This window comes from Glandiceps talaboti, chromosome 18 (genome assembly GCF_964340395.1).
Source record: "Glandiceps talaboti chromosome 18, keGlaTala1.1, whole genome shotgun sequence".
NCBI classification, from domain to species: domain Eukaryota; kingdom Metazoa; phylum Hemichordata; class Enteropneusta; family Spengelidae; genus Glandiceps; species Glandiceps talaboti.
Genome location: NC_135566.1, coordinates 4279 through 115053, shown reverse-complemented (window position 1 = coordinate 115053; position 110775 = coordinate 4279). Strand labels below are relative to the sequence as shown.

At 35.5% G+C, this 110775-nt stretch overlaps 5 protein-coding genes across 5 annotated transcripts; 2 read left to right on the top strand and 3 right to left on the bottom strand.

The window, feature by feature from the left end:
* Positions 1 to 9905: 9905 nt before the first annotated feature.
* On the bottom strand, positions 9906 to 12984 carry LOC144449505 (large ribosomal subunit protein mL63-like). The gene is made up of 3 exons (XM_078140050.1): positions 12850 to 12984; positions 11609 to 11720; positions 9906 to 10426 (listed from the first exon to the last, which is right to left on the bottom strand). Exons 1-3 carry the CDS (start codon positions 12918 to 12920, stop codon positions 10271 to 10273), a joined length of 339 nt encoding a protein of 112 aa, XP_077996176.1. The 5' UTR covers positions 12921 to 12984; the 3' UTR covers positions 9906 to 10270.
* A 10196-nt stretch (positions 12985 to 23180) lies between these two features.
* Positions 23181 to 54438, bottom strand: LOC144448932 (RING-type E3 ubiquitin-protein ligase PPIL2-like). The gene is made up of 18 exons (XM_078139309.1): positions 54319 to 54438; positions 52493 to 52542; positions 51009 to 51063; positions 50493 to 50607; positions 49272 to 49323; positions 48687 to 48778; positions 48112 to 48277; positions 34097 to 34197; positions 33226 to 33270; positions 32735 to 32810; positions 31208 to 31314; positions 28528 to 28617; positions 28153 to 28186; positions 26814 to 26931; positions 26156 to 26212; positions 25112 to 25244; positions 24371 to 24519; positions 23181 to 23802 (listed from the first exon to the last, which is right to left on the bottom strand). Exons 1-18 carry the CDS (start codon positions 54348 to 54350, stop codon positions 23706 to 23708), a joined length of 1569 nt encoding a protein of 522 aa, XP_077995435.1. The 5' UTR covers positions 54351 to 54438; the 3' UTR covers positions 23181 to 23705.
* A 342-nt stretch (positions 54439 to 54780) lies between these two features.
* On the top strand, positions 54781 to 59765 carry LOC144449046 (uncharacterized). The gene is made up of 3 exons (XM_078139452.1): positions 54781 to 55070; positions 56070 to 57042; positions 57249 to 59765. Exons 1-3 carry the CDS (start codon positions 54858 to 54860, stop codon positions 57371 to 57373), a joined length of 1311 nt encoding a protein of 436 aa, XP_077995578.1. The 5' UTR covers positions 54781 to 54857; the 3' UTR covers positions 57374 to 59765.
* A 6887-nt stretch (positions 59766 to 66652) lies between these two features.
* On the bottom strand, positions 66653 to 81313 carry LOC144449196 (uncharacterized). The gene is made up of 9 exons (XM_078139700.1): positions 81257 to 81313; positions 78830 to 78953; positions 77551 to 77671; positions 74851 to 74922; positions 74338 to 74413; positions 69384 to 69460; positions 69049 to 69136; positions 68511 to 68597; positions 66653 to 67378 (listed from the first exon to the last, which is right to left on the bottom strand). The coding sequence occupies exons 1-9, from the start codon at positions 81311 to 81313 to the stop codon at positions 67238 to 67240; spliced, it is 843 nt and encodes a 280-aa protein (XP_077995826.1). The 3' UTR covers positions 66653 to 67237.
* A 2365-nt stretch (positions 81314 to 83678) lies between these two features.
* On the top strand, positions 83679 to 105986 carry LOC144449105 (replication factor C subunit 2-like). Its single transcript, XM_078139564.1, has 9 exons — positions 83679 to 83834; positions 97199 to 97310; positions 99111 to 99217; positions 99838 to 99939; positions 100612 to 100712; positions 101065 to 101222; positions 101591 to 101656; positions 103937 to 104131; positions 105455 to 105986. The coding sequence occupies exons 1-9, from the start codon at positions 83728 to 83730 to the stop codon at positions 105557 to 105559; spliced, it is 1053 nt and encodes a 350-aa protein (XP_077995690.1). The 5' UTR covers positions 83679 to 83727; the 3' UTR covers positions 105560 to 105986.
* Positions 105987 to 110775: the final 4789 nt, after the last annotated feature.

The window sequence follows — 110775 nt, the reverse complement described above, 5'->3', positions numbered from 1 at the left end:
GTCTTGGTTCTGTCAATCACACGTTTTAATATTTCACACAATGATGACACACATATAACTTGACATAACATATGCTGATTTGAAACCTTAAATCTTTGAATACCAAGACACTTCCACACCAGCTGTAATTGTATAACTTATGACCATATATGGAGCCCATAGGAATACTGGAAGTGGTGTAAAAATTAGTATAAAACTTCTGATGAATGGTATTTCTCTGGGCTTTCCACACATGTGTACAGTGAAATTCACAATAAGTGTATTGCTGTATGTATACAACATACCACTTCACAAATGTTCAACTTCAACTTTATCAATACAATAACAGATAACCAACTTGCATACATGGAGTACAACTTTATCAATACAATAACAGATAACCAACTTGCATACATGGAGTACAACTTTATCAATACAATAACAGATAACCAACTTGCATACATGGAGTACAACTTTATCAATACAATAACAGATAACCAACTTGCATACATGGAGTACAACTTTATCAATACAATAACAGATAACCAACTTGCATACATGGAGTACAACTTTATCAATACAATAACAGATAACCAACTTGCATACATGGAGTACAACTTTATCTGATAACAGATAACCAACTTGCATACATGGAGTACAACTTTATCTGATAACAGATAACCACCTTGCATACATGGAGTACAACTTTATCAATACAATAACAGATAACCAACTTGCATACATGGAGTACAACTTTATCAATACAATAACAGATAACCAACTTGCATACATGGAGTACAACTTTATCTGATAACAGATAACCACCTTGCATACATGGAGTACAACTTTATCAATACAATAACAGATAACCAACTTGCATACATGGAGTACAACTTTATCAGTACAATAACAGATAACCAACTTGCATACATGGAGTACAACTTTATCAATACAATAACAGATAACCAACTTGCATACATGGAGTACAACTTTATCAGTACAATAACAGATAACCAACTTGCATACATGGAGTACAACTTTATCAATACAATAACAGATAACCAACTTGCATACATGGAGTACAACTTTATCAATACAAAAACAGATAACCAACTTGCATACATGGAGTACAACTTTATTTAGACAATAACAGATAACCAACTTGCATACATGGAGTACAACTTTATCAGTGCAATAACAGATAACCAACTTGCATACATGGAGTACAACTTTATCAAGACAATAACAGATAACCAACTTGCTTACATGGAGTACAACTTTATCAGTGCAATAACAGATAACCAACTTGCATACATGGAGTACAACTTTAACAATACAATAACAGATAACCAACTTGCATACATGGAGTACAACTTTATCAATACAATAACAGATAACCAACTTGCATACATGGAGTACAACTTTATCAATACAATAACAGATAACCACCTTGCATACATGGAGTACAACTTTAACAATACAATAACAGATAACCACCTTGCATACATGGAGTACAACTTTATCTGATAACAGATAACCAACTTGCATACATGGAGTACAACTTTATCATTACAATAACAGATAACCAACTTGCATACATGGAGTACAACTTTATCAATACAATAACAGATAACCACCTTGCATACATGGAGTACAACTTTATCTGATAACAGATAACCAACTTGCATACATGGAGTACAACTTTATCAAGACAATAACAGATAACCAACTTGCATACATGGAGTACAACTTTATCAATACAATAACAGATAACCAACTTGCATACATGGAGTACAACTTTATCAAGACAATAACAGATAACCAACTTGCATACATGGAGTACAACTTTATCAAGACAAGTACAACTTTATCAAGACAATAACAGATAACCAACTTGCATACATGGAGTACAACTTTATCTGATAACAGATAACCACCTTGCATACATGGAGTACAACTTTATCAGTACAATAACAGATAACCAACTTGCATACATGGAGTACAACTTTATCAATACAATAACAGATAACCAACTTGCATACATGGAGTACAACTTTATCAGTACAATAACAGATAACCAACTTGCATACATGGAGTACAACTTTATCAATACAATAACAGATAACCAACTTGCATACATGGAGTACAACTTTATCAATACAAAAACAGATAACCAACTTGCATACATGGAGTACAACTTTATTTAGACAATAACAGATAACCAACTTGCATACATGGAGTACAACTTTATCAGTGCAATAACAGATAACCAACTTGCATACATGGAGTACAACTTTATCAAGACAATAACAGATAACCAACTTGCTTACATGGAGTACAACTTTATCAGTGCAATAACAGATAACCAACTTGCATACATGGAGTACAACTTTAACAATACAATAACAGATAACCAACTTGCATACATGGAGTACAACTTTATCAATACAATAACAGATAACCAACTTGCATACATGGAGTACAACTTTATCAATACAATAACAGATAACCACCTTGCATACATGGAGTACAACTTTAACAATACAATAACAGATAACCACCTTGCATACATGGAGTACAACTTTATCTGATAACAGATAACCAACTTGCATACATGGAGTACAACTTTATCATTACAATAACAGATAACCAACTTGCATACATGGAGTACAACTTTATCAATACAATAACAGATAACCACCTTGCATACATGGAGTACAACTTTATCTGATAACAGATAACCAACTTGCATACATGGAGTACAACTTTATCAAGACAATAACAGATAACCAACTTGCATACATGGAGTACAACTTTATCAATACAATAACAGATAACCAACTTGCATACATGGAGTACAACTTTATCAAGACAATAACAGATAACCAACTTGCATACATGGAGTACAACTTTATCAAGACAAGTACAACTTTATCAAGACAATAACAGATAACCAACTTGCATACATGGAGTACAACTTTATCTGATAACAGATAACCACCTTGCATACATGGAGTACAACTTTATCAGTACAATAACAGATAACCACCTTGCATACATGGAGTACAACTTTATCAATACAAAAACAGATAACCACCTTGCATACATGGAGTACACCTTTATCATTACAATAACAGATAACCAACTTGCATACATGGAGTACAACTTTATCAATACAATAACAGATAACCAACTTGCATACATGGAGTACAACTTTATCAATACAATAACAGATAACCACCTTGCATACATGGAGTACAACTTTATCAATACAAAAACAGATAACCACCTTGCATACATGGAGTACACCTTTATCATTACAATAACAGATAACCAACTTGCATACATGGAGTACAACTTTATCAAGACAATAACAGATAACCAACTTGCATACATGGAGTACAACTTTATCAATACAATAACAGATAACCAACTTGCATACATGGAGTACAACTTTATCAGTACAATAACAGATAACCAACTTGCATACATGGAGTACAACTTTATCAATACAATAACAGATAACCAACTTGCATACATGGAGTACAACTTTATTTAGACAATAACAGATAACCAACTTGCATACATGGAGTACAACTTTATCAATACAATAACAGATAACCAACTTGCATACATGGAGTACAACTTTATTTAGACAATAACAGATAACCAACTTGCATACATGGAGTACAACTTTATCAAGACAATAACAGATAACCAACTTGCATACATGGAGTACAACTTTATCAATACAATAACAGATAACCAACTTGCATACATGGAGTACAACTTTATCAATACAATAACAGATAACCAACTTGCATACATGGAGTACAACTTTATCAGTGCAATAACAGATAACCAACTTGCATACATGGAGTACAACTTTATCAAGACAATAACAGATAACCAACTTGCTTACATGGAGTACAACTTTATCAGTGCAATAACAGATAACCAACTTGCATACATGGAGTACAACTTTAACAATACAATAACAGATAACCAACTTGCATACATGGAGTACAACTTTATCAATACAATAACAGATAACCAACTTGCATACATGGAGTACAACTTTATCAATACAATAACAGATAACCACCTTGCATACATGGAGTACAACTTTAACAATACAATAACAGATAACCACCTTGCATACATGGAGTACAACTTTATCTGATAACAGATAACCAACTTGCATACATGGAGTACAACTTTATCATTACAATAACAGATAACCAACTTGCATACATGGAGTACAACTTTATCAATACAATAACAGATAACCACCTTGCATACATGGAGTACAACTTTATCTGATAACAGATAACCAACTTGCATACATGGAGTACAACTTTATCAAGACAATAACAGATAACCAACTTGCATACATGGAGTACAACTTTATCAATACAATAACAGATAACCAACTTGCATACATGGAGTACAACTTTATCAAGACAATAACAGATAACCAACTTGCATACATGGAGTACAACTTTATCAAGACAAGTACAACTTTATCAAGACAATAACAGATAACCAACTTGCATACATGGAGTACAACTTTATCTGATAACAGATAACCACCTTGCATACATGGAGTACAACTTTATCAGTACAATAACAGATAACCACCTTGCATACATGGAGTACAACTTTATCAATACAAAAACAGATAACCACCTTGCATACATGGAGTACACCTTTATCATTACAATAACAGATAACCAACTTGCATACATGGAGTACAACTTTATCAATACAATAACAGATAACCAACTTGCATACATGGAGTACAACTTTATCAATACAATAACAGATAACCACCTTGCATACATGGAGTACAACTTTATCAATACAAAAACAGATAACCACCTTGCATACATGGAGTACACCTTTATCATTACAATAACAGATAACCAACTTGCATACATGGAGTACAACTTTATCAAGACAATAACAGATAACCAACTTGCATACATGGAGTACAACTTTATCAATACAATAACAGATAACCAACTTGCATACATGGAGTACAACTTTATCAGTACAATAACAGATAACCAACTTGCATACATGGAGTACAACTTTATCAATACAATAACAGATAACCAACTTGCATACATGGAGTACAACTTTATTTAGACAATAACAGATAACCAACTTGCATACATGGAGTACAACTTTATCAATACAATAACAGATAACCAACTTGCATACATGGAGTACAACTTTATTTAGACAATAACAGATAACCAACTTGCATACATGGAGTACAACTTTATCAAGACAATAACAGATAACCAACTTGCATACATGGAGTACAACTTTATCAATACAATAACAGATAACCAACTTGCATACATGGAGTACAACTTTATCAATACAATAACAGATAACCAACTTGCATACATGGAGTACAACTTTATCAATACAATAACAGATAACCAACTTGCATACATGGAGTACAACTTTATCAATACAATAACAGATAACCAACTTGCATACATGGAGTACAACTTTATCAGTGCAATAACAGATAACCAACTTGCATACATGGAGTACAACTTTATCTGATAACAGATAACCAACTTGCATACATGGAGTACAACTTTATCTGATAACAGATAACCAACTTGCATACATGGAGTACAACTTTATCAAGACAATAACAGATAACCAACTTGCATACATGGAGTACAACTTTATCAAGACAATAACAGATAACCAACTTGCATACATGGAGTACAACTTTATCAATACAATAACAGATAACCAACTTGCATACATGGAGTACAACTTTATTTAGACAATAACAGATAACCACCTTGCATACATGGAGTACAACTTTATCAAGACAATAACAGATAACAAACTTGCATACATGGAGTACAACTTTATCTGATAACAGATAACCAACTTGCATACATGGAGTACAACTTTATCAATACAATAACAGATAACCAACGTGCATACATGGAGTACAACTTTATCAGTACAATAACAGATAACCAACTTGCATACATGGAGTACAACTTTATCAATACAATAACAGATAACCAACTTGCATACATGGAGTACAACTTTATTTAGACAATAACAGATAACCACCTTGCATACATGGAGTACAACTTTATCAAGACAATAACAGATAACCAACTTGCATACATGGAGTACAACTTTATCAATACAATAACAGATAACCAACTTGCATACATGGAGTACAACTTTATCTGATAACAGATAACCAACTTGCATACATGGAGTACAACTTTATCTGATAACAGATAACCAACTTGCTTACATGGAGTACAACTTTATCAATACAATAACAGATAACCAACTTGCATACATGGAGTACAACTTTATCAAGACAATAACAGATAACCAACTTGCATACATGGAGTACAACTTTATTTAGACAATAACAGATAACCACCTTGCATACATGGAGTACAACTTTATCAATACAAAAACAGATAACCACCTTGCATACATGGAGCACAAAGGAAGAGGAGACTAAAGTATTTGTTGCTTTCCAAGTCCCACGTGATATTATTTCATGTGGTGTTTACATATCTCCAGAAGGTGCTACCATATATCAGGAGAGTGAGCCAAATGGTATTATAAAACTTGAAAATTATATACTGGAGGTGTGTGTAGCACACGACAATTGTGATTATATTCTCCTCGGAGACTTTAATGCAAGAATTGGTGATCTACCCGACTTCGTTGCTGAAGATACAGAATGTGAAAATTTACCTTTCCAGCCTCAGTATGAGTCAGATGATTTTGATATACCTAGTCGTTCTTTAGTTGAGTTATGTTATAAACATTACACTCATTTTGTAAATGGTAGATTTCCAGGTGACAAAGAAGGAAACTACACCTGTTGTACAAACAACGGTGTCAGTGTTGTTGATTCCGGGGAGAAGTTATTCAAGGAGGAAGGGTCACACTTTGGAAGGATCACTTTCCCATCTGTTGCTTGGACCATTAACATTTATGTTATTTTAAGCACTCCTTTGTTTCAATATGTAAACGATTTGTAGTTGACACATTAGACAGTTCGGATCATTTTCTAATCTATTGCACTTTTCATTTTCCAAAGGAAACAATCACTGATGATAATTGTAACATCAATATAGAGTCTATGCGCCTGAGGCCATGGAATAAGTATCGCTGGAAGCCACATTTTAGTGAGTCGTTTTCCACTAAACTCCACGATGACTTTTTCAGTACTAGTTATCACCATTTTTACGATGATATCGAGGGTTTGAACCCCGATAGAGCTGTCAGTATTTTGACTGAAAGTTATTGCAGAGCAGGTGTGGATATGCAAATATCAAGTGCAAACAAACGACGTAATAATGCACGGGTGACGGTAACCAGGCATGGTGGAACAAGGACTGTGAATTAGCTCGATGTAATAAGTTCAAATCACTAAATTCTTTTCGTATATCAAACCATGGATGTATTAATACATCCATGATCAAACACAGTGGGCGACTTAGTCAAGTACAAAGATGCAAGAAACGGTTTTAAACAGCTTTGTAAGGAAAAGGCAAAATTGTACAAAGACAGACTCCGTGGAAGATTATTAGAACAAGCAAATAATCAAAGTAATTTCTGGAGCGTAGTTAAAGAGATAAGAGGAAGTAGTAAAGGTAACACAGTGTGTGCAAAGATAGCGTCAAGACAATGGTTTGATTATTTTAAAGAGTTATTGAACATCCCACCCGATACAGTTAGCACTGAGTTTGATAGACGAATTACCCATGATTTAGAAATACACGACGGTGACTGTGAATTGTGTAATATGAATTTACCATTGCATGTAAATAGAGAAATCACAGTTGAGGAAGTTGTTAACTGTGTCAAGAACTTACCAAATTGTAAATCGCCCGGTCCAGATGGGGTTGTTAACGAAATGTTCAAAAATAGTGATGTTGATTTACTCGAATGCATGTGTGACCTTTTCAATTTAATTTTAAGTACTGGCAACTTTCCAACCAGCAAAAAAGGTCCTATTACTGATGTTTATAACTTTCGTGGTATTTCTTTACTTTCATCTCTGAGTAAGATTTTTACAAAAATTATCAATGATCGTCTGGTTGAATGGGCAACAGAATCTGATTTAATTATTGAAGCACAAGCTGGTTTCAGGAAAGGCTACAGTACCATGGACAATATTTTTACGTTACAGGCTGCCGTGCAGAAATACCTTTCACAGAAAGGAGGTAGATTACATTGTATTTTCATAGATTTTTCTAAAGCGTTTGATCGTGTAACACACAGTTACAATGTATTTATGGTATAGACTGATTTCGTATGGTTTACATGGTTCTGTTTTGAGAGTACTTAGATCTATGTATGCAAATATCGAGTCATGTGTGTTATGTAATGGTGGGCTAACTGATTATTTTACATGCAAAGTGGGTACACGACAAGGCTGTATGCTCAGTCCTATGGCTATGCTTTTTTCTTTGTTCATAAACGAATTGGCTACATATATGAATAGGGACAACAATGGGGGACTATTTGTAAATACCGATATTGACAATTTCGGCATACTGTTGTATGCTGACGATGTTGCTGATGTAGCTGATCTCCCGATAAAGTTAGAGAAAACTGAACCAACTTGAGCTCTTTTGTAAAGATTGGGGTATGTCAGTAAATCTGGATAAATAAAAAATAATAGTTTTTAGAAATGGGGGCATTCTAAGGCAGACAGAAAAATGGTTTTACAGAAAGAAACCTGTAAATGTTGTCAAACACTATAATTACCTTGGCATAGTCATGTCATCAAGGCTTTCGTGGTCACCAGCAAAGGAATATTTAGTTGCCAAAGGAAGCAAAGCATTACATCAGCTATTTATTGTAATTAGAAAATTAGGTGGTTTACCCCAATACAGGCTTTCAAGCTCTTTGACAGTGTGATTGTTCCAATTATATGTTCATGCTCAGAAATTTGGGGTTACGAGTATTCTCCAGTTATTGAAAGTCTTCAATTTAAGTTTTGTCGTTTTATTTTCGGCGTAAATTCTAGTGTAAATTCTGAGGTTCTACTAGGAGAATGTGGAAGATTTCCACTTTACTGTATGCATATGAAGGGTTGTGTTTCTTATTGGTTGAAACTATTGGGAATGGAGAATACTCGTTACCCCAAAGCTTGTTATGAAATGTTAAGAAACTTAGACGTAGCGGGTAGAACAACATGGGCAACAAAAATTCGTGAAATATTATTTCGGTACGGTTTTGGAATTGTGTGGATTGAACAGCAGGTAGGAGATAATAGAGCATTTTTGGAATTGTTTTCTGAAAGATTAAAAGATTGTTACAGGCAGGAATGGTCGGCGTCTCTACATGAATGCCCTCGTTTACGTTCATATGTTAATTTTAAAACTTTACTTCAACCGGAATTGTACCTTTCATGTATTACTATTCCAAAATTTAAGTTTGATTTGGCCAAATTTCGTTGTTCTAGTCACCCGCTTGCAATTGAAGCTGGTCGACATTATAAACCCCCCATTCCCGCTCATCTTAGATTTTGCCCATACTGTGAAGGGCGTGGTGTGTATATTGTTGAAGATGAGTGTCATTTTCTCTTATTTTGCCCTTTATATGACATATTTAGACATGCACTCATTCCCGATAAATATAGTAACTTTCCAACTAGAGAGAAATGTTTTTTCTTACTGTCTTGTAAGAATGATACTGTTCAATTTAAACTAGCACTATTTATACATGTCTTTTAAATGCCGTCAAGAATTCGTAGCCACTCTGTAACTCTTTCACTCTCTGTATCTTGTTTTGTATATTTTGTTGTGCGATGGGCTAAGGCCTTAGCATATTTGCAATAAACTTTATAGTACAAAGGAAGAGGAGACTAAAGTATTTGTTGTTCCTGTTAACCATCAGCTAACATTCAACAAGTGTTTAATATACTGAAGTGTACAAAATGACCAATCTTTCACTCTACATAAAGCAGCATTTCAGGGGAAATATTTTCTACAACGACAATGTCACAATACTGTTTTGAAAAAAATTTCAATCACAGTCCATTCTTTCTATATGATCTGTTGACTATTAACAGCAAACTGTCAGAAGTCAGTGACACCAGTCCAAAATCAGGACAAACCAAGTACATGATGATCACACACACACAATACTGCCAGCTATTGCTGCTAGCTGTATATCTTAATGAAACTAAGTCATGTATTATCACTCAGTTATCATTTCTCAGTAAAATCCTATTATTTCATTGTTCACATTCATTTTAGGTTCAGAAATCATTTTCCCATTTCTTGGTCACATTAAGATGCCCTAGTAGATCCTCCATCTTTTTATGGTCACGCATTCTTCTTGTTGAGGCTTTAATTTTAGCATATTCCTCAGCTTCCCTCTGATTGGTCAGTTTCTGTTCTTCTACTTGCTCTTCCTGGGAAAGGAATTTCAACATTATATATTAACAATGTACAATAGCAGAGGCAATTGCAGATTTGTGGCCACACAAACCATAATTGTACAGATTGTATTCACATTCAGATAGGAGGTAACTTCTGAATATGAATGTGAATATGACGATAACTTGACACTTGTAACGTACATTACTTCCATCTATTAGCCTATCCCTACTTGTTGACTAAAAATCTACGTTATGAATCTGATGAAACAGGTACAGGTTAGTTTGGTCCTACATTGAACGTAGTACATGTATGCAGTATTTTGAGACCATTCTGACTTCTACCTTTACTCTCTGTCCTGACAAACATGTAGAAAATAGTATCTGTTCCAACAAAATGTGAACACAGCCACTAATATCATTTTCTTTGTACACTACATCGAAGTGAATGTCCCTGACTCAATGCATTGTAAATGAATACTTGGAATTTGAGATGAAAGAATCCTTTATCATGCCTATAAAGTAAATCTTCATGTAAGGACAGCTCACATTTGACAAGCTAGGATATGACAAACTTACACTTAAATTATACTGACATTTAATAGAGGTACATTGTTTGGTATTAAATGCAAAAAAAAGAAAATAGAATTGTTTCTGGTCAGCATGCGCATCACATAAATACCCCCACGTCGGTCTTTTTTTTAGTGTGTTTGTCCAGCCCATGCAGTCTGCAGATCCGAGGGGAAACACAAAAATAACCCTCCCTACTTCTGTGAAGACAACTGCAGAAACAACACACTAAACATGAACAAGCACATTATTATTATTATTTTATTTCTTGTAAGAAAATGTGCTACACGTGTGTCTCAGCGCGTTGTAAAGAACTAAATAAAAAGAACAATAACTGCCATAAATAGCAGATTGAGTGACTAGTTTGTTGAGAATATTTTTTTTTAAATCACATCATCACACCATTTTAGACAAACTGTTCTGACCAGAAACAATTCTTTTTCTTTTTTTTGCCTATAAGTATAACCCAGTGTTTTATGTGCATCAACTTCCAAGTTGCAATATACATTTTTGTACTATTATATTGATAATATTTGCATCTTGAATTTACACAATCAGTGAATCTCTTACTACATTCCAAAATAATAGTTATAGTTTGTATCTGTCTTAGCTTGTCAAAACTAGGAAGCCATATTCACATCTACTTACAACAGTTAAGAAAGGTCTGCTCAATAATAAATCATTTTCAAGTTCTCTTTCTAGTCTCCTTTCCATATTTCTGATCATGAATTTTGTAATGATGCGAGGTCGTCGTTTTTTACTGCAAATGACACAAGAAAAAAGGTATGCAACAAATAAGTCTTGAAAGTGTAATAGATAATTCACATTGTAAAATTGTGATGTTAAAAGTCAAGTGAAAGTGGTTAACCGCATTCAATATAGATTAATTAAAAAAAACACACACATTCACACTGTACCATTGTACTTGCAAGTTATATTAATCATTACCAGTAGAAGAAACATTTTATGTCAAGATTAAAAAGAGATGTCATCAGAAATAAAAAGGGCCAAGTCGAATTTTCTTCCATCACTTAACTTGCTTTAATGCAGAAAACATTTATTTGCATAAAATTTAAGTACATGAGTATTTTACAAGAAAGACAGGGAATTTGCATATCAAATGTTGAAACGGGTGGTCAGTTGTATGTGCTTTGTTTTGGAATACAAGTAGTCATCATTGCATATATATAATGAGATATACGTTGTCATTGGATGCAAGACTCAAATATGTAATGATGACATATACACTGTCATTGGATGTAAGACTCAAATATGTAATGATGAGAAATACACTGTCATTGGATGTAAGACTAAAATGTGTAATGATGAGATAGCTACAATAATTGTAGTGTTTGATGTGATTTTGAGGGCTTTTTCGTCTGTTTTTGGGCCTTTTTTTTCGTTCCGACGTTTAACCCGAATCAAACGCTACAATTCCTCTAACGCAAACGCAAATAGACGGAACAGATTCAGATCTGAATCGCAAAGTTGGGCGGATTTTTCTGCTAAATTACGCCTTACCTGGCACAATATCGGACATTTCCTAACTCCAACATTAATTACGGAGCCTTCAAGACCCAAGAAGTGTTCAGAGGTACCCCAATTCCGTCAAAATCGGTAAATGTAACAACGCATGCAGCATTTTGAAACGAGCCGTGCGCTGACACCTCGCTCACGTTTTCAATGAGCGTTAGAGGAATTGTAGCGTTTGATTTGGGTTGAACGTCGGAACGAAAAAAGGCCCAAAAACAGACGGAAAAGCCCTAAAAATCACATCAAACGCTACAATTATTGCAGCTAATGGTGAGATAGATATACATTGTCATTGGATGTAACACTCAAATAAGCACTAGATTATAAATCTACGGTGTTATCTGTTTAGTTCTTACCCTGTCCATTGTAGACCGGGAACTCTCCGACCAAGTGGTCTATGGGCCATCAAGAATCTTGTCAACCACATTTTGCGTTAGTTGAAAATTTAAATTGACGACGGAGATGCTCTTCGATCGTTTCACATGTTTCGGGACATGCCTTCTGCAATGCAGGCGACGAACAGACATGAACTATTCGACCGCCACCAGTGTCAAACTTAGTTTAACTTTTGTTTTGTTTTTTTACCTCCCATTTAGGGGAGGTTATTTAACTGTCTTTCCACACGATATCTCAAAACTACTGCATCGATTCTAATGAAACTTACATCTTCAACATAACATGGTAATAACAAGAATTGATTGAATTTGGTAAACATTCAATACTGTACTATATTATAACTATACTGCACTGTACTGTACTGTACTGTACTGTACTGTACTGTACTGTACTGTACTGTACTGTACTGTACTGTACTGTAATATTAACCCTTTATATCTTTAATTTAAATTGGCACTCGAGAACAAACATTCTCTATCCCCAATGGGATTCGAACCATGAGCTATATAGAGGTTTATGCTTGGAAGGCGCCGTAATTTATCCGCTACACCATATAATTATAAACATAGGGAAGTTACATGTACATGTACGGTAATATTAACCTATAGATAAAAATAAATCTATATCTCAAACGACATTCGAACCTTAACCACAAAGTACTTTATCAATTGTATCACAGGGAACGTGTAGTTACATATGGTTAACCATTCATTTTCTACTGTACTCAATTTGTGTTAACACAAATGTCAGAATTCTGGCATTCTTAGAACAGTTGATTGCATAGTAGGAAGTTCTTGTACATTTTTAGTCACCCCCCCCCCCCCGAAAGGCCGGGTACTATTACAATGGGCACTACCCATTCGTCCATCCGTCTGTAATATGTAATTTCTCAGACATGCAATATCCAAATCTTTCAAACCTGACACAAAGGTGACATATCACATGCTACATATGCAATGTTAATTTGGTTTTGATATATGCAAAGTTGAATTGACCGAATGGTGGCCATATTTGTACTTAACATTTTTCACTTCACTTTTTAGCAATTATGTGTGCCTAATGTCTTTTTCACTATCAATAGTGCAGAACCCGATAAACATACACATGCATTACTTTTGGTGCTTATATAACTTTTAATTGAATGGCAGCTATATTTGTAGTGAACAGTCATGATTTACCAATTAACACAAAAACGTGGATACGTGGAGACTACTACCCCTGTATTGCCAGGTTTAACCTTTCCTTTTAGACATTGACCTTTGATCTAGACCTTCAGGCTCTGTTACTAAAATGCAACAATTCCCTTTATTATTCACAGACACTTTGTTATTGTGTTACTTGTTTGTTGCCACCAATTTCATGTCTCCATTCAGTCACATATGAGGACGTCGATCGACGGACTATATCTTCTATGAAGACACATATCATAAGTTACATCATTGGCCGGATCATTTATAAGTTATATCCTAGTACCCGATTTAGTTCAGTCAAATGCAAGTGATGGTTACTAGTATGTATACATCAATTCAGTACAATACTGTGGCTATATTTTAAAATGCAGAAAAGCAAGAAACTGACCGGTCCTTTATAAGGAAAGAAAGAAATTGGAACGAATGAGGCACATTAGTGGATTAAAGTTTGTACTCAGTGGAACGAATGAGGCACATTAGTGGATTAAAGTTTGTACTCAGTGGAACGAATGAGGCACATTAGTGGATTAAAGTTTGTACTCAGTGGAACGAATGAGGCACATTAGTAGATTAAAGTTTAATTTGTACTCCGTGAAACGGTCGAATGAGGCACATTAGTAAACAAGTAATATTAAAAGTTTGTACTTCGTGGCATATGGAATACCTTTTTAGTTTTAAAATCTTATAAGTTTGTATATACTTTTCTCTCCCTGAAGAATTCGACGACAATATGTCGTATTCACGAAGTTTATCAAACGAAATTGGGATATGTTATATGTCGCCAACAGTTAATTTAGATAACAGTTGTAAAATTATCCCTTCAATTTGACCCAGATTGGATTCGATTGTGGTATGGGTGAAAACATTGTTTAGATGTTATAGATCAGTGCAGCCAAGCTGGAATGACAGATGACATCAATAATCTCGCCACCATTTAAATTTTATTATCATGTCGAGATGCGACGAGACTTGCACGCTTCCCTGTACTGATCAAGGATGGGCATATGAAGAGACGCTATGCATGGAACACTAGACGAGTTCTTGGATATGGTCACGTGACTGTCTCCGAATTTAGAACCGCCAGCGCTTTACTTGACACCTGACGTACTGTAAACATAGATACGCGCCAAGGACTTACATCTTTCGTGATGTAAAGTGTTAATGCCCATTTTGATAATGAATTCCGATGAACTGCTTCTAAAAATCGACCCTAAAGTACAGAAACAGAGGAAGGTAAAACTGACTGAAAAACAGTGAAAGAAAAGTGAAGTCTCTCCTGTACGCAGTAATTATTCAGCATACATCACCTTATTTTGAACTTGAGACACAGCGTTCTATTTACAAAGGTTACGACGATGGCTCGACGTACTTGTACATATGAAGAAAAATGTTTTCCGTTTGCATCGACGGAGGCGGATGAGTGTCGTCGTCATGGATACGAATTGTGTGATAAGACTTTGGGCAATGGCGCATATGCTAGGGTTAAGCTGGCGTACGTTACAGAGTCGAAGATGGAGAGAAATGCAAAACTGGCGAGTGACCTAAGGAGGAAAGGGCATAATATGGTATGTAAAGAAACTCCCAAATATCAAATATCTCGATAGTTGTTTCTAAGACATTAATAAATGTGCAACTTGACTAAGGGCCATTTAGTCGGATTCCATGTTAATGTCACTTGTCTCAATATTTTGACTTAAACTTTGTCTAATCACAGACAATGAATTTTGATTTGTTGTTTTTTCAGGTTGCTATTAAGATTATTCCACGAAAAGATGCACCATCGGAGTATATAATGAAGTTCTTACAAAGAGAAGTAGAATGTATGAAGACTGTTTATCGACATGAACATTTGGTAAGTGAAGTGTCATCGGGCCAAACGGCACATCTCCCGTATATTAAACTTTATGGTGTAGAAGGCATTGTTTAAGTCTAAGTTACAAAACTGATTAATAAACTCAAGTACGTATATGTATAAATAGATAAATAAATAAATGAATGAATGAATGAATGAAAGCTGTCAACAAGGCTGAATACAGCTATATAGAAGTATGTCTGTGAATGGGCTCAGAAATTCACAACAAATAAGCTTACAGACACTGTGATGATGGACCAGAGAACAAATACTAAAACATGCATGTCTAAATAATTTCATTCAAACTTGCTGCCTTGCTCAGAGACCAACACCACCATACATGAAGCTTTATCTTTTGCAACTATTTGCTTAAAACTCAGATCCTGCTGTATGAGACATTCCACAGTGATTTGAGAGTATACTTGGTAATAGAGTTTGCTGCTGGAGGTGACCTACTGGAATACATCAATAGCACCTCACTCAAGAATGGTTTGGGTGGCTTGGGCGAAGATTTGTCAAGGAAATTGTTTAGACAATTGGTGTCTGGTATAGCACATTGCCATCAATTAAATGTTGTTCACAGGTGAGTTTAATTAATCATAGTGTTAACAGTACACAAAACTTCACTATTAAAGTTTCCCATCCCAAATGTGTGAGTCAGGGAAGTAGTGTGTAAACAACGAGTGAGCAAGAAAGCATTATGATTTAGAACACACACAAAAAATGAACCACTAAATGAATGACTTCATGTATCATTCTCCTTTTATCTATATCACAGGGATTTAAAATGTGAAAATGTGTTACTGGACGAATACAACAATGTCAAGATAACAGGTACATATGATTTTCACATTAAAACAATAAAAGGTGACATATAAGTTTTGATGTCACTCTTTTGACGATCAGTGATGTTTGGAAGGTATCGACTGGAGGATTTTAAATAGCAGAATGGTGTACATGTATAATATAAAAGATAGTCAACTATACAATGCTTGAATGATTGTCACACATAAAGTTTTTCATTACTAACCCCAATACCTTTCTTTGTGAAAATATGACAACCAACACTTCTGCTGCATTCTCCAATCTACATGTATGTTTTTGCATCGGTTGCAGACCTACTCCGTGGCTTTACATAACCGTATACAGCTGATACTGTGGTGTATTCATTCTGATCTATTTAATGTTTAATTGTGCAACAAGCTACTTGTTCATGACAATTTTATATGAAATGTATACAAAATATATTGAGCCCAATTGTGATAAATAAGCATAAACAGACCAATTTTAGCACTTGTTATCTGTATCATACACTGGAATAATAGAGTAATGATTTCCCTTCAAGTTATTATTTTTCTTCTTCTTCTTCTTCTTCTTCTTCTTCTTCTTCTTCTTCTTCTTCTTCTTCTTCTTCTTCTTCTTCTTCTTCTTCTTCTTCTTCTTCTTCTTCTTCTTCTTCTTCTTCTTCTTCTTCTTCTTCTTCTTCTTCTTCTTCTTCTTCTTCAGATTTTGGGTTTGCAGTTCGTATTTCGAACAATAAATCTCAACTTTTGAAGACATTTTGTGGTTCCTATGCATATGCTGCTCCTGAAATCTTGAGTGCAACAAATTATGATGGAAAACTTGCTGATATTTGGAGCCTGTAAGTAAATACTAAGACATATTGCATTTACATTTCATGAAGGCGAACTGTAGTCAGCTAGCTACTTTATAGCAATGTTGCTATTCGATATTGACCTGTGGAGGGCCAGTGTTTCAATCCCAGGTTGTCTACTTTACAGCAATGTTGCTATTCGATATTAACCTGTGGAGGGCCAGTGTTTCAATCCCAGGTTGTTGAATCATGTACATGTATAAGGATTATTCTTTAGTTCTGGACCAACTTTTCTATAATTCTGTCAGACATTGGTTTTTTACACTTATGTTTTAATCCAATCCAACCCGGGCCTTTATTTCTAAATGGCGACTGTCCATCACTTGACATTCTTAGTAGTAGTTTAGAGTTTCAATATGGCGACTGTCCATCACTAGACATTCTTAGTAGTAGTTTAGAGTTTCAATATGGCGACTGTCCATCACTAGACATTCTTAGTAGTAGTTTAGAGTTTCAATATGGCGACTGTCCATCACTAGACATTCTTAGTAGTAGTTTAGAGTTTCAATATGGCGACTGTCCATCACTAGACATTCTTAGTAGTACATGTAGTTCAGTTTCAATATGGCGACTGTCCATCACTAGACATTCTTAGTAGTAGTTTAGAGTTTCAATATGGCGACTGTCCATCACTAGACATTCTTAGTAGTAGTTTAGAGTTTCAATATGGCGACTGTCCATCACTAGACATTCTTAGTAGTACATGTAGTTCAGTTTCAATATGGCGACTGTCCATCACTAGACATTCTTAGTAGTACATGTAGTTCAGAGTTTCAATATGGCGACTGTCCATCACTAGACATTCTTAGTAGTAGTTTAGAGTTTCAATCAAAAATCAAATCTAAACAAATCATTTATTGACATTTTTAGTTATTAACACGTAGTATATAACATTGATGTAGCTGTCAGATTAAATGTTGATTTACATTTCCTTATCAGCGGTGTAATACTTTTTGCAATGGTGAATGGAAAGTTGCCGTTTAATGATGGAGATTTGACCAAATTATTACAACAAACACGACAGAGTTCAAAGCTCGAATTCAAGCCATGGATAACAACAGGTAAATTTATATTGATCAGTACAGTCATGGATAACAACAGGTAAATTTATATTGATCATTATAGTCATGGATAACAGCAAGTAAATTTATATTGATCAGTACAGTCATGGATAACAACAGGTAAATTTATATTGATCATTATAGTCATGGATAACAGCAAGTAAATTTATATTGATCAGTACAGTCATGGATAACAACAGGTAAATTTATATTGATCATTATAGTCATGGATAACAGCAAGTAAATTTATATTGATCAGTACAGTCATGGATAACAACAGGTAAATTTATATTGATCAGTACAGTCATGGATAACAACAGGTAAATTTATATTGATCGGTACAGTCATGGATAACAACAGGTAAATTAGTTATAGCCAAATTACTGAAAATAATCAATTATGCAAATGAGTCATTAAAACTATAAGCTATATTATTAAACTTTACACTTTGTTATCATCAACGTATAATGTAGCATATTATATTGAATTTGACGGGCACATTCTTAAGATATAGCCTAATTACCGAAATCCATTAACTATGTAAATATCTCATCAATATTAGTGACATGTTTACCAACACTTAAGCAGTTTAGCCATTACCCTAAAGAATATGTGCACCATATTTCATTTGAACTGAGCCAGCCATTTTTGAGAAAACGATGATACAGACAGACAGGTGGATAGACACACAGACAGACAGACTTTTCATCCCTAATATATAATCTTCCTTACGGAAGGTAAAACTTACCTATTTCTAGTGGGAATCGAACCCAGGACCTCCTGACTACTAATCTTAAACTCTAGCAACTATGCCACAGGGAGGCGGTGTTAAAAATGTTTTCCATCAAAATATTTGTACAGGGGAGGGTCATATTTTAGAGAAAGGAATTTGAGGGTCACTTTGTAGCACAACAGACTAGGGAGGAGTGTCATATTTTATGCCAGAGACCTGGCTTGATTCTCCCCCCCCCCATCTTGGGGGGGGGGGGGGGATTAGGAAGTGTACCCCTGAGTGACAGTTCCATGGTTAATAGAGCATATCATTGATACTTTAAGGCCAAGTCCAGTTCATATCTCTCATGTTGAACTCATAAGGTAGGATTCCTGGCAATACAAAGACATCCACATTTTAGGGTGTATAGTTTTCCTGGCAATACAATGACATCCACACTTTGGAGTGTGTAGTTTTCCTGATGATACAAAGACATCCACACTTTGGGGTGTGTAGTTCTGTGTATGAACAGCATATAGATTTGAAGTTGTTTAATATCGTTAAAAGTTTGAACATTTTTGATAAGTTAAATGTTTGAAGTTATTAAATAAAGTTGGAGGTTGGAAGATATCCACTAAAGTTTATGTATTGACACATCATATTTGTGTGGGTGACAGTTTGTAATACCGGTAGTTATACACCTGATGGATGGACTCACACACACACACACACACACACACACACACACACACACACACACACACACACACACACACACACACACACACACACACACACACACACACTCTGGTACATGGTGTATAAAAGATTGGATTGAGACTTCTAGTTTATCAGTACTAATTCAGTACACACAAATGGCTTGAATCTTCGACTGGTTTCGTATCATGAGCAGACTTTTTAAAATATATTTTTAGAGAAATTACTAAGACTAATTGGTTATCACTCTAATTTCAGATTGCCAAGACCTTATACGTAAGTTACTTAGAGTGAAACCACTGTCCAGACCAAAAACACAGGAAATCCTTCGCCATGCATGGATGACAACCGGACAACCAAAGAGTGCTAGACTACAGGTGAAAAGAAAACATGTTTTTTAACAATCATACAAGATAACATTCCTCAGAATATCAAAACAGAAAGAGAGTAAAAGTTCACAATGTTGATAGTGTAAATTGTGTTTCAGACTCTGCTAAATATGTATATTTTACTATTTGCATGCCTCCCTATTTCATTATTTCATTTACATTTATCAGAAACTTATGATGTACACCGATGTATGTAAACTATCACCAGAAGATCTAAGTGTTGAAGACATAGAAGATGAAAATGAATCAGATGAATTAATCGATTTCCATTGTGATGTTACACCTATGGTACCCAGGAAAGATCCCTCACTAAGAATGTCAAAAACACCCGGATGTAGGGAAAGGAAATTTGTACCACCACCTAGAGGTAAATTGTTGTTTAGTATTTGGTTCCTTGATTTACAAATCATAGAGAGTCGATTTTTAAATTGCCAAAGTGATATTCCCAACTCTTTCATAATCTTGTCATTTATGTGTTTTCTTGTTTAATGTTTAGCTACTGTACCACACAAATTTGATGGCCCAAACTGTGCAGATCTGGTGTTGAATGGTGAGAACGTATTGCCATGTGCCAGCAACCGTAAACCCACTTCAGGTGGAGATGCGGTACATACAACTGGTCCTAAAAATTCAGCAGTAAAAGCAAATTCTTCAAAACAGAAATCACCATCTTCGATGGCAAAATTACTTCAGCAGAAGCGAAAGAAAGCCAACGAAGTTCGATGTAAAAAGATTCTTGATGCCCAAGCAGCTGGAGAAACACTCACTGCCCAAAATGTGTTTAAAAAATCACAGAATACTGCATCGACAATGAACAAAAATACAGAAAAGGATCGAAGCCAGTTGGAAAAAAAGAAGAAAGAACTGAGGCGGAAGTTGTTGGGAATACCAATATACTTTGGGGATTACAAAGACCTGCTAAAACTAACAGACAGCAAGAAGAACAAGCAGCAGATAATACTGAACCCTGTGAAAGGAGAGAGAGGAGGTATTCAACAAAAGAGCCTCAACCATGCAGAAGCTCGTGTTGGTCTCCCAAACATTGGTACCGGCATGCCACTACCCCCATTACCACCATACTTTAAAGAAAAACAGAGAGAAAAAGAGTTTGAGACTGTGTCTTTCAGATACAAATACTCGAGGGAGAAAAAAGTAGAAGAATCTACCAAGTCAATTGATAAGCCCCTACTAAGAAAAAGGAGGGAAGAAAAGGTAGTACCGAAATCATCTCCACCAAGTAAATATTACCTGTTCAGAGCAAAGCAGGCACTGGAGAAGCACTGCAAAAGTTTGACAAGCAATAATGTGAAAGATGTGGAGCGAGATGCAGGTGTGGGTGACAGACCTACAGTGAAAATGTTGCCAAAACCAAGAGAAATAAAACAGAAATACTTTTTACCGTACATGCAACCTTATCACAGAAAAGGAAACTTCCCTTGTTTACAGAAGAAACAGGCTGCAGTTGTTGTCAACTAACTTGCATAGTTGTTACTTGCTTTGTCTAAATATTTTTAGTCACAAAACGTTGTGAAAATAAAAGGACCATTTTTGTTTCATATTATTATCCAATTGGTTATTTCAAATTGGTACCAAAATCAGTTTTTTACTGTATGCCATTAACTCGGGTCCAGAGTAGATCTATTTGCCTTATGTCAACATCGGTGCATTTTTCCTGCTAAATTTTTGTACAATAGTTTTGATATATGTCAAGTGAGGATTATTGAATAAATCAATTTATTTCAGGAATGTATACTGATAGAAAAGGGTACTTGAGCAGATTACATAAGCAATGATGTTGAGGGCACTGTTCAGAAGCTTTGCTATCAGTCATGTCATTGTTAGAAATTCATGTACATCATTAAACAAATTATTGTGGACATTGGGAAATAACATTTGGGAATGAAATAATTTGATAGGTAGGTAAACAAGTCTCATATCTCACAGTACATGTAGGTACATGTATGTTGTCAAGTCTCATCTCAGTATATGTAGGTATGTTGTCAAGTTTCATCTCAGTATATGTAGCTATGTTGTCAAGTCTCACATCTCACAGCTCATGTAGGTATGTTGTCAAGTCTCACATCTCAGCACATGTAGCTATGTTGTCAAGTCTCACATCTCACAGCTCATGTAGGTATGTTGTCAAGTCTCACATCTCAGCACATGTAGCTATGTTGTCAAGTCTCACATCTCACAGTACATGTAGGTATGTTGTCAAGTCTCACATCTCAGCACATGTAGCTATGTTGTCAAGTCTCACATCTCACAGTACATGTAGGTATGTTGTCAAGTCTCACATCTCACAGCTCATGTAGGTATGTTGTCAAGTCTCACATCTCAGCACATGTAGCTATGTTGTCAAGTCTCACATCTCACAGTACATGTAGGTATGTTGTCGAGTGTCGAGTCTCACAGTGCATGCTGTCAATTCTCACATCTCACACTATAACTTTTCCTGCATATAAGTATCCATGAACTTTGTCATCTTGAATAATCAAGGCATCAGGTTTACCATTTGAGGGTGATCTTATATGTTAGACTGACACACACGAGTTTCAATGACTTTCCCCTCATGGTATTTGATGGAGAGATAGTTATCATAGTCATAATGCCTTCATTATTCAAGATGGAACTTTGTCAAAATCTGCACATTCACTGACATTTGCAACTTTCTTGACTGAAAACATGTTTCCTTTCTGTTTAGCACATCCAGAAATTGAACTTGAAATAAGAAAATATGCTTTTATTCTGTATAAGTCAATAATTTCACTACAGTAAATAATTAATAATATCACAATGAGAATGTCAAAATGGTGGTTATTTTCATATCATTTACTGCATAGTAACAATGTTATACTCCAAACAGGGTGGTTGTTTCATTTCATATGCTACATGGTAACAAGTTTGAACTCCAATTATGGTGGTTGTTTCATTTCATGTGCTACATATTAACTATGTTGAACTCCAAATATGGTGGTTGTTTCATGTAATAAGCTACATGGTAACAATGTTGGACTACATATATGGTATGCTGTTTACATCACATTCTGAACAACACAACTGGACCAAAAGTGGTAAACACAATTTTACCAAATATGTTATGTTGTTTTTATACAAGAGAACACAAATATGGTATTTTTGAATTCATAGCAAAAATGGCATGATTGGGCTTAGAATATGATATTCTTTTTTTCATCAATACCATGTCCATATCTGTATACATCACAACCTTAGTTCTTTGTTACCATGAACTAAAACTGCCAAATCCACCAGCTCCTTTGGCTTTTTTCTTTGAAGAATACTTTGTTGCTTCTTCTTCAGATATCCTTTTGGATGTGCTGCATGAAAACAGAATTTGCCGATTTCAATAACATTTCAGCGTTTGTATCAGTTACTGTGTAAAGGTAAATCAATTGAAAAACTGGCATTTGTTTTATTTTGGCAGGAAACAATAGATCATTGGGGCGGGGGGGGGGGGGGGGGGGGGGCTGCAAGGGCTGCAACAATGTCCTCAACCATTATTTAGATTATAAACACCAGTGTTCTGTATTAACCTATCAAAGTTTGACCGCTAAACACAACTGTTGCTTCAACAAAAGACAACTGTTATTTTCCTTTTATCAATTTATATGTTCTGTAGATTTGCCTAATTCATCATCACCCGTAGGTTGAACTTGTAGAACAGGTGAACACAAGTTTTCGTAGAGCACAGCTTTGGTGAGCTTAACAATCTAGCCTACATGCAGCATGTCCCAGTAAATACTGTATGTATGTGAGATATGAAGGACCTACACCCTGGACTTCTTCTATGTATAGGGCATGTTAAGAGCATACCTTGTGATTTGACTAACTACATATTTATAGTGTACTGGTGACAAAACTACTGTAAATCATGTAGAAACTCACCTTGCTGATGTTGAGATATATTTGCCAACACCAGATCTATAAACTTTAGGTGCTTCATCCACTTTTGGTGCAACTGACACTGTTGCCGATGCTCTCTTTTTTGCTTCTTCTTCTTTAGCCTTGACATCTTTTTCTCTCTCGTCCCTCAGCTGAAAATTAGACAATGTCTAATGTTTATTTGCATTCTCACAAACCAGAGCTGATACTTCTTCTGTGACACTGCGAAATAACAAGCTCTGGCAACATGCAACGAACAAAACATTATTTTAGATTAGTAATAAATATTCATGGGTGATGACATCATGACAATCTGACCAATCAACAACCTACTGTTTAAATACACTATGTGGTATAGTGTAAAGCATATTCTCCGTGTATCTAATGCTGATTGGCGACTATTTATACCTGACTTGTTGCTGTGAATGAAATAAATGACTGGATTGGTTGCTGTGTTGATCTACAAAGTGACCGAATTAGCTATTCATAAATAATGACGATGGTTCATTTGTGTCTGAGTACTTTACTTTTCAGTCCGGAAGATTTATGAATTTAATGTCACTACAAAGTGTAAGACTTTATGCTACAACAATTATTGGCACAAACAGAGAATTTCATTTTTTTCCTGTAACAAGCTTTTGCTTCCAAAGTTTTGGGCTATCCCCCCAATCATGTCTATTGAGTTCATCTATAGACAGTACAGTCTAGGATTCAAAAAAGAAGTATGTGCTGGTTGATTCTTACTGCCAAATCAACCTCATCAAACGGGTTGACAAAAACAGAGATTGATTCAATCTTGATATCTTCTTTGGGTTTATCTTTCTTGTCAGTTTCTACAGCCTCCATACTGGTGAGTGTATCTAGACCACCAACAACTCTATGTAAAAGAAAACAAAAACAGATAAATAGAATGAATGACTCTGAAAGTAGCTGAATATGATATTTTATTGTATTGATTGAGGAATTAAATTCATCACTATATCTGTAATAACTGAGTACCAAAGTTACTTATACCAGGCAATCATAGATTTGTAGTAAATTCATCACAATATCTGTATTAACTGAGTACCAAAGTTACTTATACCAGGCAATCATAGATTTGTAGTAAATTCATCACTATATCTGTAGTAACTGAGTACCAAAGTTACTTATACCAGGCAATCATAGATTTGTAGTAAATTCATCACTATATCTGTAATAACTGAGTACCAAAGTTACTTATAGTTATACCAGGCATTCATAGATTTGTAGTAAATTCATCACTATATCTGTAGTAACTGAGTACCAAAGTTACTTATACCAGGCATTCATAGATTTGTAGTAAATTCATCACTATATCTGTAGTAACTGAGCACCAAACAAACATTAAGGATTTTAACAAAAAGTCATGGATTTATTACTGTATTGACTTATTTTAACAACTGCTGTATAAAGATCATGGCTATATCATAGCGCGCACACACACACACACACACACACACACACACACACACACACACACATTGCGACATGAATACAAATCAAATGGTTCTATTTATTTTTTATCTTTAGTCTGTTTACTTGATGTCAAAATCATGAAACAAATTTCGGTTATAATCTTTCCAAATATTAATTATGTCAGAACATATATTATCTGAAATGTATAATTTATAATGTCAGTTGTATGTTTGAGAGGTCATTAGTCATCAACACTATGCAACTTGACGTGAATTTATTTTACCAGCACAACTTTCAATACTAACATAACTAATGGTACAAATCTACTCCTAGACTACAATTTGTACTTACTTGCCAAACACTGTATGTTTGTTGTCTAGATGTCTACAAGATCTGAAGGTTATGAAGCTGAAAATGAAATAAAAAAACTGTATGAATTAAGGGACCGTCAACAATGTCGCACAAACTCAACAAATGAACATCGTTTGTTTAGAACAAAACGGCCTCCCCTAAACGATTGTTCACAAGTGCCACATCACACGTTTATAAATGATATAAACCACGATGAAAACTGTAGCGGTCACACCACTACGATTGATGCTATGTAAAAACATGATGGTTAAAACATGAAGTTCCAAACTTATGAACTTATTGTTATCTTATCAGTACAGTAAGATCAGATCAGATTAGATCATTCTTTTGTTTAGGACCAACTTTTTTTCAACAGCTCTGCCACACAACTGTTTTTCTCACATTTACTCTAATCCTAATTTAATACAGGCCTTTATACTACATAGGGACTGGGCACTATTAAAATAATGTCACATCGGCAATAAATCTTATTCTATTGGTACACTGTACTTGACAAAGATAATATTACAATATAGCTTCACTATAAGCTTATCTTCAAAACAAGACTTGGGAGGGAGGGAGAGTGCAGAGGACATTTTTTAATTAAAAAAGATAACTGAGCTTAAAATTAAAAAAAGAAGAAGATGAAACAACTTACAATTGTGACTTGTTTGTATTAGTGCCTGAATTTGCCATACTGAGGACACCTCTTCCTGAGTGTGTCAAGTTTGGTTTGAATTCATCTTTGAATGGTTTACCCCATGCTGAATCACCACCTAGAATTATGAAAATACAACATTATATATCTGCTACTCTGAGGTACACTCATTGAAATGTTGAAGATGACAAGGAGTTCATTTACATCACAACTCTACTTCTTCAATATAGAGGGTATACTTCTGGGAAAGGTAAATTGTGTTTTCACCAATTTACATCACTTTTCTAGTGCAAACTTGAGGGCATACTTCTGGGAAAGGTAAATTGTGTTTTCACCAATTTACATCACTTTTCTAGTGCAAACTTGAGGGCATACTTCTGTGAAAGGTAAATTGTGTTTTCACAAATTTACATCACTTTTCTTGTGCAAACTTGAGGGTATACTTCTGGGAAAGGTAAATTGTGTTTTCACCAATTTACATAACTTTTTCTAGTGCAAACTTGAGCGCACGATTTATTGGTAAGGTCTATCGACTTGAGTGTAGTCTCATGAATTGACATCACTTATCTACTATAATACTTGTGGCAATGATTTCTTCAAAATGTATAGATTTATGCTTGCATGCATTCTCATCACTACTCTACTTTATTTCCAGAGAGCATAAGTCACAAGGTTTGATTAACTTGTGATTTGAACAGTTACTAATCACTATTCTACTTCACCACTCAAGGACATAAATCTAAAGGTCTATTGATGTGTCACTTGAAAAGTTATTAATCACTGCTCTACTTCACCACTACAGGGCATAAGTCATAAGTAAGGAATAAACAAAATTCAGGGGGGTGGCGGGGGGAAGAAAATATTTTGGGCAGAAATGTTTTTGCAGCCCCCCCCCCCCCCCCCCCCCCCCACCACCACACACACACACACACACACACACACACACACACACACATTATTGAAAGCCATAAAATACTTGGATAGAGATTTAGGCATACACAAGCACATTGGCAGTCACCCACCTCAAGATAATTCAATATATATATACAGGTTTAAGAACTAATTGTGGTGAAGCCGTTGGGAATTTTAGAAATTTACTTGGTAAATGAATGCTCCTAGTGTTAAATTTATACAAATCACAAGCAAAGTATTTCATGATCCCCCTTTTAGACCATCAGAATTTTCAAGGCCTCCCACACCCTTTGCACCCACAATTTATTTTGTGGCCCCCACATCAGCAACTCAGACCTCCAATCCCACTGTAAATTCTGCTCATTCCCTAAGGTCTTTTGAATTGTCCTTTGAAAGTTACTAATCACTAATCACACTATGTACATACCTTTTCCTGTACCCTCTGGATCCCCTCCTTGTATCTGAAATTGCAACAAAATAGTTTCAAAACTTACAGTAAAGACTGTATAGATAAGAGAAGCATGGTATCCATCTCATTTACTCTTGACTTTGGGAAGAAAACTATGGAGAACAACATTTCTTTGACCTTTGACATAGAGAGTAGAATTAAAATAACCTCCACCCCACAAAATATCTTTAAAAAATATTGTAATAAAAATGGCCACATTCATGCAAGGTCATGATCGGAGGTGACAATTACTGATCACAGAAAGGTCTGCACAACGAATTGGTCAAGATCTACTGTAATGGTTTATTCAGGTTACATATTCAATTTCCAGTTTCACAATACATTTTGACTTACCATAAAATTCCTGATAGATCTATGAAAAGTGGTATTATTGTAATAACCTCTTGAACTCAACAGAATGAAGTTCTCGCATGTTTTTGGTACCTAGGTAAAAATAAAATTAAAAATCTGTCACTGGCTTAGAAACTTTTTGCGACTGTTCTTCCTTAAAATAAGACTTTCTGTTCATCATGTTTATCACTACATTTTGGTCTTGCCATGATATGTCTTAGTAACATAGTCTGTATGTCAATATGCTACATTTTGGTCTTGTCATGATATGTCTTAGTAACATAGTCTGTATGTCAATATGCTACATTTTGGTCTTGTCATGATATGTCTTACTAACATAGTCTGTATGTCAATATGCTACATTTTGGTCTTGTCATGATACTAACATAGTCTGTATGTCAATATGCTACAGTTTGGTCTTGTCATGATATATCTTAGTAACATAGTCTGTATGTCAATATGCTACAGTTTGGTCTTGTCATGATATGTCTTAGTAACATAGTCTGTATGTCAATATGCTACATTTTGGTCTTGTCATGATATGTCTTAGTAACATAGTCTGTATGTCAATATGCTACATTTTGGTCTTGCCATGATATGTCTTAGTAACATAGTCTGTATGTCAATATGCTACATTTTGGTCTTGTCATGATATGTCTTAGTAACATAGTCTGTATGTCAATATGCTACATTTTGGTCTTGTCATGATATGTCTTAGTAACATAGTCTGTATGTCAATATGCTACAGTTTGGTCTTGTCATGATATGTCTTAGTAACATAGTCTGTATGTCAATATGCTACATTTTGGTCTTGTCATGATATGTCTTAGTAACATAGTCTGTATGTCAATATGCTACATTTTGGTCTTGTCATGATATGTCTTAGTAACATAGTCTGTATGTCAATATGCTACATTTTGGTCTTGTCATGATATGTCTTAGTAACATAGTCTGTATGTCAATATGCTACAGTTTGGTCTTGTCATGATATGTCTTAGTAACATAGTCTGTATGTCAATATGCTACAGTTTGGTCTTGTCATGATATATCTTAGTAACATAGTCTGTATGTCAATATGCTACATTTTGGTCTTGTCATGATATGTCTTACTAACATAGTCTGTATGTCAATATGCTACAGTTTGGTCTTGTCATGATATGTCTTAGTAATATAGTCTGTATGTCAATATGCTACATTTTGGTCTTGTCATGATATGTCTTAGTAACATAGTCTGTATGTCAATATGCTACATTTTGGTCTTGTCATGATATGTCTTACTAACATAGTCTGTATGTCAATATGCTACAGTTTGGTCTTGTCATGATATGTCTTAGTAACATAGTCTGTATGTCAATATGCTACATTTTGGTCTTGTCATGATATATCTTAGTAACATAGTCTGTATGTCAATATGCTACAGTTTGGTCTTGTCATGATATATCTTACTAACATAGTCTGTATGTCAATATGCTACAGTTTGGTCTTGTCATGATATGTCTTAGTAACATAGTCTGTATGTCAATATGCTACAGTTTGGTCTTGTCATGATATGTCTTAGTAACATAGTCTGTATGTCAATATGCTACAGTTTGGTCTTGTCATGATATGTCTTAGTAATACAGTCTGTATGTCAATATGCTACATTTTGGTCTTGTCATGATATGTCTTAGTAACATAGTCTGTATGTCAATATGCTACAGTTTGGTCTTGTCATGATATGTCTTACTAACATAGTCTGTATGTCAATATGCTACAGTTTGGTCTTGTCATGATATGTCTTAGTAACATAGTCTGTATGTCAATATGCTACAGTTTGGTCTTGTCATGATATGTCTTAGTAATACAGTCTGTATGTCAATATGCTACACTTTAGTCTCTGCTTTATATAATGTATACTATGTTTTGCCATTGGTTGGGAAGAGATGAAGTTCAGTATGTCAAGATTTACACATTCTTAACCCCGCTAATGCCAAATATTTTTCTGCAGAAATTATTTTTGGATTGTGGGGTTAAGAAGTACTTTCCTGCTGAAATTATTCTAGACTTTTGCAAAACTTGTCACATTACTATTAGACTTGAATCAGAGAAATAGTAATTGTTTATGAAATTTTAGTTAGTGAAAAGTCATTCTGACAAGCGTTTTTCACAAACACTGATTCTCCTTATTTTCTCCAATGTTTGATACTGAAGACTATCAACACTACGACTATCAGATTTCAGAACAGTTTATGGCAACATGAGTATAAACATCCTATAGTCTTTTGTATTATACCTATGCTTCACTATAGAAGACATAAACTTTAGTAACAGTATATGGGTGGACAATGCTAGTAGAAACAAGATACATGTGTAGCTCTTTTAAAGGCGAATGCCACTCCAGGAAGTGATTTAGAAGTGATTTTCATAAACTATGGCTTCTGAAGAGTCATTTCATGATTTTACATCACCTACAATTACTTGTGATTTCAGAGAAATAATACATTTCATCTTGCACCTTTATAGGATGTCTTTGCTGTGCAACATGGATTCATGAGAGTCAGTAGAAATAATGTATTCAAGTTGCACACTGAATAATCATGAGAACTGTTTTGCACAGAAGGGTATAGGCACTCAAGACTTATGAATTTATGAAAATGTATCTATTTCCTGGAGTGATGTTCCCTTTCATATACCTATGACTTACCTTTTCACAATGAAGTTCAATGTTTAAGTTGCCTTTGTTTGTCATAACTCTGACATAACCCTTCTTTTTGACACGTTCATATCTGATAATATCTTCATCAATAACAGCTGTAAATAGAGGAAGAGACTTTAATATGAGAGTTCCAAAATGATAATTTTTTTTTTTACAGTGATTGGGTACAACACTGTCTCAAAGTCAAACTAGTTTTGCACATAATGGTGGATAATCTTGCCAATTTGAAGAGTTTCTTCACTGAAAAAGGCTACCATCTTATTCTAGTGTTGAGATAAAAAATTTCACATCAAATACTTATTCAACAGATATGTGGTTTTATTCGATCAAGAATAAACATACAACCAACCACATGTATCAATACACACACAAACACATAAATCCACACTTTTACACACATCCCCCATACATTCACACATGTATAGCCATACATGCACAAACACACATACACCCTTCCATACCCATACTTGTACAAACCACTCTCATATACACACACAGACCAAACTCAAACAAACACACTCACCCACCCACACCCAACTTGTACAAACCACTCTCATATACATGTACACACACAGACCAAACTCACACAAACACACTCACCCACACCCAACTTGTACAAACCACTCATATACACACACAGACCAAACTCACACAAACACACTCACCCACACCCAACTTGTACAAACCACTCATATACACACACAGACCAAACTCACACAAACACACCCACCCACCCACACCCATACTTGTACAAACCACTCTCATATACACACACAGACCAAACTCACACAAACACACCCACTCACCCATACCCATACTTGTACAAACCACTCTCATATACACACACAGACCAAACTCACCCAAACACACCCACTCACCCATACCCATACTTGTACAAACCACTCATATACACACAGACCAAACTCACACAAACACACTCACCCACCCACACCCAACTTGTACAAACCACTCTCATATACACACACAGACCAAACTCACACAAACACACCCACCCACCCACACCCATACTTGTACAAACCACTCTCATATACACAGACCAAACTCACACAAACACACCCACCCACCCACACTTGTACAAACCACTCTCCCATACTTGTACAAACCACAAATACACACACAGACCAAACTCACACAAACACACCCACCCATACCCATACTTGTACAAACCACTCTCATATACACACATAGACCAAACTCACACAAACACACCCACCCACCCACACCCATACTTATACAAATCACTCATATACACACAGACCAAACTCACACAAACACACTCACCCACACCTATACTTGTACACACACACACACACACACACACACACACACACACACACACACACACACACACACACACTAACACCCTTGTACAAACCACTCTCACACATCCACACAATGATCATGTGAACTTTGAAAATTTCTATTTCTTCTTGAAATTGTCCATGTCATGATACAACTCTTTCTCTACAAACAATTATGAAATAATTAACCTACCAGCCTCATGTTGTGTGACTGGTGCTGCTGCAGTTGATGTAAAACCTGCAGCTACAGCACCTGTACTGTAGTGAGCCTGAAACAAAATATATAAGAATATAAACATTTAATTCTCCAAAATGCTGACAATATTTGAAAGTGAGCTATTTTTGACATGCTTTGACCTACTAAATTAATCTTTTTGTATTTGTAATGTTAAGAATTTGACTAATTCTAGTTTAGAAAGACTCCTGTGTTTACCCTACCATCTATGGCACAGTTATACACATAATCATTGTCATTGCTGTCATAATTTGTCATGATCATGATCATCACCACTTTGGAAAGCCATTTGGGACCTTCTCTGAAAACTCAAATTATGTGGCATATGCCCATAGAAGTCATTATCATCAACTATTAATAGTGGCAGTGAAACTTGGTTCATCACCTTGGTTTACTGCTCATCATAATGTTTCTCATTTACTTTTTAAGATTACAAACTTTATACTTACTGCATTTGTCCTGTCAGCCTTCTTCACATCTTCCTGTTTCTCTTCCTAGACCAAATAAAATAAAAATTCAATAACTGTACTCTAGTCAATTCCATTGTAGATATAACATAGTCATATTATGAGCTGTGAATGTTTTATTGCACTATGGTGAATAACTGACTATCACCCATAGTAATCAGTACAAACATTACACAAGACTGCCACAAAGTGGTTGCTAATATGAGGTGGCCTACATTTCAGGGTGAAATACAGGTTACAGGTTGCAAGACTTCCTATACTTACATACCTGTAATAGGGAACTTGCAATCCAGACTGAGCATGCTCAGACGCAAAGGACTATGGGATTATCTGTGGTTATTGTAATACCTAATCTGGAGCTACTGATAAAATTAACCTCCCACAATTGTCAGGGTAACTATAAATTGGTTATTTGTTACAACAGTGTATCAACATTGTTTACAGTACTAATTGATTAGTATTTATTATCACATTTCCCATGATGCAACATTCAACATCGCAGGTTTGCAAGTTCCATATTTGACCAATAATACTTGGTAATCAAAAAGATTAAAATTTAATTTCTGATTTGTGTTGAATACTTCTTTGTTAAAGGTTTAATTAGTGTTGAAAAGAATTGTTAGATTCTTTACACAGACTTTAAGATTAGGAGTATAGAGCATCTTACTCTGATCTTAATTCAGTGGGAGAGAACACTAATGTATTGAAAATAAATTCCAGGCAAGAATTAGGGTCAAGAAGTATCAAAACCTCTAACATGTTAAAATGAAACTGTCTTCCAAATAAGCAAAATTAGCGACTGTATATAGTATATGGACATGTTATACAAAGAGGAGAGACATATAAAGTTCACCTTTGGTTTATATTCTCTGTAAAGTTCATCTAAAATTTCCCTTGTTTCCAATGATGTAGCCTTCAAATGGTATCCTGGGTCTTCCCTTGCCTTCTTCTCTTCTGAAATAACAATTAATTAAGCCTATAAAAAATGCCCACTCAATTATAGGCCTTTAAATGATAATCTTTGTTCATTAACAAACAGAAGGCTTTTTTAAGTTTTATGTTTCTATCAAAACATCAAAATGTAATTGGAAAATATTGAAATTATTGCAAAATATGGATGTGTGCACCCATATTGTAAAATGTGGTCAAGGGTGAAGGTAAGCACCATCAGGTATAGTCAAGGGTGGGGTAAGGACCATTGGGTACATTCAAGGATACAGGTAAGGACAATTGGGTATAATCAAGGGTGGGATAAGGACCATCAGGTATAGTCAAGGGTGGGGGTAAAGACCATTGGGTACATTCAAGGGTAGAGGGAAGGACAATTGGGTATAATCAAGGGTGGGATAAGGACCATCAGGTATAGTCAAGGGTGGGGGTAAGGACCATTGGGTACATTCAAGGGTAGAGGTAAGGACAATTGGGTATAATCAAGGGTGGGATAAGGACCATCAGGTATAGTCAAGGGTGGGGTAAGGACCATTGGGTATATTGAAGGGTGGGATAAGGACCATCAGGTATATTCAAGGGTGGGGGTAAGGACCATTGGGTACATTCAAGGGTAGAGGTAAGGACCATTGGGTATAATCAAGGGTGGGATAAGGACCATCAGGTATAGTCAAGGGTGGGGTAAGGACCATTGGGTACATTCAAGGGTAGAGGTAAGGACAATTGGGTATAATCAAGGGTGGGATAAGGACCATCAGGTATAGTCAAGGGTGGGGGTAAAGACCATTGGGTACATTCAAGGGTAGAGGTAAGGACAATTGGGTATAATCAAGGGTGGGATAAGGACCATCAGGTATAGTCAAGGGTGGGGTAAGGACCATTGGGTACATTCAAGGGTAGAGGTAAGGACAATTGGGTATAATCAAGGGTGGGATAAGGACCATCAGGTATAGTCAAGGGTGGGGGTAAAGACCATTGGGTACATTCAAGGGTAGAGGTAAGGACCATAGGGTATAATCAAGGGTGGGATAAGGACCATCAGGTATATTGAAGGGTGGGGGTAAGGACCATTGGGTATATTCAAGGGTAGAGGTAAGGACCACCAGATATATTGAAGGGTGGGGGTAAGACCATTGGGTATATTGAAGAGTGGGGGTAAGGACCATTGGGTATATTGAAGGGTGGGGGTAAGGACCATCAGGTATATTGAAGGGTGGGGGTAAGGACCATCAGGTATATTGAAGGGTGGGGGTAAGGACCATTGGGTATATTGAAGGGTGGGGTAAGGACCATTGGGTATAATCAAGGGTGGGGATAAGGACCATCAGGTATATTCAAGGGTGGGGTAAGGACCATTGGGTACAGTATTCAAGGGTGAGGATAAGGATCACTGGGTATATTCAAGGGTGGGGGTAAGGACCATCAGATATATTGAAGGGTGGGATAAGGACCATCAGGTATATTGAAGGGTGGGGGTAAGGACCATCAGGTATATTGAAGGGTGGGATAAGGACCATCAGGTATATTGAAGGGTGGGATAAGGACCATCAGGTATATTGAAGGGTGGGGTAAGGACCATCAGGTATATTGAAGGGTGGGGTAAGGACCATTGGGTATATTGAAGGGTGGGATAAGGACCATCAGGTATATTGAAGGGTGGGGTAAGGACCATCAGGTATATTGAAGGGTGGGGTAAGGACCATTGGGTATATTGAAGGGTGGGGTAAGGACCATCAGGTATATTGAAGGGTGGGGTAAGGACCATTGGGTACAGTTTTCAAGGGTGAGGATAAGGATCACTGGGTATTTTCAAGGGTGGGGGTAAGGACCATTGGGTACATTCAAGGGTAGAGGTAAGGACCATCAGGTATATTGAAGGGTGGGGGTAAGGACCATCAGGTATATTGAAGGGTAGAGGTAAGGACCATCAGGTATATGCAAGGGTGGGGTAAGGACCATCAGGTATATTGAAGGGTGGGATAAGGACCATCAGGTATATTGAAGGGTGGGGTAAGGACCATCAGGTATATTCAAGGGTGGGGGTAAGGACCATTGGGTACATTCAAGGGTAGAGGTAAGGACCATTGGGTATATTCAAGGGTGGGGTAAGGACCATCAGGTATAGTCAAGGGTGGGGGTAAAGACCATTGGGTACATTCAAGGGTAGAGGTAAGGATCATAGGGTATAATCAAGGGTGGGATAAGGACCATCAGGTATATTAAAGGGTGGAGGTAAGGACCAAGGGTGGGGGTAAGGACCATCAGGTATATTCAAGGGTGGGGTAAGGACCATTGGGTACAGTATTCAAGGGTGAGGATAAGGATCACAGGGTATATTCAAGGGTGGGGGGTAAGGACCATTGGGTACATTCAAGGGTAGAGGTAAGGACCATCAGGTATAATCAAGGGTGGGATAAGGACCATCAGGTATATTCAAGGGTGGGGGTAAGGCCCATCAGGTATATTCAATGTGTTTTAAAAACAGAGTTTCAATCTCATGTAACCATTTTATGAGAAATTAGAATTTCATGTCATTCCAAAGACATGAGCCACATTTCATCACTCAGATTCAAATATCTACAACAAATATTACTGTTTGACATATTTTAACTGTCAGTATCAAATGACAACATAGAAATTCATATCTACTAAGTAAGAAGTGGTATCAGAACAAATAATGAGATGTAAGAATGAGTGATTTATCATTATCTGAGTATATGGTATTATTTCTGCAATTTCTTTAATATTTTTGCTATGTTCCTGAAGCACGAGAAACATTTTCAGAAAAACTTCATTCCACCAGAACAGGTATTATACCTGAATGCCTCACCATTGCAAATGTATACTGATAGAGGGCGCCATACAATTCTCTAAAGGTCAGAGGGAATCATGTGCTCAGTCCCTAAGTCACATGACATGCATCAACAAAACCATTCAACTGGGCATGTACAGTGTAGTTGTTTTGCCTTGTAATTATCAAATGTACAGGACTATAAAAGAAATAGTGGAACACAATAACATCAGTTGATGAATTGTTACACGGATGAGTCATACCATGGTAATCTATTGAAGTTGACCTCAATACAGTTTATTCTTCACCTGACATTAGGCTGGCTGTTACTTGTGTCCTTCCCACAGAACAAGTAAACATTGCAGTTCATCTAGACAGGTAGGTGCAGTGATCACAATTTGTGTCTGATTAACAGCTTGACATGGGTACATATAAACATGTTTATTTCATTGTTCTGTGTCTTGTTTAGGTTAGATTGAGTGAGTTTACATATAACTAACTATATATTAATATCCACACTTTACATGTAACAATTCTACATTGTGACCCATTTTAATAGTGGTGACATGGTTTCTCACCTTGTATGTACAAAAGAACAGAATGGCATTTGTAAGTGTGGGTAGGAAGTAAGAACATAGTGTGTGTTTTATCACAAAAGATATACACCATGTACAAACTATGCAGTTTAGATTACTGTATCTGATTATATAACAACACTATTTCATTATGCACAATGGAAGACCAGGCTGTTGGCTTATGACAGTTACATTGCCACAAACACTTCAAAACTGTTAAACATTGCCACATGGATTTCCTCACCAATAGCTTTAGGATTACATAAATGACATATTCTTTCATCTGGGGGAATTCCTTGGTATCATAGTCTTTCAATTGGTAAATCATGTGCTGAAATCCTGAGCTTAGTTATGCTGATTCTATGCCAAACATTATTTACTTGTTCCCGATATAGTTCAAATTCATAATTTGTTCTAAATTTGTTATAGGTACATAATTTGTTGCTGTCAGTTTTTTGAATCGTTGATATCCAAATACTATCAATATAAATGTTTTTTTTTCAGTTGACTACTAAGATTTGTTACATCAGCATCAGTATCAGTTCAGTTCAGTTATCTCAAGCAACTTATTGACAAAGGCTGTCCATGTGTTACCATGACTTTTCTTTTTTGAGGTGAAAGCACATTATACAAGGTTACTGCATTCTCCATTCCTTAATCTGTTTCATAATTTAACATTTGCTTACAGATTTCTATAATGACTGGATAACTTCCCAATTCAGCTTTTGAGGCAATATTACTTGATTTTTTACTGTGTATCCATATACTACTGTAACTGAGTATTTTGGAAGAGTTTCAAAACTCCAAATAACGTACTTTGTCTAAATTTGAAATGTGTGTACTTACAAGGGTTGGACTTGGTTAGTTGCTAGTCAACTACCCCTCATCCACATTTAGTGGTATCCCATAATATTTTATCATTACACCATCTTTCTTTATATATGCATATATCTGGGAATAAATGAAAGTTATGTTTTTCTTTCTATATGCTCTAAGAAATCATTTAGTTTTCCCCATACAGTTACTATCATTCCATTAATTCAACTGATATAGCTTAGGGAGTGTACATTTTTAATTTCCAGGGGGAGGCCGGAGGATTTCTAATGAAGCAATGGATTTTTATTGGTGGCCCCCCCTACAAAAACTGGTATAAATTATCTGGCCCCCCCTAAGACTTCTTGTTTTTATTTCATGGCCCCCCCTGAAACCACTAACAAAAATACTCATAGATGAAACACAGATACAGCAACACATAGATTTGCCAGCAGTTGCTACATGTATTAACTTATTCCATATTTATACTTACTTCAGAATTGAACCAGTGCACAAAGTTGTTGAATCATGGACACTCATAAAATCACAAATAAAGACTATTATTAGTTAAATTGGCTGACAGGATGTCTACTTACAACTGAGGGGTGACAGAATAGACTACTGGTCTGGCTACACTTTTTCTTGGATTTTTAGCCCATTGCTGACATAAATAAATTAGCAAATAAATGAACAAGTAAATATATATATATATTACTTATTTATCACAGGTTTGGAAAAAATAGTGCAAAATTGCACCATGAGGAAACTTTTTTCCATGTGAACATATTCAAATTTTAGGATTAATTTGCAGTGGTTGGTCACACAATCATTTATTATTAATTTAAACACTTCATAAATTACACATTTTAGAAACATTTTTAATTGCAGTGCAAATGGAAAACATGTTATTTAAGATTGAAATACATATTAAGACCCTTCCTATATTATAGTATTCATATTATCTCTACGCAAAATATAAAACACTTCTGGACTATATTTCAAGAGACTTTAGTAAACTGATGCGCTGGGGGGGGGGGGGGGGCAGTACATGTATCACTTCAAAGGGTTGAATAATATTTTTATGAATGCATGGCTTGTTATGAATACATTCCTCACCCAGCACCTGTGAATAATTTTGTGTTTAATTCAAACTCACAAAAGCTATCATATAATACTTGAACCCTACCATGGTGATAGAATGAAAATTTATTGAAACCCATTACAATATTGGTGAGCTCTATATGGAATTTATTAGGGATTCATGTATACAAAATGGCTCAAAGTGCAGTTACTGTTCCACTACAGATTGGGTATCGCCATCTATGAACAGAATACCACATCCTATGCCAGATATGCACAACCCAGGTCATTATATGGATGTGTTTGAAACACCAAACACAAATCGAACTGTTGATGACTACCAACCACGTGCTAACTTTAAAAAGTTCTATGTTTCAAAACAATTAAATGATGAAGCTGCTATTTCTTGTTTTGCTGAGAAATATATTGTCAGTGTGAACAGTGTTAAAAACTACATTGAACATTTGAGAAATTTGGAGAGGATGAAAAACATTAGATCCAGACATCGGTTAGAGGTACAGAAGAAAAGAGAAAACAAGAATTATAATGACTATGACTGGTTGCAGTTATTCATAAGTGGAATTCTAGAAAAACTGAACGTAAAAGAGCTAGATAAATATCTAGACAAGCATAAATTGCCAAAATATAGAAAATTAAAAGGAGAAAAAGTAGACATAATATCAACGCACATACTTGGAACACCTGAATTTAGGTCAAGAAAAGTGACTGCAAATGAACTTCAAACTACAACTACAGACATCTGATCAGTGATACAAACAGTAGTGACTCTGAAAGTGAAAATGCTATAATAGGTGTTATAGACAGTGATGATTGTTTTTCTGATAACTCTGAAACTTCAAGCACGGCTGATATCTCAGACAGTGATTGTGATGAAACAAGTCCTACACAATTTCATGGGAAAGTTACCTTGAGAAGTGGCAGAGTCGCCGGTCAATTTTTGTTTCACTGAATACAAATATTGTGATTTAATAGGTTTGTGCACTGTTTTATCATCAATCCATGTTAAATCTTCTTCTGTAGGACATTGTGCACAGTCAAGTGTTGGGTTTTGCCTATATTTTATTTTATATACATATCTGGCACTTGTCCATCCTGACATTCAGGTTTAGGTTGTTTTTTATGTGGCCCCCCCTAACAGATAGTGAAATTTTTGTTTAGCCCCCCCCTAATTTTTCTTGAGAAAAATTGGTGGCCCCCCTGAAAATCCTCCGGCCCCCCCCCTGGAAGTTAAAACTGTACACTCCCTTAGAACAATTTGCTGGGATGATCTTAATAATGTTGTCTAACCCCAAACATCACCTAAGGGAAGGGTTCAATGTAGCTATCTCACAAAAGAATCTCAGTGAGCAAGTCTAATCAAGTGACTATTTTTGCCACCACTGAATATAACTGAAGTGCTTTCAAATGTCATTTTCATTTTCTCATGAGGGTTTTAGAAATTAAAAGAGGACTGAATGGCCCCTTTACCATGTTTGAATAACAAGGACACTATTCATATCATTATGTAATAGATTATACTAATATCAAAAGCTCTGACACATTCTGTAATAAAAGTAGTAAATAACTAGTATTGCAAAACACAAGATTTTACAAACCCACCATGTTGAATGTTGCATCATGGGAAATGTGATAATAAATACTAATAAATTGGTATTGTAAACAATACTGTTACATTGTTTACAACCATGAATGGTCAATTCATAATTTACTCTGACTATTGTGGGAGGTTTTTTATCGGTAGCTCCAGATTAGGTATTACGATAACCACAGATAATCCTATAGTCCTTTGCGTCTGAGCATGCTCAGTCTGGATTGCAAGTTCCCTATTATTATATATCATTTTTTATCTTCTTTTTTTTTATAGATATTCATCAGAGTCAAGAGATAGTGGATAGAGGATCTAGAACAAAGTTACTGTACATTGGTCATGTTTTTTACTTCCTGTTCGAAAACAAAAGCGAGACAGGTGCTTGTATTTGTAAACAAGGAAACTGACAAAAGTGCTGATGTAACTGACATGAGACACAAGGTGGATTCAAAATGATAATCATGTTCTAAATTATGTTGATATTGTAATCAGGTGAAAAGACATTCCAGGCCTGCATACATGTACAAGGAGCTCTGGCTGGAAGACAACCTCAAAAAGGAATCATGTTGAAATGTTATCACTGCTTGTTCCATGAATTAAAAGCTTAAATTCTTAGTAAGATGGATACACCGGGATTGATAATTTTTGTTTTGGCTGTTTTTCTTGTCTCACAGTCATGGAGTACATCTGGATGTCCAGCAGAATGTTCATGCCATCTAAACATTGTGAACTGCAGCAATCGATACCTGATGTACATACCTAGTGGCATCCCAGTTGATGTCCAGACCTTATATCTAGACCACAACAAAATAACTGAAATTTGCTCCCAAGATTTAGCTGGACTATGGAAGCTTGAAGTATTGTGGATTTCAAATAACAAACTGATATCATTTCAGGAGGCTGTTTTCAGTGACTTAAATAATCTACTTGAGTTGGATCTCAGCTTTAATCAACTACAACCAGACAATTTCACATCAACTTTGTTTTCAAACCTCACAAAACTTCACAAGCTAGATTTGTCCTACAACTTTTTTTTCACAGCAATACCACATCTATACCTTGATCCAGATAACAAAACATTTGTTCTAAACTTAAGCAACACTATGTTGCAACGGGTACCCAAGCAGACTTTTATCAACATAACATCAATGACAGTTCTGGACCTTTCTCACAATTCTATATCTGATGTGAGCTTCAATGACTTGAATCAGCTTGAATCATTGGTTCTTAGTAACAATGAATTAGAAACAGAACATATGAATTTTTCATGTCTTAAATCTCTGCAATATTTGTATCTAGATCACAACAAAATTGAAAGTCTGCCAAAACTACATGAAAATCTATTTCTGAAAGAATTGGATCTTAGTTACAACAACCTTGGCGAGTTAAAGAGGTCAGACTATGAATACATACAAAAGTCCAATTTAGACACTCTGCGACTAAGTTCTAACAATCTGGTGGGTCATTTATCTTGGTCTAAGTTAAGTACACTACATGCATTGTACCTGGATGGAAACTACATAGAAAGTATATCAGAGCCTGAACAAGACATATCTGTAGTTTATAACATTCGTATTTTAGAACTCAGTAACAACTTGATTGACATGATCACCTATCGTGATCTCCAGAAGTGGGCCAGACTGACATATTTAGGCTTATCAGGCAATTCAGATTTGAACATTGAAGAGGATGCCTTTAAAAGTACACCACAGTTGAACTCAGTGTACCTGAACAATACCAACATAGAGTACATTTATAAAAACACATTTTCTGGATTAGGAAGGAGTGAAAATCCAGAGGAATGCCCTTTCCTGATTTTAGATCTTTCCAGTAACCTCTTAAAAGCTCTACATGGGGAAGCCTTCAGTAGTTTTGAGTGGGGTGCTACAGACTGTAACAGTATTAGTATCAACCTAGCAGATAACCCATGGCAATGTGGATGTCCACTACATGATTACAAGCTATGGATGGAATCAATTTTTCCAAAAGATATCCCAAATTTACCAGATATACTGTGCTATGAGCCTGATGTATATCGTGGTCAATGGCTTTCTACGCTTCCTAATAATGTGTTTACCTGTGCTGATGTGAATAGCATAGCTATGGGTGCCACAATTGGGTTTGGAGTTGTATGCCTATTTACTCTCCTCTGTTCAATTTTTCAGTGTTGTAGAGTTCCAACAGGAAAACTTCTTTACTCATACTCAAATGAAACAACTCCTCTATACTCTGAAGATTGTGACCAACGTCAAGCACCTCCATCATACAATACAATCAACTGGTCATAATTTCAATGCACTATAATGTTTACAATTTAAACACATGGATATTGGGTTTTTAGACAAAAATGATATTATAATTTAATCACTACCAGAAAATATGAACTTTGGACAAAAAGGAATATCAGCAAGGTGTAAAACTATTTGTCAAACTTTCCAAGGGAAGATTTAAATTACTCTGTGTAAGAATACATTTGCCAGCACTAACTTTTATAATGCTACTCTAAAGTGGCTTTTTAGATGAAAATTGGGTATTTATTGGATTACTTGAAAAAAAAAGTGAAACAACTTAAACCAAATTCGTTTTTGTAACTCAATAAATTGCAAAAAGCTAAAAAGTGTGTAAAATTTATTATTGTATATGCAATAACAACTACTTTGAAACATTTTTGAATGTTCACATTTTTTGAGTCACAAACATGAATTTAGTATATTATGTTGTTTCACATTGTTTTTCAATTACAAAAACATAGTAAAGTTGTTTTATGAATTAACAAGTCTTCATAAAAGACATAATCCTTAAAATGTGACCGAATCAATGGAGACATGATTTAAAGAAATTGGTGGCAAAAAATAAATACTACAAAGTCTCTGTGATAATGAAGGGAATTGCTGAATTTCAGGAACTGAACCTGAAGATCCAGGTCTAGGTCAAAGTCTAAAAAGAAAAGTTTAAACCTGACAATATGAGTTGATTGGTAAATCATGATTGTTCACAGTAACACTACAAATATGTAGTGTATTTTGATGTATATTGTGATTGTTTACTACAAATATGGGTAAAAATTACACGAGCACCAAAACTAATGTTTGTGTAGAGGTCATTTCTTCACTATTACTTGTAAACATGATTTAAAAGAAATTGGCAATATGTACATACTACAAGGTGTCAGTGATAAGCAGGAATTGGCTTGGTTTTGACATTGACGCAGAGGTCAAGGTCAAAGGTCATTCCCATTCCGCTATGATAAAAGTTAAAACCCTGGAAACAATTCTTATAACAATATTAATATATACCGGGTACAATAAATGTTGTTTATTAAATTTGATCATGTCTTAACTGATAGTAATAGTACAGGTCCAAGCCCATTAAGTGGTTTTAACAGCACACTTTTAGGGTAATCTTTTGTTATTTTATCTACGACAAAGCTGAGCTGTTCATTTGTACTGTAAGTGTAATTGTCTTTGTGAAGGAATTTGTACGCATACATAAATCGATGAGAACTCAATGTCTTGGAATAGAACACTTCATATTTGTTCAACTCTCAGACTGACATATTTATCATTGTTGGTGGTCTTTTCATCACTCCCTAACAAGTGAGAAGTGACCAATCCTTCAGTCAAGTCAACTTGTTATCCTTTGGTGTCTGTAGTTTATGTCTTTTACTAGTATCAATCAATAAACTCATAAATGAATTCATTATTGTAATTAGTCAATTAATCAAGTGATTTGTAGTTAAAACTTGACACAGAAAAGACCTGTTTTTCATATTTCATATGGGTTGTATAGCCCCTTCAGTAGTGAAACTGGCTTTACCACTAAGCTAAGGACTAAACATAGCACTGTCCATGTACAGGGAAATAGTATGTAACTTGTATGGTTTGGGTTAGTTTTGTAACATTACATTTGGTAACTACTGACTATAATATAATCACATCATCACAAACCACAGTACCGTTCTTAACGAGCCGGTCCCTACTGGCCGTGGATGCATTCATATACAATATCCGTACTTATGGCATAGCTAATTTATTCATTTTGTATGTAAACACTACAACCAATCAGATTGCCTCTTACATACCACATGATATACAATACCTTGGCAAGAGACTAGTACGTACACTGAAAACTGACTTGGCCAAGTTGGGTTCTTGTTGCTGAAATTTTATTTTTGCCATCCTACAAACAAGATTTGATTGATACATGTATGAACATAAAATAATGATCTATAAATCTTGCCTCGAAGTGTCAAGCAGGGTTTGTCTGAGCATAGATTTGTTGTACCCTCAGACCAGGAGTTCGATACAATCGTGAGTTTGTAGCAAGTACTGAAGTAGGTTACAACGTGGATTATCTCAATAGGGCCATGGTTACAACAAGCCAAGATTGGCTGATTCAAGTGAGTTCACTCGAGATAATCTTAATTCCATTCACCACTTGTAGTTACTGAATAATAATGTTGGTTTCTTATATAGCGCTTTCCCACTCCGTGCTCAAAGCGCTTTACAATTATTACCCCTGGCTCGGATCAGAACAGCACAACGGCCCTTTTAGTCTTCCTCAACTCCCCGGGGAGCATACAATCCATTGCAGCCATTTAAGCGCATAGGATTAAAGCCTTCACATTGCAACCTACATCCTACCAGGTCCCCAGTTATACAGCTGGGTTGACTGAGGCACAGTCGTGGTTCAAATCTTGCCCAAGGACTTTAGCCACTCAGAAACAAACAGCAGGCAGCGACGGGGCTCGAACCTGCAACCTGTAGATTCCAAGCCGGTCACGCTAACCATTCACCCATCATGACTCCACTACTGAAGTGTTGTTTACCATACTCTTGATTTTACAAGGAACTGAACCTGGGCTGAATGCTAATTAAGTACGACATTTTAGCACAGTGTCTCCAGGCACACGAGTTAAGAACGCCGGGATGACTGCATTCATCACCCATACTAGTATTAATACTTTGTACAGTACCCGTCTATCAGCCTTTAATGTAAATGTTCAACAAATCTTTCCCCGTTCTTACTTTAAACTCTCTAACCCCATCAAATATTGGTTATCCTAGTAGATTTAAATGAGACTAGTAACTTTTACTCGGGTCTTTTGAATCGCTCGTTCACATTCACTCAGTGCATGCATCTGTACAATGTTTGCTATTTACACTAGCTGGCTGTGTCGGACTCAGTTGATCATTGTCGCTAACCACGGCCTCTTTTACTGCAGCATCAAAAATTCACTGTGTGAAAGTCCATCATTTCTGTAGTACTCCCCAATTAAAGTTTTAGGACTTCTTTTGGGAAAGTTGTATGTGTGAGTACCCTGTAGTTTTTTTTTGCATTGCCACAAACACGACAGTTGCAATAATTCGCCATAACATGAGGCCATGTTATCTGAAATGCATTCTTAGAGACGGACTTTGATTGGTCAGATTATCATGTCATTGCTTATGAATATGTATTACATATACGTGAGGCACGGCTTTGATAGATGTAAGATGCCGGAGTTTTATTTCAAAGAAATAATAACTCTGGTTTGCGAGAATGTAAAATCAACCAGGGATTGCACTAGACTTTGAAACCAGTGAGTCCCAGGGACCCATCACTGCTGAAAATATGGGGCCCCTTTTAAAAAAATGGGGTCCTATTTTACTATCATTTATTATCACTCGTATCCACACAAATGTCTTCATAAACATTCACTCATGATAAATCCACACATACACATTGTCATGTACATTATGTTATTAAATACCTTTTATTTTGAATTCATGTGTTGTTACATGTATTCATCAGTACAATGATGCACACTATTATTACATACTCTCCAATACACTTTCCAATACATACTGTGTTACATATTTAGTTCATTCTCGCAAACCACAGCTGTTATTTCTTCCGCAAACTGGTAGGGCACGTAATGGACGGTGTCATAAAAGAGGCCATGGTTTGCGACGATGATTTAGTTATCAACTGGAGGTAAGAAGTACTTCACACATGGAAGTTCCGATCGACATTTCACTAGCACTATGTGATCATGGAGGTGGTCGTATTTTTGTTTACATTCTCACTACTGTAAAAAACCTTGTGTCAGCATCATCAGGAACTTTACATCTGTCTTACGAAACATATATACATTCATAAAAATGCAGTACTAAAGTTGATTTGTGTTGATCATGTGTGTAAAAGAAAAATTACCAATCACATGGGTGATCGATGTTCTTAGTGGAGATGTTTCAGAGAAACTCGTGCGAGGTGTCGGAGTACAGAAACGATTCATGGTTGCGATCGATGTGATACAGATCGAAGTTCTTTGAAAGCTACACACTCCATTGTTGAATGAATCAAAGCCTTTTGAGGATGAATAAAAGTGGAGATCATCGCGTGAAAATGCTCGACAAGTGTCAAAATGTACGCAAATTGCAACATATTTCCCATGCTTGCCGCCATGTTTGATGACATCACCGCCGATGGAAAACCCCAGCATGCATTATCGCTACGTACGTGTGTCGGCATGAGTGAAAGATACCGATGTCATTGTCGATGCCACGTCGGGCGTCAACGTCATGTACGATCAGTTCACACATTCTTTACTCATAAATTACACTTTCACACATCTGGTGTTAGATCAACCTTTTTCTTTTCCTTGTTTGACTGGACTTTTTATTGTCTTTATAAAGACTTTCTCATTGAACAAAATACATTGTCACCGTCACTGAGCATAGATAGTGATGGGTCCCAGGGACCCATTGGTGAAAAATGAAGTGGGTCCCATTGAAATTCATTGCGTCCCGGACACAGGTTAACGCATCAACCATTTGTACATACTTACTAAATGGAAGAGCTACTATCTTGTCTCTGGGTAAAATTTACATGATGGAAGGGATAAGCACTTTTTAATTTTACAACAATGATCATACAATAATAGATTTTACGGAAAAGTATTCCTGCGCTGTTACATTGGGTTATTCAACTCCAGTCATTTGAATAAAGAATTTTTTTTCTTCACTATATCAAATTGTCAAGAGGTCATCTCCATGACATTATACACTAACCTTCATCGTTGACTTTCAGTTTGTTCTTGACATGGTGGAAATCAGCAATGTTGAATTTTTCTAAATGATGAGGATCTTGTAGCGTGATGATGTCTTTCCTGGTAAATGGTTCATCACTTAGTAAGTCTTTCCAATGTTTGGGTTTGATATTGAGAGTTTCCACAGCCTGTTGATTTTGACACACATACATGTAAAAGGTTTAAAGAACCATGATAGAGTGAGCTAAACCCAATAGCACGAGCTAGACCCCAAGGGGTGAGCTAGAGACCCCAATGAGAGAGCTAGCCCCCATAGAGCGAGCTAGAGACCCCATAGCATGAGCTATTCCCAGCTAGAGACCCCATAGAGTGAGCTATCTCCAATAGGGGTAAGCTAGACCCCAAAGTGAGCTAGACCACAGAGTGAGCTAGACCTCAAGGGGTGAGCTAGAGACCCCATAGGGGTGAGCTACACCTGATAGAATGAGCCTGCTCCAACATCTGTGACTAGACATGATTCAAATATCAACAGTCTGCAAATTTGTTATTTAAGTTGTGAAAAACTAATTAATGAGATGACCAAAGAAATGGACTTACATCATTGGCGTACACATTACCACTTTGCTTGATGGTTACAAGGTGTGTATTGTTGGTAAAGACTTTGTATGTGACAGGACAATGGTATTTTCCTGTAAAGCAACAAACTATACATGAGTATGAAAACATTTTATGTTAATTTGTCTAGCTTTAACATGTGAAAATGCCATACAAATCTCAATGTTGTTGAATGATTGTTTCATTGAAAATGTGTACTATACATGTGCATGAACATGTACATAATATGATTGGGACCAATAAAACAAGGTGACTTTGAATTACTTTATGTAGTGAGGTATGCAAATCTACAAAACAGAGAAATAAATGTACAAGGTTGTAATATATTATGTAATCAAATAATGTAATATACTGAAGAACAATTTGGATATTTTCTTTGAGTGAAGAACTACACCTTGGAAAATAGTATACATTCAATATCATGATAATAAGTTTAATAATCACATTAGAGTTTTAATTACTAGCAGTTTTTTAAAGGTGAAAAAATATTATTGTCCTGGCTATCACAAATTAATCTGAACAGAAGCCTCACGGGCATGCATTAGAGTGAGTTGACATATCACTCACCTTCTGCATTCTTGAAAAAGTTCAACTTGATCAAAGCTTTTGGCTCCATTGGCTGTGTAAACAGAATTGGTAATTATGTGTTTGAACAATAGTTAGCAAAGATGATAGGCAAGACAAACTGTATTTGTATATGCTTGAGTATTTTCAATATTATGTGCATTTGTTTATCAATATATCTGGCAATACTAGCATGCCCCACATAGTACACGATATTCTGGTTTTGGAATTTCCAGCCATTTCACACCAAGGATTGCAAAAGACGGTGCCCCAGATTTGGAAAAGTGTTGACTAAAATTTAGTCATGGCCACTGATTGTATCATGGCAAACACACTCCTGAAAAAGTAAATTGCAGCAGTCAGTGATTCAGCATCACTAGTAGTTGCTAATAAAATAGTAGTGAGAGCAACAAGAAAATGAGTGGCAACTTCGTCTCTGCTGTCGTTACGTTAGTCTGGATGCCAACTGTGGTTTCTAATGTGAGTGAAGGTATAAATTGTAACAATACTGTATAGGAACTATCGTTACATTACAATACCAATTATTCTGGCCCTCACTTCTGATTCCAAAACAGCTTGTGAACAGCACTCCTAGTGGCAAAACCATGAAATCTTTTATATCTCTGATAATCATAATATGGCATATTGGGGCATGCTACATCAGGCTTAATAGTGAATTATTGTTCTGTAGGCTTACATTTTTGGAGATGGTTGTGTCTGCCTGGTGAGTATGTGTAAGTCCAAAACAAAAGAGGTACATTTAACTTTAATGGAGGTATAAAGGAGCTTTCTAAAAGGTCAATAAGTTGCCAGTTTATGAAAATTTATGGTTATGTAGTGACATGCTACAATACACACACCAAACTTTATAAATTATTTCATGGCTTTGTTATGGAGATTATGGTTGTACAAAACTGACAATTCAACATGAGTATAATGCTGTAAATGTTATTTCAAATGTGATAGAGTCAAAATCAGCCAACAGGTAACCCTAGAAGCTACATCCATCAATGTAATGTACATTGGAACCAGAAAAGTCAACAACGGTAGTTACATTTACCAGTGCTTAAGCCCTCATATGAGAACATCCCAGTAGTTACCTATTGTATATCAAAAGTAAAATATCAAGAATGCTGGTGCTTTTAAAGGAATACACATAATCATTTTTGTAACTGTGTGGTTTATTGTTTGACTTGTATTATTCTTACACATAAGTTGGCATACCTCTCCAGTGATGGGACTGGTTCCATATTGCTTCAGATAAGGAATGATATTTGTAAGATCAAATAAGGTACCATCAGCTGTGCAGTATGGATGTTCAAATGGCTGCAGTGAAAGACTGGGTGAAAGGGGTAAACCAAGAAATCGAAAGTATTACACAAAAGCATTACATCTAACTGTGTTATAACTTCTTAGCAAGTTGTCTGAGATTTTGTAAAACTAATAATCAAAGAATAATAACTCCAATTATAATTCAGCATGCATGCTTACATACAAACACACTCATACATATATGATACAACAATAACATAAAAACAAGTAAACATAAAATAGGCAAGAAGTACATTCTAGCTTTTAATTATGTACAGTGTACATGTACTGTATCATGATTAAGTTTGTGGCATTGTTGCACTTTAAATATGAATATCAATTAATATAATAATATATCATTGACAAAACTAAAAATAATGTTGAACTTTCACTTTGAACAAGGCATATTACTGAATAAGATTCACTCACCTACAATGGTCAAAGGGTAATCTTCTGAAAGCAGCTTTTTCACCAATATCAGAACCTGTTAAAAAGAATCAAATCATGAATGAGTCTTGAATAACCTATAATTTAGCATTACTTGGCCAGAACACATATTTACACTAATCAGTTCAACATTAAATTAGAATTTAACAGTACTTGGCGAGAACACATATTTACACTAGTCAGTCCAAGATTAAATTAGAATTTAGCATTACTTGGCCAGAACACATATTTACACTAGTCAGTCCAAGATTAAATTAGTGAGAAAAGGGCTTTGAATTATGGTACAGTGCATTTTTGAAGCACAATCCCAATTTCAATTAGTCGTCTGGTGATCGCTTGAAGCGTGAAATTCTGAGTAATGACTTGTTACATTCTTATTCTTTTGAATTAAGTCTATAATGCTCTGCTACTAATATTTGCATCGAGCACTGTTCTCTCCAGCGAGACTTACATTCATATTCAGCCACCAAATTAATTTGTTAAGGTTAGTGTGGTGTTGGCTGATATGACAGTTGGGGCATGCATAGTTATTCTATAGTTGCGATTACTCAATTGTGCATAAATAAACAGGGGAAAGATATAATGGTCCGCGCAGTTGGCCATAGTGTCCCGGCCTTTAGTCCTTGCTTACCTAGGTCAAGGTTGTGTGGCACGCCTGAAAGAGTCTTAGGCAATGTAGTTAATTATAGTAATCAGGGTGCCAATCATGCAACGTTAAATAATGGTCTATTCGTTAACTTGGTGTCCTTAGGAGTGATTGTCTAAGTCACGCGGCTTAGTGAAGTCCCATACATGTATGTCACGTATTTGATTCCCTGGGTTACATCAGATGTTCTCTTGTGTGCGTAGTGCAGTAGAAATCCTGTCATGGGTACACTGCGAGGCTAGCAGGCGCAGAACTGTTTTTTTGATTTTTTTGAGTTTTTTTTTACAACTGCTTCATTGTCACAATGAAACATTACACTTAAACATTAAATAAATGCCCCAAATTAAGCATGCTATAGAAATTGGAAGTAGTTCTTTCCATTGTATTCATTAGTTAGTGTTAGTGTCATTGGCAAGTGTTGGGGCCATGGGTAGGAGAACCAGTGGCTTGCATAGTATTCCTCACATCCTAGGGTAGAAGACGCATCGGTGGTGAGGTCTATGTCGGGAGCAGAAGTCCAGGAAGACTGAAGCATGGAGGCAGACCCATCCCGGTTGGGAAGAAATCACACCACCACTGGACATCACTGCGAAGTTAGCATTGAGTATGATGTTGGCTGTTAGTGTTTTGTGGTTGTGCTGAGGTCGATCATGTGGCATAGGAGTATGCGACCGACAGGTATGCATTTACAGGCGAAGCTGAGAGTACCGGTCAGGGAGAGAAGTTCGCGTTTCGATGGACCTGGTGTCAAAAATGTACAAAAATGTACATGCAATTGCATACATCACATTTTATATGCTATACACTAAAGATTATTCACCTGCTTGTTTTCCACCATACTGTGTTGTCCATTCACTGTATGTGATGTACCTGTTGAAAAGACAGAAGGCAAGTTAATGTCAACCATCATTTAAAACTATTTTGATATCTGTAGGCTGTAGTACTTAAACAAAGACATTACTGTCACTTGAATGCCAGTAGCTTTCTCGCTCAACATATGGCTATTGACATACACATCTTGATTTTAGTTTGTTAATTCATATTCAAAATTATAAAAAGAGCAAATATATCTTCGTTTGGTACATACATGTACATGTATCTATCAAGAAAGCTAAGAATTTTCACTCCATTGCAAATGAGGTATAAACTACTGTAAAGCTAAATCACTATTTGTTGTTGCCCAAGTATTTGGATAAAATATTCAATGATCAAAACATTAACAAACACCGAGTGTCAAAGCATTATGATGTATATGTACACCACATTATTAAATCAATAAAACCCAACTACACTAACAATTACAATTGTAAGTGAGATAAAGACCGCGGTGAGTGGACTTTCGCTATCATAGAAACAAGTGTATTTTTTTACACCTTTCATACACAGTTGGCTAATACATCCATGGCTAAACACGTCAATATTATCGACATTTAATTGTATTCTAATATTAAATAGAAACATTCTGATACAAATCTCGAGAAACAAGTGCCTGTGAGTGACCCCAGGTACTAGTACAGTAGCCCTGCTTACAGGCGGTGCACGAGTCTATATTACTGACTTGCTTGACTTTAAAACACCTAAATAGTAGGGGCAATTGTCAGAATCGAGTCCCGGATTACTCCGTAAGCAAGCAGGACTACTAGTAACATTTTAACATTTATTTCATTTCTAAAGCGCTTCCTCTATTTAAAAGAAAATATTCAAAAGCGCTGCACAATAAGTTAAAAGAGAAATTTGATAAGTTAAAAGAGACATTTAAGAAATACTGTAAAAAAAAAAAAAAAATAATAGTAATAATAATACACATCAATAGCATATTAAAACCATTCCTAAAAGTGTTTAAAACAGAAACATGGCTAAAATCAACAGTTACAAGTTGTAAGAAACTTTAAAGAGGTATGTCTTCAACCCTCTTTTAAATTGTTCCATTTCATCTAAACATTTCAACTCTTGTGGAATGGAATTCCATAGTCTCGGACCACATACGGCAAAAGCCCTATCATTTAATTTATTATAAGACCGTGGAACTACGAGATTGTGACTGTTATTTGTTCTTAGGTTATAATTGGAGTTGCAAACCCCCTCAAGCATATCTGCAATGTACACAGGAGCCTTGCCGTTCAGAGCTTTATAAACAAGCAAAATGATTTTGAATTCCACTCTCGCCTTAACAGGAAGCCAATGCAACTCAATTAGTGATTGGGATACGCTATCAAATTTCCTCAAGCCTTTAATAACGCGTACTGCTCTATTCTGTAGACGTTGTAGTTTGTCAAATAAGTACGCTGGCATACCATACAACATTACATTTGCGTAATCCAGGTGGGAGCTGATCAGTGAGTGAACTAATATTTCAGTTGCACTTTGATTGAGATATTTACGTATTCGACGTAAATTGTACAAATTGTGATTGACCCGTTTAGACACTTGGTTTACATGATGATCCATGGATAACTTAGAATCCAACCAACCGCCAAGGTTACGAATATTATCAACTATTTTGATTCTATCATTTCCTATAGTGACATGATCAAAACTAACTTTAGCAAGTTGTTGCCTGGTTCCAAAGAGTACTAGTACGACGACGTGATAAACAAACGATGATTGTCGTTGATTTATTTCGCCAAAAGTTATTACCACACTTACATCTTATCCTTCTGATGCTGTCTTTTCCCCATCTTGCTTGAATGCTATGGTTTTATTCCTTCCAAACAAATCACAAATACACAGAAGTTGACGGCATACAAAATTCGCGTACAGGAAGTGCTTATGGGCGATTCCATTCGTTTGTCAACGACTTCCCATATTGTAAACTACACATGCTACATAACGATACCACCAATATATTGGAAGAGTCATAGCCGAGAATTATAGCAACAGTATTCGTTCAAAATATGTCACCAGAAAAATAGTATTCTTCAAAACATGTAAATAAATGAATTTTGTTAAAATGAAATTGTTTAATTTGTTTGATTTTAGCGTGATAATATCTTATTTGAATGCTATTAATTTTACGAAAAGTCAAAATAGATGTGTGAACCCACAGGTTGTGTATAAAAGATACTGTATAAACTTATCGTGTTTATAAATAGGATACGAGTGTAGAAAATTGTACGTGTGTATCGCTCTGTCACCTGAGCTCACCGAGCATTTGATGGACTTTTAAATAGGACATTATTGTCAAAATGACAACCATAGGGAGGTTACGATGTTTCTTTTTCGTAAGCCTTGTCGTTTTTGGGCAGTGGAGTACAGAAATTCATAGTAAGCCCATAAAAGTCATCGACAGTCACAACACGGTGCTCGAGAAAGATGAACTTGAAGAAGTTCGGAGTTTGATTAACTTCAAGTCAAGGAAAAATCGTTCTGTCTATGGCGAGGACAGCATGTTTGAAGAGGTGGGTTTCATCGGAAATACGGTAGTAGTCAGCGTATACAATTTGTCAAACTTTGCCTCAAAATGATTCTAATTACTGAATATATCATGACAGAGTATTGTTTATTTGTTTTGAAAAACATTATAAAGGGTAGCAGTGTCACTGGTACAGTGTTTACTGTACAGTCTACAGACCCTTTAACAATTTTTGTGGTCAAATTATCGTATTTTCTGAAACTCTTGTCATTATCAATGATATTCCTGTTTTTGGTATGATAATATCAAAATGCGATAAATTACAAAAATAAATATCTATATTCAAAACTTTGTTTACTGTTGAGGATTAGGCTTTCTGCTGGTACCTTGCTTGCGTGGCACAGAGTCACTCTGGAGAGTGAACCTTGCCCAGCATTAACAAATTATCATCAAGCTCACCCTGTCTAAAGTTTAGTGATACCAGGCAGCAGTGTTATGCTACATTAATTTATATAAACTACCCACTCATAGTATAGATACATGTAGTTTACTGTACAGTATATGATATCACCTCCCATACAGAATTAACTACCCACTCATAGTATAGATACATGTAGTTTACTGTACAATATATGATATCACCTCCCATACAGAATTAACAAGCTATATGACTTACCATTGGCAAATTCCTCTACTTTGGCTAGTTATGGTATTCATAGAGATATAGCATGCAAGTGTTCTTCAGAAATCAGGGTTCCTTTTTAATCCTAATGTTTGAAATTGTAATTGTTTTGCATTTTGTATTGTGTTGAAATAGTTTTGAGGATGTTTGTTAATCAATGTTTAATGGATTCATGTAATCATTTAAATTTTAATGAAAATTATGTTGTTTTGAAAGAAATGCCTGATGTCTAATGAAATTGAATATAAATGGTTACTTAGATCACAGACATTGAAGATAGATGTCTGCTTACATGATTAAAATCTGGTTACATTATGCTAGTACAAGTTTGTTGAATTAACTAGATATTTTACTTATTTACAGGAAAGTGTACAGTTAGATAGAAATAGCAAGGAGGTATCGAATTGGAAAGAATTACAGAACTCATTAAATAAATTTGAACAGATTATAAAATCTATGCAAAAAAAGAGATCAAAAAGGAGTGAGCAACATGTACCTACAGGTCCTACAAAAATCCCAACACCTTTAAATGCAATCACCAGTGAGAATTCTGAACAGAATTTAGATGCTCATGGTCTGCCAGCAGCTGAACCAGGTCCCACAGTAAAACCTCACCCAGTTGATAGCCAGGAACAGGGAGGTCAAGTAACAGTGAAATCAGTGCCTGTGGAAAACGTCCTACTGAAATTGACACCAACACAGAAACTAAAGATCACAACAAAACATATGGAAGGAACAGCACCCCTAAATCATGTGAAAAGTGTCACCTTGAAAGCACCAACAGAAAAAGTACAATCACTTACACAAGACAGTAAAGGAAGTATCATTCAAGGTGAAGATCAAAAGGACCCTATTCCTTCAGAAGAAATTCAACAACCTACAATTAAACCTACTCCAGAGAACATTACACCAGCAAAATTACCTGCTCTAGCACCTATGATTTCACCTGAACAAGTTAATGGAAATGGTATGGAAAATGGTGAGCATCCTACACAGCAAGTACAAATGCCTAAAACTGTTCAAGCAACAGAAAAAACTTTAGTTGCTGATGAAGTCACAAATCCAATCAAAAAGGCAACTGAGTCGGTTGCTAAACATGCCGCAGACACTGCACAGTCAGTGACAAAGACTGTGACACCATGTGAAGGCAATAATTGTATCCAAGTCCGTGTACCAACAGGAAGAAATAAGGATGCCTTGTGGGCATTGGGAAGTCTAACGTTTCTTCTCTTATTACTAACTGGTGCTGTGTTATACACTGGGCTATGGAAGAAAAGGCATGGGAAATTAAAGAGATGGCATAAACATGATAGAAGAGATTCATTAAGTGTTGCAGGTATGTTTTGGTATGGTTTTTGTATCAGTAGGTAAATGTGGTCAAAATAGTTCCCAAAAAAGGAGATTTCTTTTGCTGGAAAGGGGAATTTGGGATCGTTGTTAAGTTTGAATGATTCTGTCATCACTTACAACATATTTGTCAAGGTTTTACACTTCACAAAATGTAACATGTACATAACCTGTAACAATATTTTATTTTTGCAGCTCTTTTGAAGAGGAAACCATCAAAGTCATCCAGCAATGGTTACCACAGTGACACAGTTCAGAATGGAAAGAAGGATCTGACAAACATTGTAGATGGAGAGTCTTCAGATGATGATTATCTTTGAGATGTGTAGTTTTGCACTGCATGGAAATTTGTATTAACTAGCCCACCACAGTACAGTGTTTTGTGAGGTTTGAGATTTCAAGTAACAATACTGGTAAAATTGACAATGACTCCTGTACAATACACTGTAAAATTTGAGGTGAAAAACAAGGGAAAAAGCAATAAAGAAACTTTCTGTCCACAACAGAAACACTAGACTCTCTCACAAACCACAGAGTGTGGCATCGCTAAAAGGGCTGTTATTGTGGGGCTTTGCAGTAACACGGAGCACTGCAGTAGCACGTCAACAAAAGGTTAGCCCTATGTGATCAATGAGGGTCTACAGTACAAGGATATTTGAGTACAATTATACAGTAGATATCAGTACATGTAAAATAGCTCTTAGCAATGTGAAGCTCCTAGGACTGTGAGAGAGTCTACAGAAACACTGGCTAAGAAAGTTGGCAAACATTTAATCTATGCAATAATGTTAATTTCTGTAATTTTTTAAGTAATTAGCATATTGATGAATAACATACTAACATTTATCATAATTTATTGAAAAAACATAACTATAATAAAAACCACATGTTTCTGACCATATTGGTTTTAAAAGTCACGTTGCATATTCCTCTACACCTATGCTAATTCATTTTTTTGATCATGTTTTTGGTAATATTTTCTATCATAATAATGGCTAGATATAGTACGTAAAGATTATAATTCAGACACAACTCCACTTTCTCAAAAGAAGACGATTATACTTTCAAATTTTCAAAATGAGTCACGTTTTCAATGATATTTTCTATCAATATAGTATGTACAACATTATAATTCTGATACAGCTCAAAAATGTTCAAACACAATCATGCTTCCAAGTTTTCATCCCAAAAAGCACTTTTGTTTAGAATGAATCAAAAGTATGAAAGAACATTAGATAAACTTCTAAAGATCATAATAATTAAATAATAATAATAATAATAATAACTTTATTACCACATATAAACGTAAATGTTGAGAATGGAAATTGATGTAGTTTCGCAGATAAAAAATAAGTTAAAAAAAACCCACATGTGGTTTGTAAGAATTAATACTGTTATAAAATGTAATGGTAGACATGAATTTAAAAGCAGTGCATATTATTTGACTTTCTCTCTGAGAAAAACAATCAGAGATCATGGATTTGCCAAACATTGGAAAGTATGAACACATGTACAGTACTACTTAATAATTACATTAACAATCTACTTAACTTTTATGATACGGTCTAATTAGATGATAGGATATGTACTTTTAATGACTGACAATCTTTATCACAAGATCTTACTCATCCCACAACCACCACCACCACCACCACAACAGCTGAGTTACTACCCAAAATGGATATTATCATTTTCAAATTACCATTACTTTAAGGGAATTGATTTATGGTAAATTATGTGTGATATTTGTGTGATTAATTCTAGTTTCAACAAACTCTACTAGATTTCTTAAAGTTTGAGTCTGTAATATGCTGATAGTACATGTACAATATAGATACAATGTAATAGAGTTGTTTTCTTGTACTAGACTTGCTGTTTTTATACACTGGATCTTAACTACCAAACAATCAATTACACATTTTAGGACATAGCTTCTCTACCCTGTGTAACTGACTGTTCTGTGATCTTGTTTCGTAGTTAAGATACAGAGTAGAGACTTTCTAAATAGTTGGTTTTCTTTATTTTTGAATCAGTAAAACATAAGTATAAAGTCCAAATTTTTTACATTCCATTTGAAGTGATATTTCTCAGGTATTATGCACCTGCCATAAACTGCATTCCTTAAAACTAGATAATTTTGTTGTCCTGTAGACATCTGCATAGTAAAAGAAACCTGTTGTTATGTAAATCTGTTCCATACACCCTCCCAAGAAATCACAGGATGAATCCATCCATCATCTTTTATCCTCGGAAGAATACTTTTTACGGTTTACTGTGCTGTTAGTGTTAAGTTGCCATGTTGATGAGGAGTTGGTATTTATTTTGGATTTTTAATTTATAAAACAATGTTATCATGGCTTTCTACTTGAAAAACAATACATTGCAAAAGATTAAGAAATATGTCAACTGTTGTTATTGTATGTACAATAACAAATGTTTTGCACATTTTTAGTGCAACTGAACTAGTGAAGTTCAGTAGTGTGGTGTGAGTGTGTGGATGACCGAAACTCAAAAACTGCTGGACCGATTGCCTTGGTATTTGGTGGGGACATTACTTGTAGTGTCTAGTTGGAAATTATTCAAAGCAAAATGATCACCTCACAGGCATGTGATCTGGGTAAAAAATGTTATTTTTGGTCAAAAAACTTGAACTCAAAAACTACTGGGCAGATCAAGTAGGAAGCCATGATAAAATTGTTTTATAAATTAAAAATCCAAAATAAATACCAAATCTTCATCCATATGGCCACTATAAATGGTAATACTGTTGATTATAATCAGAGATTGTGGAGTCGTGATGGGTGAATGGTTAGCGTGACCGGCTTGGAATCTACAGGTTGCAGGTTCGAGCCCTGTCGCTGCCTGCTGTTTGTTTCTGAGTGGCTAAAGTCCTTGGGCAAGATTTGAACCACAACTGTGCCTCAGTTAACCCAGCTGTATAATTGGGGACCTGGTAGGATGTAGGTTGCAATGTGAAGGCTTTATTCCTATGCGCTTAAATGGCTGCAATGGATTGTATGTACAATAACAAATGTTTTGCACATTTTTAGTGCAACTGAACTAGTGAAGTTCAGTAGTGTGGTGTGAGTGTGTGGATGACCGAAACTCAAAAACTGCTGGACAGGGCTCGAACCTGCTCGAACCTGCAACCTGTAGATTCCAAGCCGGTCACAACATACGTTGTGCCGTTCTGATCCGAGCCAGGGGTAATAATTGTAAAGCGCTTTGAGCACGGTGTGGGAAAGCGCTATATAAGAACCCAACATTATTAACATTATTATATCAGCCAATAGAGTCAACCATAAAAAAAATATTACCATCATACTTTTCAGCACAACTGAACTGACAAGGTTCAGTAGCGCTATACGCATGGTGCAGTGTCTGTCAGCGCGCGCGCGCATGTGTGTGTGTGTGTGTGTGTGTGTGTGTGTGTGTGTGTGTGACTGACATGATCGCATCACAGATGTGTGATTTGGGTAAAAAAATGTCATTTTTGGTCAAAACTGTAGAGATGTGCAACAATGCCATTGGTGCTACTTTTCATTTAAGCCATCTCATCTTCCCTTTTTGTAGTTTACTGTTACAGATTGAATTGTCATTTGACAATGTGTGATGGATTTTGTGTTCTATGAATGTGCAATGAACATAATGTGCAATCAATTTCAAGAAAAAAATATCATAAACCTTTCGAGATGTATGCATTCTTGTAATCCTTGTCAGTAATGTATGTTTTGTATGTTTGATCATTTATCTGATACGTAAGTTTGAACTATTACTAGTGTATAAATTTGATCAAGTCATCAGAACCATGACAATTCACAAAATACAAGATTTCATAGACAGAATTGTGTCTGAAAGCAATTGATTATCAGCCCTTTCTTGTCAAAATATAGAGTCATATAAATTTAGCTGGGACACAATAGATATGACAGCTTAATAACTAGTTATTCAAATTACTGTACATGTTGAAAAACAGAGCAGTCAGAATGACTAAAAAATTGGAAAATGAGTCAATCATTAAATATATAACTTTACAGTTTACTGTATTACTCTGTAATAGAGGCAGTTGTTGCCAGTGGTTAGTGATTTACCAAGAGAAATCAGAAGCATTGGTTTCACATATGAATTGACATGGCACAGGTCTGTTACATCATTTGAAAATACATTTTATGCAGACTGTTGTGATATGAAAACTTTAAATGATAATTTTCCAAGTCAAAATAATTATTATGATTTAGAAGAGAACAAAGAATAATCTTGTACTATGAATTTGGGATTTGAGGACAGAGTTGTTGCCCTACTCAAATTGTTATGTTGTGAATATTTGTAAATGCTTGTGTTTTCATGATATTGTTTCAGTGTATGCACAGGAATTTTGGACCTTTTTATCTTGTGTTGGGTTGTAGTGATAACTACTAAATATGAAAGACAAAATGTATGGTTCAAATATACAGTTAATTATGCTAATTAATTAGCATAGCAATTGGTATAACATAATCCCATGTGTTCCTGATATGTAACAACAATTTTCAATCATGAGAAGTCCACTAAATAACACAATCAACATTTCTTATCATCACATTTATGAATGGCTATCATGAGGCATTTACAGTAGTTGCTGTTGCTTTGTTTGTAATATATTCCTTGTGGTTTTTGTGATATAATTCCATGAAATATATGCAACTTCCAAAAGAATAAGTAGGCTACTTTTGTCTGAATATTTTCTTTGTTGTTGTTGATGTTACTGTTTTTCTTGTTGAAATGAAACAGAAAAAAACTTAATTTGTGGTTCACACATGGATGCAATAATTGTAAGTTGTATGGACTTAACAGTGGGCTAATAGCATAAGGCTGAAGAAGTTAGTGCGACAATTCATTACACACACCTTGAAATCACAAGAAATCACACAATTGAAATGTTTTGCTATTCCATACATAGATCATAGCATTTGTACAATCACAGAAATTATTTTTTTAATATGAGAAAAGGCTACAAATTAAGAAATGTTTTTGTAGCATTATATCATGTACAGTTCAAAAATTGTAAATATGTTATTATATAAATGTTTTATCAGATAACCAAGGGCTTCCATTCTACATAACAAAAACAATTTTTTTATGAGGTTTTTTTTTTAATATTGAGGCTAACCACAATACTAATGCTTGTAGTGAAATAGAAAGTGATAATAGTTAAAACATTATTGAATAAATACAACACAATAAATGAAGATGCATATTCTTATGTTATTTTCAGTGTGATGTTTGATAGTTGGGTTTGTATTAGAGTTAGAATTTTAACACAACTGGATTTATAGTCCTGGTGTACATGTGTGCGTATGTGTGTGTAAAGGTCAAATGTCAAAAAATCACTGGACCGATTGCAGTTAAAACTTGATGAGGTTAACTTTGGATTTCTTGTTGAGGAGAGTAAAGTGACCAGATCGGTAAATTAATATGCAGATTGTTTTAAAGTGTGAATTTGTCATAACTCCTTAAACAAGACTAGTCTTATATTATTTGAATCTGATGGGTATTTCTTTTTAGGTATCTGAGATATAATATATGATTTCCTATACTGGTGTTCCCCTTTAATGACAGAAAGTGACATCTGTGCATATGAGATTTTAAAAGTAAACATTGACCCAAGAAATTAGTATCAATAATCTAAGACTGACAATTCTGATGATTATAGAATAATGCTTGGTTGTCTGAATGCAAACAATGAGTACTCAGGAATGTTTGTTATGAACCTCTGGTATTCTAAGGACAGAGACAGTGAAATCAAACAATTTCTTGATTAAAGTCTCCAGAATTAAAACTGATTTCATACACATACCAAGATGCCAATTTCAAGGGTTGTATCAATTCTTTATTGAATTCACTCACAAAAGGCAATAAGTTTCTATGATCTAAACGACTACATGTAATAACGTTCTGCAAGGCTTGTAATGGTAGTTAGTATTTACATTCTAAATCTACCGTTTGAGACAACATAAACCCCTGAAAAAAATTGAAATTTATAATAATAGACACAGCCATCACAACATTTTTCAAGTGAAAACTTGTACTTCACCACCATTATATTTATGATTATTATCATGTGTTGTAATTAGTTTGTGTGTATGCTAATATAATGAGTACAACTCTTCATAGGAGATACTACCATTCAAATAGTTTAATTCTATCAATGGTGACATGATTTAAAAGAATTTCATGGAAACAAATAAAATACTAAAACGTGACTGTGATATGCAGCAATATATTGACTTTGTACTACAAATATGGCCCAAACTCAGTAAAAGTGATATAACACCAAATGTAATGTTTGTGTATTATGTGTATATATCTTTTATTGTATTTTACCTGTAAACCTGATTTAAATGATACTGGTAACAAATAAATACTGCACAGTGTCTTGTCATATGCAGGAACTGGCTTGATTTTAATAATTTACCTTGGAGGTCAAAGTTTTACAGGAAAGCTTGCATCTGATAATATGGAGGTAAATACTTGAGTAGTCTAAATATGGCAAATATGGTCAAATTTGCATATGTTGTGAAACAAAGTAACATGCATATGACCCATATGACATGTCACCTTTGAGCCAGTGTTAGATTGAAATTGGATATTGCATGTAAGAGAAATGTCATATTATGGACACAGATGAACAGAATCCATTCAATAGCCCCACCCTACCCCCCAAGGACTTAAAGTTATTGTGGTTGCCATGGTTATCATTGTGATATTTTATTAAGTTACTATCATTTGTCATTCTGATGAGGATCGTTGACCAAGACAGATTGAAACTTTTGGAATACATTTGATCTACCAAACTGATGAATATTTTTAGGTTCTAATTAGAAGATTATAGTGTAAAAATTTCCATTCCTCATCATTTAATAGAACATATAGTATTAGTATTACAACTCTGCCTATTGTACAAAACAGTGTGACAGCTGATACCTGCTTATCTTCATTCTCGTGTTGAACACTGTTAGTATGTTTTAAAAGGAAAATTAATATCAAACAGATGTTGAACAGTGGATTTTTAGCATGAATAATTTATTATTGCTGCAGTTTGGCAATATATTCCAGCTGATTTTTATGATTCCACAAAAAGTACCAATAGTTTGACATAATATAACCTACTCAGTAACAAACAGTTTCATCAAAACAATACAATGATTGATAAATATTATTCATTGATTGACATCATGACCTTTTTTTGTATATTTAAAGCTTTTTTTTTTTAAATGTCAAAAATATATATTTAGGAGCATATCATGAGTATTACAATAATGTCATCATGTTTTCTCATGGGCTACAATTCTGGTGACCTGTCAGTAAGTATGAAATAAAAAATATTTCATTTAAATGTCAGCAACACTTTGTGTGTAATGGAAGACAGCGTTACAATTACAAGAATATACTGCTTCTGGTTTCTGAATTCCTTAGCAAGGATAGGAATGTAAAGTTTCAGAAAATCATTAAATCTGAACTTATACAAATGTAGTCTAGTTCCTTTAGGGTATTGTTACCAAGTTGGGTTTAGTTAGAGACCATGTTGGTATCCAGACTAATACAAATGAGAACACATACACCTACAGAATTTCTGACATTTTATGCCCTTTTCAATAAATGTCAATCCTTTTATTTTTCAACAGCTTGCTGTACCTGTTAAGACTTCATCTTCAGGAAGTATTAAGTACACAAAGTATTGTAATTTCTAAAAATCAAAATATGTTGGCAACTAACATATTGTCCCATGTTATTGTCAGTGTGGTGCCATATGCTCATACTACTAGTGAAAAATTCTATAAATCACAGCAATGTGACACACAGGAAATAGTCACAGATTTGCATAGAATGAAATCAGCTATATACATCATCATTATCATGATTTGTGTGCCATGTATACAATATATTATGGCAACACAGATAGACACTGCAGATTACCATGCTAAACACCAAGTGACAGACACATTGTCAAGTTTATCACTTATTCTGTATTTACCCATCCCTTTCCTGACATAGAGCTCTATATCATATGTAGTCTAGTTTAACATGTACATGTATAATTTTCTTCTAAAGATATTTATGGTCCATGCCTGAGTCAAAATCATAAGCACAAATGAGACGACACACTCTTTGAACAAACCCTTTGAAAGGCTTCTTTCAATGCATGCGTTTGGCCAACCTATTTCTGAACTGCACACATAGTGGCCGAACTATACAATCTTTTATTTTCCAGATAACCACAATATGCCATATTGTAGCCTATCCGTAGTCTTAAAGGCCTAAACACTACTACATTACTTCAGGTATCCTAACTGTCATTTTGATTTTGTGCTCGTGCACCATTAGTCCTTCAAGGCTACAGGTACGCTGGGCATACTGAAAATCTCAGGTGAAAAATCAAACATAGTGTTAAAAAACAAAAGAAGACAGGCATTGTTTATTAAATGTGATGACCATTACAAACACACAAAAATACAGATACTGTATGTAATTAAAGTTTAATCATAACAAAAAATGAAAATTTCAACATTTTTACAAAACTGAAAGTAATTTTTACATAACTCATGCACGTGCAGCAGCATGCAATTGAAGAAATATAAACTATGGCTACAAGAAGAACATGTATTTGCAACACATTCTATTTTGTTAACACATCAACCTCAATGTACTTTACATAATATCATATAGTTTCTGCAAACTAAAGCCAGGTGCACACTAGAGGAATCAGCCGAGCAAAATTTCACTTGTGGCAGTTTCCTCACGCTGATTCCTCTTGTGTGCGGGGAAACTTTTAATGAGAATTTGGTCATGCGCGACCGTGAGCCAAATATCTAGCATATTTGATATTTTTGGCCTCACATGAATTTTCTCATGAGAGTGCCTGAACATGAGCATTCTGCTCACAACTTTCTCTTAAGAGCGCATGCGTCGCAATTATGCAAGAACAAAATGTTTGTGCCCTGCCTAAAATAAAGGTGAGAAACTTTATGTCAATAACGAAGGTATTTTCATGATTTCAGAAGACAAACATGTCGATCTTTGGCCTAAATACCTGTGGCTATTGCCTTAGAGGGAATAGTCAACAAGACGCTGTTTATTGTGTCATAGCATGAGATAGTTATCTCACTTGGTATAGTTTTGTGACTATTTCCGCTCAGTAAAGCAATGGCTACGGTATTTTGGCATAATTATATCATATATATGCATACCTCATTAAAGTTGCCCACACACGAGAGGGATCGGAGTGAGGAAATTGCCACAAGTGAAATTTTGCTCAGCTGATTCCTCTAGTGTGCGCCTGGCTTAAGCAGACTCTTGCATAAAGACCTATACTGTTTTACTAGCTTGTACTTTGAAATATCTTTTTCAGGTTTCTCCCCATGAGTGCCTTCAATAGCTGCAGATCATGATGAGGAAAAGGAAGAATTCTTTTACTAAGAATAACAACATTATAATATTTTAATAAGAATACTTATCTTCTTATTTATCAAGTGAAATGGCAGTGAAAGCGTTTTTCTTTTGAAGCTTTTTTGTTGTAATAAAGTAAATTCATTTACTTAATAATACATTTCACAGTATGTTAAAAGCACATACATTGAGTATGTACAAATGCCATCAATATTTATGTATGTCCCAGATTACAATATCAGTGTGGTTGTGCAATGAGTCTTCAGCAAGCCAGCCTATACAATGCGTTTAGTATCATGCTATGTGGAACATGATTACAAGAGTGTTCAAACATGTTTGATGGAAGCATTTAAAAACCATATAAAAAGAACACTCCCCCTTCCCCCATACTCTCAACTATATGTGGATGAATCTGTTAATCTAGGTTTTCGTCTTCTAGCAACTTAAGTTTAGCTGCTATTTACAAAACTCCAGCTATCTGCATTGCTTGTAGCATAGTTGATGCATGGTCTGTGTTAGTGCCAACATAATCTGTCAATCTAGTCTCAGCTTGTCTTTGGAAGGGTACTAGCGACAGCACCAATGTTTTCCACAATTCTTTTTAGATCATGAACAACATTACATGTAGCTACAACACCAACATTTCCCATGTAATCTGTCCGATCATTGGCAGTATGGGCTCCATCTGTATTTGTTAGGGTATTAGCTACAGCACCTGTCCAGCATCTACCACATATCATGTCATTAATGTTACAGGCTCAATCCTTGTTTGTTAGGGCATTAGCTACAGCACCAACATTTTCCACATATTCTGTCAGATCACTGGCAGCATTCGAACTCTGTAAATATGACAATCTTTGTAATAACCTGGTCTGTTGGGGATCCAAGTCATCATTCACCTGGGAGAAAAAACAGATTAATAAAACTTACATATGTATAAATAAGTTTGTGTTTGGAATAAAAACACAAGTTGCAACACTCACAAATCTGGACACATGACAAGGAGTAGAAAGATTGAAGACTGTGTGTAAAATTCATACTTTCTAAGCAATGCAAATATTTTACCAGACAAACTTTTCTCATGTCATATTTTTTAAAAAATATTTATAAGATTTTATTGGTAACTTCAGTTGTTTACAATATAAGTTGCTCTTGTTTTACATAATAAGATGGTGTATTGTTATCCATTTGTTACAGTGCCTTTCGTTTGTCTTTGTTAACAGCTATAATATACTCACAGTGATAATTGTACTTCACATTGTGGCAAGGCAATTTAAATTTGACACTGCAACCTATAAATACCAACAATGAAATTCCAATTGCCCATTTTGCGGCAAGGCAATTTAAATTTGACACTGCCACCTATAAATACCAACAATGAAATTCCAATTGCCCATTTTGCGGCAAGGCAATTTAAATTTGACACTGCCACCTATAAATACCAACAATGAAATTCCAATTGCCCATTTTGCAGTCATTTTTTTTTTAAAGAAGCGTCACAAGATGGCGCACAACATGAGTCAGAGTGAGGGCTACATAATATGGCTGTACATGAAGTAGTCAACAAAATATGGCTAAAACAACTTAGTGAGATCCAACAAATTATGGCATCTGAAATGAAGTAAGCAGAACGTTTCGATTGGTTGAAAATGCTGTGAAACACTGGGAACAATTTTTTTCAAGGAATGAAACTGTATAAGAACTATTATCAAGACCAGCCCAAACACTGTTTTTGAACAGTACTCCCAGTGGCCAAAATATATAATCTTTTGTCTTTCTGATAACCATATGTTATTAATTCACCAAAAAGATACATGTTACACCCAGGAAACAATTGTAATTCCTGGTGACAGACAGTTTTTGAATGATACATGTAGCTACATTAGTACTGGTATGTAATGATTTGAAGTAGCTGAGAAATGAAATTAACCTTGATTAGAATGTTACATCATTGATATATGAACAAACTCCTGTAAATATTCTAGTCCAAGTCACAGTTAACAGCCATAATTATATCATATATATGCATACCTCTGGTGCTGGCACTTGGTAGCTTTCTTCTGGCAGTGGTGCTATATTAAACTGTTCTGCATAGTCTTCTCTAAGAATGGGATGTAACTGTATACAAAACAGACAGACATCACCAATATTTCAATATTTTCACACTTTCACACAATAAAGTGACACATTATTTATGGCAGAGATTTCATCCTACATGTAAACAACCGAAACATTACTTCTGTTTGCATTCCACACATCAGATCAGTGTGACAAACATTATGCCCATTCACAGGGACCATTGAAAGATCCAGTTTTGATTAGGATTGTAAAATTATGATGTGAAAACAGTTGTCTGGCAGAGCATAGACATTGGAGAAGAAAACTCCACTGTTTATGGGTAGAGCTATGGAATAAGTTGGTCTTGTACAAATGAATGGTCCTACATAATCTATATGGCTCCACTGAAATAACACTAATGTGGGAACCTGGGATTGAAACCCTGGCCTTTAAAATATAGATGTGGTTTCTTCTATAGCACTTCTGATCCTATAATCATAAACATGTGTACCTTTTTCTTCCATTTTGTTTGATTTGTCTCATATAAGTTTGTTTTTTCTACAATTTGTTTGACTTCATCTTCTTTCTCCTTGACAGATCTACAGACAAAACAAATTGTATAATAGTTCATGTGATTTGTGAAAAATTTATATTTCTTCTTCCCATATTTATGAAGTCATTACAGGGAGGCAGGGAGAAAATGGGGTAATAATTGGCTAGAAATACTTGAGTATAAAATTCAGAAGTAAAATACACCATCCTTTGCATGCATAATGCATCTAGTGGTGACATCTAGTCATTCATCATGGAGACATTTTTCAAGCACGCAAAATCTGCAAGACTTACTCTTCTAATTGTTCTGCTTGTGATTCCATTAGTTCAACTTGACTGGAACTCTGTACAAGGACTTCTTCCAATAATTTCTGTCAAAATATCATAATTGTCATTAAAGCAATTTGAGCACAGTTTGATAAAGAGCTATACAAAAAATAACATTATTTTTATAAGGCCAAACAAATTTATTATTGGTTTGGTTCCTGTAACTCAACCCCAACTTAGTTTTTCACTGCCAACCCTAAACTTTTTTGTAAGTATACGTAATTTGAAAAAATCGAAATTTTTTGCAAAGTCATGAAAGAAATTGTGAGATTTGATGACATTATCATCTTGTACTCAAAACAACATGGCAGAATATAGTGTAGCACACAATGTCTTCTACATATCATATGGAAAATGCAAACACATCGATGAAAAATCTCTGTTGACCTCTAAGTACATTTTAACACCTGAACCAGACCAAAAATAAAAACAAGAAGTCTTCATAGAAGAAACATCCCCTTCAAATATATTACTTCTACGTGACAGAATGGAGACATGATTTTTAAAAAATTGGTGGCAACAAACAAATACTACATTTTTAGTATGTGAGAATGCAGGAAATTGCTGAATTTTGGTGATTGAACCTGAAAATTCAGGTCAAGGCATATTACTTGTGAACATAATTTCAAAGAATTGACAATATACAAATACTACAATGAGTCTGTGATAGGCTAGAATTGCCTTGATTTTGATATTTGACCCTGAAGGTCAGAGTCAAGGTCAAATGGTCAAGTTTCTAAAGATAGCTTGCAACTCTGATCTGGGGTAGAAACTTGAATGGAGTCTCTATGTATCACAGTTTTTGAGTTATGCAGTAAATATTGATTTGTAACTACAAATATTGCCGCCATACGGTCATATTTCCATATATCGAAAAACAAATTGATGTGTGTATGTCCCATATGTTCCAGGTTTGAAAGAAGTCGAATATTGCATGTCTGAGAAATGAGGTATCACAAATGCACACATGGATGGGCAGAGCCCATTGTAATAGTCCCCTTTGGGGGACAAAAAATATAGAACATGAAAATGGAAAATAAAATTGTCTACCTACCCACCGTGTTTTGTAACTGGGTGTTATCTGAACCACACAATTTGTTTTCTTTGGCCTACTTGCTATTTTTTGTTTGTGTTTGTGTTTGTGTTTGTGTTTGTGTTTGTGTTTGTGTTTGTGTTTGTGTTTGAGTTTGAGTGTGTGTTCGTGATTGAAATGAATAGAAACAAGTTTATACAGTTAACCATGCACACTTTTAAACAGACAACTTGTACAACTAGGCCTGTATGGCCTGATAGAAGGCATCATAACAGTGTAAAACTATGCCTGTATGGCCTGATAGAAGGCACCATAACAAGTAGTAGAACTATGCCTGTATGGCCTGATAGAAGGCACCGTAACAAGTAGTAGAACTATGCCTGTATGGCCTGATAGATGGCACCATAACGGTGTACAACTATGCCTGTATGGCCTGATAGAAGGCACCATAACAGTGTACAACTATGCCTGTATTGCCTGATAGAAGGCACCATAACAGTGTAGAACTATGCCTGTATTGCCTGATAGATGGCACCATTACAAGTAGTAGAACTATGCCTGTATGGCCTGATAGACGGCACCATAACAAGTAGTAGAACTATGCCTGTATGGCCTGATAGATGGCACCATTACAAGTAGTAGAACTATGCCTGTATGGCCTGATAGATGGCACCATAGCAGTGTACAACTATGCCTGTATGGCCTGATAGATGGCACCATAACAGTGTAGAACTATGCCTGCATGGCCTGATAGAAGGCACCATTACAAGTAGTAGAACTATGCCTGTATGGCCTGATAGATGGCACCATAACAAGTAGTAGAACTATGCCTGTATGGCCTGATAGATGGCACCATTACAAGTAGTAGAACTATGCCTGTATGGCCTGATAGATGGCACCATAGCAGTGTACAACTATGCCTGCATGGCCTGATAGAAGGCACCATTACAAGTAGTAGAACTATGCCTGTATGGCCTGATAGATGGCACCATAGCAGTGTACAACTATGCCTGCATGGCCTGATAGAAGGCACCATTACAAGTAGTAGAACTATGCCTGTATGGCCTGATAGATGGCACCATAGCAGTGTACAACTATGCCTGTATGGCCTGATAGATGGCACCATAACAGTGTAGAACTATGCCTGCATGGCCTGATAGAAGGCACCATTTCAAGTATTAGAACTATGCCTGTATGGCCTGATAGATGGCACCATAACAAGTAGTACAACTATGCCTGTATGGCCTGATAGAAGGCACCATACCGGTGTACAACTATGCCTGCATGGCCTGATAGAAGGCACCATTACAAGTAGTAGAACTATGCCTGTATGGCCTGATAGATGGCACCATAACAAGTAGTACAACTATGCCTGTATGGCCTGATAGAAGGCACCATTACAAGTAGTAGAACTATGCCTGTATGGCCTGATAGATGGCACCATAACAAGTAGTACAACTATGCCTGTATGGCCTGATAGATGGCACCATAACAAGTAGTAGAACTATGTCTGTATGGCCTGATAGAAGGCACCATAACAGTGTAGAACTATGCCTGTATGGCCTTATAGATGGCACCATAACAAGTAGTAGAACTATGTCTGTATGGCCTGATAGAAGGCACCATAACAGTGTACAACTAGGCCTGTATGGCCTGATAGAAGGCACCATAACAGTGTAGAACTAGGCCTGTATGGCCTTATAGATGGCACCATAACAGTGTAGAACTATGTCTGTATGGCCTGATAGAAGGCACCATAACAGTGTAGAACTATGTCTGTATGGCCCGATAGAAGGCACCATAGCAGTGTACAACTATGCCTGCATGGCCTGATAGAAGGCACCATAACAGTGTAGAACTAGGCCTGTATGGCCTGATAGAAGGCACCATAACAAGTAGTAGAACTAGGCCTGTATGGCCTGATAGAAGGCACCATAACGGTGTACAACTATGCCTGTATGGCCTGATAGAAGGCACCATAACAGTGTAGAACTATGGCTGTATGGCCTGATAGACGGCACCATAACAAGTAGTAGAACTATGTCTGTATGGCCTTATAGAAGGCACCATTACAAGTAGTAGAACTATGTCTGTATGGCCTGATAGAAGGCACCATAGCAGTGTACAACTATGCCTGTATGGCCTGATAGATGGCACCATAACAATGTAGAACTATGCCTGCATGGCCCGATAGAAGGCATCATAACAGTGTACAACTATGCCTGTATGGCCTGATAGAAAGCATCATAGATGCTAAATGTAGCCATTGCGCCATGCATAACTCTGTTAGTTTGTGAGGACAGACCATCTATATGTATAGACTTTGGATGGAGATAACAGACCATCTACATGTATACACTTTGGATGGAGATTACAGACCATCTACATGTATACACTTTGGATGGAGATTACAGACCATCTACATGTATAGACTTTGGATGGAGATAACAGACCATCTACATGTATAGAATTTAGATGGAGATTATAGACCATCTACATGTATACTCTTTGGATGGAGATTACAGACCATCTACATGTATAGACTTTGGATGGAGATTACAGACCATCTACATGTATAGACTTTGGATGGAGATAACAGACCATCTACATGTATAGAATTTAGATGGAGATTATAGACCATCTACATGTATACACTTTGGATGGAGATTACAGACCATCTACATGTATAGACTTTGGATGGAGATTACAGACCATCTACATGTATAGACTTTGGATGGAGATTACAGACCATCTACATGTATAGACTTTGGATGGAGATTACAGACCATCTACATGTATAGACTTTGGATGGAGATTACAGACCATTGACAAGTATAGACTTTGGATGGAGATTACAGACCATCTACATGTATAGACTTTAGATGGAGATTATAGACCATCTACATGTATAGACTTTGGATGGAGATAACAGACCATCTACATGTATACACTTTGGATGGAGATTACAGACCATCTACATGTATAGACTTTGGATGGAGATTACAGACCATCTACATATATAGACTTTGGATGGAGATAACAGACCATCTACATGTATAGACTTTGGATGGAGATAACAGACCATCTACATGTATAGACTTTGGATGGAGATTACAGACCATCTACATATATGTACAAATGTATAGACTTTGGATGGAGATTATAGACCATCTACATATATGTACAAATGTATAGACTTTGTATGGAGATTATATACCATCTACATATATGTACAAATGTATAGACTTTAGCTGGAGATTATATACCATCTACATATATGTACAAATGTTTAGACTTTGGATGGAGATTACAGGCCATCTACATACATGTACATATGTATAGACTTTGGATGGAGATTATAGACCATCTACATATATGTACAAATGTACAGACTTTAGATGGAGATTACAGACCATCTACATACATGTACAAATGTATAGACTTTAGATGGAGCTTATAGACCATCTACATATATGTACAAATGTATAGACATTGGATGGAGATTACAGACCATCTACATATATGTACAAATGTATAGACTTTAGATGGAGATTATAGACCATCTACATATATGTACAAATGTATAGACTTTGGATGGAGATTATAGACCATCTACATACATGTATAGAATTTGGATGGAGATTAAAGTGTTTGTCTCCCTTAACATGATCTAAATGATTCAAATACGACAAGGTTTATCAAATGAAAATGTTTTACATTGTCATGATTTTTGTGATTACTTCCAAATATGATAATACTTGATAAAAAGTCAAATCCTCCTATTTTCATGAGATCTAGTACACTGTGTATAGCATCAATATTTATCACTTGGCCTTTTTGACATTCATTGAAACGAACAACACAAAACAGAAGATCTGCTTTACTTACACATTGACTTTCCATTTTTCTATAATCCATGTACCTTGTTGTTGGAACTTTTAGTCCTTTCAACTGATTTGTAACTCTGTATAAAACAAGACAATAAAGCATCATCCTGAAACCATGATGTGTGAAGTGGTCAGGTATACATGTACAGGTACATGTATACATGTATACAGGCAGCATAATGTATTGCTATTGTGAAGGAAAACGTTTGGTTTTACTTTATTTCCTTTTGTAAAATTCACAACTGAACCAGTACTTCACATATTGTCCAAAGAGAGATATCAAGAAAATTCCCATCATTCATACAATCAAACAAAATACTAAAAAACCTGCAAGCTACCTTTGTGACAATGTAAAAATAAGTTTTTGAATGATTAATTAGTCCATTCATATATAATTTCTTGAATTACTGTTAAGTCTATTGCTGTTTCTTTTTTGTGACATATGTTTATCTTCTCTGATATTGTCAAAGATATGGAGACATATTTTCAGCAATGTTGTTCAATAATTAATTACCTGTCTTTTAAATTATTCAAATGGTCTTGAACATTACTGTAGCTGACAGCACTTGTATGGTTCAAGGAAGACCTAAAACACAAAGGAGGAAAAGAGAATAACTTATTGACAAGTACACATACATGCATGTAATGACATAACTGTTACAATGCATAGTGGAGGAGATAATTGGTAATGACAGTCCCAAGGGGTGAACAAATAATTTTGTGAACTGTGGTCCCCAGACCAGTGCCTTAAAAAAATCCAGTGGTCCTGCTGAAAGAATTAGTGGTTTCAGGTCCCGCTATATGAAACATTAAATCTTTCCCATGAATCTGTATACAGCATGTCAACTTTATATTTTGATCCAATTTTTTCAAGACAGGAATGTAAGTCAGTCTATTATGAAGGACATTTTCCCCCAATGAAATATTTAGGAAGAAACAAACTATTTTATTTTCAATTTGAATTTTATTTCAAATCTGTTGAACAACATCGTTAACAAAGTATATTTTTAGCACTGATATTTGCTAAAGCCTTGATGATTGGTGAATTCAAATTTACCTCGACACGGACTCCTCTAGTCAGGCAATGTTTGCGTTCATTAAGCTTAGTTTTTTTTGGAGATTTTTTTAATCAACTTTTGAAGTGGTCGGTTCCTTTGCTAAGTTGAGATGATTTGCTTGCAATGCCTGGGCTGTCCCAACAAGTTTGACAAAACATAGTACCACTTTTGTTGTCATACTGCAACCATGGCCATGTTGTTTTCCGATGTTCTTGGATTCTGGAATTTACGTTGTTGCTTCTTTCTATCATATTTCTGATGCTTCATCAGATCCACGTTAATATCATTTGAGGTTTTTCATTTCATCGATTATTCAGCCTCAGGAATACATACGCTACCACTGTCACTATTTTCCCCCCTCAAATCGGACTGTTCTTCGTCACATTGTGTTGTGCTGTTCAGTTGTCCAGTTGTCATTTTGTTCATTTGTTTAACTACAAAAACATACCTCAAAAGATTGGCCATTCTCTACTTACAACTTTAAATGGGCTGATACTGCACTAATTGATACTGCTAATATATTCATGCAATCAATGTTCAACTGTCAAAGTTCACCTCAGTATTCAAACAGTGTGGTCACATCAATTTCCTATTCAATTAAGCAATACACTATACCCCTATAGCATATATTGTAGGGTTGACGTCAAAAGTCACCTGATTATACTTCATGACCTATTGGACTTTAGAAAGGTCATGTAGTGCTGTATAGTTTCAGTTCCACTGCGATTGTATTTCTTGTTTGCTCATTTCCAGTTCAAACTTCTTAACATGATTATTTACAATATCATGTACCAGACAAGGTCAAATTTGTGTGTCCACACACAAAATAATCCCTAGTCTGGTAAAACTTGCATAAAGTTTTACACCTTATACCACAATTTTGGTGGGAATAACTTACAATAAAATGCCTTGGAAGTCAAGTAGATTACTCCTTCTTAATGCCCACTAACAAGAACAATACTTTAGTAATACATGACACAGTATACAACTGTTTTGAACATAAAATCTTTTTTCAATGTATAATATAAGGCTGTAGTGTATTTTAGTTGTAACCAGTTTATCTCAGTTTGGAGGAGACCAAGTGTCATACATCAGTTACTAAATGTAAAACAGGCTGCTATCATTTCACATTTTTATGTGCAAATGTGTAAAACATTGAACTTTACAGTATTCAATGGACTGTTTTGCTAACACCAGCTTGTTACTGTCTGCATAGACAATTGAAGGGAAATACCTCTGAGAAGAGGGCATTGCAGTTTATATGTAGGCAAAGATATTACGAGTGTGAAGCTACCATCATATTCATATTCATATTCACTTTCAAAAGTTGACCTCTAGCTCAATGTGAATATGATGATAGCTTAACACGTTCATCATCAGATTCGAAGTCTTCCGAATGGGTACGAACAAGCGTTCGGGCCGCGGCAAATCACATAAATCCTTAATTGGCAGGTTGGAATCATGTGATTGTAGTTACTTTTCACTTGATTTACGTGGATTTGCCAGAGTATCCAATTTGCACATGAATTATTGTTGTTATACAAAAAACTAATTTGGATGTTTAGTATGACTTTCCCATATCTTTGAAAATGAAATATCAATATTTGGGTGTACAAAAAACCTGTATGAGTAATGTAATAAAATACAGCTTGGCTGGGTGTGTTTTGATTTCCAGCAGTGTCGCTATCTTTGAAACCCTACTTAACACTTACACTGGTGAAATTTAAACAAAATAGCGTTGTCAAGACCACAATTATCACAATGTATGTAGTTCCCTTGATCGGGGAGGGTCAACGCAATCGATTGTAAAAATTATGGTCCATGACAACAATAATTCATGGTGCAAATTGGATACTCTGGCAAAAATAAGAAGAAAGCATGCAAATCCACGCAAATCAAGTGAAAAGTAATTACAATCACATGATTTCAACCTGCCAATGAAGGATATGTGATTTACCGAACGCGTGTTCGTACCCATTCGGAAGACTTCGAATCTGATGATGAACGTGTGAAGCTATCATCATATTCACATTGAGCTAGAGGTCAACTTTTGAAAGTGAAGATGAATATGAATATGATGGTAGCTTCACACTCATAAAGATATTTGACTTTCAAGTTTGCACAAATTAAATTTTATTGTACAGTGTCAAACTTACATAATTGCTTGATCAACTAAACCAATCACCAAGTCGTGTGTTGGCTTCTGCACTACTTTCCAATTGGCTAACTTTTTGGTAGATACTATCTTTTCTTGGAAGTTATCAAGACTTCTTTGTGCTTAATAGAAGGAAGAAAAAGGAGATACAATTTGACAATACAATATAATCACAATATAATCACAATTATGAAAAATATCTGAGCACTTTTAATTAACCTGTATGAGTTTTAGCCAACACTGATGCTGTGACAAAGTGTCAGTCCTGTTTGTCACTGGGCTTTGTAGCTTTATCTTCTGAAAATTAACAAGTAACGAAACACCTGTTTTGCAGCAGACGGAAATTGGTGACAAAAGATTTGTTGTGTACAGTCCTGGTGTGTACCAAGTGTACCCAATGACAAATCATCCAGACAGATGTATAAAATAAAGCTAGGTTTTCAATTGATTACTATAAAGTTGGTCTCAGATTCAGAATCAGATTTATATTGTAGGACAATATGAGGCTAGTCGCCTATTGAGCCTCAGGTTCAGTCTCATATTCGAAAAATCCCAATAACACCACAAGAAAAGCAGTCAAACAAGAAATTACACCATAGGGACTACAGGAAATGTCCCATTATTCACCCATCGTAAAATATTACTTTCTACAGACTTTTAAATAACACTTAAATCCTTGTGTAGATACATCATTGGAATAGTGCGCCTACCAACAAACGCATAGGCTGAACTTTGACCTCTCTAATGTCTTGACAACAAACTTTTATCTCTGGTATTCATGTAATTTTCCCCATGCAATCTGAGACATCCCCTCTCCCATCAAATGAGCATGATGAGGAAACATATCTGGCAGCCTTTAAGTTATTATTTCTTGTTTGACTGCTTTTTTCTGGTGTTATCTGACTTATCATGATTTTTCAACTATGAGGCTGAACTTGAGGCTCAATATGAGAATGGCCTCATATTTTCCCCCAATCTGAATCTGATTGTGAATCTGAGACCAATTTTATACTCGTTTGGAGTTGTACTGTCAAATATCACTTCTGCAATATGAGAGTATGTGAAGGAACCTTTGCTGTTGAGATAAAAAATACCTATTACAGTAGATATCATGACAATCTTCACATCACAGTTACATGTATGTACAAAATAGACAGTAGGGAGAGGATCTCCATGGTCAATGATTAAAATCATCTTTCCATCATTGCCATATATATCCTCATACTAGTCATAGCTAATATGGAGGCAATGCCTTTGTCATCACTTTAAATACAGGCTACCTTTTTGTCTTTGAGGTTTCTGAGTCTGAGGTGGTGTTTTCTTTTGTTTCCTTCCTTGCAGTAGTTTCTCAGTCCTCTTTTCAGTTTTAATCTTTTTTGCATCTTGTATTCTTTTCTTCTTTTTCTGAAAACAACAACAATAAAGATCTTGATGATAAGAGCAAACATACTTAAGAACTACTCTTTGATAAATACAAGTATGCCAACAACTGGATTTATTCAATAACTCAGGACCCAAACTTTAATCAAACCTTAATTCTGGAGAAACATGAATATTTATGCGAATTATCCAGGTGACTAAAGATTGCTTCTCTGCATCATTTGTACTACAATACAGATAAATTAAAGATTGCTTGAATGTTCTTACTTTTCATATGATTAAAATGAATATATTCTTACACAGACATACTATACCATCTACATACCAGATTTAAACTGAATGCCTCCTGTATGGGCAAACCATAGGTTTTTGGTCTTACACACATTGTTGGAATGCAAAATTCTTGGCTATAGGTATTAAACATGATGTTCCCCTACTTGGAAAACTAATTATATTATTAATTATACATTTCCTGTCATTTGTTCTTTTGTGAGCGCCCATTACATATCTGACACAATACTATAGGTTTTCCCAAACCCAATCTCACACTTATGAGAAGCCAATAAGAATCCCACTTACAATATAACACTCAATGTTCAAAATTGAAAGAAAGAGAATGTAATGATAACATCGCTGTCTGCCCTCTGTGCTTGAGCTCTTTTCAAACAGAGTGCTCTGAAGTATTGTACTCATATGTTTTGATGTATTATGCATTTTCGTTGGTTGAGCAACTTCACTCAGGACTCTTGTGTGGTTTGGGAAACCTATGGTATTATGTCAGATGTATGTAGTGAGCGCTCACAAAAGAAAAAAAACGACAGTAAACCTAACAGCCAAAAAGATATTGCACTGTCACTTACATCGGATTTTCATCAGATTGGGTTGATGTACATGTACATGTATGTACCAGGCTAAATGAAATTTAAAGTTTTCATTCATCAGATACTGCCTAATCATTAATTTTGCAAATTACTCATTAAAACTAAAAATGGCATGTATATTAACAGGCTTTGTAGGATGTGTGCCTTGTCATGGTTGATGTATGTACCAAATTATCTGGAATTTGAAGTCGGTAGTCTTAAGATATATTTTAATTACTGAAAATCATTAAGTATGCAATTACTCATTAAAAGTAATAGCTATGTTGATGAGCTTCATATGACATGTTTGCATTGTTATGGTTGACATGTGTACCAAATTATACGCATTAAAAATAACTGCTATGCCTACAGTCTTTTCAGGAATTGTGTGTTTATCAATAATTTTTATGGTTGATGTATGTACGAAATGTTGCTGAGAATTTGAAGTGTGCATTCTTAAATTAGACCAAATGCTGCAGAATTTGAAGTGTGCATTCTTAAATTAGACCAAATGTTGCAGAATTTGAAGTGTGTATTCTTAAATTAGACCAAATGCTGCAGAATTTGAAGTGTGCATTCTTAAATGAGACCAAATGTTGCAGAATTTGAAGTGTGTATTCTTCAGATATGGCTTTATTACTGAAAATCATTAATAATGCAAATTACTTATTAAAACTAAAAACTACACCAAGTACAATGTAGCTTTTTAGAACATGTGTGTTTTGTTACGGTTGATGTATGTATCAAATGCTGCAGAATTTGAAGTGTGTATTTTAAAGATATTCTACATAAAATGGATATTTTCATACACAGAATACAGATTATACATTGTACATGTACCATCTACATGTACATGTTTGTACTTGCTTTACTACACAGTGTACCCGACTCAGGCTTGTACATGTCTAAACATTGTATATAAAAGGTTTTCTGGTGTATTGGTCTTTGCATGCATGCATGTGCACATGCAATGATGCATATGTGTGCATGTTACACTTCCTCTTAGATGCAATAATTCTAGTGTTAGTTTTGATACTGAGCTGTTTTTGAGTTTTTGTTTTGTTATTTAAATCACAAAACAAACACTAAAAATTCCTTCACCACAACATTTTCAAGAGGGTAGTATGGGTGTGATGTTGATACATGTATCTCACTCACATTTCAACATGATCTTGCCATACTACCCCTGTAAATTATTGTGGTGCTACTTTGGCCATTTTTTAAGGAACTGGGATACATTTGAAAAATTCTTGGGTCTTGAAGGCTCCATAATCAAATTTAATGTACAGTAGGAGTAAGAAATGTCTGGTTTTTGGCAGGTAAGCCTTAGGCGTAATTTAGAAGAAAAGTCCACCCAACTTTGTGAGGCCTAGCACCCATCTATTTGAGTTATCCCAGCAGGAATTGGTTTCTGCTTAACACCATAACAAAAAAAAGCTCAAAAACAGTTCAAAATCCAATATTTACCTGAGATGCACCAGAGTCACTTCTTGAACTTCTCTTTCTACTCTGTCTTAATGGCATAGTGTTTGATGACTGAGAGGACTTTGAAGTACCTGGTTTAGGATGTTCTTGTACAGCCTGTGTTTTGTCTTTTACTAGACCACCACTGGATACCAAACGAGGGGTCTTTTTGTTGATCTTCGGAGGTGCCATTCTCTAAATTCAAAGAGTACATGTACATGTAAACTTGATGAACCATGGTAAAACTAGACATACATGTAGACATTGATGTACATGACATTTCTACATGTATGGGGGAGGGGGTGTCATTATATTCCAGGCCAGGGCTCTCGATGCCAAGTCACCAAATGCGAATAAAAAGTCTAGCGGGCTACAAAAAATTTGATTTGGCGAAACTGTTGGAGACACGTTTTTCACTGTCATAATTTACATGTGATGACTGATACACACTAACCACAGATTTAAACTGAGCTGCCTCCCATAAGGGTGAAACCATACATTATACATATAGATTTCTGCACCTACATTTGTACATGTACATGTACATTCACTGTTGGAATGCAAAATTCTGAGTTATAGCTAGTCTATTATACGTAACTTTCAATAGAGTCCAAAATTTTAGATACATTTTGTACTTAAAAGTGTAAACCTCAATGGACAGTGATAATCAATTGATGAATTATTTTTGTAGGAATACTGATGGCGCTTTGATGAAGCATACTTGATCCCAGGATATTTTGGTTTGGTTTTTCGCTCATACATGTATATATAGTTTCCTTAATACAGACCGGAAAATTTACACATTTCACGAAAATTCTGCAAGGTCTCTGTGCAAGAATTTTTGGTAAAAAGCAGGTGATTTGGCACGAAAAATACTGTTGCCAGTGCCAGAACAAATCACCGACAACAGTATTTTTTTTAATACTGTAAATATAATACTGTAAATACTTAATAACGTCATTATTTTGTGTTAAGATCATCCTAGAATAATATTAATAATTATATTATAGCATTACCAATTCCAGTGAATTTTGTGACGTCATCGCTGTACATTATTACTGATAATGTACTCCGTTATTGGGCATCGCGGCCCCTGAACGAGCATAACAATACAAGCTTATTTGTTCTGTTTCTTCATACGACTAGGTATCTTTTCGAAATGTATGTTGTTACTTATGATTGTCATTTCCACTGTTTAAAAATACAACGCATTCATGAAACAAATTTGTGTTCACAGCAGTTCACTGAAGTGTATATGTGTGTGTACGTGTACGTACGTGTGTCGCTATGATTAGTATTCAGCTTCCGGGCCGAACATGGCAGACGATGTTCAGCGCTGTGTATAGTATACGTTGTTTTGCGTTTCTCGGTCTACAAATTCACTGGAATTGGCAAAACTATAAAATAATAACAATAATGTACGTCCTCCCAGTCCATAATGGACTCAAGCAAACTTTGCACTCCATAATGGGCTCGGCTGTCGCCTTGCCCATTATGTCGTTCAAAGTTTGCTTTCGTCCATTATGGGCTGGGAGGGCGTACATTATTGTTTAAATAATAATAATGTTTGCTCTTATAATATAGCGCATTATCTGTGCTCAAAGCGCTTTACAATTATTAATCAGAATGGATCACAATGGCACAACAGCCCTTTATTCTTCCTCAACTCCCCGTGGAGAATACATTCCATTGCAGCTGTTAAGCGCATAGGATTAGAGCATTCACATTGCAACCTCTATCCATGGAAGTATAACCATACTTCCATGCTCTATCCTACCAAATCCCCAATATTATTATGGGTGGACTGAGGCAAAGTCGAGTCGTGCTTCAAGTCTTGCCAAAGGACTTTAGCCACTCAGAAACAAACGGCAGCGATGAGGCTCGAACCTACTGTAGATTCCAAGCCGGCCTCGCTAACCATTTGCCCATCATGACGCCACAAATAGAATACAATGTTATTAGCTCACAAGTGACTGTGACAGCGACCAGCCACTTCGTTCTTCACCTTCAAGGGGGTCGACTGTATTAATCGTTCATTAATACCTTGTGTGCATTTTAAACGCTTTTCAAAGGAGATATAATTTATTTACACCCTAAGCAAATTTCTGATCTAAATACCTTATAATTCAAAGTTATTTAAGAGAATATATTTATGATATACTCACCTGAAGTTCTTCAAAATGTCTACATCTGCATCTTGAATGAATGAAAGAGAATTTGAGAAATAAGTAGTACACTACACATTCGAAATATCCGCCGTCTACACTAGACACTGGTTGTGCGCCTGTGCAGTGACACAATTTGACCTCAATTTGTTAAAAGCTATCGACGTTTTGATTGGTTCATTTGTTATACAAGAGCAATTTATGTCCAATACAACGAAACGTATTATTTTCGTTCGCTATCTTTGGATGACATGTGGCGGGAAAGGTCTTCTGAAATATTTCGATAAGCCAACACGTTAACACTAGACCATGGCGACGGAAAAAGAGATGATGGAAATTGACCAAAGTACAAGCAAGGAAAGTGCGAAAGAAAAAGGGAAGAAATCAGGAAAATCAACTGGGTATGAACTACCATGGTAAGTAGGATTACATGCACTCAAGTAGTCCTGTTTTAGATATCATTTATGGTTAAGGGACCGGTCAGTTTCTTTGGCCGGGGGGGGGGGGTTGGAGGCACTCTGTTTTTGAAATTGGCAGTAGGGGGAGTCATGCTGTTTTCAGAATTGTGGATGGGGGGGGGGGGGGTCATTGTGTTTATAATTGTGATGGAAGAAAAAAAATCCTTTTTCTACAATGGCATATAGCCTTGTCTGAAATGTGGTACATGTCAATATTTGTTCTTCTCCCTGTTTCTTACATAAATTCTTTAATATTACTTATTAGTTCAAGCATAACTATAATATACATATACATGTATTACCTAGCTACCACACCACATGGACCCCCCCCCCCCCCCCCCACATGAGGTGGACATATCCCAGTCTCAAGTTCTTCCCCTCTTACTGTCAAGATGCTATCAAAGTATATTTCAAAAGTATTTCAACCATGTGTAGTTGCTTTTTACATGTTGATGCTGTCTTGTAAAGCTTGGAAATTATTGTCTGAAAGGGTCTGAATAGTCTCAAAATTGACTTTTCAGAGTAAAAAACCTCCAGGACTTCTAGGGGGACACCCTCTAGGACCCCCCCCCCCCCACTACATGAGGTGTACACATCCCAGTCTCAAACTTAATATTTCAAAAATATTTTTCTTTTTACATGTTGTTGCTGTCTTGTAAAGCTTGGAAATTATTGTCTGAAAGGGCCTGAATAGTCTCAAAATTGACTTTTCAGAGTAAAAAACCTCCAGGGCTTCATATATATATATGGGGGGGGGGGTCATCATGTTTTAGAATTAAGTGATGTAGGGGGGGGGGGGTCAGCCTGTTTTTGGCTTTACAGATGGGGGGGGGGGGGGGGGTCAGTGACTTTTTGTCGGCCCAATTTAAGAATCCACCGCACTCCCCAGGCTGAAGAAACTGACCGGTCCCTAATAATGGAGTAAGCCAGGACTTGGACTGAGTAATTATACAGTAATTACTCCAAGGTCAGGATGAGTGTCATTCAGAATTAGATTCACATTGGAGGACAATCTGAGGACAGTCTCAGATTCAGTCTCGTATTCGAAAAATTACAATAACTCCAGAAAAGAGCAGTCGAACAAGAAATAATAACATGATAAAGGCCACATGACATGTTCCACAGGCACTCAAATCAATTTATATGATTTTTACTGAAAAATGTGTATTTAGTATACATTTAAATTTTAAAAAAACCATACAGATTGATTCAAGTGCCTGTGACATGTTCCCCCTTCACGCTAACTTGATCAACAGGTTCCATTGGGAAAACAGTGAAATAGCACGGTCTGTATTTTAAAGATTAATAAATAAATGATAAATAATTGGGAGAGGGGATGTCTTAGCTTGCATAGGGTAAATTACATGAAAATCAAGTTTGTCGCATGGACATTAGTGAGATGTCAATGTTCAGCTGATGTGTCTGTTGGTAGGTGCACTATTCTTCTTTTAAAGTACAGTCCTCAGAATGAATACAAAACATGTAATGTCGTAATGGCAGCATAGCAGCAGAGGGAAGTTTAAACAAAATATATACAATTAAAAAGTATTTTGCATTAGTCCCATAGTGTTACTGACTGGACCTTCTCTTTGAAAGTGTCCAAGTCTATGCTGTCTGTAATGTGGTTAGGCAGTGTTCCATAGCCTGATGGTGTCTGGAAAGAAGAACTGATAACACACTAGCTGAGAATGGGGTACAGTACAGATCAAGCATAATGGGATATTGTGCATGAACTATGCTTGCATCTTTAAAGCATCATGCTGGAGAAGTTCATGAACAATGCTCTTGGGGATTAGTGTATGTAAACAGCATTCAATTTGCACCTTTGAGGTGTCCACAGAGCATCTCATTAACGGTGCATCAAGTTAACAATACATCAGCATCTCATTATAAACAATGCATCTATTGGCATCGAGATAGCAGATTACATGACTATTTCGAAGGGGCGACATCGAAATCAAAAGCATCATAATTACGCGTCGTAACGAGTAAAGACGAGTAGCTACTAGTAGTTACGATGTACTACGGTGAATATTCATAAGTCTCAACGCATATTCATGTACTTTAGGTTGTAGACAATAAAAAGTAAACACCTATTGTCCGTTATCCATGAGCCAAAACTACGACCATTTACGCGTAGTCTTCATCGTGAAAAAAATAACGAAACAAAAAGATTTTCTTTTCTGTGCAAATCAGTTTCACGCTTACTTTTTTCAATGTTATTCATTCGATGCCTTCTAATTCTATGGCATTCGTACAGTCGGCTAGTCAACTAAGTGTTTAAGATATATTCAGATGTTTACCTAATATGTCTTGCCTAAAAATACCTTGAAGAAGAATTTTTATTCGAAACGTCGGAGTTTACATCTATTTATTCGGACTGCCTCACAAGTTCCTTATGCACTTCTCGGCTAGTCAACAAACATGTCGACCTTTTTCGTATGGCTGGTGAACGGTGCATTGATCGTGTTAGATTCGAGTCGCAGGATTCGTCAGTCGAATTCGAACATTGTCCACAAAAACAAATTAAAAACTAAAGCTTGTCTCGCATTAATATATCGTTTGATTTGATTGATTTAGAAGTCACCTAAAAACGTTTTGTTTCTTCAAAATTTTGAGGAAAAACGTCATTTATAAAACGAAATTTCGGGCTAATAATAACTGAATACGTTCATCACTTGCGTCTCTATGTTTATCTACCGACGTCATGCATCACGACACGTGTTGCCGAACATTGCGATTTCTCAACTCAACCCCATCATTTAGGAATGTTACTATACTGAGAAACATAAAAAATTAGTTGTTGTTTTAGAATATATAAAACAAATCCCGTTATTCGGTGATATAAAAGTCAAAACTGCACTTCCGCAACCCGGAAATTCAACAGCATTTCTTGGCCCTACCATGGCCGCCAAGCGTGAGCTTGTAACTTGTAAGTTGTACTTTTAGTTTGTAGACCGTGCAAAAAACAAAAAGAAAGTCTAACCGCGATTGATGCTTTGAGAGTCACACAATTGTACGATAATCTTCCTCAAAGATTTACTGTTATTATACTGTTACAATATTACGTCCATGCGTCCATCACAATAAATTTTGTATACATACCGTCATGTTCGAGAAAAGTATTGCTGAATATTGAAACTTTGATTTCGTGTGTATCTTATTGTTTTTTTTATGAATATCGCCCATGAACTTGTACTCATAAAAACATGTACAGTACTAGTTTCATCAGCACATTACTGGCTGGAGTACGTGGTTTTCTTTGATGATCGAAAAGTATGACAAACTACGATCAACTATGATAGAAGACAATGTCATCATTGGAAACACGGAAGGTGAGAATCACTATCTATTGTGTGTTGGCGATAAAAAATTATGCGTATCTACGCTTAAAGACGACGTCTTTATGGGAAACAAAGAAAAGTGAACTGATTATCTATTGTCAGTTATTCATGAACTTGAACACCTCATTATCTCCTGTTTCGCATAGTACATCGTAACTACTAGTAGCTACTCATCGTTACTCGTTACGATGCGTAATTACGATGCTTTTGATTTCCATGTCGTCCCTAAGTCACAAAGCATGTGCGCATAAAGTGCTGTTTATTTTGTATCAGAGATGGTGTAATAAACAAGAAAGGCATAAGTATGCAGTGACATCAGTTACAAGATAGACGTGTCTCTGTAATAATAATAATATTAATTTAATAATACCGTAATAAAGTAGACTTACAGAGCACATAATCTCTGCAAGCAGAGCTCAAAGTGCAGAAATGGAAGTTGTCAATTAAACTCAGTATTATGCATTACTTAGCAGGTAACATCGATAAGATGCCAGCTGGGAAATTCCTGCGATGCCTGTAACAGTCCGTACACACTCAGTCACATGAAATAAACCAAGTAGTATTCAAGTTGTCCTCCACTAAGTTTATCAAGATTCACACCAATCTCAGTTACATTTTACTGTCTGCACAGCCATCATATTCCAATTGCTGGTGTTGTAATGCACCAGACTCTGCTGGGGGTGGCAGAAGTAAGAAAGTCTGGGTAACTCTACATGTAATTATTGCAAACCATTCAGTCTGTAATCATATTTCTTCACAAACATGATTTGTTTCAAGCCATTGTACAACAATTGAGTCTTTAACACCATCACGTGACCATGAATTCAAAGTCACTTTTCTGAACTCTTCATGACTTTATTACAGTGTACTTGTAATATTTATGATACAAGCATATTAAAAAAAGTAGAAGGTACATTCAACTAATAATATATAAGAATGATGCCATTCAATAGATCAAAATGAGTTGTACAATGTAGTTATTAAAAAGTGTATTAATGCTGATATAGTCAGAAGTTAAGGGATCTCTCACGAAGTATCTTTCCTTCTTGATAAGTCACTGAACAGAACATTGTAGTCACATTTACAATTGAAGTGTTTTCTTGGAAGCATGTCTCCACGTACAAATTAGTTATTAAATCAAAACATTGTTATAATCTAGCTGTCAAAAGTTTCTTAAAAGCTTGTCTAAACTCAGAATTCCTATTGGCGTAAATTATAGGATTACAGGCTGAGTTGCTCAAAGCAATTGAGAATGTCATGAAGAACAACCATGGTGTCTCGCAATCCTTGAAATCAACTTCTGCAAAAACTATCACAATAGCTGCAGGCATCCAGAATGCTATGAACGTTCCCAGCACTATTGCTACTGTCTTGGTTGCCTTTAAGTCTTTCTTGTATGTGGTGTTCTCAGAACGATTCTCTTGAGCTGCAATACTCTGTGCATGTTTTCTTGCTATCAAGAAGATATGTGTATAAAGGATGAACATGATAGATAATGGAATAATGAAGTAAATTGACGAGTAAAAGAATGATACCCATAATGGTAGCATATCGGGTGCGTAACATGACATGTCTTCCTGTGTAAATGCAGCTTTGTCCCACACTGAGTAGGTGAAACCTGCAAGACAGAGGGGCAGAAACCAGGCAACAAATATCAATACTTTAGCTTTTCTTTGTGTCATTCTGGCATGGTAAGTTAGTGGTGATGTAATGGCTAGATATCGATCCATCGCAATAACAAGAAGATGAATTATGGATACACTGATACACATGGTCATTACGCTATTTTGAAGTATACAATAGTAGATATTGCCCTGCATTGGGATCATACCTGTCACCCATCCTGCATCAAAGATGACTGTGATAACAACAAACAAATCAGCACATGCCAGACTGCATACAAAATAGTTGGCTACAGTTCGCAGTTGATGAAATTGATAGATGGATAAAATCACCAAAGTGTTACCAAATGTGATAGCAAGTATAATGAGGAATGTCATTACAGAAACTATCACATACGTTGAAGTCTTATCAGTGTCACAGACTGAGCTGTTGTTGATTGTTGTATTCATGATGACTTTTTCACACCAAGTAGATCAGATCTTCTGGTAGATTGCAAAGTTAAATGGTGGTGATGATGATGATGATGATGATGATGATGATGATACAAACACAGTGGTGATGTATGTACACTGTATCCTCTCCAAGCTTAGTTGTGTATAAATGAACTATTCAGGCAAAACCATTTTTGGTCATGTACATGTACAATGAATGTTATAAATGGAACTGTTTTTGTCACTTGTTCTACTCAAACACGTCCACGCAGAATTTTTTTTAAGCCTGTTGTACTAAATATCTCCTGTTGTTTCTGAAACGTATGTCATTCAGTAAATAATTGAATTTTTGTATATGCAGATGTAATATATATCATGTGCCATATGTGTATGAAGGTTTATATTGAAAATAATGAGGTGCTGTAATACAGTGTGTATTTCTGATTTATTCAATTACTACATGTGAGTTATAACTGCTGAAAGCAATCTGTGCAGTTGGTCCATTATTCCATGATTGACGCATAAACCTTCTGTATTCACACTTATTGAAACTAATGGAGTGCTGACATAATTGTATTTCTGATTTATTCAATTACTGTGTGAGTTATAACTACTAAAAGTAATCTGTGCAGTTGGGCCATTGTTCCATAACCCATTAACCTTCTGTATTCAGATTTATCATAAATTTGATATTTTTTCTTTTTAACATTAATTACATGTAAGCTGTGCCATGAGATAGATTTCAACACCTCTGTATGTTTAGATCATGTGATTTATAAATAGATACTGAAGTGTTGTAACATGACATTTCAAATATTTTGCAAAGAATTATAGCAGTGTTTCCTCTGGGTCAAAAAATTTACTAGCAATTTGGCTAATTTGCCTCAAAATTTATTTATTATTGCCAAACCAGACTTTCAATTAGCCAAACTTTTGCGATAAAAATGAACATAAATAAAAACAATAATAATAATAATAATAGTTTTATTTATAAGCTCACAAACGCTGTTCCACCAGGCAAGCCATGGAGTCGAATAAAATGAGTTTCCAAAACTATATTATGTACAAATCTGATATATGCTACAATACATTTCTCTACTGAAACATCTGTTGGCTCATCACAAATAAATCCGAAACATAATGCTTGCTTAACTTTCTTAATGACGTTACTGTCCAGAACATCGACAATTCCTTGCAAAATAGCATAGAAAGAGTCATTGTGTTCATAATTAGTCCTTTCATCTACTCTCAGTTTCTCTAAGTCCGTACAACCTTGTATTTTACACAGTTCGATCAGGCTGCCATACTTTAGATTGCTGATGTTTTCTTTGGCTTGCCAATACACGATTTGTATTGCTGGGTAAATTGCCTTGGCTGCCCTTGACGCTTGTTTCATCAACGACACTTGAATACCCTCGCACTTGTCTACGTCATTACCAGCACCACTGTTGTCTGCGTTTGTCACTCGTCTTCGGGTAGTCGCTATGATATGGTCGTGAGTTTCCTCGTGTTTTTTAAGCCCATCCTTTCTAAAGTACATACAACCTAAAATGAAACATGTTACATTTTAGTATTAGTGAATTTTCTTTGTTTTATACCACGCACGTGTAGGTTTACACATGTACAAGAATACGCGAACATCGGTGTCATAGCGAACATAACATGACCTATGACCGACCTTGTACAAAATGACGCAATGTCACGTGTGAACGGATCGCCACATTACAATCTGCATGACTCGTGGAAATCATCTACGCCCTGTCAATGTCATAAAACTTATCCCCACTCGCTCAAAACAGGCATACAAATCTAATTTTGCGTTTTGTTTTTTTATTTGGTGTATTTTTTATTTCGAAATGATTCAATTGAAGATCGTGGGTAGTATTATGCTGCTGCACTGTATGTACATTATCACTTTTTCCATCAACCCATTCGTACGTACGTACGTCAACTTCCATAATAAATCGTTTTGAAGTTCAGCGTGTAATATCTGTAAACTTGAACATTATACATAGAATTGATGAACCAGGAAATGATTTTATTAAATGTTCTTACCTTCGGTGTAGACGTTACTCAATTTGGCATCTCTGCACCATTTACACGTCAGTGTCTGTGATTTTGAGTCTCCATTCAGTTCAACTCGTTTTAATTCTTTAGACCACATTTTGACTTTCTTATCCAAACCCTCCCCGCTCCAATTTTCATAATTTGGTTTCCATTTCTTTTTAGATGGTTCGTCAGTACTCTTGAAGTTGTCCTTTGATTCTTTGCAACAAAAGTCAAATAGTGATGACTGACGTTTCGTTTTTTCGGCCTGCATTGTGGAAGACAACTCATCTGCCAACGCGCTCCTTGCATGCCTGTGACGAACTACTTGATCAAATTTTATCAAGCATAGATCGCATGATCAGATGTTGCAAAGTTTAAACAAAGGAACTTACAAGTTTGTTGGAGGGGATGTTTGTTTGCATTGCTGATGTAACAATTTTATGATTTGTTTAACTTTTGAGGGAAGCACCGTGTGTACACTACTTCCTTCTAAATGTAATACAATGTAGTTTAAATTACGGATGTTCCACGTTGCGACAAAGAAACCACAAGCATTTACGCATAGATTCTCTGGTGCCTGTTCTAAATTGGATTCGCAAGTTTGGCTAATTGTATCAAAAATATTTTCCCCAAATGCAGATTTTATTCACATTTTGCGTACATGTACATGAATGTTTATCAAAGTAAACTTTCAAGCAGGGCACCTACATGTAGCTTTGACCTTGACCATCATCTTCCAGTAGAGTAGCAAATTCTTCAATAACTGGAAGTTTTTTTACCTAAAGAATCATTCAAATGTGTACCCGCACATTGTTAGAAGTAAGCATTTGACAGACTTCTGACCTTGGCAGATACATGTAGGTAGAAATCTTGAGAAAGGCTGGTAGGTTCCACATCACAGTGACTTGAGCTCTTCTTGGTGTTATGTCATGCGTGGTAAGCTCATGGTGCTACAATGGCAAGATAGCACTCCAGCACAATGACAAGATGATGAAAAATTGACACCAGGCATCCAGCAGATTTCATCACGGACTGCACCAGAGAATAAAATCTGTTACTTGAACCAGGAATCAATCCAGTTGCCCCACCCACCATTGTTGACTGTTGAAGCCAAGTACATCAGCACATGCACATGTGAAGACAGTAGTCATCACATAGCTAGCCGTCCGTCCTGTCCATGTCACATTGTTGTGAAGACAGTAGTGACTACATGTACATAGATAGCAGTTCTGTCCATGTCACATTGTTGTGAAGACAGTAGTGACTACATAGATAGCAGTCTTGTCCATGTCACATTGTTGTGAAGACAGTAGTGACTACATGTACATAGATAGTAGTCTTGTCCATGTCACATTGTGAAGACAGTGGTCACCACATAGATAGCAGTCTTGTCCATGTCACATTGTTGTGAAGACAGTGGTCACCACATAGATAGCAGTCTTGTCCATGTCACATTGTTGTGAAGACAGTGGTCACCACATAGATGTTAGTCCTGTCCATGACACATTGTTGTGAAGACAGTGGTCACCACATAGATGTTAGTCCTGTCCATGTCACATTGTTGTGAAGACAGTAGTCACCACATAGATGTTAGTCCTGTCCATGTCACATTGTTGTGGAGACAGTGGTCACCACATAGATAGTAGTCTTGTCCATGTCACATTGTGAAGACAGTGGTCACCACATAGATAGCAGTCTTGTCCATGTCACATTGTTGTGAAGACAGTGGTCACCACATAGATAGCAGTCTTGTCCATGTCACATTGTTGTGAAGACAGTGGTCACCACATAGATGTTAGTCCTGTCCATGACACATTGTTGTGAAGACAGTGGTCACCACATAGATGTTAGTCCTGTCCATGACACATTGTTGTGAAGACAGTGGTCACCACATAGATGTTAGTCCTGTCCATGTCACATTGTTGTGAAGACAGTAGTCACCACATAGATGTTAGTCCTGTCCATGTCACATTGTTGTGGAGACAGTGGTCACCACATAGATAGCAGTCCTGTCCATGTCACATTGTTGTGGAGACAGTAGTCACCACATAGATGTTAGTCCTGTCCATGACACTTTGTTGTGAAGACAGTAGTCACCACATAGATGTTAGTCCTGTCCATGTCACATTGTTGTGGAGACAGTAGTCACCACATTAGTCCTGTCCATGTCACATTGTTGTGGAGACAGTAGTCACCACATAGATGTTAGTCCTGTCCATGTCACATTGTTGTGGAGACAGTAGTCACCACATAGATGTTAGTCCTGTCCATGTCACATTGTTGTGAAGACAGTAGTCACCACATAGATGTTAGTCCTGTCCATGTCACATTGTTGTGGAGACAGTGGTCACCACATAGATGTTAGTCCTGTCCATGTCACATTGTTGTGGAGACAGTAGTCACCACATAGATGTTAGTCCTGTCCATGTCACATTGTTGTGGAGACAGTAGTCACCACATAGATGTTAGTCCTGTCCATGTCACATTGTTGTGGAGACAGTAGTCACCACATAGATGTTAGTCCTGTCCATGTCACATTGTTGTGAAGACAGTGGTCACCACATAGATGTTAGTCCTGTCCATGTCACATTGTTGTGGAGACAGTAGTCACCACATAGATGTTAGTCCTGTCCATGACACATTGTTGTTGTCTGTATGTTGCATTGTGTGATGTTTTTATGTACACATTACTCTGTGTGTAGAATTTTAATAGGAAGGTGTGGTTTGACATGTTAAAAAAACCTTTCGTTTGATACTGTTTTTTGGGAAATGATAACATATATAACTCGTGGTGTTGATTTGTGCTGATAGTTGCAATTAGCTTAGAATGGTAATATTTTAGTAAGAGGAAAGGGTCAGTAAAAGCATCATGACAGGTACATTTAATAGACGTGTTAACCTCAAGCACTTTTAATAACCTTGAAAACCTTTTAAGCCAGACATCAAATTTTAATGAAGAAAATAGATAGTTAAGGTGATGCACTCTCATTTAAATGTTGCTTGTTAATGAATCTGTCAACATTCGATAAAAGGAGTACAACGTCGTGATAGATGTCTTCCACCCTTTCACCACCAGTACCCCATATGTAGGGACGGCAAAGTTCATAACTGCCATAACTAGTTCCACACATGCTTATTAGCTATGTTTTGCTAGCCTGCCATTTTGAACACATGGAAGTGAACAGTTTAGAAATAGGACCGGAATGACGAGCAATTGTAATTTCTGTATGCGTTTTTCACTGACAAAATCGAATTTCAACATGGCAGAAGTAACCAATGGCCCTCATAACATCTCTTACGATGTCAATTTGTTAACCGTCCAAAGAAATATCCACTGAATTTTACCAGAAATGCATTGTTGAATACATGTAGTTGGCTGTGGGAATGGTACAAGCATCAGAAGTACCCACTAAGTTCATGTGATCTCCCAACAGGGAATTTACGGGTGTTGTACATGAATAGTGAAAGTCGGCAAAGTGTGTAACTTGTTGACCGGTAGTCTGCGTCCATATTATCATCTTGGGGCCAATTTTTATCGATGTAAAGAATTAATTTGGTCATATTTCTTTATGGGTAATGTTCAATAATGAATCATACTCATACAAGGTCAATTTATACTGGTCAGTGGTGGGTACATTACGCACGAACTGAGGATTTTTCGATCGGATTTTTAGCGTGCGTTTTTTTAGGGGAATTCAAATTTCAACATTGCCGCAGCCAAAATCATCTCCCCTAACATAATTTACAATGTAAATAACAGTTTTGTTCATGAAAAATTCTGTTTAATTTTCGACTTGGATGGCATTATTGACTACAAGTAGGTGGCTGTATGAACTCAGTGTACTCTATGTAACGATTACATTACAGCGAATTGATGTACATACAAAATGCTAGCTGCATATTTCCATTGATCGGTGTGCATGTTGGCAAATACCACCACCTTGCCCATCCAATTTTGGCACCGATACTACTGACTTATGGGCATTCTTTACCGATTTAGAGAACAAATTTGGTGATAATTTTTTGCTGTCCTGTTAAATACTGAATTACATTTACAGAAACTCACTTTCCAGATGGTCTTGAGGCGACGACTTCAGATATTTTAGTACACTTTCAATGCCAGTGGGGACCGACTATAGCATTATAAATGGATTATTGAGCTGTTAATTTTTTTCATTCAAATTTAATGCAACGGAAAATAACATTTTTCTGCCAAATTTTTGCCAATTTTGACCATTTAACCAGTATACAGAAGTTTTGTAGGAACGTAAATGTTGGCATTTTGAATTTTGTTTGTGACATAAATGTTTGTTTATTTGTGATATGTCAATAAATATACAACCAATGTTTGTTTTATTACTATTTTATTACTTTAATCCATATTTCGGTTGTGTATGTAACATTTGAATGTATGAATTTGCAACTGTACATGTAATGTAGAAAATTTACTTTCCATTAAAATGATACCATATTTTTCAAAAATATGCAACTCTAAGTATTTTTATATCAATTTGATTGCATACCACTCACGCTCACCTAATGTTAGTGAGGGGGTTGGTGGAGAACAAACAATCCCATGAGGCCAATGGTGGTGAAAGAGTTACAACAGTCTGCAATTATTGACACAGTCTAAAATGAAATGTTTTTCATTGTCGGTAAAAAACTCGAAATCATTCATAGTGTACATTGCTGTCATAAATATCGAACCACATACTTTCTATTTTTCTGTCACACAGCATGCAGTACACGTCATGCTTACAGTCTTTGTCTATTGAAAATTGCAAGTATTGTAAAGTATCTACCCTTATCCCTTTAACCAGCATTTCTTGGCAGTTGCGAAATAGGACTACATGTACATGTTTTAAAAGGAGAAAGTGTATACATATTAATTATACCATATCATAGCCTTGAAATGTAAATTATCTTATAATGTTTTTAATGAAATTACATGCAAGTTGTACAAACAACAATAGGATCATCTCAAGTAGTGATTGTGCATGATATTACATGCAATGTATGCAGTGTTCTCGGTGATTTTTTTCATTGCGTATGTCGTACACAGAGGCCATTGAAATTTACATATCAACCTAATTTTGATACATCACCAATTTACTTCCGGGGTTATGGTACCTATAGAACATACCATGAATAGAACATACCCTGAAAAATGGAAACAAACTCATACTGCATTTAAATTGTAAAACATTTTACTGTCTCTGCAAAACAATACTTTCACCAGGAAATTATATTTATCAGTTATTGTGTTTTTATAGTGTTCAAGTTGTTTCTGTCGTTTTTATTGACATGTGTAACGTTTCCGTAATTTGTACACATAGATTTTGATGGCTCAAATAAACATGCCCTGCACCATGACGTGTGATGAACACGTTGATGGCGACTTTCAGATGTTTCAACTATCACATGAAAAAATGTACAAATCTGTTTGGAATTTCGAAAACTGTTGGTGAATAGTCATTTTTGATGATTGAACTTTAGATTTTCAAGTTAATAGAAGGATTAAATCAACATCATTGGTTGCTTACAGGATACAGATCATTCGATCAAATATGCATAAAATTAATTTCCATCGTGTATAATACGTAGGTATTAACATCTCGCCAGAACGACAACTACCATACACATTTTGTAGAAGGGTTATTGCCTGTTTCAGCTCAATGTTAACTTCAGGCATACACTAGGCTAGTATTGGAAATGGATTCTTGAACTATACTGTGTAGTAAATACTGATACATGTAGTGATGATGATGGTGATGATGCAGACAAGCTAACGTGTGTCAGGAACTAAAATGATCTGATCAGGGACAATGGTAGAATTTATGATTTATGATGATTTAATGTCTTATTGTGTTTTTAGGGTTGAGAAGTACCGACCACTTATACTTACAGAGGTTGTGGGCAATGAAGACACAGTCAGCAGACTTGATGTGTTTGCCAGGGAAGGCAATGTACCAAACATAATCATTGCAGTAAGATGAATTTTATATGTGTTTTAGTGATCTGCTTTGCATCTAACAAAAACATACATTTTGTAGCTATAGATTACAAATGTATGTCCTCAGTGAAGGCCTACTGTGGCATGGTGCTGTATCGTCTCAAGACTATTTAAATCTGAACATGCTGAAGAGAACTATGTCTTACTGTGTGAGTTTTTTTAGTTGGTTTGGGGTTTTTGTTTTTGTTTTTTTTGCTGTGTCCATATGAACCTGTGTTTGGCATGATGCAGTAATTTTCCAGGTACACACAACAATGGTAACACTGAATTGCAACATCAGTGTTGCGTCTTTTTGCATTGATGTCAAAACAAAAACAATAAACTCTCAGTACTATGCCGGAAAGCAAGACATGAAGACATTTTGTGAAGCTAACTTGCGTTCTTTATTAGTTAAAATTTTCAAAGCATTTTATATGGTTTCCGTCGTTTCACTTTGGTCATGGGCCCCAGCTATGGGGGAAACTCCAGTAAATTGATCAGGAAACATGTACCTGTTACCAGCTTATCGCCTTCAAAAAATATACACTATTATTATAATATAATAATATTCGTCCATGAAATGCCAGAAAAAAGATATTTGCAATGCCCCTTGCTGTTTTGAAGTCATAGTATGTGTTTTCAGATAATCGTACATTTTAGCAACTTCCTGCAAATTAATGATTATTCCCTGTTGTTCACCAAATTCATGTAAACAATATGCTAGTGAGTTTGTTTCTGTAATTGTGTATCTCACTCGTAATAGTTGTATATGATGTGTGTACCGCACACATGCGTAATGGTGTGCATATGATTTAGGTCAAATTGTTACATTGTACATTGTATTACATTCCAGATGTGTACATGTCAATTGCCCATCGCATGCACATTACAGTTGCCATCTGCTACTACTCATGGTCACACAGCAAGACTCCTGACTGAGAAATTCTGGATAATTTATCAAATATTAGAGTTTTAGAATTGCTTAACCTTTGATAGATAATTTCAGAAAACATGAAACTTTGTGTTACAACAGATATCACCAACTCATACCTGCCATCAGGAAGGAATTTTTTCCTAAATTTTAATTTTTAAAAATGTTTTATGTCTTAATTTTTCAAAAATCCACATAATATGGTCATTTTGGTTACCATGGCTACTGATGTTCATTAAATGACCACTTTTTTGAACTCGGCATGACAAAGTGCCCTTTGTAGTGGGGTCAATGTGCAAATATAAAGATATTTATCAGATTTATAATGTTGTCTGTGAGATATATGTGTATATAATGAAAACATAATTTTCACATCTACCATACATTTCTGTGGAAACAGTTATCCAATTTTATACAATTTATGTTACATCATACATGCCTAAAACAAGGACATTTTTTCACTAAATTACTTTTTTTTTCAATGTTTTATGTCAAATTTTGGAAAAATTATTAACATTTTATGGTGATTTTGGTTACCATGGCAACAGATGTTCATAAAATGACCCCTTTTTTGAACTCGGCATAACAAACTACCCCAGGTAGGGTGGTTAAATTAAGCAATAAACCATCCCCTGGGAACGGTATACCACTTCCCAAGGGGGTGGTTTATCGCTATTATATTATACCAGTATATTGACAATATCAAACAAGATAAGAACTAAACGTTTTCTCGTTTCATATGGGCCCTGTGACTAATTTGCTGTTCTTACATGTGCTGACCTAATGCTCTATGAGCTGAGCAAAAGCAAATTGAGTTTGTTGAAACTATCCATTTTTATTTTTGTTCTCCATGAATGTAAATAGGGTCCACCAGGTACTGGCAAGACAACCAGTATTTTATGTTTAGCCAGGTCATTGCTTGGACAAGCATTCAAAGATGCTGTGTTGGAACTCAATGCTTCTAATGATAGGTAAGTGTAAATATAGTGCAGTAATAGGTGATTGAGACTCAATTGAGGCAGGCCAACAGATTATTGCATATAATTTGAAAATCTTTTAGTTTACATAAACCCATACAGTAGTTGTCATCACTTCATATCTGTCTTTTTGAAAGATGAGTGTATTTCAGTTTCTTATTTTCATTCATGTACCAAGTTTAAATGCTAGGTAAAGGTGTTAAAGTCATGTCATATCATATCACATTATGTTCTGTAATTTTTAAGTTGTATTATTCAAGAGAAACAAAGGTGATGGGACAGGTTTACATGTACAAATGTACGTCTGCATGTATGAATGTGGAAAAAAAGCTGGTGAAGACCATCAATAGTTTCTTGATTGGCACGTTGATAACTGACATCAACACCATATTCATTTTAATACCTTAATAAGGACAATGAAGGGTAAATGAATTGATTTGTTAAGATCAATATTCAGGTATTGATTTAAAAAAAACTTATGTGTAGCAAGTAAAGTAAGATTTGTTTGTATTTGGAGTGTAATTATAGCCATTTCTATCAGTAATAAATTGGAAAATACAACATTTTACATTTCATCTGTAGCAATTATCTTTGATGAATCATTTCTTTTGCAGAGGTATTGATGTAGTCAGGAACAAAATCAAAATGTTTGCACAGCAGAAAGTGACACTGCCGAAAGGAAGACACAAAATTATTATTTTAGATGAAGCTGACAGGTAAAATTTTTAATTCAATGTTGCCAATTGTCTTTGTCACAAATATTTACAAAAATGACAGAATGGAAAAGTATTGGAAAAATTCATGCAAGAGGAAGCCATAAATGAAATATTGCCACTCCTCAAAAGTGACAGCTTTATTTTATAGTTTTAGTCCATAGTTGCTGAAGGGGTTCATTTGGTTCATGATTATTTAGTACGGCATAAAACTTACTGAAGGGTATAGCCATGATTGACACTGTATTGATAATATGACAGTTGTGTGCAAGCTATCAATGGCCATTCTTCTGTTAATTCCTGTGAGATCATGTGTACTGTAACATAGCACCTTTGGTTGAGTAGCTGTACATCTACATCATTCAGTAAACCGGTAACTATACTATTACATACAGAAAAGTGTGTGTGATTTTTAAACGTCCTGAAATTCTTGAAAATTTTCATTTACTTACAGAAATATTTGGACAAAGAAATTTATGAAGTTTAAAAAAATGTTGAGAACTCCTTTGTCTGATAATAAAACTTTGTGTTGACAAGTCAAATGGCAGTCTCTTGGTAAGATGTCCTCAGAAATAACATAGCAGACCAGAAAAATGGAAATTTAAATGACTAGTAGTGTATGAATTCCTCTGTGATGCAATTTAGCATTGGATCTGTTTTCTTGATGTTTTTCAGCATGACTGATGGTGCTCAACAAGCACTCAGGAGAACCATGGAAATTTATTCCAAAACAACAAGATTTGCATTAGCTTGTAATACATCGGATAAAATTATAGGTAAGAATATACTTACAAAATTCCCAAATACTTTATAGCTTTCCTGTTGGCAACAGAACCCTGTCATATCAGTAACGGTAACTCAAGCCAATTTCTTATAAAGTGTTTAGTAGCTTTTAATTAGAGTCAAACTTACTGTTTCTTATCAGAAAGTATTGAAAAACAAAATGAAAGAAAAATCTGGTTTGATCTCTTATCATTTATATATCTTTTATTGTCTTGGTTGAAGACTTGACGCAATCTAGTTTGAACTGGTTTTAGACTTCTGAAGCAATCTAGTTTGAACTGGTTTTAGTTGGATCTTTGAGGTTAATAAAATATTTAAATTGTTGATTATTGACCATTATTTCAGAGCCTATTCAATCGAGATGTGCTGTTCTTCGATACTCTAAATTAACAGATGCCCAAGTGCTGAATCGTTTGTTAACAGTTTGTGACAAGGAGCAAGTTACATACAATGACAGTGGATTGGAAGCCATTATATTTACATCACAAGGGGATATGAGACAAGTAAGTAGTCCAAGTCTCTTAAATGAGGCCTGGCTTGTTGACTCATGAAAAAAAAAGAAAATTTCTTGGCAACACAGGCAATTTGTGCAGTTGCTTTGCATGAGTTTTACAATGCATCATGCATCTCACATAGAGCAATTATGGAAAGTGTATAGTGATAACAGATTAATGCTGCATATTGCCTCTCCTAGTATTTATGTAATTGTCCACTCAAAACATGTTTAGATTTTTGTAGTTTGAAGGAAGTAAATAAACCAATAATTAAAATAGTATGATTTTTGAAATATTCATTGCAGTTTAAAGACGCACTGAACAAATCATTTGTTTTAATACAATGAGTAACAATCTCCATCTTCTTGTCTTCCCAGGCATTAAATAATTTACAGTCAACTTGGCAAGGTTTTGGTGACGTCAGTGGAGACAATGTATTTAAGGTACAGATAATGTTGGACTGCTTGCTCATACATACAGTATAACTCCAGAATTGCTTTCCAACAGCATCATTATGAAATGTTTCGCCATTGGTGACGTGCTCACTCTAGGGAGGCCACAGTCTATTCCTTTTTGTGGTTGCCGTCAGTCGTGGTCACTAAAGCGCATAACTAACATCTTAAACAAAGTTCCAGCCAAGATGAAGATCTTATGTGGAGATATATTTGTTGTGTTCAATCTTTTAAAAAGTATCTGGTAGTCAACTCAGTCTTTGGAAAGTACTTTCACCAAAGTCGGGTAACACATATTTACATATTTATTTGCCTGAAGTTGAAAAGAAATGAAAAGAAGTGAGATAAAGGAACTAGTTAAGTAAATACGTTGGCAATGAAAAGTAAACAAAAATAACTTTAAACTTCTGGCTGAACCACAAAAATAAATTGTTCAAAGATGTCGGGTTTGTGGCCCAAGAAAACATGCACAGTAATAATATTAACATGAAGTGCCGTGACCCTCCAAAACAGTAAAATAGAAGCAGCTGCATCTTCCCTAGAGGGAGAGCATTGCCAGTGGTGAAACATTTCAAAATAAAGCTAAAGGGGTATCATCCTGCTAGCTCATTGCTAACCACAGGCTTGCACCAACACCTCACTGTAATGTCTTGTAACGGGAACTGTACCTGCCCTATGTTATCATCAGTTTAGCCTGATGTGAACATAATTAGAAGCCCTCATCTCTTGAACCAATGCTCACACAATGCCGAGGCCATCTGTTACGAAGAAAAGAAGTGCCTAACATTGTTTAATTTCATAATGATTCATCCCAGTGTCCATACTTTGCTCATAAATCATTAACATACAAAACTTTACTCATATTAAAGTAAACCCAATATTTATTGGTTTTGTGAATATAAAAATACATAATGCAGTTCTAATCCCTAAGTGCAATTTACACGTCTGCAATAAAACGATGTAAAAATTCACAATATGTACAACATACTTCACAAAAGGAAAAAAACAACAACAGCAAAGCACTGCTTTCTACTTGTATAACTCCAAAACAAACTGAAAGTAAACAAACTAAAAGGTAACAAAGTCATTCATTCCCCATTACTAGATGTACAACTCCAAACTGAAAGTAAACAAACTATTAGGTAACAAAATCATTCATTCATTATCGCTGACGATAATGAACTGTACTTGTCTTTTAAGAAATCCAATACCACCTCTGCCGTATCTTCTATTGAAGAATGTGTCAACGATATTAACAAATGGATGACGCAAAATAAACTGAAGTTAAACGATTCTAAGACTTTTAATTCATTCCAAATTTGATCATTCGCCGTTGCCTCTCACTTCCATCAACATATGTTCAAGCGTAATTGAAACTACTTCATCTGCGAGAAACATTGGTGTTATATTTGATGACAATGATACATTTCAACAACAGATAATTACCACCTGCCACACCATTTACTTCCTCCTTCGTAAAAATGGACACATCAGGAAATACCTCTCTCAGGATTCTTGTGCCACCCTCGTCCATGCTGTCATATCATCGAAGCTAGACTATTGTAATTCCTTACTATTTGGTCTGCCTGACGTTCACTTACAGCGCTTACAACGTGCCCCAAATACGGCAGCTAGGATTATTACGCGCACCAGGAAATTCAACACATAACCCCTTTTCTAAAACAACTTCATTGGCTTCCAGTATCTCATCGTATTGTTTTCAAACTTCTGCTCATCACTTATAAAGCCCTTAATGGAATCTCTCCACAATATCTCAAGAACTTAATTACACCTCGTTCTTCATTACACACTCTTCGTTCATCAGATAAATGCCTTCTGCATACACCCAAATGGAATCTGGTTTCCTATGGTCGCCGCTCCTTCTCTTCAGCAGCTCCTGAACTTTGGAACTCTCTACCCCTGGACATTAAAACCTCTCCCAATGTAAACATTTTCAAAAGACGCTTGAAAACTCACATATTTCAGAGAGCTTTTTCATCTCCTTTCTAACTCTAAGCGCCACTGAACATTGTTTTCTTTGGATATTTGGCGCTATATAAATTTAATAGATAGATAGATAGATAGATAGATTCCCCATTACTACATGTACAACTCCATAACAAACTGAAAGTAAACAGACTAAAGGTAATAAAGACATTCCTTCACCATTACCATTCAGGACTACAATGTATAATTCACACAGGTCTGTGATGTGATGGTCCACATAGTCTGCTTATTACTGATTTTACCATTGTTTCTTTTTTCACACAGGTCTGTGATGAACCACATCCTCTAGTTATCAAAAAGATGTTACAATTCTGTGTTGAAGCCAACATCGATGAAGCCTACCAGTTGATAAGACATCTCTGGATGATGGGATACTCATCAGAAGATATCATTGGAAACATGTTTCGTGTTTGCAAAACTGCTCAAATGCCAGAGTACCTTAAACTAGAGTTTATCAAGGTAATTTTAATAAGTAGTTCTATGGTTGAAAAATGGGTATCTATTCTAATTTTTACCTGTTTTATGTTATGCTTGTGTCTGTGTATGTATGTATGTATGTATGTATGTATGTATGTATGTATGTATGTAAGTATGTATGTATGTATGTATGTATGTATGTATGTATGTATGTATGTATGTATGTATGTATGTCTGGCTATCTGTCTATCTTTGGACACAATATCTCAAAAAGTACTGCAGTGATTTTAATGAAACTTGTTACACATCTTCCATATGCTAATCACAAGAACTGATTAAATTTGGTAAACATCGAATGAACATTAGATATTTGCATAATTGTGTTTTTTAGTAATTAGGCTATATCTTAAGAATGCACACTTCACATTCAACATAATTTTGTACAGGCATTAACTATAACAAGGTGCATTTGATGTATATTTGATGTTGTTTTTGTTCTTAGTGTGTTTTAAAAAGTAATGTAACAATCGTAATTTTGACCATTAGGTCACAACGTTTGGAAATAAACCATTATTATAATTATTATATAGTTTGTTGATGTAGCTTATAGTTTTAATGAATAATTTGCATAATTCATTATTTCCAGTAATAGGCTGTATCTCAAGAATAAAAACTTCAAATTTCATTTGACTTGGTACATACATCAACCATAACAAATCACATGTGTTTGATGTAGTTTTTTATGTAGTTTTTTATTGTGATGTGTAATTTGCATAAACAATCTATTTTGATAATTCGGCACTACCTTTAAAATGCAAGTTTTAAATTTCAGATAATTTAGTGTATGCATTGATGGTAAGGAAGTGCATGTCATGATGTGTCCTTTAAAGCTTGTTGATGTATATGTAGTTTATAATGGTAATGGTTAATTTGCATAATTAACGATTTTTCAATAATTGGGTAATATGTTAACTATGCAAGTGCCAATTGTCGTATAGTTTCATATAATTAATGTTCCAATTAGAGGTACATCATGTATAATGCCTATTGCTCCGAATTTTGCATGCCAACAATGTGTGTAAGACCAAAAGTCTCTGGTTTTGCCCTTACAAGAGGCATTCAGTTTAAATCTGGTTAATGAATACTGTAACTTTACTATGTTTTTCTTGTAGGAAAAACAATGTGACACAGGATAGACCAAGTTTGAGTTTTTTAACTCAACAAATATACAATATGTGAAAATTGTAACATTCAAAGAAAAAGTTTCAAAATAAGTCGGTCTCTCTTACTGTACCAACATGCAGGCATACTTTACCAAGTATAAACAGGAACAGTTAGCTTCATATCTTCTTATTTTTTTCACAGGAAATTGGATACACTCATCTAAGAATAGCAGAAGGAGTGCAGTCATTGTTACAAATGTCAGGACTTCTGGCAAGGCTTTGTCAAAAATCTGAACTACCTGAATAATCAGTGGTATTGTTGAATGGTTGGGCTATTTACGAATACTTAAGATGGAAATGTCAATATGTCATTATCCAATTTATGACATTGATTGAAACAACAGATTTTGTGTTCATGGATGTCCCTCAACCTCATCAGACATAAATGAAGGTGGTTGCATGAATTATTCAAACTTCGCTTAAGCTTGCTCTATACTTTTAGTCTTCATGGGGAGGGGTAGGCTATTAGAATGGGTTCCATTGGTGAGACCATCCATCTGTATTATGTCATTTCTTAGACATGTAATATCTAATTTTATTTAAACCTTGTACAAAGGTGACATAACATATGGGACATATACATGACTTTATTTCAAGACATGCAAATTTTACCAAACGGTGGCCACATTTGTAGTTAAAAGTCATTTTTTACAGCATAACTCAAAAACTGAATATAGAGACTCCATTCAAGTGTCTACCCCATATTATCAGTTACAAGCTACCTTTGACCAAGGCCAAGTCAGTTAATATCAAAATTTAAGCCATTTCTTATATATCACAGACAATAAATGATGCCAATTTCTTGTAAATCACATTCACAGGTGATAGAAGAGAAGATAAGTACATGTATACCCAACCATTACTTTTGACGCTCGTATCACTTTTTACTGAATGTTTGCCATATTTGTACTGCATAACTTTTATAAACTGTATTACATAGCAACTTCATTCAAGTGTCTATCCCCATACTATCAGGTGTATGTTTTATGTAAGACAGTGACTCTTGACCTTCAGGGTAAAATCTCAAAATCAAATTCAATTCTTGCATATTCCAGACACTTAAAGTGTGACTAATATTTTTTAAGATTTTGGGCATATGTATGAAAAACAAGGGTGGATACACACATGCATTAATTTTGGTGCTCATATTACTGTTTTGCTAAATAGAAGCCATATTTGGTGTACAAATCAGCAATTTGCCTGTAAATAGCTCTGGAAATGTAAGACATAGAGATTTCAGTCAAATGTCTACTCCTATAGTGTAAGATGTTCCCTTTCTGTTGATAAGATGTTTTCGTAGTATCTTTATATTTGACCCTGACCTTTACCTACTTAGTCAAAATTTAATACAATAAATCAATTTCATCTCTTAGTCACACAGAAGTAATTTGTTTTTGTGGGGGACTGTTTTCTATGAAGACTTGTCTTAACCTGTAATAAAGTTTTGAATATTATTTCTGAATAAAAAAAGAAATAAAATGCAGTTTGTGTCAATTGTGATATTCATTTATTTACATAAAGAATACATCATTAAACCTGCACTGGCTGCAACTGGATGTATTTTTTCATCAAATAACCAAAGATATATTCACTAAAAATTGTCATTTACTAAGGGTGACCTTTTTTGTTTTTTTGTTTCTCATCTCCAGTGGAATAGTCGGGCGGGGCGGGCAGGCGAAATAAAAAAAAAAGGGGGGGGGGGGGCAAGAAAAAAAATCTGTATTTTTTTAGTTCTATTCTCTGTCCTTTCTGTCCTGTCAGTCTCTCTACAACTTCCTTTCTCTTATCTTTATTGAATCCTTGTTACAGGTCTCTTTCCTTCATTTTAGCAAGGTTGACAAGTCCTTAGAACAACTTTGTAAGAAGATAATTACTTATCATCCTGATGGGTGTATATCTGTAGCCATGAACTCTATTGTGTGATTTTATCAGGAGTACTAATACATTCGTCCTACTAATCAAAGTGGCATTGACATCGCTAACAATTTGTTCAAGTTATCCAATTTGAACTTTAGTATGTAACTTTTTGAAACACTTACGTGATTGTCATCAGTGTGCTAGGGGTTAGACGGCAGTGTTCTGCCAAGGTTTCCAACAAGTGGGGACAAAGGCCCCTTGGTTGCAAAAAGTGGTGTCATTTGACAGGGAGTGGGGTCAATTATTATTGTCTGAAATATTCATATAGATTATCTCAGACCACTATAGAGATACTGTGGTCTGAGATATTCCATTACGTGTAGACCATTACCTAACTACATAAAAAAATTCCATTCCTAATAACAGTTCCCAATAAGCTATTTTTTGAAAATTGTGTACTACACATTACACCTTAGAAATAGAAGGCAATTAAGATTATGTAATTTTAAGTCATTTCTACAGAGTATATTACATATTGTTTAGAAAGATTGGACAGCCAGGTAGTCACAATTTTTAATCTGAATATCAATGAATAGCAGTGCTCAAATTTATAATTCCCTTTTTTCAGACAAGGACAAAGAACAACTTCAAAATAAGTCACAGTAAACATATGATTGAATAAAAACTTTGAGAAATCCTAAACTTGTTTCATTTTTAAAACTTTTAGTACACTGCTGTGAGTATCATTCCCTCTTCAAATTCATGACATTTTGAAGAAAGGGTTGAACATCTGACTCTGGTAATGTAGCTATTCCATTTCCGTTAGTTGTTCCAGGAGGACGTGAAATCTCAACCTGCAACAGAGGAACTGGGCATAACTCTAGTCCATATTCTTCATCTGAAGATAGAGTATCTTCACAACTGTGGTCCTCAGTCTGGTTATTCTGTCTTGTATGAATTCGCTTCCTTTGCTGTGTTTGTCCTATGTCATGCTGAACCATCTCAGGTCTCGGCAAAGCAGAACACGTCAGCAATAGGTTACGATGTAAAGTGCGCTCTCGCCCCTTCTTGTGTTCAGGACGAACTACGTAGACAGGTATCTGTGGATCTGGTTGTCTAATTACTATATAAGGGTGTCTTTCCCAGGTAGGGTTAGGGATGGGGTTAGGTTAGGGTTAGGGTTAGGTTAGGGTTAGGGTTAGGTTAGGGTTAGGGTAAGGGTTAGGGTTGGTTAGGGTTAGGGTTAGGGTTCTATTTGTAAATGGTGAAAAAAAATTCATGATATAAGTTCTAAATTGAGCACTGGCTCTCACTACTTTGACCTTTGACCCCCCGATTTCAGTGTCAGGTAGATAAGTTAGTTGGCAATGTAACTTGACAATTTCATAAAGATACATTATAAATAAAGTACATTTGTGAAGCCCCATCTTGGGTATTGAACGTTGCCAAAGTCATCAAAAGAAGAGTACTTTTTTACCTGAATATTGCCACTAGGGGGCGCGATTTTATTTGAAAACAGGCTAATTTTGTACCTTCCTGATTGAATTTTTTGACTCAATCTTAAGGATAGATGTATAAAAATTACTTGCATTGATTGAATAAATTTCGGGGGTCAAATGTCATCATAAGGTTGTATTGTGGGTAATATGTTTATGCATAACCCTAACCGGTTAATTTATTCAAGGAGAAATGAATTTAGGTTTAATGCCGTCAATATGTTGTTAGGTACCCTAAATTGTACCTGCTCACCAAATGTGGTCGAAAAATAATGAGAAATGAGTGTTTTTCTAAGTTTTCAAAATGTCAAAATAAACGTTACCACTGAGGGCGCGCTTTGCTTTTCAATTAAATTTTTTTTTCCTGTAAGTATTCTTTGACCAAATTTTCAGGATAGGTGTATATTAATATCCTTGACTCATGTTATAAATCACATGTCTCAATGGCTAGTAGAAGTATGTTTGTTTGACTGTTTTTTTTGCCATTAGGTTAACATGTGGAAAACTGTCATTATTTGTAAAAGGCATTTATCTATATAAATTCACCGTTTTTTTTGTCTTGAACTACTCTTATTAATCAGAATGACTAATGTTATAAATTGCATGTCACAATGATTAGCGGAAATATGTTTTTGGAATTTCAATTTTTTCCACATTATTTTAACCATGTTAGCCTATGGGGAAAAGTAATTTTAATTTTTAAAAGGCACATTTATATGGAATTTCACAAGTTTTTGTGTGCTGAACTACTCGTGTTAATGATCATGAAGCAGACACTTAATATCTTGTCTGAGTCGGTTTCTAAATTCTAGTGTTCACTAATTTCCAATTTTGGTGCATATTTCACGGTGTACAGGGATTTTGAAGGATTTTGCGTGGTCACCTTTGAACTCTTACTGTTAAGCAAGGCATAGACTTAGGACCAACGTGATTAATGTTTTGGATAGGACATGACAAACTCTCTTGCCATTGGAAGCCATTTTGTAAACAAAGCACTATTAGTAGTACAGTGGTGGTCAAAAGTATACACTAACATGTATATGTTATTTCCTACATGGATAACTTTGCTATCAAAACCAATACATACCCTGCTCTGGTATTAAATATAGTTTATAACTTTATAATATAGATATTATGATTTTCTATTTGTAAATGGTGAAAAAAAATTCATGATATAAGTTCTAATTTGAGCACTGGCTCTCACTACTTTGACCTTTGACCTTTGACCCCCTGATTTCAGTGTCGGGTAGATTAGTTAGTTGGCAATGTAACTTGACAATTTCATAAAGATACATTATAAATAAAGTACATTTGTGAAGCCCCATCTTGGGTATTGAACGTTGCCAAAGTCATCAAAAGAAGAGTACTTTTTTACCTGAATATTGCCACTAGGGGGCGCGATTTTATTTGAAAACTGGCTAATTTTGTACCTTCCTGATTGAATTTTTTGACCCAATCTTAAGGATAGATGTATAAAAATTACTTGCATTGATTGAATAAATTTCGGGGGTCAAATGTCATCATAAGGTTGTATTGTGGGTAATATGTTTATGCATAACCCTAACCGGTTAATTTATTCAAGGAGAAATGAATTTAGGTTTAATGCCGTCAATATGTTGTTAGGTACCCTAAATTGTACCTGCTCACCAAATGTGGTCGAAAAATAATGAGAAATGAGTGTTTTTCTAAGTTTTCAAAATGTCAAAATAAACGTTACCACTGAGGGCGCGCTTTGCTTTTCAATTAAATTTTTTTTTCCTGTAAGTATTCTTTGACCAAATTTTCAGGATAGGTGTATATTAATATCCTTGACTCATGTTATAAATCACATGTCTCAATGGCTAGTAGAAGTATGTTTGTTTGACTGTTTTTTTTGCCATTAGGTTAACATGTGGAAAACTGTCATTATTTGTAAAAGGCATTTATCTATATAAATTCACCGTTTTTTTTGTCTTGAACTACTCTTATTAATCAGAATGACTAATGTTATAAATTGCATGTCACAATGATTAGCGGAAATATGTTTTTGGAATTTCAATTTTTTCCACATTATTTTAACCATGTTAGCCTATGGGGAAAAGTAATTTTAATTTTTAAAAGGCACATTTAT

Excerpts from the sequence above, each read along its gene's own strand:
- LOC144449105 (XM_078139564.1), top strand. The coding sequence starts at position 83,728 with ATGGCGACGGAAAAAGAGATGATGGAAATTGACCAAAGTACAAGCAAG. Across the intron at positions 97,311-99,110 it reads TACCAAACATAATCATTGCA|GGTCCACCAGGTACTGGCAA; the intron begins GTAAGATGAATT and ends GAATGTAAATAG. Across the intron at positions 101,223-101,590 it reads CACAAGGGGATATGAGACAA|GCATTAAATAATTTACAGTC; the intron begins GTAAGTAGTCCA and ends TTGTCTTCCCAG.
- LOC144449505 (XM_078140050.1), bottom strand. The coding sequence starts at position 12,920 with ATGTGGTTGACAAGATTCTTGATGGCCCATAGACCACTTGGTCGGAGA. Across the intron at positions 11,721-12,849 it reads CCCGGTCTACAATGGACAGG|TAAAAAACGACGACCTCGCA; the intron begins GTAAGAACTAAA and ends TGTCATTTGCAG. Across the intron at positions 10,427-11,608 it reads GCAGACCTTTCTTAACTGTT|GAAGAGCAAGTAGAAGAACA; the intron begins GTAAGTAGATGT and ends TTCCTTTCCCAG.
- LOC144448932 (XM_078139309.1), bottom strand. The coding sequence starts at position 54,350 with ATGGGGAAAAGACAGCATCAGAAGGATAAGAT. Across the intron at positions 34,198-48,111 it reads ACTGAAAGTCAACGATGAAG|AAGAGAAGAAGGCAAGGGAA; the intron begins GTTAGTGTATAA and ends TTGTTATTTCAG. Across the intron at positions 23,803-24,370 it reads TATATCTCAACATCAGCAAG|CACATCCAAAAGGATATCTG; the intron begins GTGAGTTTCTAC and ends GTTTTCATGCAG.
- LOC144449196 (XM_078139700.1), bottom strand. The coding sequence starts at position 81,313 with ATGCCATTAAGACAGAGTAGAAAGAGAAGTTCAAGAAGTGACTCTGGT. Across the intron at positions 78,954-81,256 it reads GTGACTCTGGTGCATCTCAG|AAAAAGAAGAAAAGAATACA; the intron begins GTAAATATTGGA and ends TGTTGTTTTCAG. Across the intron at positions 69,461-74,337 it reads GAAAAATGGAAAGTCAATGT|AAATTATTGGAAGAAGTCCT; the intron begins GTAAGTAAAGCA and ends ATATTTTGACAG.
- LOC144449046 (XM_078139452.1), top strand. The coding sequence starts at position 54,858 with ATGACAACCATAGGGAGGTTACGATGTTTCTTTTTCGTAAGCCTTGTC. Across the intron at positions 55,071-56,069 it reads AGGACAGCATGTTTGAAGAG|GAAAGTGTACAGTTAGATAG; the intron begins GTGGGTTTCATC and ends ACTTATTTACAG. Across the intron at positions 57,043-57,248 it reads AGATTCATTAAGTGTTGCAG|CTCTTTTGAAGAGGAAACCA; the intron begins GTATGTTTTGGT and ends TTATTTTTGCAG.